Source organism: Schistocerca gregaria, chromosome 3 (assembly GCF_023897955.1).
Source record: "Schistocerca gregaria isolate iqSchGreg1 chromosome 3, iqSchGreg1.2, whole genome shotgun sequence".
Classification (NCBI taxonomy): domain Eukaryota; kingdom Metazoa; phylum Arthropoda; class Insecta; order Orthoptera; family Acrididae; genus Schistocerca; species Schistocerca gregaria.
This window is the reverse complement of record NC_064922.1, coordinates 907440924-907585102: the sequence shown is the minus strand read 5'-3', so window position 1 is coordinate 907585102 and position 144179 is coordinate 907440924. Positions and strand designations below refer to the sequence as shown.

Below are 144179 nucleotides of genomic sequence, written 5' to 3'. Positions count from 1 at the left end.
TGCAACCGTTTGTCCTTTATGAGCGATGCATTGTGTGGTTCGCAGGTGCGGCGCTCAGTCAGTGTGGGCATCTCAGTTGCAGGTGTGAGCTCGTTAGTGGGTGCTGTACAGCGGCGATTTTAGGATATCTTAAGTTCATCTGTAAAGACACTTGAAAGACTAGTTGTTGATTACTAGCGTAAGTATATGTGTTTGTAGTCACACTGAGCATTCACTGTTTATGTGCACATCCAATAGAATCGCATGGTTTCTTATTTTATATATTCACTTATTTCATTAGCATCACATACGGCTGTCCTCATTATGTCATCCATGGATTCAGTGAGTGAGGTTGACGTGTCAGTTCTGATTCCACCAAAGAAGCGAGCAAAGAAGAAATCATTAAGTTCTTCTGAGAAGCACATGGTGCTTAATGTGTATAAAATGAAACTGTTACATCCAGAGCAGTCAATGAGTGACATTGTTTCAAAAACAGCTGCAGCTACAGGTGTTGGACATTCTTCAGTGTATCGTGTGATTAGTGAGTACAAGGCCAAGCACTATTTGAAGTCTCCCAAGAAAGGTAAAGTACGACAAAAACTTTCTGAAAGTTTTGATGACTTCAATACAAATGCGACACGAAGGAAAGTACATGAATTTTTTTTTCATAACGATTTGCCAACAATTGACAAAGTGCTTACAGTTGTGAACGAAGATGCAGATCTGGGCAGTTTTCGGAGAACTACATTTTATAAGTTATTGAGAGAAATGAATTTCAAATGTGTCCAGCATGGGCGCTATAGCATGCTAATAGACAGGGATAACATCATTTTATGGAGGCGGCTTTATCTTCGAACAATTAAACAGTTGAGAGATGAAGGCAGACCCATTTACTATTTGGATGAGACGTGGTTGAACGCAGGATGTACCCGAAGTTATGTCTGGGTAGATGACACTATAAATTCCTCAAAACAAGCCTTTCTGTCCGGATTATCCACCGGAAGCAAGGGCCCATCAGGAAAAGGGAAACGTCTGATTATCACACACATTGGCAGCAAAGCAGGGTTCATTGAAGGATGTTTGTGGACTTTCGAATCCAAGAAAAGTCGAGATTATCATGAGGAGATGTGTGCCGAAACCTTTGAGAAGTGGTTTCAAGATGTTATTCCTTGGCTTCAGGAAAACACAGTTATTGTTCTTGATAATGCGCCGTACCATTCTCGAGGAAAATAAAAAGTTCCCAATGCGAATTCCAATAAGCATGAAATATCAGAGTGACTAAAATCTAAAAACATTGGTTTCGAAGACGGTATGTTGAAGAAAGAGCTTTTAGATATAGTTAAAAATCACAGAACAGCACACAATGAATACGCAATAGATGAAATGGCGAAGAATGCAGGGAAAACTGTTCTCAGAATTCCTCCGTACCACTGTGAATTAAGCGCCATCAAGTTAGTGTGGGCCAGAATCAAAGGCTATGTTGCAGCGAAAAACAAAACATATAAAATACCGGAAGTTAAAGTACTGCTAGAAGAAGCAGTAAGACCAGTGACTGCAGAGGATTGGAACAATATGTCCTCCATGTCATAGAAAAAGTGGAAACTCAAATGTGGAAATTAGACTGCATTATAGAGGCGAGAGAGGAGCGGTTTGTTATAAACCTCAATGAAAACAGATCAATTTCGACAGAGTGAACCTTGTTTTGTCCTTTATCATTATTATTACTGGTATTGTTATTAAAATTAACAATTAATTGTGTTTGAATGGAGCGTTTTGTTAGTAACCTGAATGAAAATAAATCTGCTTCGACAGAATGAACTCAATTCAACATTATTTTAACATTATTGTTAAATTTATTGCGTACATTGTTGCCCAGGTTTCTCATGGTCCACTGTGACAGTTCGGCAGCCAGCCAAACGCCGACAGCTGCAAAGCGTGCACCAAGAATTTTCCACACCCCCACGTATCAAGTGAACACTGAATGCTTTCTCTGGAAACGAGCGTAGTCACTCACGTGACACTGTTTATGTTTTGTCCCAGCTCTCAGTGAATAGACTTGGTAAAGTTCCCTAATGTTTTTTGTTTTACTGTTTGTTTTCATTTTTGTAATTTGAATGTTCGAATAATCCCTCTTCTTTGCCTGTAGCCTACGACCAACTTACCTTCTCAAGTTCAAGACCTCCTGTCATTTTCTGTCTCCAATTCATCCCAATCTAATCGCACTTCTCTCCTTTCCTCTATCAACTTCTTGCATTCCTCATCAAACCATCGTTTCCTCCTGTTCTTCTTAATTGTACCTATTGTGACCTCCACTGCCTCTTTGATATTATTCTTCACATTGATCCACTGTTTATTTACACCCTTGTCTTGATCTTCGTGTGTCCTGAGAGCATCAAACCTATTTGAAATTTCTATCATGTACCTTCTTCTAAAGTTTTCATCATTTAGCTTGTCAGTGTTGAACCTAACAAGTTCTGCATTGTGACACCTTGATGTTGCTGTAGATAGCCATTGGTGAACTTTGGCAACTACAAGAAAATGATCAGAATTGCAGTCTGCTCCCCTGAAAGTCCTAACATTTTCTATTCTAGTGTGACATCTCCGATCTACAAGAACATGATCAATTTGGTTTCAGGTGTGTCCATCCAGAGAGACCCAAGTTGCTTTATGAATGTCCTTCCTTTTGAAATATGTGCTCTCAACAATCATCCCTTTTGAAACAGCACAATTAACCACCCTTGTGCCATTATCATTCGAAATGTTATGCAAACTCCCTTTCCCAATTGTAGGCCAGAATGCTTCCTCCTTCCCTATCTTTGCATTAAAATCACCTATGATTAATTTTGTATCATATGAGGAGAACTCATCCCACAGTTGATCTAGTTCTTCATAAAAGCTGTCTCTAACAACCTCTTCAGTGTCCTCAGTTGGTGTGTGTACATTAATTACTACTAGTTTATTCCACCTGCTGGACAACACTATAACTGATAGTCGGTCGCTAATGAACCTTATATCTCTGATTGCGTGAAGCACTTTTCCCTGTACTGTGAAACCTGTTCCAAAACTGCTACCCTCCCCCTGCCACCGAGTTTCTTGAATAGCTGTAAAGTCTACATCATGTCTACCTAATTCATCTAATAACGTCTGAAATGTTCCTGGCCTGTTCAAACTTTTAACGTGCCATGTTCCCAACCCGAAAGTTCCTTTCGGCCTGAATCTCTTCGAAGTAGGTTCCACCCAGAGATCCGAATGGGAATCTAGTTTACCTCCAGAATATTTTACCTCAAAGGGACCCATGCCCATTAATGTTGCTGATTCTTGATGAATAGATTTGATAGTAGGAGAAGAAGAAACAGGGATGGTTCATCACGCCATTGCCTGCTCCCCACCGGCTGTCCGCGACTGCTTATTTTTTGTATTCGCACTATCCTTCATATCTGAATGCCGTATCCCCTATCCGGAACCTGGGGACGCGCTGTGGTGTGGTGGTAGGGGCCCACGAGACAGACTCATGAATCTTGCATAATCAAATTTGTGTACCAGCTCACGCATATTCTCAGGGTTGTCATTCTCTCTTATAAGAAACTTACTAAGATATCTAGAGTCCAAAACAATTCTCATTCCACCATTTCTCTTACTTACTACAACCAAAGGATTATTGTAAGCCCTCCTACTTCTCTCAATTACTCCCCACATTTCCATTTTCTGAATTTCTTTCTATACATCTTTCCTTTTAGAAAATGGTATATTATTTGGCTTGAGAAAGAAAGGTTGATGATTTCTAAGGTAAAGGATGCACTGATAGCTTTTCACTTTCCCTGGTCTTTCACTTAACACATTTTTAAATTTCAATAACAAATTTCTAAGTTATTCATTTTGTTAGTCATCAAGAGTTGTAGCTTCCCTCACTTTAGAATCTACTACACTTTCAAAAATCCTGCACCTCAGTCTCATCAAAATCTATATCATCAACAAACACCTGGTTCTCACCTTGGTTCACAATGTTTTGCAAGTAGTTACAACTTTTCCCACAGTTTAAGACACAGAAATTTGTTTTCGCATAAGTATTACTTTTAGGTTCCAAAATAAACAATTCTTTAGCACTTCATCCAAAACAAGCCTCGACTTTCACTATACAATCCATACCAAGAATTAGATTTTGTTCTATACTAGAGATCATTAAGCATCCATGTTCAAAGGTGTTGTCTTCTATACTAAAAGTTAAAAGTACCTGAGATTTTACCAGTTTCTTTGTTTACCTGTAGTTCCTCTTATCTTTACACATACAATGGGCATTTCCACAAAATTCTTACTATACTTGATCTTGTCCCTAAATTGTTCAGATATACCACAAACCAGGCTACCTGTATCAAACAGTTACCTTCCCACCGATTAGTCTTAATTTTGATGTAAGGATGCCCAAAATGTGAATCATCCCCTCTGTTGCCAGACACTTCATGCAAAATGTGACTTTCAATTTCATCAAATGCTACTTCCACACTGTCTTCACAATGTTTTATCAATGTTACAGGTATCATAACATTACTTTGTTTAAGCATGTTGTCAGTTAAGTATTCAACACAATGAATAGATTCCACTGCACAACAAACATCTCTTGTTACAGATGTAATATAAAACACATTACTGTCAAAATTGCACTTCCTACTTAGATACTCTTTCACTTCATTTCATCAATTTGGATACAAATTCTGACTAACCATAGCTAACTTATTCCAGAATGCACCTTTATCTATGTTATGATCAATCTGGTCCCAAACAAACTTCAAAAAATTTTCACTTTTATTTTCCAGGCGCACAGATACCTCACCTTTACTGTTTGGATCTTTACTCTGCATTACATTAATGAAAAACCATTTTGACTGGACTGGTGATCGATGACTCCTCACTTACACCACATACATCACTTACCTTACCTGTATTTTCAACATCTTTTACAAATAACTCTGAAACTTCATTATTCTTAAACTCCATAAATACCTGATGTTTATCCTCATGGTATTCCTTCAAAATTACTTCATCGACAACATCACTAACAATATAAGTCTCATCTCCATCAAAGTCATTTACCCCACCTACATTCATTTGCAATAAGCCACCAGTCTCAGACATACCAACCTCAGTTACTTCACAGCTCTCATTCACATCTACATCAAAAATAACACCTAGTTCAGATCCAATACAGTCATCACCTGATTTACATATATCTACAACACTGTTTTCCAACCAAGAGAAGAAATCATTAGTACCTACTGCATCAAAATTCCCACTACTCTCACATCCTGATTTGTGATCAGCACTTACATCACCATTATTAAACATAGTATCCCAAAACTTTTGATCAAAACATTAATGAAAAATCTGATATTCCTTCTGTTCAATTTCAGATACATGTGCCATCATTAGCACTGTTATTATTGTCTAATTGCAAGTGTAACTCAAGGGTTCTGTGCTTGTTATGTTTCTTCACCCCAAATCTGTGGACCTTCATTAAGATGAGTTGTCGTTTCCTGAGTAGCAACTTCTATGATTGTTTCTTCTAATAAAATGCCCTAGGTTTTCCCAATTATTCCTATCCAGCTGATGTTCAGAATTTCTCTCTCTATTGACACTTTGATTCTGATAGAAGTTATCATTATCTCTGTTTTTGTGATTACTCCCATTGTGATTTCTATCATTCCTATTATCATGGTACACACTTCTTTCTACTACCCTATCCAGCCTGTCAACATATTGTAAAAATTGTACAAGACAATTGTCAGGTCTGTGTACTAAATCCCAATGCAATCTTCCTGGTAATCTCCTTTTAAGTGCATCAATCAAGGTCATTTTGTAAATGGTTTGTCAAGATGTGCTAATTTTTTAAAGTTGGTTCTTACAAAACTCTTTCAAAGTACCATTTCTATAATTAGGACCATTCAAAAATTCATTTTTGATTTTTCCCTGTTCTGCTTCTGACCAAAATTCATTTAAAAAACTTTGTTTGAAACTCTGATAAGTTTCACGTTGACTTAAATTTAAATTAACCCATGACAGAGCTTCATATTCAAGAAACCTTTTAACAATTTTATTTTTGGTTTGTCATTCATGCCTCACTTAAAGCTGTCTCTGTAGTGGTGCAGAAAATCCACTGGATGTAAATTGTCTGATGGAAAAATTTTGAGAGTGTGTTGAACTACACAATACCATTGTTTACATACAGATTTTTGTGAATGCAAATTTCCTGAACTGCCAAATTTTTTTGATCTTAGACGGTTACAATAGTTTGCACATTGTTTTCTACATTTACATTTTTTTTTTGTTTAAGCTGGTGATATTTTGATAGGTTTTTTCTGCTACGGCCTTCTGTTCAACTCTGATGTCATCAACATTTGCTGTTTGTTTTGCTGACTCAGTGACAAACTCATTTTTCAAAACAATAATTTTTTCTAAAACAAAACATTTTCATTCACACTTTGAACCACTCTGACAACCCATTTTTTAACTCTGAAATTTGATTTTAAGTTGATCTATCTGATCATGTACTCTGTCCTTTTTGCTATGTTTTCAGCTCTTATTTCAGATAACTGATCATTAACTGCCCTCAATTTTCTATTGTTATCTGTCTTCATTTCCTCTAGTTTTCCTAAAATTAACTGCAAACTATCAGTTTTTACTGTTTCTTTACTGTCTATGATTTCACTTGGATCAAACAAGTCCTGACTAGATCCTGTAGCTTTCATTTCTACATCACTTTGCTTTCATCTTTATTCATTTTGTTAAGAAGCGCACGACTCCACAAACAAATTAACTTCATAAATAGTTTATACTTATCTTTCCTATTTGATGTCCCTCATTGTAGTTGTAAAGTCCTCTTCACTCTCATTCGATCCAGTCCATCATTATTGATAGTACATCATGAATGTTGGTATAAAGATCCCTTACTGGACAGCCTTCAGTTTTTGCTCCATGTGATCAAAAATTTATTCGTACTTCAAAAATCAACAAAATAAAGCAGTTTCTGCAACAGACAAAACTTCATTATTAGTCAATTAATCTTGGATGAGCCCCCACTTGTTATTTCCCCCCTCCATCCTAATTTCAGCTGTTGACCACAATAAGCAAAGTCTTTCATAAAAAATTTCAGACGAGCAAAGATTAGAATAAACTTTCTAATTTACTTAGCTTTTTGTATAGAGCTGGCTCCAATTCTTCTTGTCTAGGGTTCTGATTCTTGAAGCTCAAATTCTCACATTTCAAGTCCTCTTGGTTGAATTGATCTAAATAAATTTGAAGAACATTGTTGCAGAATTTTTATTGTTAAGTTAGTATATTTTGTCACATTTTGGTACATCACACAGTGTTTTGAATTTTCACATTAACAAAGCCAAAATTACATTGTTCACCCAAAACACAAAAAAAGTCTGATTACATCAGAGGCATGCTTGCTACACTCGGTGGTAATAACCATATTCCAAAGGGTTTATAATTTTTCATTCCCAATGAATTTCTATTAATTTCAATTATTATTTCATAAATAAACATTGTAAACAGTACTAGATTGTGTAATTAATAGGAGAAATGTTAAGTGTGCCAAATAATTTGTAACTTCAAATGTTTCTAAAAAATAATTTTAACTGTTCATTCAGAGCTAATTCTTATGAATTGTAACAACAAAAAATAAAGTAATTCCTTTTCATTTAATTTTAACTTGAAATAGAACATGGTGTGTATAAAATTATATGAAAATAAAACAGAAAGAAACTTCCACATGGGAAAAATATATTAAAAATAAAGATTCCAAGACTTACCAAGCGGGAAAGCGCCGGCAGACAGGCACATGAACAAAACACACACACAGAATTACGAGCTTTCGCAACTGGCAGTTGCTTCGTCAGGAAGGAAGGAAGGAAGGAGAGGGAAAAATGAAAGGGTGTGGGTTTTAAGGGAGAGGGTAAGGAGTCATTCCAATCCCGGGAGCGGAAAGACTTCCCTTAGGGGAAAAAAAGGACAGGTGTACACTCGCGCACACACACATATCCATCCGCACATACACAGACACAAGCAGACAAATATGTCTGCTTGTGTCTGTGTATGTGCGGATGGATATGTGTGTGTGTGTGCGAGTGTACACCTGTCCTTTTTTTCCCCTAAGGGAAGTCTTTCCGCTCCCGGGATTGGAATGACTCCTTACCCTCTCCCTTAAAACCCACACCCTTTCATTTTTCCCTCTCCTTCCTTCCTTCCTTCCTGACGAAGCAACTGCCAGTTGCGAAAGCTCGTAATTCTGTGTGTGTGTTTTGTTCATGTGCCTGTCTGCCGGCGCTTTCCCGCTTGGTAAGTCTTGGAATCTTTATTTTTAATATAAATTATATGAAAATTTTCAGAAAAGCAGCTGAGGTAATATTGACCTGTGCAACATTTGACAAATTATACTGGTATTGACAACTCCTATTAAGTAAAAGTAATACTAGAGAAGGATGTCCCATTACAGGCCCCATAATACATGATAGGCATTATAGCCTCCCAGTAGGGGAAATGGTCAAGGAATCTGTGCTATAAGATCAGTGGGAGCCTCAGAATCTGTCACATCTTGCGGAGTAAGTGAAGTGAGTAAGTAATGATGACATACATGAATTTCAGCTGCAACTGCTTGCAGGTCAGTTGCCTAGGGGAGAGCAGAGGACTGGTAAGCATTATTGATAAATTCAGTGACCCCTCCCTTGAACCATCTTTGTGATGGAGGATGTAGTACCATAGTACAGGGGCATTACGTGCTTTAAAATGCATTTCTTGCAGACACAAGCAGAGGGGGCATGCCCTGAACGCATTAATGTTACCCTTTAGCTTGGAAGCCATTTACTGTGATGTTAGCACTTTCTTTCTGCTGTGGAGCAGAGCCTGGAATGGGTGGAGGCTAAGAGCTGGGGCAGGGTGAGTGACTCAGACTGACATCAAGGTCCATTGGCTCTGAAGATGAAACAAAAGAGACATCAGAGGAAGTGATGCCAAGTTTGTCAGACTGTGTACTGCCTGTCTTCATCAATGGTGGGTGCTTTGCCTTTGATTTTTTGGCCTGGGGAGGCTTTGGAGTCATAACTACAGTAATGATAGTGTCATCACTGGACAGTGGACCAGACTAAATCTTTGGAGAGGCAGGGAGCTCCACAACTTTGGTAACCGAGGCCTTTTCTCAAGTTCTGTGGGAGATACAGGATTTGAAATACCTGCATTGATAATTGGATTGACAAGTGCATTGACAAATGTGGGTACTATTGCTGACACAGAGCAATCACTGTTTGTGTAACATCATTGGCTTTCTGAACTGACTGTTTAAGAACTGAAACAAAGGAAGTAGTGTACATGGGGAGTGGCATAGCCTTATCACCATAAGAGATACAATTCATAGTTTTAAGCTTTTGTATGTTCCTTTCTTCAAGGAAGACATTGCAGTACCTACTCCAGACATGGTGATTCCCAGAGCAATTCACACACTTTGGAGGAGATGAACAAATGATTCCTTCATGAACAACCTGGTCACATTTGCCACAAGTGGCTTCTTCCTTACAACCAACAGTAGTGTGCACAAAGTGCTGGCATTTAAATCAGTTCATAGGGTTGGGGACATAACACTGCACTATTAGATGAAGGAACCTAGCCATGACATGCTCTGGAAGTGTCATACTGTTAAATGTAAGTATAAATAAGTATGACTTGATCAGATAACCATGCAACCTTTTCATTATATTTTGCGCATCAAAAACATGTTCCGGGGGCCTACTCAACTTTCATTTCCTCTTTGGGAATATCTCTGCATGACACAATGCATGTGCTGCAGTTCAGTATGTTGTGTACCTCAGTTTTTATGGCATATCCCCCAAGGCATTGACCTTAAGTTGTTGGAACCAGAAGTTTCTACCAATAGTGTCCCATTAGACAGCTGTCTAACTTATTTTAAAATACCTTTAAGCTTTTTTGAATATAAAAAGGGAAACTTTCTCGAAGCTGCCCTCCTTCCTTTTCACTATTAAAAACACATTCTAATTATCAGCATGCATTCTGTTACTAGAGGCAAAATTTCTGGAATTAATTCCTGAGTCAGGAGGACTGGCTACATGGCCTCGTTTTTCTGCTGGGAGGAGAAGGAGAGCTTGTCAGGGTTTCCAGCTTGGTCCCACAAGCAGCTAAGGAAATATAGGCCCACCTAGAAAGAACACCATGTGCCTAGGTAAGCCTTATACAACTGAGGTGTGGCACATACCGAAGAGGCTGCCCACTAATGACTGTACCAGTAGAGCAGCTACCCATCTCATTGGTGCGCAGTGTACCTCAAGATTGAGTAATTTTATAGAGGTTTTTACCATCTTCATGGTATGGGCAGTGAAGTGAAGATCCCTTTTCCCTGTGGCACACAACATTTCACTGCCATCACTGCCATGCCTCACAGAGTTTGCTGAAGCATGCCCAGAGCTGGAAGGCTGATGACAATTACCAGTCACCAGCTCAGGAGCCTAGATGTCACCAAGCCCGTACCCAGCAAACAAATGTTGAGCCCCTGAGAACATTGTATCATGATTGCTGCCTAACACTCCTCCTCAGAAATAAAGCTAACTATCTATATTGAGGGCAAAGATTTGTTATCAAATGTGCTTCCCCTCGACTTGTAACTAATTCACGTTACCTACTTTGTTGCCCTCTGTAAGTGTTGGTTCTCTCAGTCATTATAACAGGCTGAATACTCTCAGTGACAGAAGGATGGTCCCAGTAATGTAGCCCACACAATATGTAATGTACATTACTCACTTTTAATACTAGTTTTGAAATACAAATGGGTGATAGCAAGTTCAAGCTTCACAGTTTCTTTTAAATGCAGATAAAGGAACATTACATACTGCACATCAACATCCAGTTGAAGTGCAGTAGATATACCGCTGACTAAATAATTAGTGACTGTTTAGTGTGGCAAAAAACCAATTAACTAAGTTACAAGATTCGTCACAACGTTGAGAGGCAGGTAATGTCACTAGGATAACACTGTTTTTTAGGTTGAGCATACAAAGCACAGCTACATGAGATGACATTCACACTAGTTAATGCTGTCTATTGCTGCATTGGACTGTTGCGATATTACACCATTGTCAGTGTTAACTATAGTCATCAAAGTTGAATGCAAATTCACAATTCAAAATATTTACATGACATTGTCATTGACCCAATAAGCTAAATACAACAGGACATCACATCTGACTCAAACACAGTACATTTTGCTGAACTGTTACCTCTACTGGAACGACTGTGGCGAACTTTCCTGTATCACATGATATAGTTGTTGGTTTAACAATTTCTGGTTGCAAACTACATGTCTCAAATGGCCATAAAGTATGATGTAAGACTTACAAACTTTTATTGTGTAAACTATAATACTTTGAAAATCAGCTAGGTTGAAATTGGCTGTTTTGTCTTAACTGCACGCTTCTACTAAATTTTGGCTTATAAAAAAATATTTCTGGTTAGAAATTTACAAAAATACATGGCTACTGTCATTATTCCAAGGTGTGATTCCCCTGGTTTATAGGTGTAAGCACCATATTCAAAAGCATGAAATTATTAATTAACAAGTTAATTAATTAGTGCTATACATCATATTGTACAGAAAATTTAAGGTAACAAAAGTAGATATTTGACGGCCAGAATCTAACAGTGGCTAGGGCAAACTCTGGAATGAAAATTGTTAGTGGCTCAGAACTTCAAGTTTAATTATTTTAGAAGATGATTAGTTTTAAGTCATTTAAAGTAGATTACTGGAAAGTCAGAATGCTTAGCTTTCAAGTAGTTTATGTCATTACTTTGGATTCTACAAGTTAGCTCATAGGCTTTTTCTGCTTATTGAACTGTAGCATTATTTTCATAAATTTAAGTCAAACTAACAGTATCAATAGCGTTATTGCAGTGAGAAGAATAAATTGAACAAAGAATTTAAACTGAACTTTGCCTGATAAGTGATTTCAGGCTGCCATGTACCTACCATATGTGACAGAAACAGCTGTTTCGAGATTTAATAAACTCAGGGGGAAAAAATCAATAGTTATTGAAGGCCAAAGATATAAAAGATGGGGAGCACCTAATTGCACCTACTTGCTGTCTCTCATGGCTGCACTCTATTTAATTTTTGTAAATCACTTGATTACTACACTCTTAAATCCTGAACTTGGCATAAATTGGGACTACAGGCTGTCAATGGTTTGTGTCTGATCCTTACCACTACTAATAAAGATAATAATAATAATTACAGTACTGCTTAGCCTTTAGGTTCTGTAGTAGTCATTACATAGTAACTGTTTTGTTGCACCATCTATTAGTTTATTTATTTATTTGTCCATATAAATCTCTTGTTTGGTACATAGATCGTACACAGGATATTGGGCAGAAAATCTTTTTATCTATTGATTTTTCAAACATCAAACTGAAATTATTAAAATTTTTATAACAAGTTGGATCTAAACAGTTAATAATTACAATTTTTAAATACTGTATATTTTTAACTTATTTCTACAATTAAAGATACAAATTACATTTTTTCTTGTATGAGATACTGTGAGATTGAATAGTAGCAGTTTTTCAGAAAGTAGAATGTCACAGACTTCCTGCATGATATTCACCTTTTTGATATAGTGTGGTGTTACAATGATTAACTCGTTTGTCACTGTCTGACCTGGTACTGTAATCATGTACACTTGTTGTGAGGAAAAAGCTTTTCTTTTCTCAGTATACTTTTTTTGATATGTGTGACTACTTCTAGTATATAATTGCAGGGAAGGTGTAAGATCTTTAGAGCTTTAAAGAAAGGTTGGCATGGTTTTCTGCTGATCACTTGTTTCATAACTCTTATAATTGCCTTTTGTTTCCTGAAAACTGTTATAGCCTTGTGTACATTTCCCCAGAAAATGATACTTCAGTATTGAATATATACAAGCAAGGTATATAGCCATAACCATTTCAGCACTAGTATTGTTGCAAAGAATTCTCATTACATAGGTCATTTTTGCTAGTTTTGAATTTAGGGATGTGATATGAGGGCTCCATTTATGATTTTCCTGGATATGAATAATAAGAAATTTAGTTTCATTGACAGCACTAATGATTTGGTTATCTATACATATTACTGGTTGTGCCGTATTTTTATTTTGAACTGTGTGGAAATTCAGGAGTACCGTTTTTTGGGGTTTAACTATTAGCCTGTTTCTGGGAAACCATTCAGACACTTCTTTTGTAATATCTTCTTCAGATGCAGTGAGATTTTCTTCTTTATTTCCTTCAATCAATAGACTGGTATCATCTGAAACCAGTACAGGTTTAGAATCCCTAACATGTGATGGGGATCATTAATGTGTACCAAAAACAGAAGGGGACCTAAAATAAGCCCTCTGGAACACCATGACTTAGTCCACATGATTCTAAAAGGAGTACATGGAGTTCATTTCCTTCCATGTACTTAATTTCAGTTACCTGAGAATGATATTTCAAATGTGATTTAATCCACTGATTTGGCACACCTCTTACACCATACCATACAAGCTTCCTCAGGAGCACAGCATGATCAATCACATCAAAAGCTTTTGTTAGGTCCAAGAATAAGCCTGAGATGTTTCTGTGGTTGGCCACTGCATTTAAGATATGGTTTATCAGGTTGAAAGTGGCTATTTCAATTGATCGCTGTTGTCTGAAGTTATGTTGAAATCAAGAAATAATATTATTCTTACCAAAGAATGTAGTTAGTTGTGAAAGGAACGTTTTTTCAATAATTTTGAAAACCTTGACAATGAATGAGACACAGGCCTACAGAAACCCATACATTGCTGATTATCTTTTTTACATAGGGGTATTGCTTTTGCCATTTTCAGTTGCTGTGGGAAGACACTAAATGATAACGAAGAATTGCACATGTCTAATAAAGGAGAGAGCATTTGCTTTTATAATATAATCTGGAATATAATCAATACTAGTTTAATAATTACTCTTCAGTGAATTAATGGTATTTAAGAGCTCTGTTGGGCCTATTGGACTGAGGAATATCGATATAGTATTAATTTCAATAGATGAAAGTTCTTTGCACATCATGTTAGGTGGATTAGCAAATGTTTCCTTCACTTATTTTACAGCAACAGTTGCATAATAAGGACTGAAGCTGTTTGTAACTTCCCTAGAATCAGTGACATTATGGCAACCAAGCATTATCTCAATATTTTTGTGAGTTGTCTTCTTCCTCATAAGATCTTGTACAGTTTTCCACATGGACTTAGTTTTATTGGGCGACTTCATAATATATTTGTCATTTTCCTTAATTTTTGCCTATTTTATAACACGTTTCAAAATTAGTTAGTATTTTTTGAAATAACTAAGAAATTCTGGACTGCTGTCAGTTTTTGACTGCAGAAAAAGTTCCCACTTCCTTTTACAAGATGCTCTAATGCCTGATGTAATCCAGTTTTTGAATCTATCTGTGCTTCTGGAAATCACTTTCCTTTGTGTAAAGTCTATGTCAAAGTGATGCTCGAAAATGTTCAAAACTTTTTCCATCTTTTAATTGGTAATAGAGGTATCATATACTTCTCTCCAAGATTGTTCACTGACTGTTTATCTGTGCCAAAGTGAATTACAAAGCAATTAAAACAATTTCTGGTTCACTGCAGGAACAACCTACAACTCATTGAAGACATTCTGAGATTTACTTCTGAATTTTTGAGTCATACCAGCTTCATACAAAGAGAAAAGTATATGTGCAGTTTTAGGACTATATGAGGAAAATGTTGCTCATACAGTCATTTCACAAGCTGAACCTAAAACATATTGTCTCATGCATTAATGCTAGTATTTGAAGGAAAAAATTATTGACTAAACAAACACTGTTTGTTGCTTGTTTCACATATTTTATTATGGTTACTGTACAATTTAGGTTTTGGTTTATAAGCCTATTTTCTAGTAATCAGTAATTTACTTGAAAATGGGCTTATAACCCAAAACCTAGGTTGTGCAGTAACCATAAGAAAACTTAAAAAAGCAAATAACAGTGTTTCTTTAGATAATTTATAATGTTTCACCAAGAACCTACAGATGATTCAATTAAAATGATAAAAATATGACTATTGGTGACCTTATGTAAACAGTATTACAGACTTATGAAATAGTGATAATAGTAAAGAGAGTTTAAAAATAATTTAGTTCCATGACCAAAATATAACCAAACTTTTTTACCCCAAAGGAAATTTCATTTTACTGCTTTAGAACATAATTGCCTCCAGGCTGGGAATAACTGTTCTAACCGATATTCATAATGATAAACTCCTCCCCTCCAGATTATCAGAACATCAACTATCTTGTATTACAAAATTTGTTATTGAATTTTAGTTGATCTGTGGGCACTTTCTATACTATAAGCAGACATTGCCATCACAACCATGGAAAGACATCAAAATGTTACAGTTGATCAACTGTCTGCTGTTGGGTATCTATTGAAGGTCACATTTCTGAAGTCCAACTTGTTCAGCACAGTTAGAATCCAAAACAAAACTGTAGAACACTTTCAATACACAAATGGTATGAATCTTACTTATGTATTTGTATATTCAGTTTGATGCAGGGCACTGGTTTGAAGCTAATGTGCTATTCCATTGTAATGCTCCTTAACTGATTCATTTGTCTTTAAATGGGTCAAGAAATTATTTTAATTTCAACTTGTGGACTATGCATATATGACTATGTCAGCAGCTGATGCAAGAGTTGAAGTGGCCTAAGCTCTACTTTCTGTGGTAAACATGCAGTTTGGGTTTTCAGTTTTGAATATACTAGAGTTATATTTGGACAGACTTTTGTAAGATATTGTGGTAAGCTATAGGCATGAATTTCAGCATTATGACCTTCACTAGATACACAAAAGCAGACAGCTTGCTGACTGTAATATTTTGGTGTATCTCCATGGTGGTGACAGCAGAGTCTCTGAGAAGACGCCAGGAGATGCAAAACATATATAAGTAACAATATATTACATAATTGCTAACAATGGAACTTCATGTAATCAAATCATAGAAAACATGAGTCAATTAAGCAACACATCTTAAACATTCTGTATCTGCTAGAATGCAGGTACTAAGTGAATACAAGGAGCAAAGCTTGTGCTGCTACAACATGGCCAATGTGCTTCCCCATCCATGTTTATTCTGAACTTATGCTTCAGCTCTAATTACTATTATCAGTGGGACATTGAAACCTAATCTTCCATCCTTGGCTTTATTGGGAGTCCCTACCTTGGTCTCTATTTCATTTGAAATTGTTTTCATATTATTGTGTAAGTTTGCACTGTCTTCCAAGACATCATTATAAATGAATAGTGGTGTTTTAATATGTAAATGAAGGAGGTGTTTTAATTTTTTTTAAAAGTCCTTATGAGAATATACTGCGTAGAGCTTGTACCTCCAGCTCCAGACAAGTGTAATGAGATATCTTGCTTACAGTGACAGTGTGTACATTTTCACATTTCCTGATTTCAGTTCTCTTTTACAGGTAGATATTTGTGCACTCGCTGTGGTCGATCATACACTGCAAAATACAATCTTTCCAGGCACCAGCGATATGAATGTGGTGTTATTCGTCAGTTTGTTTGCAACCTATGTGGAAGGGAGTTTAAGCGAAGCCACCATCTCTCTGTGCATGTCAAGTATTACCACAAGACTTACCAAGGGACTCCTTCCAGAAGTTAGAAAAGTTCTCAGTGACATTGTAGGTGATTTTGTATGTATGTTGCACCTGGATATAATTTATTAGTTGTTATAACCTTAAAATTGTTCTCTTATTGTCCTTGCTATGTGTTGACTTACTAATAAAAATTATATGTGTCATCCATTGCCTTATCTACATATTCATAAATGACATGTTTCACATGCTGGAGGACCTCCTCGCTACGGATCAATTGGAATGAAAGTAAATCTAATCTAATCTAAAAAATTTCACTTCCTGCAAATAATTACAGTTATAAGATAGCTTTGCTTTTGCACATTTAGACTCTACGTTATGGTATAAGAAACTGGTGATCCATGTAACTGATAAACTGATTGCCATGTAATGGTTTTTGTAACTAGCTACTGACATGTTGATCCCAGGTTCAACATGCTGTAATGCCTGTGGTTTTTCTGGGGTGGGGAGGTATTATACAGCGTACATTCAGTTTACTGAGGCCAAATGGTACATAATTCATTAAATAAGCAATGATATTTATGTACAAGCAACTTAAGAGTTTGATCTTCAGTGGGGCACACTGTTTATCCAATACATGTCTTGCCACATTGCCATGAATTCTGGCATACCCCAACATTCCATGAACTGAGGTCATGTCTGACATGTTCCACACCCATGAGAATTGTCCCATTTTTTGGATCTATGGAACAAAACGTGATTCTAACCTAATCTAGTCCTATCATCTTTGATGCTTCCTTGGTTGGGCAAAACACTTATTAATTGGTGATTTTTCAGTACACACCAAATTTGTCCTGATAGCATCCAGTATGGTAGAAAGGCAATGGCTGTCTCTTTGTGTGTGTTTTCATCCATTTTCATGGGTTGTACTAAAGTGGGTGGGTACAGAGTGCACATTATCTGTCATTGTGAGTAACCTTTTCTTCAGAACACTGTTCTTAGTTGTTCCATTTCCTTGGGAAGACTTCTCTGTGCCTGGGGTGGTGCGCATTCTGTGTATTAGTGATTTTAGTACCCCATTCCTCTGCACAGGACAGTAACAGCTTTCTGCATGCAAGTACAGGTCAGTGTGCATTTTCTTCTCATGTGCATGATTGCCCATGGTGTCATCAGTTCTTTTCTGGACCATGTCATCAAGGAATGGTAATCTGCCCCAATCTCCATAGAAAATATGTTGTTGGGATGAATGGAATTCATCTGTCTAAGGAGGTCTTGGAGTTTGCCCCTTCTGTGGGGCCAGATGATGAATTTGTCATCCACTTAATAAAACATCAAATAGGTTTCCATTTGGATGACTTCAGTTGTTCTATATTCAAATTCACAAACACAGGTGAAACTAGCTGCCCATTTTGACTCTCTCCATCGATCACACTCTCCTACATTAAAAAGGAAATACTTGGAGGTTATGTCATGCCTGAAAGGGTAAATGGTCTTTCTGTCAAATTTCTGTCCAGTGAGTTTAAGTGACTCTTGCAGAGGTGAAAGATTACATGAGCCCTTCAACCTGAGGTTGTTGATGCATTTCACAAAATCTACAGAATTGTGAGTGTGTTGTGGTCATTTACCTACTTAACAGCTTAGTATGTCTTTCAGGAGCTGTGCTAGCAAATATTTAGATACCTTTTTGTTGCTGATTGTGCAGCTTAACGGGAACCCATCTTTGTGGACCTTAAGGAGTCCATAAAGTTGTGGTAGGACAGGTCCTTGGGGTAACAATTTCTTGATCCCCTCTTGTAAATTGGAGTTCTTGAGAAGTGCCCAGATCCTCATACTCTGGCTTCTTGGTGGAGTTACCATTGATCTTCCTGCAAGAGTTGTCATCTAGCAGTCTCTGTATCTCCTCAGTATACTCCTTGTGGGAGAGAACAAAAGTAGTGTTGCCTACACCGGCAGGTAATACAACAATCTTGTGGTAGTCTTAGTTCCTGAATGTTTGACTAGGTAGGCTTAATTCTCGATGGATCGTAGCAAGTTTCATGACATACTTCTTCAGCTGATTCATTTGGTAGTTGCTCTGCGACCTTTTCAACAGGTTTGATGATGTTTGTGACTGGTAATAACTTGGGGTGGGAGCAAAGCTCAGTCCCCTCTCCAGAGCTCATCTCACATCGCCACTCAGGTGCATGTCACTCAGATTGATGACTGGCTTACAGGGGGCCTCCAGTGATAGTTTGTCAGGGAGAAAAAAATTATTTGATGTTTGACATTCTACAGCCTTCTTATGCGCAGAATTGGCTACCGCTCAGGTAACACCATCAGCCCAGCCCCAGGTCCAGGAATTAAAATGACTGACCTATTGTAAATGTACCTTAAATAGTTTCTGGAAATCGTCCTCAAGACTATGGCAGCTAAAGTGTATCCTCTCACATAACAAAGCCAAGACTGTCCTGATACTTGATTCTCCTAACTGCTGTTGAATCTCTTCAGAAATTGAACAGTACTCAGAAAATGGCAGCTTTGGGGGCACAGATTGTTGAATTTCATTGTGCTGTGATTTACCTCCAATCTGTAAAGGTAATAATGTGATTCTTCAGTTTCTCCTAGTGTGTTGAAGACTGATACTGAGAACACCAGCAGCACCCTTGACTAATGTATCCCAAAACGTTGACAGTCACAGAGTATAGTTTATCTGTGATTCATGCAATGGAATACTAACATACCAAAAGTTTAGCCCACACTTTGAAATACTATGACAGCATCTTTAGAGAGGCCATCGACATATGTGCTGGGGTCAGTCCCATCAACAGCGACTGTGGCTACAATCTCAGCAAGGTTTGGGAACCAACACTAGGTCTAATTAAGAAGACATTCCAAAAGTGCAATGTTTTGGCAACTGGTGTGAGCATAGTAACTACATCCTTGCTATAGCAACTGGAGCGGCCTGATGAGCATCACTGAGTACAGATGCTGATGCAGTCACTTCTGTGCCTTTGCCAACATGTACTCTCAGGGATGAATCATAAAGGGAAATGCTTGTGGGGGGGGGGGGGGGGGGGGGGGGTAGAAAATGTAAGTTGGTCATGCACCCCAGGAGATCAGTATGTCAGTACACCTGATGATGATGACATGTCTGATCACTGAAATATTATGCTCTTTGTTCACTGTGAACTGGCAGTGTACTCAAGGACTGTTCGATCAACAAATCCTCTGGGGGAAACTGAATAATTAGACTATGCAGTTTATTTCTACTTGTTTTATCTTTGAACAAAGAAACAGTTTCTTTCAGCTGCACATATATACTAATTATAACAAGAAAGTGCCTCATAGTATTATTTCCTTAATTCATTTGCTTCGTTTAAAATTTGATCCACGTCAAATAAAATATTTATTGTGACATTATGATTACAATCCTTATATTTACTACTGATTTTCTCAGATGTAACAATTCCTTATGTGAAGAGCTGTATGGGAAGCTAATTTATTTGGTAGCTCACTGCAGAACTTCTGGCTTCAGAAGTGGGGGTGGGGTGCTACCTTGTCATCGCAGAAAAAGAAGACATTCTGAAGGTGGAGGAGACTACTGTTTAACGTCCTGTTGACAACGAGGTCATTAGAGATGGAGCACAAGCTCGGATTAGGGAAGGATGGAGATGGAAATTGGCTGTGCCCTTTCAAAGGAACCATCCTGCATTTGCCTGAAATGATCTAGGGAAATCACGGAAAACCTAAATCAGGATGGCCGGATGAGGGATTGAACCATCATCCTCCCGAATGCTAAGACATTCTGGAGTCTCTCCCCCCCTCCCTCATTAACAAATGAACTGTGGAACCCACAGTGAATAAAATGGGAAATCAAAAGTCCTTGTTTTATCTGCCAGTGCAAGTTGGTAGTGCCTATCTCTCCTGTCTCTCCTGGCTTCAAGCCACTATCAGTTTGTCTTGCCAGATTTGTTATTTTGCCACTGATGCTGTCTTTTTGTCTCCAGTGCTAGCTCCCAGATTTTGCTGGGCTGATGTTCTATATCCATTGTTAAGTTAATTCTGTATATATACATGTCAATGACTTCTTTATTGCTGAAGTTTCCATACATAAAGGCAACTGAGAAGATCTCAATCTCTCCATATGAAGTTCTGTGTCTCGTATACAGTCAGAAACAGTGGATTTTTGTAGGTGATGTGGTGTGATGCAAACTTGCTTTTCAAACAGTTTAATTTAGTTTTTATCATTATGTAAGGAAAAAAAAAAAAAAAACATTTCACTCAACTAAAGACTTCTCCTTCATTAGGGACAATAGTCACTTTCTGAAATCGTTGCTGCTGTATGACTAAATTTTTTACTATTTATTTGTTTCTGTATTACAATTTTGGTTGTAGAGCTAGTTTATGAAAGACTTTGCAAAATATGTAAATAAAATAATTGTAGCATCCCATCTGGCATTGCTGTGGGATGTCACTAGCTGCTTTCTTTATTACTTTGCATCTTGCGAACCAAAGGAGCAATGTAATGTAATTCAACTATACCAAATACAGACTGACCAATCAATATTTTATTCTCTCTCTCTTTCATGTACAAATGATTCCCTGTGGTCTCCCTCCCCCCTCCCCCCCCCCCCCCCACCCCCCACCCCCAATCGCCTTCTCACCCCCTTGCTTAACCCTCTCCTTATAATGCTACCCTACTTCCTGCTCATGTTCTGCCCCTGTTTCCCATCTCACTCAACATTTTTTTGTTATTTCTGTATTGGCCTACATTTCCTATACATCTTTATACTCATATAGTAACAGGCTGTTTAGTTTCTCCTCTTCATCCAGACATTCAGTTTCTATTGAAAATACTGATTTAATATTTGAACAACTTTTCATTGTGTTCATCCCTCTTTTTATTCTCATTTTTAGGTGAAATTTGGTGTTTTTTACATACACGAGTATGTAAATGAAGCAGCAGCTACAGTTAAAAAAAACTTCATTTTGGTAATATATAGCATAGAATATGCACTTTCAAATAGAAAAATACTTAAAGAAGTATCTAGATTACAGTCAATATCTTTATAGTGACAATGTGTACACAATCATATTTTCTGATTAAGTTCTCATCTCCATAGGTAGATTTTTGTGGTCAATCATAACTGGAAAGTGTACAGGCACCAATGATATGAATGTGGTGTTGTTCATCAGTCTGTTTCCACCTTATGGGGGGTAGAGTTCAAGTGAAGTCCCCATCTCTCTGAACATGTCAATCATTACCACAGAACTTACCAGGGGACTACTTCTAGAAGCTAGAAAAATACTCAGTAAAATCATAATGGAGTTTTACATGTGTTCATGTATATACAGATTCAGATTCTTTATTAGCCATTACCCACATTTAGCTTTACAATGATGACATGATACAATAGTATTGACTATATTCATTAATGTTCACATTACATGTACAAATTATTTATATTATGTTCCTGAATAACTCAAAAAATTTAAATGTAATGTTATCAAGCATGTTGTTGTTGTTGTTGTGGTCTACAGTCCTGAGACTGGTTTGATGCAGCTCTCCATGCTAATCTAGCCTGTGCAAGCTTCTTCATTTCCCAGTACCTACTGCAACCTACATCCTTCTGAATCTGCTTAGTTTATTCATCTCTTGGTCTCCCTCTACGATTTTTACCCTCCACGCTGCCCTCCAATGCTAAATTTGTGATACTTTGATGCCTCAGGACATGTCCTACCAACCGATCCCTGCTTCTAGTCAAGTTGTGCCACAAACTTATCTTCTCCCCAACCCTATTCAATACCTCCTCATTAGTTATGTGATCTATCCACCTAATCTTCAACATTCTTATGTAGCACCACATTTCGAAAGCTTCTATTCTCTTCTTGTCCAAACTATTTATTGTCCATTTTTCACTTCCATACATAGCTACACTCCATACAAATACTTTCAGAAATGGCTTCCTGACTCTTAAATCTATACTCGATGTTAACAAATTTTTCTTCTTCAGAAATGCTTTCCTTGCCATTACCAGTCTACATTTTATATCCTCTCTACTTCGACCATCATCAGTTATTTTGCTCCCCAAATAGCAAAACTCCTTCACTACTTTAAGTGTCTCATTTCCTAATCTAATTCCCTCAGCATCACCCAACTTAATTCGACTACATTCCATTATCCTCGTTTTGCTTTTGTTGATGTTCATCTTGACACTGTCCATTCCGTTCAACAGCTCTTCCAAGTCCTTTGCTGTCTCTGACAGAATTGCAATGTCATCGGCGAACCTCAACGTTTTTATTTCTTCTCCATGGACTTTAATACCTACTCCAAATTTTTCTTTTGATTCCTTTACTGCTTGCTCAATATGCAGATTGAATAACATCGGGGACAGGCTACAACCCTGTCTCACTCCGTTCCCAACCACTTCATCCCTTTCATGTCCCTCGACTCTTACAACTTCCATCTGATTTCTGTACAAATTGAAAATAGCCTTTCGCTCCCTGTATTTTACCCCTGCCACCTTTAGAATTTAAAAGAGAGTATTCCAATCTACATTGTCAAAAGCTTTCTCTAAGTCTACAATTGCTCGAAATGTAAGTTTGCCTTTCCTTAATCTATTTTCTAAGATAAGTCATAGGGTCAGTATTGCCTCACGTGTTTTCTGTGGAATCCAACTGCCTCTCAATATATTTACTCCTCAATGAAATTTCTCCTAAATAATATATCTCTTTTTCCAATAAACACCTCCGTTCATACGTACAATACCAGTAACAAAAATGATCTGCACAAGGACTTAAAAGCAGTTACTTTAGTTCAAAAAGGGGGTCCACTACTCAGGAACACTCATTTTCAATAATTTGCCAGCAAACATAAAAATTTTTGTTACAAATAGAGATCAGTTTAAAAGGAGCCTGAAAGACTTACTAGTGGCCAACTCCTTCTGCTCCAGTGACGAATTTTTTAATAGAAACAAATGATGTGTTGTATATATTTATACTATTACTATTGTTATTTCAGCTTAAAAAAATAAAAAATAAAATGAAAAAGGTGACATGTTCCACATCCACGAGGATCTCCTCAACACGGATCTATGGAATGAAAAACTAATCTAATCTAATCTAATCTAATCTTCGCCGAGGTCAGCTTCTATCAGTTTTTCCATTTGTCTGTAAAGAATTCGGATTAGTATTTTGCAACTGTGACTTATTAAACTGATAGTTCGGTAATTTTCACATCTGTCAACACCTGCTTTCTTTGGGATTGGATTTATTATATTCTTCTTGAAGTCCGAGGGTGTTTCGCCTGTCTCATACATCTTACTCACCAGATGGTACAGTTTTGTCAGGACTGGCTCTCCCAAGGCCGTCAGTAGTTCTAATGGAATGTTGTCTACTCCTGGGGCCTTGTTTCAACTCAGGTCTTTCAGTGCTCTGTCAAACACTTCACGCAGTATCATATCTCCCAATTCATCTTCATCTACATCCTCTTCCATTTCCATAATATTGCCCTCAAGTACATCGCCCTTGTATAGAACCTCTATATTCTCCTTCCACCTTTCTGCTTTCCCCTCATTGCTTAGAACTGGGTTTCCATATGAGCTCTTGATATTCATACAAGGGGCTCTCTTTTCTCCAAACATCTCTTTAATTTTCCTGTAGACTGTATCTATCTTACCCATAGTGAGATAAACATCTACATCCTTACATTTGTCCTCTAGCCATCACTGCTTAGCATATTGCGCTTCCTGTTGATCTCATTTTTGAGACATTTGTATTCCTTTCTGCCTGCTTCATTTACTGAATTTTTATATTTTCTCCTTTCATCAATTAAATTCAATATTTCTTCTGTTACCCAAGGATTTCTACTAGCCCTTGTCTTTTTACCTACTTGATCTTCTGCTGCCTTCACTACTTCATCCCTCAGAGCTACCCATTCATCTTCTACTGTATTTCTTTCCCCCATTCCTGCTAATTGTTCCCTTACGCTGCCCCTGAAACTCTGCACTACCTCTGGTTTAGTCAGGTTATCCAGGTCCCATCCCATCTCACCTTTTTGCAGTTTCTTCAGTTTTAATCTACAGTTCATAACCAATAGATTGTAGTCAGAGTCCACATCTGCCCCTGGAAATGTCTTACAATTTAAAATCTGGTTCCTAAATCTCTGTCTTACCATTATATAGTGTATCTGATACCTTTTAGTACCTCCAGGGTTCTTCCATGTATACAACCTTCTTTCATGATTCTTGAACCAAGTGTTAGCTATGATTAAGTTATGCTCTGCGCAAAATTCTACCAGGCGGCTTCCTCTTTCATTTCTTAGCCCCAATCCATATTCACCTACTATGTTTCCATCCCTCCCTTTTTCTACTCTCGAATTCCAGTCACCTATGACTATTAAATCTATTAAATTTTCGTCTCCCTTCACAACCTGAATAATTTCTTTTTTCTCATCCTACATTTCATCAATTTTTTCGTCATCTGCAGAGCTAGTTGCCATATGAACTTGTACTACTGTAGTAGGTGTGGTCTTTGTGTCTATCTTGGCCACAATAATGCGTTCACTATGCTGTTTGTAGTAGCTTACCCATACTCCTATTTTCCTATTCATTATTAAACCTACTCCTGCATTACCCCTATTTGATTTGTATTTATAACCCTGTATTCACCTGACCAAAAGTCTTGTTCCTCCTGCCACTGAATTTCACCGATTCACACTATATCTAGCTATCCATTTCCTTTTTCAAATTTTCTAACCTACCTGCCCGATTAAGGGATCTGACATTCCGTGCTCCGATCTGTAGAACACCAGTTTGCTTTCTCCTGATGACGTCCTCTTGAGTAGTCGCCGACCGGAGATCTGAATGGGGGACTATTTTACCTCCGGAATATTTTACCCAAGAGGACACCATCATCATTTAACCATACAGTAAAGCTGCATGCCCTTGGGAAAAATTATGGCTGTAGTGTCCCCTTGCTTTCAGCGTTCGCAATACCACAACAGCAAGGCCGTTTTGGTTAGTGTTACAAGGCCAGATCAGTCAGTCATCCAGACTGTTGCCCTTGCAACTACTGAAAAGGCTGCTGCCCCTCTTCAGGAACCACACATTTGTCTGGCCTCTCAACAGATACCCCTCAATTGTAGTTGTACCTACGGTACGGCTATCTGTATCATTGATGTACACAAGCCTCCCCACCAATGACAAGGTCCATGGTTCATGGGGGGGGGGGGGGGGGGGGTGATACATAATCGTAATTGTGGTCTTAAAACTCAATTTCTACACTATTAGCATCATAGAATTCTCTTAAAGCATAGCATAGATTGTTGATTGTTTCTTGTTATACAACTTACCTTTAAAATTGTTGAGAGGTGTGACACTTATCAAAAAATTTCAATACTGTTTTTTGTTTCCAGTGTTATGACAGTGTATGTTCTCTCTGGTGTCAAATTTTGCTATGTTGTTCACTATCGTGATCTTCATGAATAAAGGTTTGCATGTTCTCTTGGACCAAAATTACACATTATCTATGTAGAACCTTTTCCAGAATCAGTAGTACATCACTAACATGATATGAGTGGTCCCATAACAACAGCTCATAAGACATGTAAGATTGAAAAAGTCCATAGCAAGATGTCCTAAAATATTTGTTAGTCACCTGATTAGCTAATTTCCATATGATACAGGACATCCTGAACATTTTTCTGTTTTTCTGCTAACATAGTTAATGTGGGGTTGCCAGTTTGGTTTGGAATCAGTATGTATTCTGAGCAGTTTTACCCATTTTGCTTCTACTTCTTTAGCCAGTCGAGCTGCAGGTGTTGAGTTTTCTGTGGATTGCAAACATCTTGTTAGATGAGAACCAATTTAGTGTTAAGGATGGAGCGTGCTGTGATTTTTGGTGTAACGTTGCCATAGCTCAATCTGCAGTGATTAAAATTGTGTTGTCCACATAGCAGATAACTGAATGAAAACCAACATAATGCAGTAAATCATTAATTGTAACAATGAAGAAGAATGTTTGAAGGCATGGTTTTGCAAGAATATGTGCTGATAAAATTGTCTCTAACTTCCAGCTGTGAAAAGTGTTTTAAATTCCATAGACTTTCAGATGACTACTCCTCACCCACTGCACTGCTCCATATAATGTCACCAGTGCTCATTCCAGCCCCATATAATGTAATGTTTTCATTGTGCACGTGCTTCAGCGTTCCATTGGCAGGGACACAGGCCATGCTTAACTGCAGGCCACCATCTTTATTGAGAGTGTTGTCACAAATTTTTATCTCAACAGCTTCCTTTATGATGTTATCCCAGTAGCTATTACTCCATGTAATAGCAGATTTCTCACTGAATGCAATGTGAGGTTCATTATCTAGAGCATGTTCTGATGCCACTGATTTCTCCTGTCTAGACAGCACTGTTCAATAATATGGACAGTCTGTTCTACTGTAGAACTGTCCATGCCAACACGGTATTTTTATATAATCCTTGTGTTCTGAGGCTATATCACCTTTACATGCCTCATGAGTTGTCAAAGTTTTGCTGGAGGCCTGAAGACTAAATTGATTTTATGCCTCTTTAGGATCCAGCTAATCTTTTCTGTTACTGAGCCACTGAATGACATGAACACACACTTCATCATGTCCTATTCAGGGTAATTCTGCTGATGTGTTTCTGAAAAGATGGCTTGTGAAACCTGGTGGTTGTTGTAGCTGTTTTCCATAAGTGGCTCAATTCCTTCAGCTGGTTTTCAACATCTGAGATGGCATCTGCTCAGTGCACCAAGAGCCTCAGAACAGATCATTTCGCATTCGGGAGGACGATGGTTCAATCCTGCGTCCGGCCATCCTGATTTAGGTTTTCTGTGATTTCCCTAAATTGCTCCAGGCAAATGCCGGGATGGTTCCTTTGAAAGGGCATGGCCAAATTCCTTCACTATCCTTCCCTAATCCAATGAGACTGATGACCTCGCTGTCTGGTCTCCTACCCAAACAATCCAACCCCAACCCAACAGATCATTTCTGTGACAGATGATAGTAGCTAGTAACACTTACATCGATTAGAAGCAGGTTTATATTAAATAACTGTGTATCTACAATTATGAGGTGTTTATTCTTTGTTAGTTAAGGTCATTTACATGTGACAGGTAATTTAAAGTATTGTAATGTATGTATGGAAAAAGATAAATGATTGTTATAATAATGAAATTTTGTAATATATGTATGTTCATTAAGAAAACTGTTATTGGAAACTGGTTCATGCTTAGGGCAATTGTACTGCAAAATGTAAAAGATGTAGAGAAGTTCCTCCACAATGGAAGTGGCTTGGCACGCTGTAAAAGATGGTTTTGCTGGTTGAACTGTGTGGCTCCTTGGTTTAATCAGTACGCGGTCAGTGGCTAGCCGTTGCATAGTCCACATGAACAGTGCCAAGGAAGGCAAATGGATGCCACTTTGCAAGGAAGTTTGCCTGGGATATGGATTTGGCTGTTGCTTGGTACTCTTGGCAGTAAGGAATAGCTCTAACAAATTGAAAATCCACTGCCAAGAAGAAATTTTATAGAGCATTCAAACATCAAGAGCCATGAGTACAGTTAGCTGCCATGTGACTTGCCACCACAACTGTGCCATTGCTCCATGAACTTCATGCGTACAGATATGTATCAGAGCAAGGACCAGAAAATCTGTGTGAGCGATTTCAATAATAATCCAAGTGCTGTAAATCAGTGTTTGGAACCATATCTTCTATCCTGACCATGAACCTATACAGAGTCCTCTCCTAAGTGTTCAGAAAACTGAGTATCCTGTTTCAAATGAACTAGTGATTTATTTATGTTTGTCAACTGTACAAGGATTAGCAAAAGTTGACGTTAGAATGTAGCTAAAGTGCTCTCAGTTTATTGCAAAGTATTGTTTTACAAAAATGCAGCGCAAGACTGTGTAAATGTCATTGCCTAAAATACCTAATTCACAGGTGATGAAAAAGGCACATAAGTTAAACTTATTTCAAACATAATTTAGCCTTTATTGCTATCATGAATGATTTTTTTAAAGTTAATTGAACTCAGTGCTGAACAATTTGCCTTGAAAAGTAAAACATAAACTATTCCAAGTTAAGCTAAGAATTAACTTTTGTTGAATTAAATTTTGCTATTGAAATAATCATAGAGTTTGGTTAGTGATACTATGCCAGTTTATGGGTATATTATTGCTGCTAAGGAAAACAAATTTAAGCAGGGGGAGTATAAACAGTGTAACTGTGATTTTTTTTACTAGTGGTTGTTACATGTTACTTAAGTCAGAAGTCCCTCCCGGCCAATTTTAGTTCTGCATTTCTTGCAGTAACTTTTCAGTACTGAGCTAAGTAGTGATCTTGAGTGTAACTATTGTTACTTTGAGTTTGGTACATTTTTGCCTACTATGATTAGTAGTTTGTGCATTATTGGTAACTGCTGCTGTACACAGTTCAGAGTGTCCTGTGTCAGTTTGTATTCTATGTGCTATTCAAAGAGAAATCTTAATGAAAGTCACATCAATAACTAATATTCAATTTTCTTAAACATATATTTCTAAATTAATGTACCTAATTGGGCTGATGACCATTCATTTTTTTTATTCATATATGAACTTTTCTACTTTCATTAAACCCCAACGTTAAAGCCTGTTTAGTTTTTTCTGTTAATTGCAATATATTCAAAATTATAGTCTGATAACTTCGTCTATTAGATACCCTCTCAGAGGGTAACATTAGCTCATGTAACAGCAGGCTAGTGTTATAAGCTGTCATCATGCAGATATCAGTCTGCGTGGCTGGATTTCAAGTTAATACTGTGGCTGAGATACCCATTTGCTTTATGATGGATGAGGATATCAAGGAATGGCAATGCATCATCTGTCTCTACCTTCATCATGGACCAGATGTTTTCATGGACTTTGTTGTGTGGTCGTAGAATTCTCCCAGCTTTTCATGTCCATAAAACCAGACAATGAATGTGTCATCGATGTAACAATAAAAGCAACTAGGCTTTGCAGGAGCCATGTCCAGGGCAATGTCTTCAAAGTACTCCATAGACGGGATGGCTATTAATGGAGCTAATGGCCTTGCTATCATGACGCTTTCCATTTGGTAACAATATTCTCTATCATATAAAAGATATGATGATGTCAAAGTGTGCTTAAATAGACTGACAACACTGTTGTCACTGGGAGAGCAGATCTATAAATATTCACTCACATTCTCACCAAAGATTCTATAGATCTGCTTTCCCAATTATTTGATGATGCTGTTGTGGGTTTAATAAGGCACACTGTGATATCATTGTGAGAGAGAGTTCAGGTTGGTTACACCAAACAACACACATTTAGCAGTAGTTCATTTATTCGCCTAAACCTAAACACATGCAAGGTTCACAAATAACTGGACATGGCGGAACAGCCCAAAGACGATGCCTAGAGTCCAAAGACGATGCTCAGAGTCCAAAGACGATCACATATCAATGCTGGTGTCGACCTCATCGGTGCCACATATCCCCCCTCCCCCCCCCCCCCCCCTCAGTATGGAGTACTCTTGAGTGGCTGGGGGGAGAGGGGGTGACTGAGGTGTCAGCAGGGGTGGTCTGCGGGAGCCAGGCCACGGTCAGCTCAACAGTGTCGTCAGGGAGCTGTGTGGGTCAATTTCGTAAAGGAAGGTTCGGCCACCAAACCTGTTAGTCATTGAAGTGAGCTGGACGTCGTACGGGCGTGCTGGTTGTGCGGCAAAATGTAGGCTGGCAGTTTGTGGGTGGAATGGAGCGATGACGACGATGACGACGATGTCTCCGGGGGCCATGGCAAATACACGAAGCATGTCAAGTTCGATGTCAGGCAGGAGGGGAACACATTTCACCAGGTGGCAAGGAATGGTGGAGATTGTGTCATGAGCACTGGATGAAGAGAAACACACAACAAACAGTGTATAATCATGTAGTATTATTGTGATCTCATGGTTTATGTCAGGAGGGACTGGCACAAACACCTCAAGCAAGAGCACGTTCAAGATGGGAGGGGGGGGGGGGGGGGGTGAGAAACCTCGACAGGGCAAGGCAGGCAATGGTGGAGAGGTCAAAGGGACTGGCAAAGGGCCCGGCAACGAGGGTGTGATCGTAGATAAGCTCGATGTGGGGAGCACGTGGTCACTTGACAGAGTGTGTGAGACTGGAGTAGAGGGTGAAATCATAGAAGAGATCGGCAATTGAAGCTGGAAGTCACGCAATCGAGTGTGTAAGTCCAACGTGGAGGGAATGGTCAGAGCGTCATGAGCCACGACGGTGAGTGGCATGGTTGTGGCCTGAATGGGGGTAGAAGAAGGCTCAACATGAGCAGGCTTAAGGCTGTTGAGAGAGACTGTAGCAGCAGAATCTATCATCTGGATGTCATAGGTGTTGGCTGAGCACCGGAGAACTCAGTACGGGCCAGTATATGGAAGGTGGAGGGGAGCACGGACAGTGTCATCTCAGAGCATGACATACTTACAATTGTCCAGAGATTTTGGGACGTGAACTTTAGGGTGGGAATGGCTGGCAGGTCGAGGGATATGGAGGTTGATGAAGTGGCATCTGACATGGTCCACGAAGGAAGGTAAGTCAGACTGAGGGAGAGAAGTGGAAGGGCTCACAAGTTCGCTAGGGAGAACAATGTCTGCCCATATACGATCTCGGCTATTATGCCTTTGAGGTCTTCCTTATAGATCACATGAATGCTGAGTAGCATAAGGGGAAGGGCCACAGTCCAAAGAGAGTCGTGGCATTGAAGAGCCGCCTTGTAAGTGTGGTGCCAGAGCTCTACTAACATGTAACTTTGCGAGTGAAATGCTATGGTATGGATGTGCCGGATGCCGCAAATGTTACAAATCTTGTTGGACAGGGCCACCTCAAATTTTCTGCCCTGGTCAGTTGTGATGATAGCTGGACTTCCGAAACGTAATACCTGTGACTCGATGAAAGCTTGAGCAACAGTTTCTGTCTAATACTGGGGAGGGGGACAGAATCGACCCAGCGAGTTGTTTGGTCGTTAGACTAGAGAACATAACGAGAGCTGTTAGAATGGGTTGGGGGGAGGGGGGGGGTAAAGGGCCAACAATGTCAATATGAATGTGCTGGAAACTCCCAGGAGGTATTGAAAATGTGCCGAGGGGGGGTGAAATGTACTTGTGTACTTTGCATCGTTGGCACGCGATGCAGGAGTGTGCCCATTGCTGGCAATCCTTGTTGACATTTCTCCACACAAAGTGCGCCGCTATGAGGTGGGCAGATGCTCGAACACCAGGGTGCAATGCGTTGAAGACAGCTCGATAGAGTGTGGTTGGGATGAGGGGGGAAAACGTGCCCGTACTGTCGTCGTAGATCTCACCAGAAATGCCAGGGAAGGTCGTGCAGATGAAGTGTAGTGAAGAGGTAGAGTCTGAAATCAGTTTTTGTGTGTCCTTGTTGGTGGGTTGGAGGTTAGGCAGTTCAGAGATGTCTAACAGCAAATAGACGGCATCAACTCGTGAAAGGAAGGCAGCAACTATATTGTCAGAACCCTTTAAGTGTCTGACTACTGTGGTGAACTGAAATATGAAGTCCATGTATCTGAAGTGGTGAGGAGGCAGGTCAGCTGGCAGGTTTGTAATGGCCACAACCAGGGATTTGTGGTCCGTTAAAACATAGAAAGGGTGTCCCTCAACATCAGTCTTAAAATGCTTGATCATTTCGCAGACTGTGAGCAACTCCCTGTCAAACACAGAATATTTCCATTGGGCAGACTTTTGAGGGCAGTGAAAGAGTCAGACACAGCAGGAGTCCATGGAATGGACCGCGATCCAGAAGTGTGGGGTGCCTGCCAAGGCGTCCATCAGTGGAGCCTGAATCTCCGCAGCCTGAGGTAGATGTTGGCGATAATCATTAACCATCCTCAGAAAGCGCCGGAGCTCTTTGAATATCACAGGTAGGTTTAGGTTTAGTATTGTTCGTACTTTCTCAGGGGGTGGTGAAATGCCATTGGCAGAGACCTGGAAACCAAGAAAAGTGACAGCAGGTTAATGTAACTGCAATTTGTCCTGGTTTGTCTCGATGTTGCTGTGAGAGTGTTCATAGCAGTTTGCACATGTCGAATGTTGTCCTCGATGAAGGAGCTGAACACAAGTATGTCATAAACATATGCAAAGCAGAATTTTATGTCGAATAGCACTTCGTTGATGAAGCATTGCCAGGTCTGGGTTGCATTTTTCAGACTCAAGGGCATGAATGTCTTCAGGTGCCATGGGGATCTGGTGGCAGGCCCATTTGCAATCAATGACAGAGAACGTGGTCACACCTGCGAGGGAACTGGTAATGTCTACAAGCTTGGGTATGGGGTAGGTGTCCATAATTAATCGTCCGTTTAGTCGACGGTACTCTCCACACATGCGCCAGGACCCATCTTTCTTGGGTGTCATATGAATGGGTGTAGACCAAATACTGGCAGAGGGTTCAATTACGCTGGAGTTTAGAAATTCAGAAATCTGCTATTTACGGTCAGAGAGGCGCTCGGGGCAGAAACAACGTGGTTTACTGGAGATTGGGGGACATGTCGTGAGGTGAAGTTTGTGAATTGTGCTGTTGGTGATGACAGAAATGTTGTTGGTGGCGCAAGAGGCAGTTTGTTTACAATGTGTGACGGACAGGGCGGGCGAGGCATGGTCGTGGTGTTCGGAGCCACTCAGCGGATCTGACAAGAGCTGATGCAGCAACGTGTCCCAGGAGTCAACGCGACAAGATGGCCGGTGACACGAAGCAGTGGCACCATGGCCAGATGAGCTCATTAGAGCTCATCAGCTTTAGTCAGTCCATTGTCCAAGGGCGCGGCCTGTGGCAGCATGGTCACAGATGAAGCGCTAGGCATGAGTGCACTGTTTGTGTTGTCAGTGGCGACCACACGGCGGTGCACTGCAACTGAAGTTGCATAGTTTGAGGTGCCGTCTGTGAGGGGAGGGGTAGAAGCCATCATTTCAGGTACACGTGACGCCCGGTGCACTGCGCACTTGTGTCCATCCAAGTGTCAAACGCTACTGTGTTAGGAGGGTGTGGCCCAGTGGAACTGTCAGACATGTTACGGCAGTCTTGATAGCAGTTGCGAGGGGTAGCAGGAGATAAACACAAGGAGTCTCGATTGCTTGGATTGCAAGCAGTTTTGGTGCACTTACTGGCCTTACTTTGTCCTTGCTGTAGTGTCTGTAATTCCTTTGCTGCATCAGAGAGCTGGAGCTGAGTTTCGTGAAGCTGGAGGGAGAGCTCAAAGTTTTCCTTGCACGTGTTCGAGCTCAACAAGGCATTTGTGCATTGTATCTTGTAACATCGTCAACAGAGCCGAGCGTGAATGGATGAGATGAGCCCAGACCGATGTGTCACGGGGTAGTTTGTTCGACGGAGCACAGGGGAAGTGAGTTTTGGACAGGTGATGAAACACGATGTTTCGCACTAGGTCTGATGAAACTTTGTAGTGTCGCAAGAAGTCAATGCCTAGTAAAGGTTTGTCAATATTGCACATTAAAAAAGTCCGCTCGAGTTTGCAGTTTGCGGAGATTTAGACGACGTGGGAGGCTGAACCCGAGCATTGTAGTTTAGTAGAATTCACAGTTTGCAGTGAAGTATGATGAGGGCAGATGTTTGACAACACTAAGGACTTCGGCAGCAGCGAAGCGTTGGCGCCTGTGTCCACTAGGAAAAAATATCCCTACAAAATGTCTTTAATATAAAGTCGTCCGTAATTATCACATTGTTCCCGGATGGAATGGAGCACTGGGGGGCTGCTTGTCATTTTGTGCACAGGAGGCGGCACCTGGACATACGTGCAATTGGCGTTTGGGAAGCAGCAGGGTGGTCTGAAGTTCCGTGCCACCTCACCAAACCGTGTGTGGAAGTAACAGTATGGGTAGTGCGGCTGTATTTCCTGCGGATAGTTAATTGCCAGAGTCAATGGCAGAGGTTCCGAGGCCGCAGCAGGTTCGGTTGCAGGAGGGGGCGTGATGAAGGGCAGAGCCAGTGATGTCCCAGTTGTTTGTATACTGCATCACGGAGTGAGTGGATCGGTCGGTACAGTCCGGCCCCGGCCGCGTCCGGCCGAGGGACGTGGAGCCTGAACCTGAGACTTGCCAGGTAGGCAGTAGCTGGCGAAATAGAGCAGTGATGGCTCGTGTAATTTGTCAGCAGTTGTCATTAGTTGCTCGATAGGTTTGGGAGACCTCTGAGCCACAGCAAAGCAGATGTGGGGAAGTAGTTTACCTGTCCAGATGGTGAGGAGAGCTGTGTCAGAGAGTAGATCGTCGCTGACCAGGGCCTGTACCCGCCCAAAGTTGTGAAGGGTTGTCGTTGCCTAGTTGCTCGACGTGGAGCACTTGCCATATTGCTGTCTCATTGAGGGCGCAAGCCGACGTAGAACTGTCTTTTTGGCTAAAGTGTACTGAGTAGCTGAGTCCGGGGCGTCGACCAGGTCAGCAATCAAGTCCTCCTGGTCGTGCAGGTGGGTGAAAGGCACACAAATCAGGTTGATTCGTCGAGTTTGAAATGATCAAACACTTTGTCCACAATTTTTGAACCAGGTTGTTGTCCTGTCGGAATTGAACGGCGGCAGCGTCAGTAAGCGTTGTAGAATGTTCGGAAGAACAGGGTGAGTTGAATTCGTTGGGGCACTGCCTGAAATGAGCAATTGTTGCTGCAGTATTTGAGGAGAGTGTGCCTCCAGGGAATGTGGCGATGACTGCTGGTCAGGTGGAAGTGTGAAGGTGACGCATTGTGGTTGATCGCGATCCATCGCGACGCGGATGGTCGACACGATTGACAAACCGTAATGTGTCGATAGCCGTTGCGGAAGCTCAACATGTTGCGGGTGTGTTTGGATTGACGCAACGCAGAAGACTGATGCGGATGAGGCACCGAGATGTGCCGAGAACAGTAGCGGAAGCTCGACTGTAGCTGGTGCAGGGCGACAGGTGAAAAAAAGTTCAAAGTTTGAAAACGCCTACTTGTCCATGGAAAACAAGATGTATGATCAGAGCCGGAGTCACCTTTGTTGCATGGTGGCTGTGGAGGTGTGGGCTGTCCAGAAGCACAGTGTGGAAAATGATGTTGAACGTCGGACGGAATGTGAGAATGTTCACTGTTCATAGTCACTCCACTCAAAATGGTGTGTGGATAAGATGAATGTCGTGGCACAAAACACTGAGGCATAGCAGTGGGACAGAGATGGAGGTCAGACACAGATAACAAGCTATTGCAGGCTGAGGTATCGAAGCAGGAAGGCATGTGCTGATGCTGGCGTGGGCGTGGTCAGATGCTGTGGAGGTTGACCTGTGAACAAAGCAGTTCCGGCCACATGGCAGGAATCCGCATGGTACTGCACGTATTACGGCATGGCAAATCATTGTCCTGGTGCTGGTAGGTTGTCCAACGAAGTATTTGCAGAAATCGGCATTGGTCCCGCACTGCACGGAGATCTGTTTGAGGTAACTGCACTGTCGATGATAGAGGGCACAAGTGATGGGAACAAAGGCATCTGATAGCTGGAGTCATGCTCCATCCTAACCTCACTTATTCTTGCAGGCTCGAAAATGTAAAGCGAAATCGGCATAATCGTTGAGTGAGAGGCATTGTGTTGCTGTCCTGGTGGGTGTACAATGCCCGCAACATAATGCATGTCGACCATAAAATCCGGTGTTAGGCGTTGAGCCAAAGTCATTGTTCGAATGCAGTGTTGATGTAATACATGTGAAAATAACTAGCGCGGAGGCCGCGGACATAGTAAAATGGCAAAAACGGAAGACGTTACAACTCGGGGTCACCAGTGAGGAGCAAGTTCGGGTCGGTTACACCAAAGAACACTCCCATTTTGCAGTAGTTCATTTATTCACCTCTTTATACAAGCAAGGCTTACAAAGAACTAGCTATGGTGGAAGAAAGCAAAGATAATCTTACCTTAGAGTCCAAAGATGATGCTCAAAGTCTAAATAAAAATGTATATCTATGCTGGTGTTGACCTCATCGATACCACAAGCTTAATGCCCATGTGTCTTACGTGCTTCTGAGTTTGTGTTCTTCTTACTTGTTATATATGGAGATCATTCTTATTCCTTGTGTTATAGTTGTGACAGTCTGCATTTGTATGGAGATTGCTTAGATTAGCTTTGGTTAAGAGTACACGTTTAAGTATATAGACTGATGGCTGAGTAAGTATTCCTAACTTTTTGAAAAGAGGTCTGCAGTGAGCTTGTTTCAGACTGTGGGTAATTATTTGAACAACCCATTTTTGTAAAATAAAAATGTCTTTCAAATTAGATTTTGAGCTGGCCCAGAACACTATTCCAAATGAGTCAACAGAATGAAAGTATCCGAAGTATGCCATTCTGATGCTTTCTAGAGTGCAAACATTTGCAATAACTCTCAGTGTAAATCAGGCAGAGTTAAGACTACATCCTCTCTATTAGTCTGTCGTCCAGTTCTAGATTAATATCTTCATCCTGCATCATTTTACCAAACTGTATGTAATTTGTTTTCTTTGAATTGAGTGTAAGTTAATTTACACTGAACCAAGTTTCAATAATTTTTAGGATTTTGTCAGTAGTTGACTGTAATGAGTTCTTAAAGTCGCTCACTATCGGACTTGTGTCATCTGCCTATAGTACAATTTTGGTTGTATCATATTGTAACTGTAAATCATTGACATATATGAGAAAGAGAAGTAGCCCCAAGAAGCTGCTTCTGAAACTAACCTTATTTTTTTATTTGAATTTTCAGTGGTGAGCTCTACAATATGAGATCTGGTTTTGAGAAATGACTCAACCCACATTTTAACTCTTCCTCTAACACCTACTGCTTCCAGCTTATCAAGGAGCATTTCATGGCAGACCGCATTGAAAGCTTTAGATAGATCTAAATTGATCCCTCTTAGACTTTTGTTTTTCTCCAAAATTTTAATTATTTCTTGGATGTAGTCTACGACATCAGTTTCTGTGCTTCGTTTTGCACAAAAACCATGTTGATTACTATTCCAAAGTTTATTATTGTCTAGGGTCTGTCAATTTCATCAGTTTCTCTAATATTTTGGAGGAAGCAGGATTGATTGATTGATTTTTATTGCCCAAAAGCAAAACATTTTGGATACTGAAGTCTCAGATAAACAATCAGTGAGAATTGTTACTGACACAACTCTAGCACAAATAACAGCAGAATCCTTAAAATTGAACTCTTTTTGTGTGGGGAGGACAGTTACTAAAGCAATAAACTTACCCAAGAGGACAGTGCAAAAGTTTGAAGAAGCAGCAAAAGAGGTGGCAGGAAAGAAGGCACCTTATAAGAAGAGAGACCTACTTGCAAAAACAAGAACAGCAAATCAAGCTCAAGGGATGAGAATACCAACACGTGGAGTACGGCAGTCAACCCAAAAAAAGAAACCACAACTGAGGGACCAGGATTTATGGTGGGATCAGCAGTGGTTTCACAAACGAAAGCAGTTAACAAAGTGAGTCATCAAGTGGATGAACAGGTATGTGACTATCATAACACATATGATCTCAGTGCACCAAGATTAAAGACATTAACGGAACCTACAACTTCGAATATAAAGTCAAATTTCTCTCAGAGGAATACAGACAGAGACAAACTACTTACTTTCTACAAGTTCACATACGTTGTACTAGAAATAAAATTTTAGAATTAGAACATTTATGTAAAACTGAGCATGTAGATGTTATGTGTGTATCTGAGCACTGGTTAACACAAGAACAAGTAAATATGTTTATTCCCCAAGGGTATGTTGTGGGAGACATGATATGTAGAAAACAGAGAAAGAATAATGGGGTGGGAATTTTTGTCAAAGAAGGAATAATGTTGTCCAGAATTGATGTATCTACATACTCCTCAGAACTAGATGGGGAGTTTAGTTGTGTAAAACTAATGAATGAAAATATAGCTGTAGTTAGTCTATACAGGTCGCCAGATGGTGATGTAGATTTGTTTATTGAAAAATGTGAATTAATAATTTTAAAAAAATATTGAAGAGTAAAACGAGAATTGCTATATGTGGTGATTTCAACATAGAAATGGTAAACACACAGAGACCAGTTACTAGGACATTTGTGAATATGATAAGATCATCAGACCTCTATTGTACAAATAACTGTGCCACACGTAAGAATGCCTGTATAGACAATATTATTGTGAATTTCCATAGGGAGGATTTTACAGTTAGACTTGCAGGAAGTGAACTTGCAGATCATGAGCCACTACTCCTTACACTCTGTAAGAGGCAGCCAGTTAAAACTGAAGTATCTAAAGTAGTAGTGGTACGAAGGCAGAAGGAAGAGTACATAAATACGTTTGTTGATAGATTAGGAAGTGCAGATTGGGACTTTATATAAATGGTCAATCTGGAAAAAGGAAAGCTGAAATTAGCTTTAGTAACTTCTCTAAAAAGTACACAAATTTATGGTATTCTTGCTCACCAGTAAAAAAAAAATTAGACATCCAAATGAAATGAAAAAGAAAAGTCTGAACTGGTTCACACAAGAGCTAGTAGAAATTAGAGGAAACTTGCATGTGCTGTACCAGATGCATAAACAAGCCTCTGACCAAGGGGCAGAACAGATTGTGAACATTCATAGGTCATATCTGAAATGCAAAAAATACTATAAAGCTAAACTTCTTCTGGCAAAAAAGCAAGCAGTGGAGAACTATATAGAAAGAGCTCCCAATAAATGCAAGGCAGCCTGACAAATAATAAAACAAGAGAATACACTGAAATGCACAGAAACAGCTCTGCTTGATCCCGAAGAATTAAATGAGTACTTTTTAAACTCAGTTAAAGAAATAAGTAACAGTATCAAAGCAACAAATTCATCTGCAATGAACCTTGTTGGAACACCACTGCCTGTCAACCTGGGATTTCAATGGAGGGCTGTCACACCTGCTGATGTTACAAAAGCTGTATCCAAATTTTCAGGTTCTAAAAGTATGGACTGTTATTGGTTATCAAATAACATAATTAAAAAGACAATACACTCAATCACCAAATCATTAGCTTATATTTTTAATAAATGTGTAGAATTTGGAGTTTTTCTGGATGCACTCAGGGTATCAAAAGTTGTCCCAGTTTTTAAAAAAGGAGACAAACATCTCCCCTAAAGCTACAGACCAGACTCCATTGTTCCAATATTCTCAAAGGTATTCGAGTCACTGATACACACACAAATAAGCAACTTCTTTGAAAAACACAATCAGTTTGGCTTTTGAAAGATGAAGAACACAACAGGGGCCATCTTGGAAATCATTGACCAAACCTTAACAGCTTTTGAAAATAATAACATGGTATCACTGGTATTATGTGACCTAAGCAAAGCTTTCGATTGCATTCCTGTTGACATACTACTGGGGAAACTAGAGTTTTATGGGGTGAGAGGGAGCATTTTATCTGTGATAAATTCTTATTTAAGTAATTGAAAACAATTCGTTTCAGTCAGAAATTTAAATTCTTCCATCATGGAAATCAGCACAGGAGTATCATAAGGGTCTATCCTTGGACCCTTCTTCTTCATTGTCGCTACTAATAATTTACCTGAAAATATAGCTCACCCTGTTGTGTATTATGCTGATGATACAACACTACTTACCACACATCAGAACATTTCAGATCTAAATAACCTAACAAAAGAAACACTAGATAAGGCCCTGGACTGGTTTGCAGCCAATAAGCTCCTATGCAACCCTCACAAAACACAACAACTTTTAATGGGAACATCAAATGAAGTAGGCAATAAGTCGGTAAAACTCTTAGGTATTCACACTGACTCAAAACTATATTGGGAGGAACATGTCAATCATGTATGTGAAAAAATATCTCGGGTGGCATACCTTCTCTTGAAACTAAGGCAGGTAGTGAGCTTGGAGTACCTCAGGGTGACATACTTTGGGCTGTTCCACTCACATATTTCATATGGTCTGATTATATGAGGGCACTCCCCTCCCATCAAAAAATATTGTAACTACAAAAAAAAAAAAAAAAAAAAAAAAAAAAGAGTCATATGTATAATATGTACAAGGGGTCATAGGAAGCACTGTCATCCTTTTTTTTCCAGACTCAGAATACTTACAATTATAAATTTATACATCTATGTGTCTGTACTCTATATTAAAAATAATATTTCAGAATTTATTGGCAGAAGGGAAATACATGAACACAACACCAGAGCTAACGGTAATTTAGACACACCGCGCCACAGATTAGTGAGAACAGGAAATTCCCACAAAGTTAACCCACTCAAAATGTTCAATAAACTGCCAGTTCATGTTCAGTCTATGGATACAAATTCTTTTAAAATTAAGTGGTACAGCTGGCTTTCAGATCATCTATTCTATGACATTAAAGAATTCTTTGAGATGCCTGAGGAGAATATAAGCATTTAAAAGTTGTCTGTAGTTAAATATATTATTTTGTGCTGTGGTTAATCGTGTGTAATTACAAAGTTTATACTATAAACAATAAAATACCATATTACATTAGATTATAAGATAGCTTGTTGCATTAACTTTTAAAAGTTATCCTTTTTAATTTGGTACACTGCAATGCTTCAAATGTATTCTATAATGTATTGACAGAAGTTTATTTTATTATGCTGTATGTACTAGTACATCTTGTATGACGAAGTCAATATCACTGTAAAATGATCTACGGTGAATAAAATTCTTGATTCTTGATTTACAGGGATGTAAAGCTTGTGTAAGCAACGTCAATAAACGTACAAACAACAATGACAATAAATACACAAATAATTAATCTATGTTAGAAATTATGCTCACAGAAATCTTCCATTGTATAAAAACAATTTTGAATTCATTAAGTTCTTACAAATATCTTAAATTTTTTCAGCTCCAGACTCTTAACTGACTCTGGTAGTTTATTAAATAGCTTTATAGATGTGTATTTGAAGCTGTTTAGAGTTTTGGTATATGGGCAGTTGTCTTTTCTTACATCATTACAGTGTCATATGATATAACTATGTACATCAGAATTCAGATCAAAACTAGACAAGTTCTTTTTAATGTACAAGAGACATTTAAATATGTATATACATGGTAAGGTCATAATACTAAGTTTAATAAAGAATTCTCTACAGTGAGTTCTAGGTGGTACTTTACATATCAGTCTGACAGCTTTTTTCTGGGCTGTAAACAAGCATTTTGAGTAGGAATTATTTGCCCACAAGATTGTCCCATACATCAAATGAGAGTAAGTATAACTGTAATGTACAGAAAGCAAAATTTTCTCATCTACTGTTGCTTGTAATTTTCTGAGCATAAATATTCCTTTAGAAATATTTGGTATTAAGTAATTCACATGTGCCTGCCAGCCTAAATTATTTTGCAAAACAGTGCTAAGAAACTTTACAGGAACTGTCTCTAAGGTGATTCAATTATTATAAGAAATGTTTAATTCTTGTGTTTCATTTATGTTCATAGGCAGGCTACTGGCGTTGCACCAGTCAGAAAGTATATCTACCTTCAGTGAGGTAGAGTTACTTGAGTTATTGTTCATAGGCACTGTAACACTTAAACTGATATCATCTGTATACAAGTAACAGTTTGTTGTATCATCTATTACATTGCTAGGTAGGTCATTCATATGTAATATGAACAAAAGAGGGCCCAAGATTGGCCTTTGAGGAACACCATGGTTAACGAGTAAGAAACTAGAATATTGGTTTTGAAGTAAACAGTTTGAGATCTATTAGATAAGTATGACTGAATAATTTTAACAGCAGAGACTGAGAAATCTACAGTTTTTATTTCATCAGCAGAGTGTTGGGGCACACAGTGTCAAACACTTTTGATAAATCAAAAAACTTTGTACTTACAATATATTTTTCTTCTTTTGCTTCAAGACAGATACATATGTAGCTCATAACAGCATTATATGTTGATAGATTTTTCCTAAACCCAAACTGGGTATTTGAAAGTAATTGATGAGAATCTAGAAAATTGATTATTTGAATACTCATTATTTTTTCAGTGACCTTGGATAAAAGTGGTACAAAGAAACTGGCCTATAATTGCTAGGCAAATTATTGTCACCTTTTTTGTGCATTGGGATTACTTTAGCTACTTTTAATTTTTCAGGGAAACAACTTTCATCAAAGCAGTAGTTTATGATGTGACAGGGAACCTGTGCTATATTATGACTACTAAGTTTCAATATTTTAGAGCTGATATTGTAACATCCAGTGAATCACTTTTGCTAAGAGAAAGAATGACAGAGTGTACATCTTCTACACAAATGTGTTCAAAATAAAACACATTTTCCATAGCATTTTGGTTTTTACAGGCAACATACAAATAGTAGCTGGATCCATGTTTACTATCAGGTATCTTAGTAACTACACTGTCTGCACTGTTTACAAAATAATTATTAAAACTATCAGCACTAATTTTGGATCTAGATACAAATTCTTTGCTACCCGATGCTAGATTAAGGAAGAAGTGATATGGGATAGTTGTTTTCTTTTTTATGTCTGTCTCCATTTGTAAATAGTGGCATCACTTCTGAGATCTTCGATCACTGAAGAAACACACCTTCACTAAAAGATAAATCTGCAATATGTGCTAAAGGTTTTAAAATCTGCAGTGCAGTCCTTGTTATGATTGAAACTGGTACTTCGTCAACACCTGCTGCCATTTTTGGTTGGTTATTTATTTATTTATTTATTTATCTATCCATCTTTAAGCATTTACACACAATTGATGTTGTCATAAGTAATGTACAATTTACATATTAAGAAATATAACTATTGTGAGGTATCACACAAAGCTTAAGTATACATTATAAAAGAACATACATAACAGAGGAATTCATTTGATACATAAAGATATCCCACATAACTAAATTGTGCATTTTAAGGAATGTGCATAATAAAAGAATACATTTCATACATAAGGATTTCTCCACATGTTTAACAGTTAAATGTGGAACTACAGAGACAAAAAAAGCTTAGGAAGAGGTACAAACAGAGTTGCAAGTTGTTTCGTAAGTCAGGTCTATTTTTGAAGGGCTTTCAAATTTTTTAATACTGTAAAAAGCTTTGTCTTTCAGCCATTTTTTGGCTTTACTTTTAAATATATTAAGAGAGACACAATGTGCCTGCACAGGTAATGTGTTGAAAAGCCTTATTCCCATGTATTCATAACTGTCTTGTGTTTTCTTGAGTCGAGTTGTTGGTACGTCTATCTTAAATGTTTGATGAGTGTTATGATTATGAATGGATTGCCTAAGGTTGTAACTGTTAAAGTTTTCTTTTATGTACAAAAGGCAGCTGTATATGAAAAGATCAGGGACTGTCATCACCTGTAATTCTTTGAAGTATGACCTACATGATGTGTTATTTTTGGTAATCCCAGAGATGCTCCTGATGGCTTTCTTCTGAGCAGGCTTTCAGAAACACAGGTGCGTAATTTTTTCAGTAGATAGATAACTCGTGAAAGCTATCAAGATATGTTGTCTATGTGACTCTGCCAGGTTAATTTCGTATCTAAGTATATGGCAAGAAGTTTGGTAGAAGTGTACTCAATAGCAGCATTGGATAAGCTTAAGGATATATTTACAGTCTTTTCATAGTTAAAAGCTAACTCATTGGCTTCAAACAACATATTGGATAATCTGATGAAAGTTGTATCATTTGTGGAAGGCACAGATTTGCATGGAATATTGCTGGGCAGGTCAATTATAAATATTATAAACAGTAATGGCCCAAGCACTGAACCTTGAGGTACACCTCTAGTGACATTCAGTAACTGTGACTTTTGACCATTGTAGCTTACAGTTTGCTTTTTGTTACTGAGATATGATTTAATGAGGGAGAGGTCCAGATCCCTAATGCCACAACACCATAGTTTTTCCAGCAGTATTGTGTGGTTTACAGAATCAAATACTTTGCTTAAGTCCACTAGTGTGGCTTCAGCAGATAATTTGGATTCAAAAGAAGATTGCACAATAGAAACAACATTTTCAACAACATTAATTGTTGATAACTGGGCCCTAAAACCATATTGAGACTTAGTCAGTACATTGGTTTTTGACGAATGCCTGTTAATTTGCTTTGTATACACTATTCGATTATTTTTGAAAAAAATAGGTATCAGAGAAATTGGGCGATAATTATTAGAGCATTTTTTATCACCCTTTTTGTGTAATGGAATTACTACTGTCTTCTTTATACATTCTGGGAAAGTACCATTGTCAAATATATGAGTGTGCAGAGAGGGAATGATATCAAGTCGATTATTTTTTTAATCACAAAATTTGAGAGGCCATAAATATCTTCTGATCTGGAGTCACTTAACTTTGGCACTGATTTAATTACATCACTTATTTCCACATGTCCCCGATTACAGTTTGGCACAGTATCAGGAAAGTTTTGTAAAAACCTGTTTATATAAGTAGATTGTGAATTTGATTTTGAACTCTTTTTATGAGGAGATGAGGGATTAGGGTTTTCTGCATTGATAAAAAAAGAGGTTAAATTCATCTAGGGTTACATTAACATCAGTTGTAACTTTTACACCATGACTACCTGTACCTAATTCTGCTTTAATGACCCTCCACGCAGCCTTACACTTATTATTGGAGTTTTTAATGAAGTTATCATTTGCTCTACATTTTTCTAATCTGATTTGTGATCTACAGTGTCTCTTGAGGCTAACATACATTGCATTGTCAACACTACCATTTTTTACCTTATCATAGCATATCAAAACCATTAATCCTAGCTTCTGTAAATATGGTGTGACCCACCTATGTGGAGTAGTTCTATCATGCTTTCTTGCCATATTTTTGTTTCATTTAGTAACCAATGGACAGGAGGTATTGAAAATTTCAGATAGAGTACTAACAACCCTGCTACAAGCCTCCTCAACATTGTTGGAAGCATATATTATATTATTCCAGTTTAGTACCTTCAGCTTATCCCTGAAGTTATTTATGATTTTATCATTTAATAAGCTGACATACCGGGTCTGTTCACAATCCCCCATTGTTTCATTGATTGTTAGTTTTATCCATATACCTTTGTGATCTGTCAGATGGCCTACATTAAGGAGTCCCAATTCAAAATCATCTTTATGTATATTTGTGATAAAATTGTCAAGACAAGAAAGTTGTCTTGTGGGACTATAATTTGCACAGAAGAGATTATGGGATCTTAGCATGTTAAGCAAATTAGTATTTTTGTGTTTTTTTCCTTACATCAAAATTTAAATCTCCTAAAATTACTGTCTTGTGTTTGGTATATTTTTCTGTACGGTGAATATGTTTATCTAAACACTCTGCAAATTGATCAGCATCACTATCAGGAGAATGGTATATTGAAATAGCTGTGAGTTTTAATGTTGGTAGTAGCGTGACAGCCGCTTCAAGAATGCCTTTAACACGTATGTCCCTAACATCAAGTACAGTATATCTTAACACTAGGTTGTCACTTATATATATTGGGGATCCCCATAACCTCCATTGGGTCTGCAGTAACTTGTAATTAAATTTAAACATGGTGGTAAATATAGTTTTATCTCTTCTTCTCTTAACCAGTGTTCATTAATACATAATACTATTCTGTTGTTTCCATTCAATACAACACCTAGCTCATCAGCTTTATATTTCAGAGATCTAATATTTATGTGCATCAATAACATTGATTTTTCACAGCAAGAGGGAAGATGCGTGGTGTCTTGGGCCCAACTGGATGCGCACATCGTGGTTTGCCTTAGACTGGTCCTCATGTTTGGTGTGGTGATGGTGTTATGTTTCAGTAGCGGCTGCACTTCCTTGTGGCAGGCCATAAAAAATCATTACTTCTCTGTGGTATTTTTTTGGTTCTGCTTGAGGCTCAGGTGGCAGACTTTTTTATTTCACTTCCTGCATAATTTATCTCACATGGGGGATTTGATATAGGCCTACTTGATAACACATTAGTGAGGGATTTCTGATTTGATGCACTAGATAACACTTCACTATGGGATGGAGACAATACAGTACTTACTGAGGTTTCTGTATTCTTATCTGCTAATTGAGGAGACATTTTTGTTGTCTTTTTCACAAGGTTCTTGTTTGTTTCACATGTTACATAGTTTATGTGGGCAGGCTAATCACTCTAATTACTTTTTGTTGATTTGTTGAAGGAATATTCATGCTGCAGGCAACCCTTGGAGCATGTATTATTTTTTGTTTTGTGAAGTTTAAGCTCAGTGAATATGGTACATTTAAAAAATAGTTATTAATATAGTTTACCATTTCCTTCTTTTCTATATTGCAATTTTCACTGCTTTTGAGTATTATTTCTTCCTCTTCTCCCAAGGTAATAGTTTCATTCCTCACAATGTCCCATATAGTTTGTGGTTTGTTGTCTTACTTACTGATTAAATTGTCGTTATATAGCAACTTTGCCTTTTGGTATATGTTTCTGTATGTTTTTACATATTCTACAAACTGTGGATCTGAGCAAGTTCTTTGTTCAATCTTTTCATGGTTACACTGGAAATACTAATGCCTGTAGTTATCCAAGGTTTGTGTGCTTTTTGTTCTTAATACTTGGACCTCACTAACTTCTTAGGGAAACACATTTCAAATTGTGACATGAATATAGAAGAAAAGGTATTATATGCATTATTTGCACTTGATTCTGATCTTACATGTGTCCAGCTTTCATTGGTTAGACAGTTAACAAAATGTGTGTAGTTTTCTTTAAAAAAAATTCTTTTATAAGTGTGGCAAGATGTTTTTTTTCACATGCATTGGGGGAACAGTAAGCACAAGAGCATTGTGATCAGATAAACCAAGGTCAGTGTTATTTACCTCCAGTTCATTGGAATCTATGTTTGAGAATATACACTCCTGGAAATTGAAATAAGAACACCGTGAATTCATTGTCCCAAGAAGGAGAAACTTTATTGACACATTCCTGGGGTCAGATACATCACATGATCACACTGACAAAACCACAGGCACATAGACACAGGCAACAGAGTATGCACAATGTCGGCACTAGTACAGTGTATATCCACCTTTTGCAGCAATGCAGGCTTCTATTCTCCCATGGAGACGATTGTAGAGATGCTGGATGTAGTCCTGTGGAACGGCTTGCCATGCCATTTCCACCTGGCACCTCAGTTGGACCAGCGTTCGTGCTGGACGTGCAGACCGCGTGAGACGACGCTTCATCCAGTCCCAAACATGCTCAATGGGGGACAGATCCAGAGATCTTGCTGGCCAGGGTAGTTGACTTACACCTTCTAGAGCACGTTGGGTGGCACGGGATACATGCGGACGTGCATTGTCCTGTTGGAACAGCAAGTTCCCTTGCCGGTCTAGGAATGGTAGAACGATGGGTTCGATGACGGTTTGGATGTATCGTGCACTATTCAGTGTCCCCTCGACGATCACCAGAGGTGTACGGCCAGTGTAGGAGATCGCTCCCCACACCATGATGCCGGATGTTGTCCCTGTGTGCCTTGGTCATATGCAGTCCTGATTGTGGCGCTCACCTGCATGGCGCCAAACACGCATACGACCATCATTGGCACCAAGGCAGAAGCGACTCTCATCGCTGAAGACGACACGTCTCCATTCGTCCCTCCATTCACGCCTGTTGCGACACCACTGGAGGCGGGCTGCAAGATGTTGGGGCGTGAGCGGAAGACGGCCTAACGGTGTGCGAGACAGTTACGAATGGTCTTCGCCGATACCCCAGGAGCAACAATGTCCCTAATTTGCTGGGAAGTGGCGGTGCGGTTCCCTACGGCACTGCGTAGGATCCTACGGTCTTGGCGTGCATCCGTGCGTCGCTGCAGTCCTGTCCCAGGTCGACGGGCACGTGCACCTTCCGCCGACCACTGGCGACAACATCAATGTACTGTGGAGACCTCACGCCCCACGTGTTGAGCAATTCGGCGGTACGTCCACCCGGCCTCCCGCATGCCCACTATACGCCCTCGCTCAAAGTCTGTCAACTGCACATACGGTTCACGTCCACGCTGTCGCGGCATGCTACCAGTGTTAAAGACTGCGCTGGAGCTCCGTATACCACGGCACACTGGCTGACACTGACGGCGGTGGTGCACAAATGCTGCGCAGCTACCGCCATTCGACGGCCAACACTGCGGTTCCTGGTGTGTCCGCTGTGCCGTGCGTGTGATCATTGCTTGTACAGCCCTCTTGCAGTGTCCGGAGCAAGTATGGTGGGTCTGACACACCGGTGTCAATGTGTTCTTTTTTCCATTTCCAGGAGTGTATTATCTATGAGGGTCTGTGATGTGTGTGTTATTCGGGTAGGACCTATTACATGGGGCAACATGATAAATGACTTGAGCAATAAAAAATTAAAAGAAGATTTCAAAAAGTATCAGAAATACTATGTAGACCTCCTAATTACGGAAAAACAGAAACATTTTGAAAGTGTCATTCAGAACTCAAATAATATCGCGAAAACATCATGGTCACTAGTAAATAGAGAAATAGGTAAATCTGGGAAACATACAACTGAAAATCACTTGCTGATAAATGGCACAATAGAAACTGATCAGAATAAGATAGCAGATCTTTGAGAAAGTAATATACATAAGAATCTGGAACTTTCTGGTATGCATAAAAGTGATTTCTAAGGGGCAGTATGGGTTTGTCAAGGGGTCATCCACCATTACAGCAGAATCCAACTTAATTGAAGGTGTCACTCAAGCAATAGATAACAAAGAACATGTATGTGGCATCTTTCTAGACTTACAAAAAGCATTTGACTGTGTTGATATGACCATATTGCTGGAAAAACTGTGGAACTATGGCATTTGAGGTACAGCCCATAGTTTGATCAGGTCCTACTTGACAACTAGGAAGCTGTTTGTGTCTATTAGCACTACAGAGGGAGCATACAAATCAATCACCACTGACATAAATTTTGGTATTCCACAGGGGTCAATATTAGGACCACTTCTTTTTATTATCTATGTAAATGATATTCAGTCCATAACAAACAATGCAACAGCTATCTTATATGCAGATGATACCACGATAATATGCAGGAATCCAAGCTATTCACAGCTTGAAGTGGAACCCAATACTGCAGCAGGCTTAATTCTGCAGTATTTTAATGAAAACAAACTAAAATTAAACACAAATATATCTGTCTGTATTGAATTTTAATGTTGGGAGGCAAAAAACTCATGAAAACCAAATATTAATGGGTGACGAATACACTAAAAAACAATAATCGAGCAAATTTCTTGGCAAGACACTAGATGCAGAGTTAAACTGGTCTGATCATGTGAATGATATTTCCAAAAAGCTATGTACTACCATTTATGTCCTAAGAAATCTGACACCTTTTTGTAACATCACCACTCTAAGGCAAATATATTTTGCACTGTTTGAATCCCATCTAAGTTATAGGATAGAGGTATGGGGATCCAGCAGTGAAGCTAATATGAAAAGTGTACTTTTCTTACAAAAGAAGGCACTTAGAATTATGGGAAAGAAATGTGCCAGGGAGCCTGCAGAAATTTGTTTAAAGAATTTAAAATACTAACTGTTCATAACCTGTATGTGCTGAAGATAATAATTATGGCAGTAAACAGTAACAAAACACTAAATAAAGAAATACACGATCACAACACTAGAGGCAGAGAGAGACCCCACATAAAACAACACTTCATGAAAAAAGCCCTCACTATGAAGGCATAACACTACTGAATTGCTTACATCCTAATATCTCCAAATTGTCCATTACAAAACTAAAATTTCTTATGTATAGTCCATATATGTAACTCTGTTCTCTCAACTAAATTAAGAAAAAGTTGTGTAGATAAAAGTGCTAGCCAATAATATGTAACCCCAGTAAGTAGGGCTCTGACGTATTCAGAAGACTGGAACAAATAAACCTTTTTTTTTTGTAATCAGTTGATGTTGGATCAAAATAAATAAATAAGTAAATAAATAAAACTCTGTAAAATATTCAGAAATTTATCTTTAACCGTATTATTGCGCATTTGATTTATGTTAAAATCCCCAAAAAGAAGCACAGTAGCTGTCTCACTGCACCCAATGTTTAACATAATTTCTAGTTTTGAAATAAATTTATCTACATCTCCACATGGTGACCTGGACACAATCATTACTATCATTTTCCTTTGCTTACCATACAACTCAATAGCAGCTGCTTCAAAATGCTTTACTACACTTTACTCTTCAATGTCACATCTCCTTTTGAATTTTATCCCTGTTTTTGTATAAATACAGTCACCACCACTTCTGGCATTTTCCCTACAGTAAGAGCTAGCTAGTCTAAAAGGGTGTAGAATGATGTTGTTTAATTCATATTCCCTACACCGATGCTTCGAAAGACACAAAAACTCAATGTTAAACTCATCTAAAGCAGCTTCTAGTTCAAGGTATTTATTTCTTAGAGTCTGAATATTTAGATTCATAACTTGAAAAGAATTTGATGGGAGCCTAGATTTAGTTACACTTACAGTGTGTTTTATTGAACTTGTCATAGAGAAGTTGATTGTCTGCACATTTGCTAAAAGTTCTATACTGCAACTTTTCCTGTTCTGGGGTAGAAAAAATCCTGGTTCATTCTTGAAGGTCGTTATGGTCTTAAGCTCATTTTTCCATTCTTTGGTGTTTGGGTTGTCACCGTAGGCTACACTGACCTTGTTTTTCCATTATTCTTACAACTACTTCCCTGAATTATTGAGCTTGCTTTCAGACTCCTGTGTGTTTGTTCCAGCAGGAGTAAGCTGCACTGAATTTGTTATTACATTGGTTCTTGAAGCTGTTGGAGTACATAATTCCTTTGGGCTAGTCCTTTAGGCACAGCTTTCATAGTTAGAGTAGGTGCTGTGGTTGTTACCTTCATATCTATACACATATTAGAGTCCTGTGTTGGGTCTTCTGCTTTCATTTGTAATATAATAGGATCATCATCTTTCTTATCAATAAATTTCCACACAAGCTTTTTTATTTGTTTACAGACATATTGCTTTCCCATATTATTCAAATGCATACCATGTCTGATATAAAGCACTCTTTCGAAGCCATCAAGTTTTAAAAACAAAGTATTTGGGAAGGCTTTGGCAATCTTTTCCAGTATTCTGTTCGTGACTTCAATTTCCTTGTTTACACACAAACTTAGAACTAGATCTTTTCTGAGTGGTATGCATGATAACCCTCCCCCCCCCCCCCCCGCCCCCATGAACTAAGGACCTTGCCATTGGTGGGGAGGCTTGCATGCCTCAACGATAGAGATAGAAGTGCCGTAGGTGCAACCATAATGGAGGGGTATCTATTGAGAGGCCAGACAAACGTGTGGTTCCTGAAGAGGGGCAGCAGCCTCTTCAGTAGTTGCAGGGGCAACAGTCTGGATGATTGACTGATATGGCCTTGTAACACTAACCAAAACAGCCTTGCTGTGCTGATACTGCGAACGGCTGAAAGTAAGTGGAAACTGCAGCCGTAATTTTTCCCGAGGGCATGCAGCTTTACTGTGTGATTAAACGATGATGGCATCCTCATGGGGAAAATATTCCGAAGATAAAATAGTCCCCCATTCGGAACTCTGGACGGGGACTACTCAAGAGGATGTCGTTATCAGGACAAAGAAAACTGGTGTTCTACGGATCGGAGCGTGGAATGTCAGATCCCTTAATCGGGCAGGTAGGTTAAAAAATTTAAAAAGGGAAATGGATATGTTAAAGTTAGATATAGTGGGACATAGTGAAGTTTGATGGCAGGAGAAACAAGACTTCTGGTCAGGTGAATACAGGCTTATAAATACAAAATCAAATAGGAATGCAGGAATAGGTTTAATAATGAAAAAAAAAAAATAGGAGTACGGGTAAGCTACTACAAACAGCAGAGGGAACGCATTATTGTGGCCAAGATAGACATGAAAAGCCCACACCTACTACAGTAGTACAAGTTTATATGCCAACTACCCCTGCAGATAATGAAGAAATTGATGAAATGTATGATGAGATACAAGAAATTATTCAGGAGGTGAAGGGAGACAAAAATTTAATAGTCATGGTTGACTGGAATCGAGAGTATGAAAAGGGAGAGGAGGAAACATAGTAGGTGAATATGGATTGGGGCTAAGAAATGAAAGTGGATGCCACCTGGTAGAATTTAGTGCAGATCATAACTTAATCATAGCTAACACTTGGTTCAAGAATCATAAAAGAAGGCTGTATACGTGGAAGAAGCCTGGAGATACTGACAGGTTTCAGATAGATTATATAATGGTAAGACAGAGATTTAGGAACCAGATTTTAAATTGTAAGATATTTCCAGGGGCAGATGTGGCCTCTGACCACAATCTATTGGTTATGAACTGTAGATTAAAACTGAAGAAACTGCAAAAAGGTGGAATGGGATGGGACCTGGATAAGCTGACTAAACCAGAGATTGTACAGAGTTTCAGGGACAGCATAAGGGAACAATTGACAGGAATGGGGAAAGAAGTACAGTCGAAGAAGAATGGGTAGCTTTGAGGGCTGAAATAGTGAAGGCAGCAAATAGGTAAAAAAAATGAGGACTAGTAGAAACGCTTGGGTAACAGAAGAAATATTGAATTTAATTGATGAAAGGAGAAAATATAAAAATGTAGAAAATGAAGCAGGCAAAAAGGAATACAAAGGTCTCAAAAATGATATCAAAAGGAAGTGCAAAATGGCTAAGCAGGGGTGGCTGGGGGAGAAATGTAAGGATTTAAAGGCTTATCTCACTGGCGGTAAGATAGATACTGCCTACAGGAAAATTAAAGAGACCTTTGCAGAAAAGAGCGCCCCTTGTATGAATATCAAGAGCTCAGATGGAAACCCAGTTCTAAGCTAAGAAGGGAAAGCAGAAAGGTGGAAGGAGAATATAGAGGGTCTACACAAGGGCGATGTACTTGAGGACAATATTATGGAAATGGAAGAGGATGTAGCTGTAGATGAAATGGGAGATATCATACTGCGTGAAGAGTTTGACAGAGCACTGAAAGACCTGAGTCGAAACAAGGCCCCTGGAGTAGACAACATTCCATTAGAACTACTGACAGCCTTGGGAGAGTCAGTCCTCACAAAACTCTACCGTCTGGTTAGCAAGATAAATGAGACAGGCAAAATACCCTCAGACTTCAAGAAAAATATAATAATTCCAATCCCAAAGAAAGCAGGTATGGACAGATGTGAAAATTACCGAACTATCAGTTTAATAAGTCACTGCTGCAAAATATTAACATGAATTCTTTACAGACGAATGGAAAAACTGGTAGAAGCCGACCTCGGGCAAGATCAGTTTGGATTCCGTAGAAATGTTGGAACACGTGAAGCAATACTGACCCTATGACTTATCTTAGAAGAAAGATTAAGGAAAGGCAAACCTACGTTTCTAGCATTTGTAGACTTAGAGAAAGCTTTTGACAATGTTGATTGGAATAAGGCTATTTAGAATTTTTACTGAAAGCAGATGGCTGTTATAAGAGTCAAGGGGTATGAAAGGGAAGCAGTGGTTGGGAAGGGAATGAGATAAGGTTGTAGCCTATCCCTGATGTTATTCCATCTGTATACTTAGCAAGCAATAAAGGAAACAAATGAAAAGTTCAGAGTAGGTATTAAAATCCATGGAGAAGAAATAAAAACTTTGAGGTTCGCCGATGACATTGTAATTCTGTCAGAAACAGCAAGGGACTTGGAAGAGCAGTTGAACGGAATGAACAGTGTCTTGAAGGAGGGTATAAGATGAACATCAACAAAAGCAAAATGAGGATAACGGAATGTAGTCGAATTAAGTCAGGCGATGCTGAGGGAATTAGATTAGGAAATGAGACACTTAAAGTAGTAAAGGAGTTTTGCTATTTGGGGAGTAAAACAACTGATGATGGTCGAAGTAGAGAGGATATCAAATGTATACTGGCAATGGCAAGGAAAGCATTTCTGAAGAAGAGAAATTTGTTAACATCGAGTTTTAATTTAAGTGTCAGGAAATCGTTTCTGAAAGTATTTGTATGGAGTGTAGTCAAGTATGGAAGTGAAACATGGACGACAAATAGTTTGGACAGGAAGGGAATAGAAGCTTTCAAAATGTGGTGCTACAGAAGAATGCTGAAGATTAGATGGGTAGATCACATAACTAATGGGGAGGTATTGAATAGAATTGGGGAGAAGAGGAGCTTGTGGCACAACTTGACTAGAAGAAGGGATCGGTTGGTAGGACATGTTCTGAGACATCGAGGGATCACCAATTTAGTATTGGAGGGCAGCATGGAGGGTAAAAATCGTAGAGGGAGACCAAGATATGAATACACTAAGCAGATTCAGAAGGATGTAGGCTGCAGTAGGTACTGGGAAGGGAAGAAGCTTGCACAGGATAGAGTAGCATGGAGAGCTGCATCAAACCAGTCTCAGGACTGAAGACCACAACAAAAACAACAACAACAACATGCTTGATAACACTACATTTAAATTTTTTGAGTTATTCAGGAACCTTCTAGCATATCTGATGGCTTCTCTGGTCTTGTTTTGCTAGACATCATTTGCACCACCAAGTATTAAAACAACGTCCTTTTTAGTTAGTGGGCTTGCTAGTGTTTTGCAGTCATGTGTGACTTCATTCATTGGAGCACCCAGCTTAACTATGCCTGTTGCATTAGCTTGTAGTTCTTTCAGCATTTCTGCTGTTTTTTGTCCATGACTATCAGCAAGAATAAGTATTTCTCCTTGAAATCCAATGTGTCCATTTGTATTGCATTTCTGTTCTGGTCTGTCATTTTTTTGTAATGTTCACCTTCATAAATTTGATGTTCAAGATGGTGTTGAAACCGGTGATTGAGAAGTTCAGTGAATTTGTGCCTCCAGTTATTTCGAATTTTCAAGTGTTATCCGGCATCAATAGCAAGAAGATGATCAATAAAAGTGCTTCGAAAAGTTCAAGTCTAGTTCCACGCAAAAAACCTGCAGTGAAAAATCATCCAGATCAAAATGTAAGTGTGTAACACGGAAAGTCCATCCTGACAAAGCAAAACTAGTTGAAACAATTAATTCTTTGCAAGAAATTGTGCGCAGATCCTTGGCAGAAAACAAAGTGTTAGCTGATAGACTCAAATGTCTTGAAAATAATCATAGAAAACTGAAAACTGCCGAGCAGGGCATAAGTGAATTCGACAGAAATAATTTATACACAGTAACCGAAGATTACGTCACCATTGCAAGTTTTCCAACACATTCTGGGTGTACCGGTAATGCTAACCATAGCACAATCATTTTGTCGTCTTTAGTAATAAATTCTCCTGCCGTGCTCCAAAAAACGGTAGGCCTATCAACAATAGATCAAATCGTGCACCATCTGAAAGAAAAGCCTGTTATTAAGCAAAATGTGGAACCTCACCAGCCAAAACCATCACTCGTAAACAGAAGCAAGGTAAATTCAACATTCAAGACGACAGTTAATTTAACTAACACCACAAATGCAGCAAGAAGAATAAATGCATGTTTAATGGGCGATAGTCATCTTAGAGGCCTTGCACACAAAATAAATGATTCAGGTTTTATTAAACCTGGTGATCGTCTTGACCAAGTGCTTTCAACTGTAAACAATATCTCTCAAAAGAGAATGAAGGAAGACTTCATTGTAATATGTGGTGGTGCAAATGAGGTCGCACACAATGATGGTTTGCATGCTGTTAATGCCTAAAATCTGCTCTAAACCATCTAAATGACTCAAACGTCATTGTTCTCGATATTCCACACAGGTATGACTTGCCTCAATTCCACATTTTGCCTCAATTCTCGTGTGTAAACAGGGCAGTAGCATATACAAACAGTCAATATGCAGAAATTTGCAACCATTACGCAAATGTACAAATGGGTAATGTGCAACATTTTAGTAGAGATCTTTACACCACTCACGGCCTTCACGTCAATCGGCATGGAAAAAGTCACTTAGCATACATTATTTGTGAAATCGTCGTAAATGCTAGGAACAATGTATACTCAAAACACACATTCGAAGAATGAGTGCTCCACAACACAAGAAGACTGCAGAAATGGGTATATACAGAAGACATTGGACAAATGGCTGCTGAAAACACCAGGTAAAGCTGATTCTTCCCAGGCTCCCAGTACACGGAAACAGACCAACTTGAATAAATGGATAGTGAAAAATACCAAACCCACTCTGTCAACTGATATTTCTATTTTAGGGATAAATGTATAAGTGGTTATGGTAGGGTAACATGTCCATCAAGCGTTCAACAATCCAAACTCACTTTCAGATTAATTCAGCAGAACTTTCAAAATCTTGGCAATAAGCACAATGAGTTGGATACCATTGCAGCAGTTGATAACCCTGATGTTTTAGTTATAATTGAACACTGGTACACAGATGAGCTAATTAGTGTATGTAAGCCACTTTTCATGATCTTTTGCTCTGCCTTCAGTAGAAAAGAGAAACGTGGTGGTGGGGTAGCTATCTTTGCAGCCAGTGGTAGTAATTAAAGTGTAATAGATGTCAGTTCTTTCAGCATTGACGGTGTAATAGAACTTACAGCAATTAATTATAAGTGGGGGAAGGAGAACTTAATTATTATAGGCCTATACAGACCTCCATCTGGTAGCCTAGATAGTTTCTTTGATGTTGTTAATGACCTGCTTGTTGAAATTGACATTAAACACTGAAATAAAAATTGCTGAGTTAAGATAATACTAACTGGAGATATAAACATTGACTTGCTGTCCAATGACTCTGTATCTAAAAAACTAATGCTAATACTAGCTCAATTTAACTTAACATTTCTGATAAATGAGCCCACTAGAGAGGTCAATAGTGTAAAATCATGCATTGACAACATTATAACTATTACGTCCCACTTTACATGCAGTGCATCAGTTCTGAAGCTTGCCATTTCTGACAAACATGCAGTACAGGTATTGATAGAAGCTGAAAATCTTCATGTCAATAGAAAAGAGAAAAAATATGTGACAAAAAGAATCACCAATGATGACAAAGATTTCAACAGTTTGCTGAAAAGATTACAATGGGGTGAAAAAAAGTGCATTACTTTCAGTGGTTTTTCGTCAGATTTTTATTATTGCTTCAATGTCTCATGTCCAAAAATAACCTTTACAGTAAATGACTGCAAAAAGATACAAAAAAATAAATGGATAAATTATGAAGTAAAAACAGCAAGAGAGAAACTTAGACTTTTCCAATATGCAATAATAAATAGTAAAAATAATAATAGACAAAAGGTAGAATTTAAGAACTATCAGGATTAGTACAAAGATCTTCTGCAAGAAACTAAAAGTATATATGTAGCCACATGTTCAGAAACTTTACTAACACAGGTTTAGCTGTTTGGAAAGTAATAAATAGCTTTTCTACATTTCTACATTTATACTCCGCAAGCCACCCACAGGTGTGTGGCGGAGGGCACTTTACATGCCACTGTCATTTCTAAGGACTCTCCCAATGAATCTCAACCTGGTACCCGCTTTACCAACAATTAATTTTATATGATCATTCCACTTCAAATCATTCCACACGCATACTCTCAGATATTTTACAGAAGTAACTGCTACCAGTGTTTGTTCCGCTATCATATAATCATACAATAAAGGATCCTAACCCCCCATGAACCATGGACCTTGTCGTTGGTGGGGAGGCTTGCGTGTCTCTGTGATACAGATAGCCGTACCGTAGGTGCAACCACAACGGAGGGGTATCTGTTGAGAGGCCAGACAAACGTGTAGTTCCTGAAGAGGGGCAGCAGCCTTTTCAGTAGTTGCAAGGGCAACAGTCTGGATGATTGACTGATCTGGCCTTGTAACAATAACCAAAACGGCTTTGCTATGCTGGTATTGCGAACGGCTGAAAGCAAGGGGAAACTACGGCTGTAAATTTTCCCGAGGGCATGCAGCTTTACTGTATGATTAAATGATGATGGTGTCCTCTTGGGTAAAATATTCCGGAGGTAAAATAGTCCCCCATTCGGATCTCCGGGCAGGGACTACTCAAGAGGATGTCGTTATCAGGAGAAAGAAAACTGGCGTTCTACGGATCAGAGTGTGGAATGTCAGATCCCTTAATCGGGCAGGTAGGTTAGAAAATTTAAAAAGGGAAATGGATAGGTTAAAGTTAGATATAGTGGGAATTAGTGAAGTTCGGTGGCAGGAGGAACAAGACTTTTGGTCAGGTGCCTACAGGGTTACAAACACAAAATCAAATAGGGGTAATGTAGGAGTTGGTTTAATAACGAGTAGGAAAATAGGAATGCGGGTAAGCTACTACAAACAGCACAGTGAACACATTATTGTGGCCAAGATAGATACGAAACCCACACCTACTACAGTAGTACAAGTTTACATGCCAACTAGCTCTGCAGATGACGAAGAAATTGAAGAAATGTACGATGAAATAAAAGAAATTATTCAGATAGTGAAGGGAGGTGAAAATTTAATAGTCATGGGTGACTGGAATTCGAGTGTAGGAAAAGGGAGAGAAGGAAACGTAGCAGGTGGATATGTATTGGGGCTAAAAAATGAAAAAGGAAGCTGCCTGGTAGAATTTTGCACAGAGCACAACTTAATCATAGCTAACACTTGGTTCAAGAACAATAAAAGAAGGCTGTATACATGGAAGAAGCCTGGAGATACTGACAGGTTTCAGATAGATTATATAATGGTAAGACAGAGAATTAGGAACCAGGTTTTAAATTGTAAGACATTTCCAGGGGCAGATGTGGACTCAGACCACAATCTATTGGTTATGACCTTTAGATTAAAACTGAAGAAACTGCAAAAAGGTGGAAATTTAAGGAGATGGGACCTGGATAAACCAAAAGAACCAGAAGTTGTACAGAGTTTCAGGGACAGCATAAGGGAACAATTGACAGGAATGGGGGAAAGATATACAGTAGAACATGAATGGGTAGCTCTGAGGGATGAAGTAGTGAAGGCAGCAGAAAAACAAGTAGGTAAAAAGACGAGGGCTAGTAGAAATCCTTGGGTAACAGAAGAAATATTGAATTTATTAGATGAAAGGAGAAAATATAAAAATGCAGTAAATGAAGCAGGCAAAAAGGAATACCAACATCTCAAAAACGATATCGAAAGGAAATGCAAAATGGCTAAGCAGGGGTGGCTGGGGGACAAATGTAGGGATGTAAAGGCTTATCTCACTGGCGGTAAGATAGACACTGCCTACAGGAAAATTAAAGAGACCTTTGCAGAAAAGAGAGCCCCTTGTATGAATATCAAGAGCTCAGATGGAAACCCAGTTCTAAGCAAAGAAGGGAAAGCAGAAAGGTGGAAGGAGTATATAGAGGGTCTATACAAGGGCGATGTACTTGAGTACAATATTATGGAAATGGGAAAGGATGTAGATGAAATGGGAGATACGATACTGCGTGAAGAGTTTGACAGGGCACTGAAAGACCTGAGTCGAAACAAGGCCCTTGGAGTAGACAACATTCCATTGGAACTACTGACGGCCTTGGGAGAGTCAGTCCTGACAAAACTCTACCATCTGGTGAGCAAAATCTATGAAACAGGCGAAATACCCTCAGACTTCAAGAAGAATATAATAATTCCAATCCCAAAGAAAGCAGGTGTTGAGAGATGTGAAAATTACCGAACAATCAGTTTAATAAGCCACAGCTGCAAAATATTAACACGAATTCTTTACAGACGAATGGACAAACTAGTAGAAGCTGACCTCGGGGAAGATCAGTTTGGATTCCGTAGAAATACTGGAACACGTGAGGCAATACTGACCCTACGACTTATCTTAGAAGAAAGATTAAGGAAAGGCAAACCTACATTTCTAGCATTTGTAGACTTAGAGATAGCTTTTGACAATGTTGATTGGAATACTCTCTTTCAAATTCTAAAGGTGGCAGGGGTAAAATACAGGGAGCGAAAGGCTATTTACAATTTGTACAGAAACCAGATAGCAGTTATAAGATTCAAGAGACATGAAAGGGAAGCAGTGGTTGGGAAGGGTGTGAGACAGGGTTGTAGCCTCTCACTGATGTTATTCAATCTGTATATTGAGCAAGCAGTAAAGGAAACAAAAGAAAAATTCGGAGCAGGTATTAAAATCCATGAAGAATAAATAAAAACTTTGTGGTTCGCCGATGACATTGTAATTCTGTCAGAGACAGCAAAGGACTTGGAAGAGCAGTTGAATGGAATGGACAGTGTCTTGTGAGGAGTATATAAGATGAACAAAATTAAATGCAAAATGAGGATAATGGAATGTAGTCAAATTAAGTTCAGTGATGCTGAGGGAATTAGTTTAGGAAATGAGACACTTAAAGAAGTCAAGGAGTTTTCCTATTTGGGGAGCAAAATAACTGATGATGGCCGAAGTAGAGAGGATATAAAATGTAGACTGGCAATGGCAAGGAAGGCGTTTCTGAAGAAGAGAAATTTGTTAACATCGAATATAGATTTATGTATCAGGAAGTCTTTTCTGAAAGTATTTGTATGGAGTGTAGCCATGTATGGAAGTGAAATATGGACGATAAATAGTTTGGACAAGAAGAGAATAGAAGCTTTCGAAATGTGGTGCTACAGAAGAATGCTGAAGATTAGATGGGTAGATCGCATAACTAATGAGGAAGTATTGAATAGGATTGGGGAGAAGAGAAGTTTGTGGCACAACTTGACCAGAAGAAGGGATCGGTTGGTAGGACATGTTCTGAGGCGTCATGGGATCATTAATTTAGTGATGGAGGTCAGCGTGGAGGGTAAAAATCGTAGAGGGAGACCAAGAGATGAATACACCAAGCAGATTCAGAAGGATGTAGGTTGCAGTAGGTACTGGGAGATGAAGAAGCTTGCACAGTATAGAGTAGCATGGAGAGCTGCATCAAACCAGTCTCAGGACTGAAGACCACCACACACACAAAGGATCCTTCTTTCTATGTATTCGCAATACATTACATTTGTCTATGTTAAGGGTCAGTTGCCACTCCCTGCACCAAGTGCCTATCCACTGCAGATCTTCCTGCATTTCGCTACAATTTTCTAATGCTGCAACTTCTCTGTATACTACAGCATCGTCCGTGAAAAGCCGCATGGAACTTCCGCTATGTCATTTATATATATAGTGAAAGGCAATGGTCCCATAACACTCCCCTGTGGCACACCAGAGGTTAAGGGATTGTAAGTACAGATCAACAAGTGATTTTACTATAGACCATAAAGGGCATATCATGAAATGTCAATGTCAGATTGCAAATGTTTTTAATGAGTACTTTTCTTCTGTTGGAAAATCTGTAAATGACCATTTTAAGAATCTTCAGCATAGATATAGGTTCATTCCAATCAAACAAAGCATATACTTGGCCCCAACCAATAACAAGGAAGTCAAAAACATAGTAATGTCATTAAAAAATAAAAAATCTTCAGGCTATGATGGATTGTCTATCAGTACACTGAAAAGATGCATAGACAACTTATCTGATGCCATGGCCACAGCAGTAAATGATGTAATTGCATCAGGTTGTTTCCCAGATAGTCTAAAGATAGCACAAGTAACCCTGATTTACAAGAAAGGTGATAAATCTAAAATTGAAAACTACCACCCCATCTCAAACTCACATGCATTTTCTAATGACATTCCTGAGTCAACTCAATTTAATATTTGAAAATCAGAATGGCTTTATGAAAAACAAGTCAACATCAGTAGCAGCAGCACAATTAATAGACAAAATAATAATGGCCATAGAGAACAAGGAGTATGTAACTGGAGTGTTCGTCGATCTAAAAAAAGCTTTTGATTGTGTCAACATCACCATATTACTTGACAAGCTTGTGGAACTTGGCGATCAGAGGAACTGGGTATGAGCCAATAAAATCGTATATGAGCAATAGAAAACAATTTGTGTTGCTTAAAACAAACAGTGGGTCTTACAAATCTAAAATTACTGATATGAAATATGGAGTGCCTCAAGGTACTGTCTTGGGACCCCTTCTTTTCTTGATTTATGTTAATGATATACAGTATTGTTCTCCTAAGTGTACAAAAATTTTGTATTCAGATGACACATCAATAGTGTGTAAACATAAAGACTATGAGAGTCTGGAGGTACTGTGCAACAGTGTAACTAATGAAATAGTCAAGTATTTTAATGAAAGCCATCTAAATGTAAGTGCTTCAAAGACTGCAATGATGGAATTTAACACAAGGAAACAAACAGAACTTGACATGAAATTATCCATAGGAAATGACATTATAAAAAAGGAAAAATGGACAAAGTTCTTGGGAATTACAATCCAGGACAGCCTCAAATCGGACATGCATATTGATTCCTTAGCATGTAAGCTGTCGAAGGATGTTTTTGCTATAAATATGATTAGCAAATATTGTAAGGACATGTGTGTACTAAAAACTGCTTATCATGCTCTATTCTCATCAAACTTAAACTATGCTGTAGACATATGGGGTGCAACAACTCAAGCCAACCTAAGTACATTATTAAGTCTACAGAAAAAAAGTTATCAGAAATACTTGTGGTGCCAAACCTCGAGAATCATGTCATAAACTGTTCCCAAAATTAGGTGTGCTTACCATTATAGGTGTATACATATTGAAAGTTATATTGCTTGTGAAAACAATAAATCCAAATTTCAACTGTGACCTGCACCAGTATGATACAATGCAAAACTTCAGATACCATGTAAATAGCCACAGAACAGCTTTCTATGAAAAAAATGCACTTCATTCTTGGCTGGAGCTAGCCAAAGGCCTACCAAAAAGTATCACAACCCTTCCTACTAACAAATTAAAAGATCAGCTAAAAAGAAACCTAATTGAAAACTCTTTTTATTCCCTAGACGAGTATTATATCTGAATGAAAAGTGCTTCATTAGTATGTCAAGCTCATAGTTTTAAGTAACCTACAACTAATACAATGTTGATATAAACAATATTTGTAAATTGTGATTGTATACTACCAAATGTAAAATCCATCAAAATGTAAAATTTATTAATACAAACAAATCTTTAGTTTGTAATTTATAAACTGACGTATTCAGAAGAATATTCTGTATGATGTCCTGAAACTGTATTATTTCTAGGGATTGTATTTGATTATTCAATGTTGAATAAATAGTATTATTATTACAATTTGCACTGTTGCTTATATCAACACACTCCATAACACACACACCTGATGCATTTTTACAATACATTCTTTTAGATGTTCAATGTCATTGCCTACATTATTTGACTACATTAATGTTGAAATTTCTTACATAGGGTGCCGCAAAGATTATATGAAGGACACCATTCCTAAGGTGGTTTTCCATTGCATTAAATGCTAGTTCCATGGAAACAAATTTGGAAGGAGCTGAAGGCATCAAAAATGTTAAAGTCTTCCCAGAAACTATTTAAATTAGCTGAAAACTTATGTTCATGTACAGCTGAGTTACATTGTTGTGATTGCTATTGTAATGTGTGCTTCACTTGGTCACAAGCTGAATAGCTGACATATTGTGGTGCAACTGGGGAACTAGGGAAAGCAGCACACTTTCTCTTCTACTTGCTATGTGCACTGTAAAGATTTCTAGAAAGCAGATAAGTCTGTGATGGAATGGAAGAAAAAGCTAAATACAGAAAATTAGTAACCAAATATTAGTAACCAATTTAGTAACCAATATAAGTTGTTGACAAATATAGAGTGAAGGTAGCCAAACATAGAAGTGCCTTGTCAAACAATTAAAAAGAGATAATTAAAGAATAAAAATAGCCAACCAAAGCAATACTAATAGCCAAATAAAGAAAAAAGATCACCAAAAACAGAAAGAAGTTCCTGAAATAAAGACAAAACATCACAAAATAAAATGTAAAGGCATCTTAATGAAGAAGAGAGTTAGCCAAACAAAGAAAAAATTCAGCAGGAAAAAGAAGAGGATTGCTAAATGAGTAAAAGAAGTATGGAAAAATGTCACAGAACATGAAGAAAATATGAATATGTGAAAATATTGCCAAATGATGAAAGAAGGCAAAGAGTTCATTGGCTGCTGTAAGATTGTGCAAAAAATAGACAGTAAAACTGAAAAAAGAGATAGTCATTAAATGTATTGTTAATATCACTGAAAAGCAAAAAAAGTCTGCAAAGAAAAAAGGATGTCTAACCTACACTCCTGGAAATTGAAATAAGAACACCGTGAATTCATTGTCCCAGGAAGGGGAAACTTTATTGACACATTCCTGGGGTCATATACATCACATGTGACTGACAGAGCCACAGGCACATAGACACAGGCAACAGAGCATGCACAATATCGGCACTAGTACAGTGTATATCCACCTTTCGCAGCAATGCAGGCTGCTATTCTCCCATGGAGAACTATTTGTTTTGCATCCTGAAGGTAAGAAATGGAAAGAATTTTTTTGTATTTTTATTAGTTTTCTTCATTAAGTTTCCCTTGGATAGAATATTATTTTTGTTTGTCTGTTAGCTGCCAGGCAGAATATTGTCTCAATGCTTAGCTACCAAGTTTGTTCTTGTTTATTTGCTTTGTATCACTCTAAGGTATTATGCAGTCACTGTTTGTGTTCCACCCAGTGGTTTCCAATGCATTGTAGATCTTTTAGTAGAGGTGTATCCTAAAAATGTTAGTAAGGCATGTAACATGAAACTTACCAGTTGTATGTACATGCAACTTTGCTTACTCCCATAGTTTTTATTTATAATGGCTCTGTGGTTCTTCTTGCTGAACCCATCAGTAATGTTGTCAAAAAATGAGTTTTGATCTTTCATCTGCAGCAACAGATACTTTTCTATGGACATGATGGACAGAGCAGATAGATGATTTTGTCCTTGCATATTCCTGATAAAGGTCTTTATTTTTTCAGTGTGGAAAACAATCATTCTGCTGATGACAATGTAGCAGGTATGGTTAAAATCAGTTCACAGAGTTTGCAGAGTTCTGGAAGTGTGAAGTTCATTTTCACAATTTTCATACAAGAAATCTTGTAGTTCCTTCACAGACTTGTCTTCAAGATGTTGTTTCATAAACATAGTTCTCACATTGGACTTTAAACTATCAATATCAAAAAACTTCCCATATATTGTCCATAATTTTCAAATGCCTCCTCAGGAAACACATCTGCAAAGCTTGAGAATTTTTTTATTTCAAATATTTCAATAAATTTTAAGCCAGGCAGCAAAGCAAGTCTGATATTTAACTGTATGATTAGAATATCAAACATCTCAAATGTACATCCTCCTGTAGTCATCCTTTACAGGTGTTTCTTTTATTTATTTATTTATTCTTTGCCCATGGACGCCAGCTAAAAATCCAGCTGAGAGTATTGGGTGTGTCATAGAACAGGCTATTAACATCAAACTTGATTTCATTATGTATAAATGAGACAAATAATTAAACAGAAATAGTCTATAATCATACAAAGGTATTAAATGTTTCACATTATATACACACACAAATCGAAACAACATGCAGAAATGACAATTTTTAAAGGTACATTTCAGTAATGATATAACATATTTAAACATCATCTTAGTATTCACTCAAACTGTATATACATTTCTCTGTGAGATATAGTTTCAAATGATTTTTAAAACATTTTAGGTCTGTTTCTTTTTTAATGATTTTGGGGACTTTATTAAAAAACCTTTTGCCTGCTTCCTCAGGGGCAGTCATAGACAGTTTTAGATTTCTGTTTGTCATGTAGTAATTTTAATTTTCCTCTTTTACCATGTTTGTGTACATCTTTATTTAGGAGGTGTTTATTGGTTGACCTTACCACAATTATGCTTTGGTACATGTACAGTGAATATACTGTCATAATATTATAGTGTACAAAAGCTTGCCTACAGGTCTCTCTTGGTGTATTTTTGCAATGCATCTCACTGCCCTTTCTGAATTGTGAATATTCTTTTTAAGTAGCCAACTTGTACACTTCCCCATATATGAACTGAATAAGACAAATGTGGGAATACAAGTCCATAATACATTGATCTGTGGACTTTATCATCCACAGTCTTAGCTGTTTTATGCATGATGAAGATCTGTTTGTTTATCTTTTTACACATTGCATCTATGTGCTCCCCCCATGCCAAATGTTTGTCTATTATAGTTCCTAGAAAGTTTGTGCTGGTTACTTCTTTAATAGTCTTTCCATTTATATTAACATTTATATTATAATTTTCACTATGCTTGGTCTGAACCACTACATTCATTGTTTTAGACTAATTCATAAACAGGTTGTTTTGTGTTAAATATTTAATTGCTTTTTTGGTATTCATGAGTGCTTCCTTCCAAAACTCCTCCTTTGTGTCAGCTGTGCAAATGACTGTTGTGTCATCAGCAAACATTATAAGTTTCTGATTTATATAGCTAGGGAAGTCATTTACGTAGAGTATAAATAGTATTAGCCCAAGCACCGACCCTTGCGGCACATCGTGTTTAACTGTTTGCATTTCTGATCTGTAGTTTATTATATTTCCCCCACTACTATGTCTGATTTCTGTGCATTGTTTCCTATTTGTAATGTATGATTTAAGTATGTCATAGCATTTTCCTCAAATTCCATACTGATATAATTTCATCATTAATTTTGAGTGGTTCACACAATCAAATGCCTTAGATAGGTCCATAAAAATCCCACAAGTCTTTTGTTGCCTATCAAGTATATTCAGAGTGTGCTCAATTATATCTGTTGATGCTGTTTTTGTTGACTTCCCTTCTCTGAAACCATGTTGTGATGAATGCAGTATACTGTACTTTGTTATAAAACTTACAATTATATTCTTTATTATCATTTCATACATTTTAGCAATTGTTGAGATCAATGATATTGGCCTGTAATGTCCAAATTCATCCCTGTTCCCTTTCTTAAATATTGGCTTCATTTTTCTTACTTTCAGTGAATCTGGAAATATACCTTCTTCTATCGCAGCATTCAGCATGTGTGTCAATGGTTTTAATATACATTCTCTGCATTCCTTTATGAGATGTGATGTGACACCATACAAGCCAAATGAATGTTTAATTTTAGGTTGTTTACTAGGTTTGACACTTCTGTATCTCTTGTAGGTGTGAAAACCAGAGTATGATTTGTATGTGGGGGGTTTAACAATTTAGTTACTGCATTTGTTTTATTTTGTCTTATTAATTCATCTGCTACAGTAAAATAATATCTGTTAAAAGTATTGGCAATTTCTAGAGGGTTTGCGTTGGTTTTTCCACTCATCAGTGGGTAGATGTCCTCTGCCCAATTTGTTACTTTTCCTCTCTCTTCATTAATGAAAGACCATAAACCTTTTGAGTAGTTCTTTCTCTTATCTATAGAGATCCTGATGAATGATGCTTTAGTTTCTCTGATAAAACTACAGTACTCTTTCTTTTTTATTTTATACAGTGTGTTGTAGACCTCAGTATTTTTTGTTTGGAGAGGCCATAATACACTCTGAGATTATTTCTGGCATGGAATACTTCTCCAGTCACCCAGCCCACCTTTTTTTTTTTTTTTTTTTTTTTTTTTTTTTGACGAGACTATTACTAACAGGACATGTAACATTATAATAATAATTGAATAAAGAAAAAAACTGATTCCATTTGGTGTTTGCATCTTTAGCTGCATATATTGTTTCCCAGTTTTCTGCCTCTAATATCTTTTTCAGCAGATTTATGTTATGTGGGTAGTTCTGTCTTCTCATCTCCCATATCTCCTGCACTGAATCACTAGTCTTTACATTTATGTCTATCATGATTGCAAAATGGTCTGCTAATGTGGAGTTTATTACCTGTGTGTCACAATAGCATGTAGGAATATTTGTTATTACATGATCAATATTGTTTCACTATGCTTTGTTACTCTGGTTGGTTTATCTATTTTTATTTTTAGGTTGTATAAGCACAATAAGTCCAGTAGGGTCTTAGTATTGTCTGTATTTTTACTTGTGTCTATGTTCAGATCTCCTATAATGATCAAATAAGCAAATGTTTTTGACAGGTGTTGGATTACATCTTCCAGAAGAAGGTTTTAAGTACACCATTTGGTGATTGATACAAACCTAATACACAACATAAATTCCCAGCAATTTTAGATTCCAGTGCTGTAGCTTCAAAGCTTAATTCTATAGTATTTTTTGTTATATTTATGGCTTTAGTTGATTTATAGTTAGAAAAAATGGCAACCCCACCACCTTTATAGGAAGTTCTGCAATAACTGGCTAGTTTCACATAATTCCTCAAGCTGTACATTACTATGTGATTTTCTTTTAGCCCATGTTCTGTAACTTCTAGAATGTTTGGCCTATATTCCTGTAATATTACCTCTAGTTCCCCTGTTTTATTGTTTATGTATTGAACATTTTGGTGAAGTAGTCTAACAGTTGGCTTTAAATTTAATAGTTCCTCTTCCTGTAATATACTAAGCACTTCACTTTTTCCCTTTGCTTTTGGTACTATGCAGTGATTTTTTTCAGTTTGTGTCATTAAACCTGGATCATATCTTTGTCCTGCAGTTATATTCCTCTCACTATTGTCACACTGGTATTTAAGATGGGCAGTTTTACTTACATCTTTTCCATGTTCTCTTTCTGCTTACTCGATACCATAAAAAATCCTCACTTAGTGTAACAGCTCTCCTAGTTCTCAGGCATCCATCTTGATTGGAAGCTGCTTCTGCTGTTGACCTCCCAGGCCTCAGGTACCTCTTCTGTGTGGTTGCTGTTGGCTCCTGTGCTCTCCAACTTGGTGACTGCCCTTCTTTGTTAGCTGCTGCAGCTAATGGCCCTTGTATGTTTTCCTCACAAGCATTCTCATTGCCTTGAAATAGAATGATTCCTTTCTCCTCTTCCTCAGAGTATTGTATATGTCCTCAGCCTTGCAACTTATTTTCTGAAAAGCATTTCTTTCAAGTCTTTCACTTCCTTGCTGCAAAATGTAATGTCTCATGACTTTGACTGCACAATGTTAAACAGCTCTTCAAAACAGATGCAAAACGTAGTTAAATTTAAAATCTCATAACATTATAAGAAATCCAAATGCTTTGTTAACATCAGTTCTGTCCCAGTTTTGTGGAGTTTCCAACATGTACTCATACAAATCTTCAAATACGGCCCTATGATCTACCACAGTTTGTATCAAGTGGCTTGAGTAATCCTATCTTGTTGGTACAAGTTCTTAAAGGCTTTTCTTCATTATTGTATATAATACTTTTTTTTCTCTGTAAGAAATGGTAAAAAAGTTACAAAATCACTAATATTAGCAAAAAAACACTCTAATGTAATCATATGCTATAGTGCATGTGATAAAACCAAATTCAACTTGTCGGTGCAACAGTGCACAAATGTTACAAGTGGAATTACTTCTCTAACTTTTGCTTGTACAGCATTTGAATGTCCTGCTGTGATGGCTACCTCATCATAAGCCTGCATGACCAACTTATTTTTGCATTCAGATTCTTCAAGACAGTCTACTGTAGCCTTTGCTGTGACCTATGCCAAGCTATCTCCAATAAAATCACTAAACACTAAGAATCTTTCATAAATCTCTCCCTTGTATGTAGTACGTCTGAATAAAGTTGATAAATGTGAAAGATTTGTGGCATTTGATGTTTCAGCTAGTAACAAATGTCACTTCTTTCATCTGAGTTTTTATTTTGTAGAGTATAACACCATATGTACTTTGAATTAACTCATTGTGAATGAGATGAGATAATCTGGTGAACATAGAGACTGTAGACAAATGGGTTCTCAATTTGTCACCAAACTCAGCCAACAGATGAATTAACTCCACATAATTGCCACAACTGTTGGGAGTCACAGCTTTTCCTGTGGTCTCAAAATGATAAATCTTGTCCTAAAAAGCAGGTGGCTGCTGTCTATCTCTTAAGTATTTCCTGGTTCTTTTTCAGTGTTTCATTGTGTTGTAAAAGGCTTGCACATTTCTGTTCATCTAATTGCATGTAAATCCTACTTTTACTAAATGTGCCCAGGGTTTTACATGTATGGATATGAGATTCTGATTTTTCATGCCTTGAAATCGCACTGTGCAGATTATCAATTCCAAAAAACCATTGTCTTTACTGTTGCAAGGCAATTTGTGCTTCCCATGTATAAGATTAAATGATCGTATGAAATTTCTGTATTTGTTCTCTATCTTCAAATTGCTAATACAGGGTAGGTCAACCTCTTTCAACATGTTCTAACTTTTAACTGGATGACTGTGAGAGAAAAGATTTATTAAAACCATTTAGTATAACATCTCTAACACACTTATTCATTTTGCAAAACAGCTGGCTACAATGTTACTCAAACACAAAAAAAGACAATGCATTCATCCATCAACACTTCATTTGCTACACATGATTTAAAGCATCATATAAAAGTACTTATGTAACAGTAATTGTTTTATTTCTTAGAAAAATAAATTCACAGAATATTTGACTATTTTTTCAAGTTTTGTGCATCAAATATAATGCATTTAAATGTTGAATGGTATTCTGTTATTTTTGGAGTATATAGACCAAGAGAAAGCAGTGAAGTTTCAATCTGTGCTGTGATTTGATATTTTCAATACTTCATTCACATAGTTAGCAACAGCAGTTTGAGAAATATTTCAATCTGCTGTCAATTCACTAATCAAGTTTTTCTTAAATACACTGATTATTTCAAACAATTAAATCTTTTTGTAAAAAAAATAGACCTCACACTAGTCAAGTTGATACAAGAGACTGGAGAATATTTAAGACTTGATTGTTACAATAATGGTAGGGATTCACATCCAAATATAAATATGAGGTTGACACGGTTGGGTTAGTCAGAATGAAAACTTGGGTGTTGCACCAAATACCCACAAAATAATCTAAGAAAAATAAGTGGTCAAAGAGAGAAAAGTGGGAGAGAAACATTAAGAAAACATCACTTAACAACATAAGATATTTTACACCATGAGGTGCATAGCCAACGTACACTGTGAACACCATGTTGTGGGCAGGGGACAGCCACAGGTGAAGCCGAGATATGGGACAGTGAAGCCACCTAATCGTGAATAAAATAAGAGGTGACTGACTAGACCAAGCATTAGCGAATGGTAAATAAATAATATATGAGGGCTATTTGAAAAGTATCCAACCTTTTTTTTTTTTGTTGAAACCAACAATGGTATCAGGGTGCATGCACTCTCTATGTTTTTAGGCATACGTAGTGTGTGTGCCTTAATTTTTTCAAGACAGTGGGGACAGCCCGTTGCTGGCTAGCTGTTTACAAGTGATCTTGTGTAAGTGGTAGTTGTTGCATTTTGTGTTGTGGGCAAAATCACAGAAAAAAATTGAAGAGCATTACTGCATCAAATTTTGTTTTAAGCTTGGCAGTTCTCAAGCTGAAGCAATCCACAACATCTGATAAATGTTTGGTGATGGGGCATTGAGTACCACATACATAAAGGAATGGCAAACCGCTTCAAAGATGGCTGATCATCAGTGAAGAGTGAAACATGTTCAGGTAGGCCCTCAGCATCCATCAATGAGGTTCTTATGGGTCATATAACAACCCTGACAATACAGGATAGATGATTCATGATCAGAGAACTTGCAGAAAAGACTAAAATTAATGCTGGATCTATTCATTTCATTTCAACAGAACATTTAGAAATAAGGGACAAAGGAGGATCTTAGCAAAATTTGTGCCAAAGTTGCCAACAACTGCACCGAAGCAACTTCCCCAACTTTCTTAACATAGTGATCAGTGGTGATGCATGAGTTTATGGGTACAGCCCAGAAACAAAGTTCCAGTCATTGCAGTGGAAGAATGCTTCATCTCCATGGTCTAAGAAAGCAAGGGTGGTCTGCAGCAATGTGAAAGTCTTGCTGACAATTTTCTTTTACTCTATTGGTATGGTACATCATGAATACATTTCAGAAAATACTAATATCAATAAGGAGTACTACCAAGAGGTCCTGCCATACCTTCATGAAGCAGTGAGATACAAATGACTGGACTGGTGAACAGTGGGCTATTGACACCTTCACCACTGTTCTTGGCCAAACACAACATGGCTGTGGCTTGTCAGTCTCCATATTTCCTTGAACTAGCTCTGAGAAGCTGAAGAGATATACTTTGAATGTAACTAGTATCAAACAATCGTATCTGAATAAAAATTGATTTTATAAATAAAGGTTGGATTCTTTTTGAACAGCCCTTATATAAGTGAATAGAAGATGGTGAACTGTACATTGTTGAACTATAAAGTGAAAATTATCTATCTCGACATAAATAGTGAGAGTGCCCAACCATCTGTTAAAAGTGATACAAAAGATGAAATATAAAAAAGCCATAGATGACCCAGTAGTGGCAAGGTGGAATAAAAATAAAATAAATGTAATAACATTAAGTGTCCACAAAGGAAAAATAGTATAAATTACATGAATAATCATGAAGAGATAAAAAGAAAAATACAATTTCTCTGAGAGGCAAACAATGGAAAATCCAGTATGGAATGTAACAATATTAGAGAAAGAAAGTTGCTGCTCACCATGTAGCGGAGATGCTGAGTCGCAATAGGCACAACAAAAAGATTCACACAATTGTAGCTTTAGGCCATTAAGGCCTTTGTCAACAATAGACACACATACAGACATGCACACAAACACATACGCAAAAGCAACTTGCACACACATCCGCAGTCTCAGATAACTGAAACCACAGTGCGAGCAGCAGTAGCAGTACATGATGGGAGTGATGACTGGGTGGGAGTAAGGAGGAGGATGGGGCAGGGAGGGGGAGGGATAGTAAGGTCGGGGTGGCAGACAGTGAAGTGCTGCAGTTTAGACAGAGGGCAGAAGAGACGGGGGGTGAGTGTGGTCAGTAGCGGAAGAGAGACAAATAAAAAGAAATTAAAAGACTGGGTGTAGCGGTGAAATGATGGTTGTGTAGTGCTGGAATGGGAACAGTGAGGGTGCTGGGTGGGTGACGACACTCACTAGCGGAGGTTGAGGCCAGGAGGGTTGTAGAAACACAGGATGTATTGCAGGGAAAGTTCCCACCTGCACAATTCAGAAAAGCTGGTGTTAGTAGGAAGGATCCATACGGCACAGGCTGTGAAGCAGTCATTAAGATGAGGGATATCATGTTTGGCAGCGTGTTCAGCAACAGAGTGGTCCACTTGTTTTTTGGCCACAGTTTGTCAGTAGCCCTTCATGCAGACGGACATCTTGTTGGTTGTCATGTCTACATAGAATACTGCACAGTGGTTGCAGCTTAACTTGTAAATCACATGACTGGTTTCACAGGTAGCCCTGCCTTTGATGGGATAGGTGATGTTAGTGACCGGACTGGAGTAGGTGGTGGTAGGAGGATGCCTGGGACAGGGGTATAAGCCATGAGGTAATGGATTGGGATCAGGGGTTGAAAACTTGGCGGAGAATGTAAGTCAGTTACTCCAGTCCCAGATAATACTGAGTTATGAGGGGCATGCCCCTCTGTGTCCAGACTGTGGGAATTTGGGACGTGGCGGGACATTGGAAAGATAAGGCATAGGAGATTTGTTTTTGTACAAGGTCAGGAGGATCATTATGGTCAGTGAGGGCTTCAGTGAGACTCTCGGTATATTTTGAGAGGGACTACTCGTCACTGCAGATATGATGACCATGGGTTGCTTGGCTGTACGGAAGGGCTGTATGGAATGGGTGGCAGCTGTTGAAGTGGAGGTACTGCTGGTGGTTAGTAGGTTTGATATGGACAGAGGTACTGATGTAGCCATCTCTAAGGTGGAGGTCAACATCTAGGAAGGTGGCTTGTTGAGTTGGGTAGGACCAAGTGAAGCAAATGGGGGAGAAGTTGTTGAGGTGCTGGAGGAATGTGGATAGGGTGTCCTCACCTTCAATCCAGATAGCAAAGATGTCATCAATGAATCTGAACCAGGTGAGGGGTTTAGGATTCTGGGTTTTTAGGAAGGATTCCTCTAAGTGGCCCATGAATAGGCTGCCGATCAGAGCTGTTTGCTGAGAAACAAACGTACAAAAATGTTAAAGATACTAAGGAATATACAATTGATGCTAGTATCATTTAAGCCCAGAAGCCAGAAAACCTCCTATAGAAATCATGCACAGCCAATATTATCTACTCTCTTTCATGTTAATAGCTCCCGTTTTTCTTTCTGTTTTCCACAAGCTCTTTGGCAGTACATCTTATTTATAACACCACTAAACAAATGCAAGAGACATGCATTCTTTTCAGTTTACTTTTTTATTTAATATGAAAAATGATTCTGTAGCAGATCTGCCTGCTTTATTTTCTTCATTTGTTGTCCTCAGTGTCGACATTCTGCATTACCACACTGGATGAAATTAAAGGTTTGTAATTTAGACACTGACTATGGTAAATAATGTAGACAACAGATGCACACTTGCGTTAACTTTCACTTTTCACAACACCCCATGTACACATTTAATATGGCCAGTGCACTATTGTTTAACTTTTCATAAGCTTCATTTATAGTTTGCAGGCAAACATCTACATATTGCTACAATAGTTTACTGTTGTACATCTATGAGCAGTAAGCCTCAGCCGGACACAAGTGGGTATGTGCGACAAGCATCATGTGTTCCTGAACTGACTGCTCCTACCACGTCCCTCATGGGCAGCACCTCAAACCACGCAATTTCAGCTCCTGCGCGCTGCGGTGCTACCACCACTGACAACACAAGCAGTGCACTTGAGCCAAGCATTTCGCCCGTGACCTTGCTGCCACAGGCCGTGCCCTCAGACAATGGACTCAGTAACGGCTCACGAGCTCTCCAAGCTCACACGACCACGGCGCCACTGCTTCGGGCCGGCGGCCATCTTGTCGTGTTGACTCCTGGGACACTTTGTTGCCTCAGCTCCTGTCAGATCCTCTGAGTGGCTCCGAACACCACGACCATGCCTTGCCTGCCCCGCCCGCCAAACATTGTAAACAAACTGCTGGCAACATTTCCGTCATCACCAATGGCACGGTTCACAAGCTTCACCTCACGCCAGGTCCCCTGATCTCCAGTAAACCATTTCGACTTTGTCCTGAGCACCTCTCCGACCTTAAAAATCAGATTTATGAACTACTAAGCTTCGGTGTCATTGAACCCTCTGCCAGTAGCTGGTCTACGCCCATACATATGACACTGTAGAAAGACAGGTCCTGGTGCATGTGCAAAGACTACAGTTGACTAAACGCATGAACAATTATGGACACCTACCCAATACCCAACATTGCTGACTTTACCTGTTCCCTCAAGGTGCGACCATGTTCTCTGTCATGGATTGCAGACGGGCCTACAACCAGATCCCCACGCCACCTGAAGTACACAAGCACACTTCACACCCCCTCGGCGCCTTTTCGATCCCTCCTGGGCGTTTCCAGCATATTCATATTGAAAATGTCGGCCCTCTCTATCTCTCTAACAGCTTTCGTTACGTTCTCTCGTCGATTGACCGAACAACTCGCTGGGTCGAGGCTGTCTCTGTCCCCAATATTACGGCAGAAACTGTCGCTCGAGCTTTTGTCGAGTCATGGGTATCGTGTTTCGGATGTCCAACTATCATCATGACTGACCAGGGCAGACAATTTGACTCAGCCCTGTTCAATAAGATTTGTAAAATTTGCAGCATCCGATGCATCCATACCACAGAATATCACCTGCAAAGTAACAGGCTAGTCGAGTGCTGGCACCGCACTTTCAAGGCGGCTCTTCGATGCCACAACTCTCTATGGATGGAGGCCGTTCCCCTTGTGCTACTCGGCATTCATGCAATTTATAAGGAAGACCTCAAAAGCACAATAGCCCAGTTAGTATACGGCCAGAACATTGTTCTCCCTGGCGAACTTGTGAGCCCTTCCACTTCTCTCCCTCACTCTGACATACCTTCCTTCGTAGACCACATCAGACGTCACTTCATCAACCTCCATACCCTCCCATCAACCAGACATTCCTGCCCGAAATCTCCGGACAATTGCGAGGAAGTCACGCTCTGAAATGACACTGTCCGTGCTCCCCTCCAACCTCCATATACTGGCCCATACCGAGTTCTCCAGCACTCAGCCAAGAACTATGACATCCAGACGAAAGATTCAGCAGTTACAGTGTCTCTCGACAAACTTAAGCCTGCTCATGTTGAGCCTGCTTCTACCCCCCTTGAGGCCACGACCACGCCACTCACTGTCGTGGCTCACGACGCTCCGACCACTCCCCCCACGTCGGACTTGCACACTCGATCGAGTGACGTCCAGCTCCAATTGTCGAGCTCTCCATCGACCTCGCCCTCTACTCCGATCTAACGCACTCCATCGAGTGACCACATGCTCACCACGTCGAGCTTACCTACGATCACACCCTTGCCGCTGGGCCATTTGCTGGTCCCTTTGACCTCTCCACCATCGCCTGCCTCACCCTGTCGAGGTTTCTCACACACCCCCATCTTGAACGTGCTCTCACTTGAGGTGTTTGTGCCTGTCCCCCTTGGACATAATCCATGACATCTCAATAATACTACATGATTATACTCTGTTTGCCACGTGTTTCTCTTCATCCAGTGCTCATGACACAATCTCCGCCATTCCCTGCTACCTGGTGAAATGTGTTCCCCTCCTGCCCAACGTCAACCTGGACATGCTTCATGTGTTCACCAGGCCCACCGGAGACATCGTCATTGTCACTCCGTTCCACCTGCACACCGCTGGCCTACCTGTCACCACACAAACAGCACACCCAGTACAACGCCCGGCTCACTTCAACGACTTCCAGGTTCAGTGGCCGAACCTTCCTTCACGTCATCTACCCACACAGCTCCCTGACGATGCTGTCGAACTGACCATGGGCCGGCTTCTGCCGGACCACTCCAGCCGATGCCTTAGTCATTCCCCCCCCCCCCCCTCTCCTCGGCCTCTCAAGAGTACTCTGTACTGCGCGGTGGCTGGAGGGGTGGGGGGGGGGGGGGGGAGCATTGTCTTTGGGCAGTTCCGCCATGTTCAGTTCTTTGTGAGCCTTGCAAGTGTTTAGGTGAATAAATGAACTACTGCTAAATGGGTGTTGTTTGGTGTAACCAACCTGAACTTCTCCCTCATACATATGGTTTCAAGACAGTATTTTGCTTTGCACACTTATATTGCACTCTAAGACTTTCTAATGACTCTTTGATGTCACTTGTGATCCATGAATTTGATTTTTTGTTCATTTTCGTTTTCTTCAGAGGCAATGAAGAAATATCGTAGCAGTACCGTCAGCAGGGGTAACATTGGCCCACTTTTACACTTGGGACTTGTACGTTACTATACATCCAGTGTATATTAATAAATAATAAGATGCCCATTTTAAGTTAAATGATATTTATTGGTTTAGATAGTAAGCAATTTGCCACTCTTCTTCTTTTGTTAAAATGTGTTTGAAATACATTGCAACCTATATTGCTACATAATTATAAAAAAATTATTGAATCCGTTGAAGTAATATATTTTCTGATTTCTGAAGTCATTTTATCCAACATAATATGATACTCCATTGGAGGGTGGGGGAGGATATAGTCCCCATAGCCCCCCCCCTCCCCCCTCCTTAGCCACTGCCACTGCTTTCTGTGTCCCAGTTTACATTTTTTAACATTAGATTAAAGACCCTAATGCTGTCATTATTAATTAATGTTCTCTAAATATAATTTCTGTTGTCATTTTTCTCATGAGTTTATTCTAGAGTCAATTTAACAGCTTGATGATTAGAGGAACCAGTACCAAGTACCTCAGATTTAAAGCCACATTTTGATTTGTCAATGAATATTTCGTCTATAGTACTGTCACTTTTGCTGCTGTATCTGATGATATCTTCTTCACACATGTCCATATTGTAAGTTTTTAGTAGATTAACAAGTTTCTGCCCTTTTTTACAGCTGTCCATTGAAATTCCCAAGCACAATTATGTATTTTGACTGACTACTTAGATAGTTCAGAAGATTTTCCAAAATTTCAGAGAACAACTCAAAATTGCCAGATGGGGATCTATATATACATGCAATTATAATTTTACTATCTGTTAGTTCACATAAACAATATTCAAAATATTTTTCAATATACCAGAAATTTTTAAACCTAATTTCCTTTGATTTAACATCTGTTTTTACATATACAGAGTATTACAAAAAGGTACGACCAAACTTTCAGGAAACATTCCTCACACACAAATAAAGAAAAGATTTTATGTGGACAGGTGTCCAGAAATGCTTAATTTTCATGTTAGAGCTCAAGTTAGTTTCTTCCACCTACGCTCAATGGAACACGTTATCATGATTTTATACAGGATACTCTACCTGTGCTGCTAGAACATGTGCCTTTACAAGTACGACTCAACATGTGGTTCATGCACGATGGAGCTCCTGCACATTTCAGTCGAAGTGTTTGTACGCTTCTTAACAACAGATTTGGTGACCGATGGATTGGTAGAGGTGGACCAATTCCATGGCCTCCAGGCTCTCCTGACCTTAGCCCTCTTGACTTTCATTTATGGGGGCGTTTGAAAGCTCTTGTCTACGCAACCCCGGTACCAAATGTAGATACTCTTCATGCTCGTATTGTGGACGGCTGTGATACAATACGCCATTCTCCAGGGCTGCATCAGCGCATCAGGGATTCTATGCAATGGAGGGTGGATGCATGTATCCTCGCTAACGAAGGACATTTTGAACATTTCCTGTAACAAAGTGTTTGAAGTCACGCTGGTACGTTCTGTTGCTGTGAGTTTCCATTCCATGATTAATGTGACTTGAAGAGAGGTAATGAAATGAGCTCTAACATGGAAAGTAAGTGTTTTTGGACACATGTCGACAAACATATTTTCTTTCTTTGTGTGTGAGGATTGTTTCCAGAAAGTTTGGCCATAACTTTTTGTAACACCCTGTATACATGTTCCACCCCCTCTGCATGTTTCCCTGCAAAAGCTTCTGATCAACTGGAAGTCTGAAATCCCAACAGCACATTTTTGTATTTCTTGCAGCCAGTGTTCAGTTACACACAAGATAGAAATCTCCTTCAGTGAAGCATTCAAAAGGACCTCTAGCTCATATAGCTTATGGTTAAGCCCTAACCATTGTGATACAGGAGAGTTAAAGAATTATTCAGTATTATGAGAGGTATATTTCTTGCCTGGGTAGTTCTTTGAAGAGCAGGCTCTTGTCTTCTTTTCATTTCCAACATGATTTTCACCTCCTGGGAGCCCTGGACTTCTTTTTGGTTGTTTTCTTCTACAGTGGATTTGGCATAAAAAATCATTCATATGTTGTTTGGATGCTAACTTCTGCCTGGTGCTTCATCATGATCTGTTGTTTTTAACTTCTGTCCAATCTGGTACGGCTTCCTCCTCAGTCTTTTCACATGGTGATATTGTCTTCTGTGCTGGTTCCCTGCCATTTGTTCATTCCACTGAAGGCATATTTACTGTTAACTTTTTTGTTTCTTCTTCTGTTATTTCCGTATACTGTCATGATATTGACTTCTGTGTTGCTTCCTTGTCACTTGTTTGTTCCCTAGTACGCATATTTACTGTTAATTTTTTTGTTTCATCTTCTGTTATTTTCCCATATTGTAAGCATTCAGTTCTGGTGAGTGACTGATCTGCCTGTTGCAAGCAGTTAACAGAGATCAGTGATGGTGTGGTGGGCTGAATCATGGTTGAATAATGAAGGTTCCTGACAATCAGTTTAAAATTCACAGTTGCAAAATCTAATGCAAATTCTTCACAGAAGAATGGACAAAATGGTAGAAGATGATCACAGGGAAGATCACTCTGGATTCTGAAAAAAAGTAGATCACACAAGGCAATACTGGCCATATGACTTATCTTAAAAGTTAGGTTAAACAAAAGCAAATCTACATTTACAACATTTGTAGACTTAGACAAAGCTGTAGACAATATTAACTGGGATGCTTTCTTTGAAATTCTAAAGGCAGAAAGGGTAAAATGCAGGGAGCAAAAAGCTATTTACAGCTAATAGAGAAACCATTCAAATGGCAGTTATAAGAGTTGAGGTACACAAAAGGGAAACAATGGCTGAGAAGGGAGCAGAGACATGGTTGTAACCTATTCCTGATGTTATTCAGTGTATACATTGAACAAGTGTAAAGGAACTTGAAGAAAAATTTGGAGTAGGAATTAAAATCCAAGAAGAAGAAACAAAAACTTTTGAGGTTTGGCGATGACACCGCAATTCTGTCAGAGACAGCAAAGGACTTGGAAAAGCACATGAATGGATAACAGATAATGTATTTGTAGATAAGTATATTTGCAATAATTTAACTGTGAAAAATATTATAAATGGCCTCTCAGATCATGAAGGGCAATTTCTCACCCTAAACTAAATTAATGTACAAACGAAAGAACTACTGAAGGCTTTAATCAGCAATTACAGTTAGTAGACTGGTCTCCTGTGTATGCTGCAATTGATGTTAACTCAAAATTTAATATATTTATCAATAAAGTTACAACGCTCTTTAAAGAACCATTTCCAAAAATGCCAGTGAAAGAAAACCTGTTAAAATCTGGAAACAAGCCTTGGATTACTAAAGGCACCAAAATTTCTTGTAAAACAAGAAGAGAACTATATGCAGCAGCCAAAAGATGAAATGATCCCAGTAGGAATATGCACTATAAAGTTCTGAATATGATCATACAAGCAGCAAAGGACATTTGTGTGAAGACAGAAATTGATTACCCAAGCAATAAAGTAAAAACTATTTGGAATTTTGTAAAGAAGGAAACAAGAAAAATTCCGTTTGTAGTGAAAATATCCAAATAAAAAGTGAGGGTCATCTTGTTAGCAATCCAAAAATAGTTCCAGATCCATTAAAGAAATATTTTTAACTGTAACAGAAAAAATAGGTTTACAAGGTTCCATGATCCAAGCCACCAATCTTTTAAAAGCCAGAATACCTAGCTCAGTACAACACATGAAGGTAACAACAGTCACTCTTTAAGAAATTAAAAGAGTTATTAAATGACTGAGAATTAAAACTCTACTGGGATGATAATATTTCCAACAAATTATTAAAATACTGCTACAGTGATGTAAGTAAAGTCCTTTGCCATATTTTTGATCCATCACTTAAGCAAGGAATAGTTAATAAGAGGCTTAAGTACGCAGTTGTAAAACCACGGTATAAAAAGAGAGAAAAGACGTATGCTGCTAACTATCGGCCAATATCACTACTGACAAGTTTTTCAAAAGTTTTAGAGAAACTAATGCATGCCAGGATAGTTAAGCATCTCAGGAATCAAAATATCCTCAGCGAAAGTCAGTTTGGATTTCAGAAAGGTTTGTCAACAGAAGATGCAATATTTGCATAGGCTGGCAGTCTTGGAATCTATCAACAAAAAACTAAATGTGGTTGGGATTTTCTGTGACCTAACAAAAGCATTTGACTGTATTAGTCACCAGATTCTTTTACAAAATGCTGCACATCTCAGTATAAGTGATTCATCAGGGTAATGGCTTGACTCGTACCTGTCAAGCAGGAAACAGAAAGTTGTAGTGGATAGTCAAAATGGAGTCCTATTATCCTCAGAATTGGGTACCATCACATCTGGAGTGCCCCAAGGCTCAGTTCCGGGCCCCCTGCTTTTTATTAGCTTTATAAATGATCTGCCTCTCTGTATGGAATGTTGTAGATTAACGATTTTTGCTGGTGACACTACACTACTTATTGATAAATCAGTAATCTTGAGGAAACAGCAAATAAGGTTTTAAGTGAAACAGTGAACTGCTTGAACATTAATGACCTTTCTTTAAATTACATTAAAACAAACTACAAACAGTTCCCTACAACATTCAAAGATGAATAAATAGTGGTAAAAATAGGTGAGCAGACGATAACCAGGGTGAAAACCTCAAAATACCTAGGCTTGCATATTGACAGCAAACTGAACTGGATCTTTGTGAAAGACTGAGTTCAAGAACTTTTGCATTATGCATTGTTTCGTCTTATAGAAGTATGGAAACCATTAAGTCAGCCTATTATCGTTATTTTCATGCCATTCTGGTATACAGAATTATATTTTGGGGTAATCAGCACTGGCTAGATAAGTACTGTGTGTACAAAAAAGAGCCAAAAGCATCATGTGTGGAGTCCATCCTAGACTCACACTCAGGAATCTTTTTAAGAAACTTGGGATCCTTACATCCACTGTGCAATATATATTCTCTTTGATGTGCTTCATAAGGAAAGAACAATCCATTTTTAAACTGAATAATGAGTATTATGAGACGAGAAGAAAACATGATATACACTATGAACAGGCAGATCTAAGTATGGTACATAAAGGAGTCCATTCATGGGCTGTAAGATTTTTAACGCCCTCCCTTCAACAATTAAGTATTTGGTAAAAGATGAGTTTTTGTTTAAAACATTTTAAGGCAGTTCCTATTACAGGGATCATTTTATACCATAGAAGAGTTACTGAACTACAGAGTTCAGCATTTGTTGTATTGTTAAATGCAAATATGTGCCCAAATTTACATTTGAAATCCTTACAATCTTTTATTGTAAAAACATATTTTGCAATATTTATTTTCTGTGTCACTTATTATTTTGTAATATTTATTTATCTCTCAAAATTGATTTTCTGTAGCAGAACCTAAGTTACTGTTTACTTTACCGGTAATATGAAATAATTTTGTTTGTTTATATGTGCTTTGATAGGTTTCTGACAAGTTCCATATCCTGTAATACTGTCACAACATGGATCACCGGAAGAAGAAATAAATAAATAAATGGACACTGTCTTGAAACTTTAAGGCAGTAGATGAGTTTCATTAATTGGCCAGCAAAAAAACAGTTGATGACCGAAGCAGAGAGGATATAAAATGTAGAATGGCAATGGCAAGAAAACCGTGTCTGAAGAAGAGAAATTGGTTAACATAGATTAAGGGTTATTAAGTCTTTGGTGAAAGTATTTGTATGGAATGTAGGCTTGCAGCTACTGCAATGAAACATGTACAATAAACAATTTAGCCAAGAAGAGAACCGGAGCTTTCGAAGTGTAGTGCTGTAAATAATATATGAGATCACATAACTAATGAGGAGATATTCAACAGAACTGAGGAAAAAAGGAATTTGTGGTGCAACCTGACAAGAGGGAGGAACCGGGTAATAGAACACGTCCTCAGAAATGAAGGGATCACCAATTTAGTGTTGGAGGGAAGTGTGGGGCATAACAAATGTAATGGAATACCAAGAGAAGGATATAGTACGCAGATTCAGAAGGATGTTGGCTGCAGTAGTTATTTGGAAATGAAAAGGCTTGTACAGGATTTTGTAGCAACAGTGACAGCAATAAGTTAACCTGTTCTACAGCTTTTCTGGAGATAATTCTACCTTTTTCCAAAACAAAAACTGTCAAGCATTTCGTTCTGCTTAGGTGAAGATTCTGTATCACATTAAGATGAAATGAGACATTTTCTGTTTTCTATTATATAACGTACTTTAAACTCTATTTGAACGTTACGGTTTAACATACACTAAAAACACACAGTTTTTTTTTTTTTTTTTTTTTACTTTCAAATAATATTTCAATTTGAGCAGGCATAGGTTGGCAACCACACAGAAGGCTGTGAATTGCCTTGTTTTGATGCCATCGTTGTTGCGGCTCAGAATCAGTTCTTTGTTTAGAAGTATGGAAAGTGGTGTGCCGTGTGGTATGAAAGCGCAAAGAAAGTTGATATTTGGCGCGGTAACAAGCGGTAGCGACGGTAAAGGTTGCAATAAATACAGTCGTGCCCAACAGACACAGCGCCGAGTGTCTACATTATTTGCGCGTTTAGATATTTATGTTGTGTATATCAGTTATTGCCGCTTTATATTTGTATAAGATGGATAAGTGGAAAAGTAAGTTAAAGAAACGCAAATTTTAGGGTAACATACCTCAGACCTGAATTTGCGTTCGAAGCAGTAGAAAAAACATGTGCCAACAGTCAAGGGAGCGTAAATAACATATATTATTCCCGCTAGTAGTTGGTGCAGTTGTAGGGAATCACAATTTTGTAGTAACCTTTCGCTACAATGGTGGTAGTCAAACCTATATTCAAAGATTGCTGAATCCAGAGCTACTAATGAAATGTTTGTATGGGAAGACCTAGAATGTGAATGAAACACTCAATAATGTTGTGTGATGTATGCCTAAACATGTTTTTGCTGGCCCTATGACTGATGTTAGCAGTTTCTGGTGCTGTAATAACTTTTGATGGCAGGAACTATAAAAGACTGAAAATTCTGGAAAAGGTAGGGATGAAATTAGGGCAGAACTCACCTTGAGGTCTGCAAGAAATGGATTGCATCGTGTAGTCCATGCAGAGTTTGCTGCTCAGTAAATGACGAAAGGAGCAAGAAAGATAAGGTAAGGAAATAAATATCTGAAACCAATAGAACCGTTTATCCTCTCCTTTCCATAGCAAAATGTTTTGTGTGCAACAACTTGATATACTGGTAAAACTGATTAATTCATAAATTTCATACGTCAGTAGCCTACTGTGAGATCAGACACTAGGTTAACTTTCAAGTGGTACACATAACGAGTTGTATGTCACACGGCTTCCCATTCATCACCCCAAGGCAAGAAAATCATAGATATGAAGCAAATACAGGATTAATAATAACAATAGAAGTATCATTCCTCAAGCTTGATGCAGTTGTTTACATTAATGTATGTCTTTGAAAATGTTCTTTGGTGAATACCATTTTTGAAAGTTCAAGAATGTTGTTTTCCCTTACATCATGAAGCAGTGCCCTGGTCTGTGCTGAGTTGGATAATGCCTGATGCACAAAAGTCACTCTACAATGTTTTGGAACTAAGCTCCTTAACTGAAGTTTCACATTTGAGCAGTCTGAGTACCCATGCAAACACTGCAAAAGGAAACATTCTTGTGCATATGTAGTTGTCTGTTGTGTAAATATTTACTTCTGCTGCTTACATATTTAGGAAGACAAAATTATGATAGTGAATTGTAACACATGTATTTATAAATCCTGTTTGTGATATAGACACTGGTGGAGGTGTGAAATCATGACGTGAGGTGTTGCAGATGCTTGCAAATATATTCCCTTAGTGCTTGACCCAGTATACATTCATTTGATGAAACACAGGTGTGGCAGTAATTGTAGAAGGTAAGATCAAATTAAACACTCAAGGGGGACGAAAGAATTCTGGAGTACTGCTTCTGTCAAATCCTGCATACTACACTTGCGGCTATTCAGAGAAATTGAGGGAAGATGACTTATAAACATGATGTGGATTATAGTAGTATTGTTTCTTCTGGACCTGTCAGTGCAAATGAATTGGTTTGCCCCCTACAACAGTTTCTGGGACACTGCCTGGCTAATAATGGAGCTCAATGAATGTAGTCAGATCTGTGAAATACCTAAGAACTGAAACAAAAACAGTAAATTAAGCACTGCAGACATGGTCTATATCAGCAGTACTGTGCTGATAATATGAAGACACCAAGTTTGTTTCTTGTTTATCCCTTCCTCTTTTTTTGTATGGTGGGAAGAAGTAGAGGAGAGTCATCTCAGCCTATGAACACCTATGAAACACTTTCAAATATGCAGTGATGCTGACACAAACGCCGCCATGGTTGTCAGTTAAAAGTTATTCAATGAATTGGAAGATGTACATTTATGGATTTTATTGTTATACGAAAGTGCAATTATATTTTTTTAATTTTTTTGTATAAAATAAGTAGGTAATAGATTAAAGTATTTCATATTTTGTTTAATTTGTATATTGCCACATTAAAAAAAATATTATTATTAAAATTACAACCCTTGTCTTTCTTGTGAGAGAGTATTCTATTATGTCTATAGTTTACACCATATAGATTGACTTCATTTCTCATTTGCAGGCAATTTTTTGTGCATACGGTGTGGTCGATCATATACTGCAAAACGTAATCTCTCCAGTCACCAACGATTTGAATGTGGTGTTGTTCGCCAGTTTGTTTGCTCCTTGTGTGGAAAGAAGTTTAAGCGCAAACACCATCTCAAGGATCACATCAAGTGTTATCACAGAGCTTATCAAGGGACAGCTGCCATAAGCTAGCCATTTAGTGGTATGCACATCTTTCACAGCACAAATCTAATTTTGTAATTGCGAAACAACATAAAATCTTATACTCATCTTATGTATTACAAGGTGTTGGCGTAAGATTTAATGATTAACTTTAAACAGTAAGCTATATAATTAATTTTTGTGTGTGTTTATAAGTGCCTGTTTGCAGTATTTCATTATTGACTGCGGCAGAAGTGTTGTAGCTGTGTTAGACCAAATCAGATTACTTCTTTAGCCATATGGATTGAATGGACACAGCTGCAACATTTCTGTTACTGCTGACAGCCAAATACCACACTATACCTCACTTTAGCCATAGGCTGCACTTTTTTTGTTATGCTGCTGTAGTGATGTGCCCTGTGCTGTGGCACAGATGTGTTCATGATGTGTACCAGGACTTCAGGTGTGAACCTGCAAGCAAATAAAAGTTAATTGCATTACATTATTTCTTTATTTAAGTGATCTTTAAAACTTTGTTACTACTACTTGTACAAATTTGTTACATTACTACTTCCAAGCTGTGTTGACATTTTATGAAGATTTGCCCTTTGTCCAGATAAATATGTGGTTGTAGAACTGATAAAGCAACAGGTGCCACTTGTTGTAAAGTCTACTTAGTAATAAATAAAACTTGCTTCATGAAAAAAAAATTAAGAATTAACTCTCCTTTCTTTTCCTTTAGACTGACAAAAATTAACTGATAAAAACTAAAGTGCTGTATCAGACTTTGCCTCTGTGCCATGGGCTGCACTTTTTTGTTTTTCTGCTGTAGTGATGTGCTACTGTGCTGTGTAACATTGGTGGCTTCTGATGCACAACAGCCAGGCTTGTTCATGGTGACCAGCAAAATTTTTTCCTGGGGAATTATGCTCTGTAACAGGATTCAGTCACCGCATTGAAACCGAAAGACAATCTTTATTATTTAATAAGCAATGAACAGTACATACAGGCTGCCAAAGTAGGATCATTTAAAAATCTTACACCAAGGTGGAAACTACATGTATATTTTTTCTTTGATTAGAAATGCAGTTTGTTCTAAAACTATTGATTGGACAGTATGTGACAATGAAGTGCTTCCATATGCAGATAATTAAAAATGTTTCATTCAGACTGATATGGCGTGATAGTGTGCACTAATGTATTTACTTATTTGAAAATGTCTCCTGATTACAGTTTTCATTTGCAGGCAAGTTTTTATGCATTTGCTGTGGCCGATCATATACTGCAAAGCGTAATCTCTCCAGTCACCAACAATTTGAGTGTGGTGTTGTTCGCCAATTCATTTGCGTGGTATGTGAAAGGGGGTTTAAACGCAAACACCATCTCATTTATCATGTCAAGAGATGCCACAAAGCTCAACAAGGTAAGAATCCAGAAGGTAAATAATTACTCATGGAAGGCATAATTATTGATTTATGTGCATTCATTTGTACTGTCCTCTTATTGCACCTCTTTATTTTTACTACTTGTACTGATTTGTTACATTAGTTTTATGCTGTGTTGACATTCTATGAAGATTTGCTCCTTGTCTAGATAAATATGTGGTTGTAGAACTGATAGAGCAACAGGTGCCATTTGTTGTACGGTCACCTTAGTAATAAATAAAACTTGCGTCCTGAAAAAAATTAAGAACTCAGGACTTCTTTGTTTTCCTTTAGAGAGACAAAAATTAACTGATACAAAGTAAAGTTCTGTATCAGACTGTGCCTCTGTGCTCCATCTTCTAACATTGGTGGCTGCTGATGCACAGGTCCCAGGCTTGTTCGTGGTAACAAGCAAAGTTTTTCGTGGGGAGTTATGCTCTGTAATAGGAGCCAGTCAACATACTGCAAAACCAAAAGACAAGCTGCTTTATCGAATGAGCAATGAAATGTACATACAGGCTGCCAAAGTATGATCACATAAAAATCTTACACGAAGATGAAAACTACATGTATATTTTTCCTTTGATTAGAAATTAAGTTTGTTGTAAAACTATTGAATGAACAGTATGTGACAATGAAGTGCTTCATTCCTTTTTTGTCTGTGGCTCTAAATGCAGATAATTAAAAAGGTTTCATTCTGACCAATATGTTATGATAGTGTGCGCTAATATATTTACGTATTTGAAAATGTGTCCTGATTACAGTTTTCATTTGCAGGCAAGTTCTTATGCACTCGCTGCGGCCGATCATATACTGCAAAGCGTAATCTCTCCAGTCACCAACGATTTGAGTGTGGAGTTGTTTGCCAATTCATTTGCGCAGTATGTGAAAGGGGGTTTAAACGCAAACACCATCTCACTTATCATGTCAAGAGATGCCGCAAAACTCAACGAGGTAAGAATCCAGAAGGTATATAATTACTCATGGAAGGCATAATTATTGATTTATGTGCTTTCAAGTGTATTGGCTTGTTAATTCACCTCAAATTAAATTGTTTGAATGAGCAACAAATTAGAAATGTCAGTTTAAGCAAATGCTTGAATAATGTAATAGAATAGCAAACGCTGTTTATTTCAAATTAGGAAGTGGTTTATGGTGATCTCTTTTCTTCTTTCATTATCTTATTATTCCTGTTTACTGTCCATACTGGGATCTGATACTCCTGGTGACGTTTCTCCTTTACGTATTTATTCTGTGTATTAACAAACTTATAGTATTCCTAGACTAGCTTCTTACAGACAGTTTACATACAAGCAAAGACTGAGAAGATCAAATACCTATACAAGATTGGCAACTAAAGTAATAAGTCTAATGGCGTAGTGTACATCTGACGTCATGGTCATGCTTTTGTGTGCGGTAGTGACCCATAATGGCTTCCTTGAAATAAGCTTCCAACTTGTTGATGAGCTTCAAATAAGTGTTCACAACTTTTTCAAGAATTTGCTCTTTACAATGCATTCAGAATATGAGGGTTAGTCATTTCAAACAATAGTTGCCTTCAGGGTTTCATAGTGTGATATACCAAGAGAAATTTTTGTTTGCTTTCCTAACATCTTAAATTGTACTCACTTAAACAGAATTCCAGCTACATAGCTGTGGAATTATTTACTGAATGAAATGTTGAGAATGCTAGCAATGATATGTAAATCTAAAACTTTACTTTCATGTTGTGATGTAAGTACAATGTTTTTGTTCGTTTCTAAAAGCAGTCATTGTACTCGGGTAATGAATCTATTATTTGTATAGATATACTGACACATGTAATGTTGTGCAAGCTGCCATTAAAGATAACAGATGTTTTACACTCTTACTGTTGCATAAAGAAAGTAACATTTTGTGCGAACTTTACAAAATCAGCATTCTAAAGTCATTCTACACGAATCATTGTCTTGTTTATGTATTTCTTTGGCAATGATAAACTCTTTGGAATTTTTAATTAGTGAGCATGTTGAGACATATATGTGCCTATCAGGAATTTCTGAAGCAGTAATAAGGTGTTTTTTTGGATAATACTACAAACTGAGAATCTTGTTCAAATTAAGGCAGTTGCAGTATGGCATATTTGTATTTCCGACAGTAAATTGAAGCTAAGAGCTGACGTAGAATAACTAATTTTTCAGTACTCAGTTGGCACTTTGTTGCTTTGAAAACATTTCTCTAAAGTAACAGAACTTAACATTACTGCAAAATTCAGGGTTTATATTATTTGATTAACATGTACAAGGTAATAGTTCATTTGTTGCAGGGTCTAATTAAGTAAAAATAGACGTGATTATTAACATGTTCAGTAAAATGAATTGATCTGACTGTTTCATTCAAAGACCTCATTTATATCTTTCTGATTGCTTGAGTATTTGATAGGTTCAGCTTGTTATGTTTTTACAGCAAGGTCAAGTGTATCAGGACTGCAGACATGTATCAGCAACAAATAATTAGTTATTTGCATAACTTTATTTATTTATTCGAATTAATCGTTTAAATCTTATGATCGCTCCTTGTACAAATTTCCAAGTATTTTTACCTTTAATGCTGTGTTGATAGCTTATGAACCATTTGCTCCTTTTTTTTTAGGTACATGCATTCATATGCAGTCAGATAACTCATAGAGAAATAGGCACCATTTGCTGTATTATCGGTTTATTCAGAAATAAAACTTACTTAATGAAAAAAAAAATTGTTTTTCTGTAGACAGATGCAACATAACTGATACTCAAGAAAGTGGTGTATCAGACTGTCTTTGTGCTTCAACATGTAGCTTTGCTGGTTTTTGATGTGCTGGCTCCAGGCTTTGTTCCCACTGACCACTTTCATTTTTTCTTGGGGCATTATGCTCTGTAACGGGATCCAATCAACCTACTGAAACCAAAAGAGAAGCTGCTTTATCAAATAATAAGTGAAATGTGCATTATGCTGCCAAAGTGGGAATACATGAAAGACTTACACCAAGATGGAAACTACATGTTCATGTGCATACCGCAGCTGTATGTATGGATAGCATTCAACACCTTGTGTAGGGATAGGAGGTTCGCGTTAAGGAATACTGAGATCATATGAATGTGAATGTTCCCATCAATGAACATCAGCATTGAAAACTTTCAAGAAAATTAGTATTCTCATGTGCTCTGAGTCTTGCTTAACAGTCTTAATGTATAGTAATTAAGAATTTTGCACAATTAAGCACATAAGATCTGTGGATGAGGAAAGTCTGCATGAAAATGATTCACTTTGTCTTTTGATGCACACCATTACTTGTGACAAAACATGTTTTTTGGAATGATTCAGAAATCAAACTCTGAAGTCGTGAATAGATCCCTTATACATCAACAATGAACCAGCTTAAAATCAAATGCAGGCTGATTTGGCTTTTTGGAGACATTGTCAATATGAAACTTGTACCTGAAGACATTGAATTAGCATAATTAATAAGAAATGTTAGGCAGCCTTTGAAAAAGGGTTGGTTATTTATGCTCTGGCATATGTTAAAACTTTATTGGATACACTGAAACACACAGTAAATTATACAAAGTTCATGAGTTTGTGATCTGTGAATTTTTGAAGACTTTAAATGAAAACAGTTACAGTTAACATAACTTGAATTGCAGTGGCACAAACGATTTGCAGGCGAGCCTTAAATCTATCACTTTGCTTGAATCTATCACTTTGCTCAAATCTATCACTTGGCTGAAATATTATCACAGCCTTTTAAAGTAGAACTTAGTCATATGTGACAAGCTGGCTGGAGATGCTGTGCTGCCTGCTGCACACAGTGATCCCACTGGATAAGGGTCTAATGAGGCATATCAATAGTATGATATCATCCCTCGAGACAACCTACAGGATTTTTGGCAAATAAAAACATCCCTGTTGCTTCTCAGTCCACTTATTTCCCAGATCGCAGTGAATCCAAATACTTTGTTTTTATGGTGGTAGAAGTGCAACGAAAGGACAGCATACTTGAACAACAGAAATCATTATAGCATCCTTAATTGACCAGAGGGAGTCTTTTTAGTCACCATGTACTAGCATTATTTTGAAGAGTAGAGTCAAAGGTATGGGCTCTGTGTGGTTTCTCAAGGCACATACTTCCAAGATTACTTAATTTGTTATGTAAGAAGCTTGTTAAACATCAAACTCAAAAACTATACTGTACATTACTGAAGAATAGATAATAACCACAGAAAAAATTATTTGAAATGTATAATTAAATATAAATAAACATATGCTTTAAGAATAAGGTGTGCAAGGCAGTGCAAAATCAAAAACATTGAATTTGAGGACTTTGTGTAAGCATAGCATTAATTTAAGAATGGAAAATCCAGGATAGAATGACAACAATAAGGAAACAATAGATTGCTACTCACCAGACAGAAGAGTCCCAGACAGGCACAATGAAATAGAATGCCAGAAACAAATCCAGATGAAAGACTGTTCCATACGTCTTCCCACTACCGCCTACTCCAGTCAGTCACAGGCATCTACTACCCAATTGAAGGCAGAGCTGTTTAGGAAGGCAGCCACATGATTTACAATCTACATGGGCATGACAAGTAATAAGCTGTTTGCCTGCACGAATGGCCATCACCAGGCTTTGGCCGAGACACAGCTGGGCATGCTGCCTAGCATGATGTGCATCACTTTTAAGACTGCTTAACAGCCGGTTTGTCATCTAGATTCTTCCCATCAACACCAGTTTTTCTGAACTATGCAGGTATAACACTCTTTGTAACGTATCCTTTGTTTCCATAACCCTCTGGCCTTTGGACTTTGCTAGGCTCTGCCTTCCACCCACCTGTGCCCTTCACAGTTCGCACTTTGGTACTGCACATACCTTCCAGTGCACCTGCATCGTCCTTTTCCCATCCGTACTTTACTCCTCCTCCCTCCTCTTCCCGTCCTCCCTCTCCCTCCTCAATACAGCCTTCCAGTGTTGGATTCAGGATATCCCTGCAAGCTTCCACAGGCACCATTGGCTTCTTCTCCTACTATCCTCCCCTCTCTCCACCAAATAAGTCAGATGCAGTTACAGTGGGACCTTAGTGTTCGGAGATGACAGTGGTAAAGTGTGTTTGAGTTGTGCTCATGTGAATCTCTCTTGAGTTTTCTTCATGTGGTAATAGATTTGCTGAGAAAATTGAATATTTCTTGGATTCTTTTTCATTGTGCTCGTCTTAGACTCAACACCTCCTCTATATTTATTTATTTATTTGTTTTGATCTGTCTCTGTGCATTTTTATGTGATCGATGTCATCATGGGGAATTAACTTACATTGCACAAATACATTTTGTTGACAGCTACAGTGCAAATACTAGTAATAATTCAAGGCACATAAAATATACACCCGAGAACAGTTTCTTAATTTTACAGTACATAGAAAATAATATGCAGAAGTATTAAATAAACTATTGACATAGTAAGGTAAGTACAGAGTAGTTTACATTAGAAATAATTTAGTACCTCAAATCATCCGTAGAACAGTTTTGAATTTCTGAAATATTGTAGAAAGTCTCATCTTTCAACCATTTTCAAGTTTTTGTTTTAAAGTCATTCACTGAGACAAGATGTGCTTGTAAATGTAAGTATGTATCTGTTTCATTTGCCTAGTTTTATGTTTCTGTACAACTTCCCTCAATATGTAGTTATCTAAGTTTTCTTTAATCAGTAAAGGTATATAAAAAGTGAGGTTTTAGAGTTTGTAACTCCAGCAATAGTCCTGAAAGCCTATTCTTGCCAGATGAAAATTCTTTGGCCCCTTCAGAATAACCCCATTAAAGGATACTATGTTGCAGGTGGCAGTGAAAGAAGTCATAGTTTCACTTTGAACCATGTATTAGACAGTTTAAGGTACTCATTGTTTTCCAGTTTGTCGGTTTATGTCCTTCCCTGAGCTAATGAAAGTTATCCTCCGCATAAAATACATATTTAGAGAGCATGTTGCTAGGAAGGTCATTCACACATGTTAAAACAATAAAGGGCCAACCACAGAACCCTGAGGAATGCTTCGAGTTACCTAAGTATTGATACTTTTGGCTCTTGTAAACTAAAATTTGTTTCCTGTCACTGAGAAAGGAGCTTATGAGGGAGAGTTCTAAGTTTCTGACTCCATAACACTGGAAGTTTCTCCAGTAGTATTGTATGGTTCACAGAATCAGATGCCTTGCTTTGTTGTAATAGAATGCCTTCGGTAGGTAACTTTGATTCAAATGAGATTTGTATAGGAGAAAGGATGTCTTGAACTGCTTTCACTGTTGATAATTTGGACCTAAAAGCATATTGAGATTCAGCCAGAATATTTTCAGATAAATACCTGCAAATATCCTGTTGTACACAGTATTCTATTTTTGATACTCCGTAGTGCTAATTTATAATTTTAGTTCACATGTCGTAACAACATTTGTAAAAACAAATTTCAGGGGAATTCATTTATTTATTACTCATGTTTTGCTGATTGTGTTGGGATGGATTGCCTCCAGGTATGTTGTCTGAGTAAAGTTATACATCAACAGAAGAGAAGCAAATGTTAGTTAATTGTTATTGCAGTGCACATATATAGTTTCTATCTGCCTTGTGCTTTCTGTTTGTGACAGTTAAATGTAACCTAATAAATTAGATGAGAAGCTGTCTTGCCTTTTTTTGGGGTGGGGGGGGGGGGGGGGTGTATTCGTTTTTATTAACAAGACACTGTTTATCTTCTATTTACTTAATAACAATAGTAACTTTTTTTTAAAAAAAGGTAATTAAGTACATCTGTAACAATATTGGTCTTTGTACAATAGATTACAACTTGTCATGCAAGTTTACACTGGTACTGGCAAAGTAACAAACAGTTTCCAACCTTGTATTCAGACAATAAATCCACTTACAATAACATCATGTAAATCAGAATAAGTCATCAGAAATCCATCACAATAAGAGGCACACCTAAATGCAAACCATTGTACTTTCTTGTTTGTCCAAGCAGAGTATCTGTAAACAGAAAAAAATAGTAATTGCTTCTCATTGAAAAGAGAAGTCTCTTGTTTAGCAGAGAATAGGTAAAAAACTGCTTAGCTGTTGAACAAAATCTTTCAGAGAACTACCATAATATCAATAAACACTAGTGCCGTAAAGACACAGGTAACAATCTCTACTGGGGTGAGTGGTGTGGAAACGGAAGGGGCATGGAGTTGGGAGAGAGAGGGTGGGACAGTCACATAAAATCATTATTATCAAAGGTGAATGGATGACTTTAATTTGTTATAAGGTTTCCGGGAAATTGAAATGCACCTGTAATGAAATGACATACAAAACCATAGTGTGATCAGTTCATTGTATTGTTCCAGTTTAGGAGTCCTTATGAAACAGACGTTTAAAAAATTCAGGAGGATCCCAACAGTTCAGTTTAGTCCAAATAAAAGCGGAGCAAAAAATGCTCAGGAAACTTAAGTGGGAATCCTTGGAAAAATGAAATATTTCTTGGGAAACACTATGTGTAAACTTTGAGGGCTTCTATTTGAAGAAGACTGTAGAATCATTATACTGCTACCGTAGTGTTTCACTTGTAGGGATCAAGAAAATTTTATAAGAGAGAATAGGGCTCTTGCGGAGGATAAGAGTCGACCATCCCCTTGTTTCATATGAGAATAGAACAGGAAATGAAATTAATAATGATGGTTTTGTGTACACTCTTTCGTGCAGTGTACAATGGCTTGTGGAGTGTGTATGTGGATGTGGATATAGATGTAGACAGCAGGAGGTTAAGGAAGATCATGCAGAGAGAGATTAAGGGATTGTTAAGGAGAAATGTAGAGAGACATAGGTACTATGCAATGGGATGATGGAAGATGCAGAGTAAGAGAAAGGGAGAAATTGGAAAAGGTTCTAATGAGGGATATATGATAGCATAAAAAAGTAACAAGATGAATGAGTGGCAGGTGTGAGAGATGCAAGGTGAAATTGAGTGGGGACAGAAGGGAACCCAGTGAGGACTCCGCATCCTTATTCCCCCCACATCTGTAACAACTCTTCCATTCATTCCATCTGATTCTTATCACAAAGAGCCAACCTATGGGATGTTGACCTTCGCCCCACTTATAGGTACTTAAAAACATCTGTTCACATCAAATGCAGTGGTCACCAGCGGTACCACCACTTTGACAACTGCCACCTATCCACAGCCATCGGTGACCGTGCAGCTCTCTAGAATGAAATGGTAATTAAATCTAGATCCTAAGCTGCCAACTGTCATTGATATACATTAACGGAGACAGTTGAAAATGTGTGCCCCGACTGGGGCTCGAACCCAGGATCTCCTGCTTATATGGCAGACACATTGCCCGAACTCTTACGGGACTCAGTAAGAGTGTCTGCCGCAAGTAATGAGTGTAGTGTGTCGACATTAAGTTGGGAATGTGGATCTCACAGGGAATGTGCAAGGGATAAATCCCTGCAATTGCACTATTCTCTGTGCCCTTGGTGGCTCGGGCGGAAAGAGTGTCTGCCATGTAAGCAGGGGATCACGGGTTCAAGTCCCGGTAGGGGCACACATTTTCAACTGTCCTAGTTGATGTATATCAAAACCTGTTGGCAGCTTAGGATCTTGATTTAATTATCATTTCACATCTATACTCGTCCTACATAATCTGGCCAACCATGTAGGCGTGTCTCCCTCATCAGTCAGTATAACCAAGGGCTGGAACAACTAATTCACATATGGCGCCAGAGATGATGAGAAATATCTGCCCCAGAAGCCTTCCTATCCCTCTCAGATAGGTGTTTCAGTAACTGCCTAACTTGCACGATATTATTATCCATTTGTATGTTCCTCCTCCTCTAACGTTTTTGATGACAGAGTGTGTGAAGTGTGTGTTCAAACTCCCCACTTCTCTTACACGAGTTGGCTTACTTGGTAATGCGCAGCCGATCTTCTGGATAGCCGGCTTCTGGAATCTCTAGAAGTTTCTTCTCCGAAGATCTCTCTCTCTCTCTCTCTCTCTCTCTCTCTCTCTCTCTCTCTCTCTCTCTCTCTCTCTCTCTCTCTTTATGAAATAATGAGGTACTCGAAGAATACTTTTCAACAACTATCAGTGTATTTGAATTTAAACAAAGAACAAAATTTACTCTCTCACATAAACAATTGACTTCTTGTAAGTCACCAGTGTTATCTCACATTAGAAACAATTAAGTTACATTTACAACAGAGTTGGCTTGATAACCACAACTCTATTATACAGGAATCATACGCATGTCTCGCCTCTAGCAAGTTCAAGTTAAGAGTTTATTCACAATTCCGAATCTCAGTTGTTCTTTTCTCACTATCAATAGTCACAATTACAAACATCACAGAATAACACAGAAGTTCCTTGGTTCTTCCATGTGCTTTCACTATTACTTCCATGGATTGCCCGAAAACTACTTGTCGGTGCCTTTCAACTGCTGCGTCAACCTTTTGCTCACACCTGCACACACAGACAAGTGACGTGCAGTAGATAGGGTTCCTTTTTCTCATTCACATCTAAAGGATCATGTGTTCGCGACAGTGGAAGGCCAAGTGGCTCTAGAATTTACACACAAATTCTCGAAACACTACACTTCATCATTCTACCTGAGGTAAACCCTAAAGGAACATTTGCCCATAGATATTCAACAGTAGTTTACTGTCGAATATCTATGGGCAGTAAAAACCTAACCACAAAGTTCACAGTTCTTGAAGAATAGAAAGGTACGTATGGAGAATACACTGTCATTTCTTTTACACTTAGCGTAATTGTGTAAAACTTATTTCGCAGTTATGTTTATGCATTATTGTTGTTCTAACCAACACAGGTTTCTCGTCTGAAACTCGGCCGTGGAGTGACTGTTTTGTGACCAAAAATCAGGACCTTATATATCATCACAATAATAGGTGCTGAAACTACACACAGTTCGAAGTTTAATTTAGAGAAATTACAATTAAAACTTAACTCATTAAATCAACTGACTACAGTAGAGTCCTGTTAATCCAAAATAATTGGGAGCAGACCTTGTTTCCGATTACTGATTTGTTCGGATTAGCCAGAATTACGAACATGACGAGTTTCTAGAATGAAGTATACCAAGCAGATAAGTAGGTACATCATGGAAACAAATGGGAACAAGTTTGGGAACAATGGCTCACTCTCATTCCCTTCCCTTGTTGTGCATTGTTGAAACCTTTGTAGTGTCTGAGGTCAGTGCACTGCCAGTTGGCTCGCAAAGCGCTTGGGTATATTAGTTATCGATAGCTGGCACACATAACAGTTGTATTGTACTCGTTCAGTTGTAGTGTACGTATTTTCGTCATGAGCAAACGGAAAACATACAACGTTAACTCTCAAAGAAAAACTGAATGCTTTGAAGTGGATAGGCAATGGTGAGAATGTATCTAAACTGGCAGCAGAATTGGGTCTTGGTAAAGCAACCATTTATGATTCGAAGAAGTACTGAATGAAACTCAAACAGTCCTGTGCCACGTATTCGGGAAAAACACTCGAAATTCGGTAGACTTTGAAACAGTCCCAGTATGATAAAGTGTATGAAGCTCTTTATCTTTGGTTTATGTACGAAAGAAAAAGGGGAACTCCTTTGAGTGGAGCACTGGTTCAGAAGAAGGCTGTTTACCTGAATGAGTTAATGTCTGGCGATGAGTCTTTTAGTGCAAGTATGTGTTGGTTGGACAGATTCAAAAAATGTCATAGAATCAGTCAGCTAACAATTACTTCTGACTTACTTTCTTCTGACTGTGACGCAGTGAAGGAATACTTGGATGAAATTGAAAAAATTATAAGAAAGGTAAAGTATTCTCCCCAACAAATTTGTAACACTGATGAGGCTGGCCTTAATTTTAGGGCACTGCAAATAAAAAGCCTGTCATCAAAAGCATAAGACCATGCTCCTGGTTTTAAAATGTGCAAAGATAATGTGATGCTGCTGGCAATCACAAGCTGCCTTTAATGATGATTGGCAAATCTGCTAGGCCCAGAGCTTTTGAAAACTGCAACATGAAGTCCCTGCCCATAGATTATCACAACCAGAAAAAAGCGTGGATGGATGGTAAGCTGTTCAAAGAATGTTTTCACGGTCAGTTTGTTCCCTCAGTTTGATGGTTTTCTGAGGAAAATCACTTGTCTCTTGTGCAGTCCTTTTGATTGATAACAAGCCATCTCACCCCAGCACTGAGAAATTATGTGATGGAGAAATTGGGTTGAAGTTTTTGGCGCTGAATGTTACACCACGTCTACAGTTGATGGACCAGAGCGTACTGCAAACATTAAAACTGATTCAGAAAACAATTTTTAAGAATGCTGATCCAACCTCATAGCATTCCTTTAGTGGACAAAATAAAAAAGACCAGTGTAAAGGAGTTGTTTATTGGGCTGCTGAGGCATGGCTGAACATTTCAGAACATACTCTGAGAAAATCGTAGAGAAAACTGGACATCTCTCGAATTTCAGGACAACCTAGTTGAAAATGAAGAGGAAAATCTACTACAAATGATACAGACAATCCCTGGATGTGAAGAAGCTAGTGAAGGAGACGTAGATGAGTGGATGGCAGTGAATAGGGCATGTGTGGAGAACCTTACTGAAGTTTATTTATTTGCTACTGTCACTCAAGACCAGGAAGAAGTCGACTGCTGTGACGGAAGTGACAATGAGCGTGAAAGGGACAAAGGAGAGCTGGTGCCACACAGTGACACAGCGGAAGCCCTTGATATCGCTCTACATTATTTGGAGCAACAGCCCACTGCTGCACCTGCTGATTTGATGTTTATGAGACGATGACACAACTATGCTTCATATAACAGACGGTCTTCCTTACGCCAAAAACAATGACTGAGTTTTTGTCATCTAAAAAGTAGGGATAAAATGCCTGCTGTTTGACAGCTTTTATTTCATTGTTATGCATTGTTTAACTCTAATGTTTTCTTGCCTCTTTTTCTAATACATGTTTACTGTACTGTGTTAATTAAAGTAGTGTGTATTTACAGCAGTTTACCACGCAGTTTTCCATACTTAGACTAACATTTTTCATGTTTGGGTTAACCGAACGTTAGGATTACCAGGGTTCGGATTAGCGGGACTCTGCTGTACATCGAAAAATTGGTTCTTTTTAACTACTTCTACTGGGGTTAAGCCGAATTATTTGTTTAACTCATTAAATTAAAAAATATATTTATGTGGGCAATACTTTTTTGAAAAAGTGTTAATTACTTTGGAATAAATTAAAGGTTGGCTTTGCTAACATGTTTTCGAATAGAGTCAAATAAATACTTTAAGAATACTATTAGTTGTTCCTCCAAATGCTTATAACTAGTACATAATTTATGTCAACAATAGAATTCAAGTTACAAAACAATTACTGACTGCATCATGTAACAAAAGATACTAACTAGGAATAGTCAAAATAAATGAGAAAATCAATTACGTACATAAAACTAAGCACAAAGTTAGATCTGCTGTTATATTCCTTAAAACTGAGGCCCAGCCCTTCTCTTTTATGAAAATACAGATTATACTCACGTATGATAATGGTAATTAGTTCAAAAACAAATTTTAAGGAGGCAGATGGCAAAACAAGAGGGGAAGTAAAAATCTCCAGCTTGCTTCATGACACTTTGGTTTATTGTGAGAATTTTAGGGAAGTGTGGTCCATCTGTAAATAAGACCATGAATTGAACGCTTGTGACCTGTCCTTGAGTATTACTTGAGTGTTTGGGATCCCCACCAGGTTGGATTGAAGGAAGACATCAAAGCAATTAGAGGCAGATTGCTGGATTTGTTATTAGTAGGATCAATCAACAGGCGAGTATTCTGGAGAAGGTTTGTAAACTCAAATGGGAATCCCTGAAGGGAAAACTATGTTCTTTTCATGAAACACTATTTAGAGAATGTAGAGAACTGGTATTTGAAGTTAACTTAAGAACAGTTCTACTGCTGACGTACATTCTTCATGAGGACTATGAATATAATGGAAATTAGGTCTTGTATGAAGGCATATAGACAGTCGTTTTTTCCTTGTTCTATTTGTGAATACAACAGGAAATGAAGTGACCCTCCGTCACACACCACACGGTGGCTTGCGGAATATGTATGTAGCTGGAGACTTAGATCAGAATCTTAGCAAACACTTTGGACTACCAGTACACTCTGAGAACCCTGATCTCTGATTCAGCAGATTTCATTCAAGACATCTTCCTCTTGCACTTGCAAATAGTCTGACAAGGATTAACATCAATTCCTTAAAGAGAGGATGGCTCCAAAATGTTGCAGCTACATTCCAGCATTTACCTTGTATTACAGAAAAGTCCTTGAATTTCATCAACCTTGAAAGATACTGTCTACCCTCCAATGAGTGAGAACATGACATGGAAGATGTGCAGATTCACTTTTTAAATGGGGCATGCCATCCACACCAGGATGTGACTGAGGTGCTTTGCGGCAGACTGTCCAAACCATGACAGAAGAATGCAGCACCATACCATATAGAGGAGGTTGTGAGGAATTCCTGATGACAGCCCCAAATTCCATCAAATAGAGGGTGTTCAGAAATTCCCATTACAAATACCAAGGCCTTGTAGAGGAAAGTGAGCACATAATATTCTGAATGGGAACCAATATCCATAAACATACTGTTTGTGTGCTACAGCCATTTGAAACCATGTTCGTTAGGTAGGCAACAGGGTAGTCATAGTGGGGGGGGGGGGGGGGGGGAGGCCTTGGCTGTATGAGATCAGCTGATATCATTTGACATGTATCCTCCCTCTCTGATCTGGTTCGAGCCTCATTCACATGTCTGTGAGTGTTAGAGCAGCATGAGCGCATACACATTTGCAGAGTACACTGACATTGTCCTTCTGAATGGCATTCTCCTTAACATGTGACTCCATTGCCTACCCTTTTCATCATAATTATGAAATGACTTTGAGAAAGGCTACCTTCACCATCAGCAAGTGTGACTGTAGTGCTCGAAGGACACACAGCACACCCAAATTGGAAGGGACCGTACTGCATCACATTGAGGAACATCGTCAACAAGTACATCAGCAATTTCCTTGGCTCTTAATGAGTGGAACTGAACTAGTTCACACCTGATCAATTACTTGTAAAAGTGGTCATGCTATGAACATGTTTCCAAATGGTACTGTTTCTGGACATGGGTTCCAATTCAGAATATCATCTATTCACTCCCTTTTACAAGTCCTATAAGTTTGTAACAGGACTTTACGGACACCTTGTATATGCAAGGACTAGATGTTCCTTTGTTGTTGAGTGTGTGGAAATAATGCGATATTATTCAACATTGAAATATACTTGGATCTCATAGAGAAATAAGTAAATATTTCCCACTCTTTGTCTATGAAAACTATGACAGAAATCCATTGTGTGATTTCTATTGAATCTTTATTTCGCTTCAGTCAGAGATTTGAGCAAAAATGTTTTTTCAGTTGTGGGGCTACCTTTGATCAGTTTATTACATACATACCCTTAAAGTAATTTCTTAACATTCCTGATTCACTTTCTGTTTTATTTTCACTGTTTTTCAGTTATTTCCTGTCTTGTTGATAGAAGAGTTGATTATTTTCTGGAAAAAACCTGCATTTTAATGCTCTGGTGACTTTTTATTTGAAATATACAGTACTGCGTATAATGTCATTTAACATCTAACTCCATTGCCCCTTTTCATCACAATTATGAATGACCTCGAGAAAGTGCAACTTGATGCTAAGTAATATTTTCTCTGGGTTTTGCATGATATTCCATTTCTGTGTATAAAACAGGGTTTAGGTAGATTTAATTTGCTTCCATAAGTAAATTTCTTAGAACATTATTTTTCAAAGTACTCTGTGACTAGTTACAGAATATATTATATTTTCTTATTAACATCAAGGGTGTTATGCATGTCTTTCCACGTGATGTTAAAGAAGAATACTAAAGTCAAGGTGGATTGATCAGGTAACTGAGAAGAAGTACTGAATCAAACTGGGAAGAAAAGAAATTTAAGGCAAAATTGTCTAGAACAACAAATTAATTGACAGGAACTATCCTGAGAGATCAACAAATTGTCAATTTGGTAATGTTGTTGTTGTTGTTGTCTTCAGTCCTGAGACTGGTTTGATGCAGCTCTTCATGCTACTCTATCCTGTGCAAGCTGCTTCATCTCCCAGTACCTACTGCAACCTACATCCTTCTGAATCTGCTTAGTGTACTCATCTCTCGGTCTCTCTCTACGATTTTTACCCTCCACGCTGCCCTCCAATGCTAAATTTGTGATCCCTTGATGCCTCAAAACATGTCCTACCAACCGATCCCTTCTTCTAGTCAAGTTGTGCCACAAACTTCTCTTCTCCCCAATCCTATTCAATACCTCCTCATTAGTTACGTGATCTATCCACCTTATCTTCAGTATTCTTCTGTAGCACCACATTTCGAAAGCTTCTATTCTCTTCTTGTCCAAACTAGTTATCGTCCATGTTTCACTTCCATACATGGCTACACTCCAAACAAATACTTTCAGAAACGACTTCCTAATACATGAATCTATATTCGATGTTAACAAATTTCTCTTCTTCAGAAACACTTTCCTTGCCATTGCCAGTCTACATTTTATATCCTCTCTACTTCGACCATCATCAGTTATTTTACTTCCTAAATAGCAAAACTCCTTTACTACTTGAAGTGTCTCATTTCCTAATCTAATTCCCTCAGCATCACCCGATTTAATTTGACTACATTCCATTATCCTCGTTTTGCTTTTGTTAATGTTCATCTTATATCCTCGTTTCAAGACACTGTCCATTCCGTTCAACTGCTCTTCCAAGTCCTTTGCCGTCTCTGACAGAATTACAATGTCATCGGCGAACCTCATAGTTTTTACTTCGTCTCCATGAATTTTAATACCTACTCCAAATTTTTCTTTTGTTTCCTTTACTGCTTGCTCAATATACAGATTGAATAACATCGGGGAGAGGCTACAACCCTGTCTCACTACTTTCCCAACCACTGCTTCCCTTTCATGCCCCTCGACTCTTATTACTGCCATCTGGTTTCTGTACAAATTATAAATAGCCTTTCGCTCCCTGTATTTTACCCCTGCCACCTTTAGAATTTGAAAAAGAGTATTCCAGTCAACATTGTCAAAAGCTTTCTCTAAGTCTACAAATGCTAGAAACGTAGGTTTGTCTTTTCTTAATCTTTCTTCTAAGATAAGTCGAAAGGTCAGTATTGCCTCACGTGTTCCAACATTTCGACGGAATCCAAACTGATCCTCCCCGAGGTCTGCATCTACCAGTTTTTCCATTCGTCTGTAAAGAATTCGCGTTAGTATTTTGCAGCCGTGGCTTATTAAACTGATAGTTCGGTAATTTTCACATCTGTCAGCACCTGCTTTCTTTGGGATTGGAATTATTATATTCTTCTTGAAGTCTGAGGGTATTTCGCCTGTCTCATACATCTTGCTCACCAGCTGGTAGAGTTTTGTCATGACTGGCTCTCCCAAGGCCGTCAGTAGTTCTAATGGAATGTTGTCTACTCCGGGGGCCTTGTTTCGACTCAGGTCTTTCAGTGCTCTGTCAAACTCTTCACGCAGTATCGTATCTCCCATTTCGTCTTCATCTACATCCTCTTCTATTTCCATAATATTGTCCTCAAGTACATCGCCCTTGTATAAACCTTCTATATACTCCTTCCACCTTTCTGCCTTCCCTTCTTTGCTTAGAACTGGGCTGCCATCTGAGCTCTTGATATTCATACACGTGGTTCTCTTCTCTCCAAAGGTCTCTCTAATTTTCCTGTAGGCTGTATCTATCTTACCCCTAGTGAGATAAGCCTTTACATCCTTACATTTGTCCCCCAGCCACCCCTGTTTAGCCATTTTGCACTTCCTGTCGATCTCATTTTTGAGACGTTTGTATTCCTTTTTGCCTGCTTCATTTACTGCATTTTTATATTTTCTCCTTTCATCAATTAAATTCAATATTTCTTCTGTTACCCAAGGATTTCTAGCAGCCCTCGTCTTTGTACCTACTTTACCCTCTGCTGCCTTCACTACTACATCCCTCAGAGCTACCCATTCTTCTTCTACTGTATTTCTTTCCCCTATTCCTGTCAATTGTTCCCTTATGATCTCTCTGAAACTCTGTACAACCTCTGGTTCTTTCAGTTTATCCAGGTCCCATCTCCTTAATTTCCCACATTTTTGCAGTCTCTTCAGTTTTAATCTACAGGTCATAACCAATAGATTGTGGTCAGAGTCCACATCTGCCCCTGGAAATGTCTTACAACTTAAAACCTGGTTCCTAAATCTCTGTCTTACCATTATATAATCTATCTGATACCTTTTAGTATCTCCAGGGTTCTTCCACGTATACAACCTTCTTTCATGATTCTTAAACCAAGTGTCAGCTATGATTAAGTTGTGCTCTGTGCAAAATTCTACTAGGCGGCTTCCTCTTTCATTTCTTAGCCCCAATCCATATTCACCTACTATGTTTCTTTCTCTCCCTTTTCCTACACTCGAATTCCAGTCACCCATGACTATTAAATTTTCGTCTCCCTTCACTATCTGAATAATTTCTTTTATTTCATCGTACATTTCTTCAATTTCTTCATCATCTGCAGAGCTAGTTGGCATATAAACTTGTACTACTGTAGTAGGTGTGGGCTTCGTATCTATCTTGGCCACAATAATGCGTTCACTATGCTGTTTGTAGTAGCTTACCCGCATTCCTATTTTCCTATTCATTATTAAACCTACTCCTGCATTACCCCTATTTGATTTTGTGTTTATAACCCTGTAGTCACCTGACCAGAAGTCTTGTTCCTCCTGCCACCGAACTTCACTAATTCCCACTATATCTAATTTTAACCTATCCGTTTCCCTTTTTAAATTTTCTAACCTACCTGCCCGATTAAGGGATCTGACATTTCACTCTCCGATTCGTAGAACACCAGTTTTCTTTCTCCTGATAACGACGTCCTCCTGAGTAGTCCCCGCCCGGAGATCCGAATGGGGGACTATTTTACCTCCGGAATATTTTACCCAAGAGGATGCCATCATCATTTAATCATACAGTAAAGTTGCATGTCCTCGGGAAAAATTACGGCTGTAGTTTCCCCTTGCTTTCAGCCGTTCGCAGTACCAGCACAGCAAGGCCGTTTTGGTTAACGTTGCAAGGCCAGATCAGTCAATCATCCAGACTGTTGCCCCTGCAACTACTGAAAAGGCTGCTGCCCCTCTTCGGGAACCACACGTTTGTCTGGCCTCTCAACAGATACCCCTCCGTTGTGGTTGCACCTACGGTACGGCCATCTGTATCGCTGAGGCACGCAAGCCTCCCCACCAACGGCAAGGTCCATGGTTCATGGGGGGAAGTTGGTAATGTAGGAGAGTATTATAAAACTCTACCCCTGATACATGTCAACACTGTTTCCTCCTGTACTTGCTATCACAGCATAGTTCTCTTATCCAACATCTTTCCACAAATAATCTCTCATTGGTATCCACTTGGCTTGAGGTACACATTTTTCTTAGAGAAGTGTGTGGTCTTGTACTTGTTTTCTAATTCTTAATGCAGCAGTTGGCCCACACCTATACTATCTAAAAGCAAGACTTTCCTCCTCTTTCCTACTTTCCTCCTCTTTCCTACTTTCCTCCTCTTTCCTACTTTCCTCCTCTTTCCTACTTTCCTCCTCTTTCCTACTTTCCTCCTCTTTCCTACTTTCCTCCTCTTTCCTACTTTCCTCCTCTTTCCTACTTTATCTGAACCATTGGCCTATTGAAAGGCCTTTTGTGCTTTGTCTTCTACACCTTCATCTATTGGAGACTCTTAGTTCTGTAACTGGAGTAGTAAGGCAAAGTTATTTTCTCTGCCAATAACTAAACTGCCAGAAACTGTCCTCTTCCATTGGCCTCTGTTTCCAGATACTGCTTTCTGGTTCTTGTTCTGCATCATCACCTCTTAACCTTTCTAGCTCCTCCTTAGGACTGTCAAGCTCAACCTTAAGTGGTCTAACCCCTACTTTTCCCATTAATCTATAGTGCATAGATATCTTAATACCATGTCATGTAGGTGTATCTCACATCACTGTTTCCCATGCCATTGCATCCCCCCCTCTTCCTGCCCCTCCCACAGTGAATACATCTATAACAACATCTGCACTGCCCTGCAGAACTAACTTTCCTATGGAATCTCAAATATTATTCTTTCACGCATAAATGTTTCACAGAGCTCTTGTCACGTCACTTTTGTATTCAGTTTCAAGCTATTGATAACTTCCACAACCACCATCATCATCGTCAGAAGATATCAGTGGCCAGTTAAGAACTGTATATTGTTGGCCATATTACATCATGGGAGACATGACATCGTATAACCTCCATATGCTACCAGAGATTATGCTAATATCTTCTGAAGAACATTGGTAATATACTAATTAGGTTATATCATAAATGACTCAGCCAATTTCTATATTGCCTTTTAGTGTGCAGCATCAGTTTCCATGCAACTCTGATGTTGTAACCACTGTCCCATTTAGTGCTGTCATTATTCATTTTGATTATATTGTCTTCATGGATGACAGAACCCAAGTATTAGATATACACATTGGATAATATTTCCGTTTCATCAAACATAATCATATGCTTGTTCATGAGTCTTTGTATGGCAGTAGCAGATTTGTCATTATTGTAATATTTAATATGGCATCAGTGTTAGGAATTCCGAGACCAAGGCTGTATGTTACTAGGTGGAGCATCTCTGTAACTTTATTGAGTACCGAGTACTGAGTCTGACCAGGACTCTACCTATTTTGTTTGTTGTAGCTCCGAAGAAAGGAAGTAATGCTGTAGGTTGATCAACTTCTAATGATTGAGATGTGTGTTTTTGTATCTTAGAGGTGGATAATTTAAAATCTCGATTTCCATAGCCATTCTGCCATATTACTGCAATGTGGCAGGATGGGATAACACTTAGTGAATTGAACAGTACCAAGTTATTTTGTGTATTCAATCCCACAGTCATGTTCTCTGCTTGCATATCGTGTGTATGTACTTTCCATTTATCCACATGTTTACTACAGTGAGAGCTTTATCTTCACCTTTGTTTGATGTTTATGTAACTTTCAGCTAATTATTCAGTTTTATAATGCATGCTAGTAGTTGAAAGAATATTCTTGCAATTATAAAGTAGTCAGTAGTTCTGGAATCAAGCCTAATGTTTTGTCATGCCAGAAGTTGTATGTGCAACAGCACACACTTTGTACACAACCACAAAAATTATGATGGTAATAAAATTTTCAGATTAATTAAGCTGTAATTGAAACATGTGTAGGAAACGTTGTTAAGAAATGTAAAACAAAATCATTTCACATATAAGCTGCAATGTACTCTGGATTTTAATTATGACAGAACATTTCTACAATATACACTATAATATATGCAACTTTTTGCAAAGATATAACTTCTAATTGTAAATAAATCAATGTTATACATTCAGTAATGTAAAATTAATACCAGGCAGTTGTAATAGAAGTGCAGCAAACTCACGGAAGTCCCAGTGTGGGCTGCAATTATCAAACAGCAGCAAAACTTGATAGATATGCTAATGCGATAATGCAGAATAGATTTACACTGGAAACAAACTAGTTCCAGTTGTGGCCACCAGGTGGAAATCTGGCACTGTACAGTTTTTGTATGATGGTGTGACATCCTCCCCGTCATTTGACAAGTCATAATATGAATGAACAGTGTAGTTATTGAGAAGAGAGACTGTGTGCTGTTAGTGAAACTGTTCTATGTGAATGGTAGCAATTACAGTGCCTTATTTAGAGAGTATAGCTGACTGAAAGGTCTGAGGAGAGACTCCATATAAATAAATGGTTTAAAGAAGCTGACAATGAAATTTGAAAACACAGTTGAACTTGGTCTTGCACCTGGATGAGGACGACATACTAAACAGGTGGAACTTGTTGACAAGGGTCTATTTTACACTGGTACCTGTACAATATCCAGATGGTGTATCAACTGAAACGTCATGTTCCACAGCAATATTATGAATTTGCTCTTTGGCTTCCATCACAGATCAAGTGGCTGCACAATATTCTATGGAATGACAAGGCTCATTTTACCCTACAAAGCACAGTGATAACACAGAATTCCTGAACGTGGGATACTGTTAAACCATGTGTTATGCATGAAGAGCCATTATACTGATCATACGGGACTGTGGAGTGTGGTTCACAAGCACCTTTATTCTCGGTCTGTTCATTGAAGAGAATACACCCATAGGACCTGTCGGATGCACCATGGCACCTGCACATTATCGAGGCCTCCTTGTACAGCAACATAATTCCTGTTTGGAGGAGTGCAACTGTTAGGAAACCATTGTGTCCATGCAAGATGGGGAAACACCTCATGTCGCTTGCACAGTGAAATATCTGCTTAACGTAACCTTCCACAAATATGTTATCTCCAGAGGTTTTCTTGATGCATGTTCTGCAAGATCACCTGGTCTGAATCCATGTGTGAATTGACTGAGTACTGGGGATATCTTAAAAGAATGCTTTTACCAGAGACACGTTTGGTCTCTACATGATCTGAGGGCCAGTATACAAGATCACATTGCTCAGATTTCAGTGGAACTGCTGGTTGATCACATCATTTTACAGATGCAGCATCTCATCAACGTTTCCAGTGCTCATACTGAACAAAGTGTGGAAGTGGCGGTTAATAATAAGATCAGTATTATGACTTTCTCATTCGTTTGACCTTCTCTGCCCACATCCAGTTCCTAATCCATTGCATATAGAAACATTTCTATACACCTTTCTTGCATTCGCAGTGCCAGATGGGACTTTTTGGCCAAAATTGAAACTAATTTGTTTTACACTGTAAATTGGTTCTGCATTAACGCATACAGTACGATAATTACACACCACGCTGAACTGCTGTGAGTAGCTGTACTTTAATTATAACCACTTGGTACATGATCATTAAAAAAATATTTAAGATAGCATGTAACTTGTTTGGTCTGTGCCAGTCAGTACAATGTTTATGAAGAATTTTATAATTTTTTGGTTTTGTTAATATACTGATAGCTGAAATCGAGTACTTTGCTGTGTTGTTTTGTTGTCAGAGTGCTACCTTCATGTTCTGACATGCAAGTATTATTCCCAGTTTAAAAGGTTTTATATGCTACAAAGTAAAAAATTGATCTACAATCTGAAGATAATGGAGTAACAGGATCGTTATATATGGTGGAGTTTGCTGGGATGAGTTGAAAATCTTGGAACTATCACTCATTTTCTACTTAAGTTTCATATTCTTATCAGTTGCAAAGACCTAAAACTTATCTTCATAAGAATTATTGAATTTATTTTTGAAGTCAAAAATTATACTGCCAGCAAAAGGGGTGGATGCACAGAAGATAAAAAGTGGAACAAAATGATGTTTGCACATCAAACTGAGTTCTAAGCACCAGACAAGCCAGAATATATGTACATCGCTGTAATTGTTTCAGTTCTGTAGTGACCATAATGCAGTGAGTAGGTCACGCGAACCTCTTTTTTTAAAAAAGTCTTCTACTGAATGGTAAATTACATCATAATGATCAAGCAAGAGTTGCTTTTAGACAGTGAACTAGGAAATGATTAAGGATAGTTGCAGAGCATTAGCTCATCATCTTTAAGTGGAAATGTGTGATGTAGTGGTTCATTTCCAGGATAAGACTGTAATACAGTTTGTGGGGATGTGATGGGTTACTATCTCGAAATCAAACACTTCCATTTTATATTTTGATACAGATGTATTTTTAAGTACAAGCATCTACACCTGTATATACAAGTCACATAAACAGACTGAATCATCACACTCTTTACGTCCAAAGAACTCAGAACTCACAAGCAGAGAGAGAGTCCTCATTTGTGGGTAGATGCTTATATCAACACCACACAGCTTGCCCCCCACCCCCCCTCACCCCCTCTAACGGTTTCAGTTTCGGCGACGAAAAGACTTCACACTTCTCTTACTACAGTTGACTTTTAGCCAATCCTCTTCTCTGGATATACGGTTGCGTCAGTCTCCATAACTTCTTCTCCAAAGAAATAATGCTGGTTAGAGGACCCAAAAAATTACTCTCTCTCTCACGTGACATAACTCGGTTTTCAGTTCAGCTCAGGTGTATTTCCCTTTCCACAAGTTTCATATAAGCATACAAACTCTTGCAAGTCAACTACACCAATACCCATTAGATACAATCAAATATAATCACAATCACAACCAAATAATTTATAGATGTCCCATGTTACTTGCTTCATTTAGAGCTAAGCCATGAAATAAGTTAAAAGTCTATAGTCAAATGTTTGCTTTTCTTTCCTATTTTTCCCAACAGTCACATTCACTGACATAGCAAATTATAGCATTTAATTACTCCATGTCCTCTCACACAGCGTCTGTGGCTCTTGCGGCAAACACTTGTTGGCATCGTTCAACTGCCCTGCATATCGTCTTCTCATTACAAACTTCCAACCTGCACACAGAAACCGACAGTGCAGTAGATATGTTTCCGCTCTCTTACTTACTTTTAAAATATTGGTTGTTTGAGACAGTGGAAGGCCGAGTGTTTCTAGAATTTACACTGAAATTCTCGAGTCAGTACATATCCCTCCCCTTAGCTCGAATATGTGATATTTTATACATATTCATTATGTTCTTTAATATCTCATATAATGCTAATTTACATTTTAATCAGTATACATTATATTTCTTTTAGTAATCGTGTACTTAATATCTAGTTCTTCTTTATTCGTTTTGATAATAACTATCTGAGCATTTCACCTAATATTGGAGTTAGTACTTTTATATCTAGGAATCATGCGGACAACATTCTCGATTTCCAATCACAAACTCCAGGTGTCATAGGCACTTAATTATTTCTTTCTTCATTCTAATTCTCTGTACTATTTTTTCTTTAGTATGTAATACTTTCATTACCTACAGTAGCTTGTAGTCTGGAGGAACTCTAGGCAAATGAATTGTTCTTCCCGACACTCATAAACATAATAATGTTAGTGGAATATAGAATTCATATTTACGAGAATAATTCCTACAAAATGTGTGACTTCTGCCATGATACTGTCATTTTCCCTTTAGGAAAAGCACCTATACCTTACATACGGGTTGTCCCTATGAGTGCAATTCCTCCTTCTGTTTCAGTAGGTATGCCCCTCTTAATTTCTATTTTCCTATGGTACAGCTCAGTCCCCTTCTTGGTGCCCCTGTCCACACAGTATAGGTCAGCCTTTTTCAGGTGTGTTTATCTGCCCTTTACATCCAATAATTGCTGGGTGCACCCCCCCCCCCCTTTCCTATCATTCCTGAGTAGGACTCATGGTTCATTTCCCAAGTATGCATCTTCATGTACACTATAATTAAATATCCTCAGGAAAATAAAATCTATTTTACACTTAAGAATCACTTACTAATGCTTCACTTAATCCCCTATATTCCTCCACTACTCTTCCACCTCTAAGCTCCTAGTAGACACCACATTTATATACACTGTTCAATATATCATACATTCACTTATGCTATACATGTCTCACTATCCTACAAATCATCAGAACAAATGTTCGACTGACATTCCTGAATAATTATCACAATTAGTTCCTCCTTGGCTTGTGCTCATTAATTCCTCCTTGGCTTATGCTAGTTTCTTTCACCAACCTAGAATGTGTCATAGTGAATGGCAATGTGCACATATTACCCTAAAGTGTCCGTATATAACCATGTGTGCGTTGTAGAACCGTCACAGTAAACGACAATGTGTGCTTCCTTTCGCGATTTACACATTCCTTTTCCCCTACAACCCTTGATGGTTCTCCCCTTTTGACATGTAAGATTATTGTTTGCGTAATTGTATTTTTTGTGTGTATGCATAAGTGTATTTGTGTCACCTGATTCTTCTGCCTACCTATATAAAATAAGTTGAAGGTTATTGGTAAGCACAGAAAATGAGAAGGACTTCTTCAATAGAAGTATATGAATATGTAAAGAAGGAAAGATAGATAAATACTCAAATGAGAAGTAAAAAAAGGAAAAAGTAGAAATGTTTGCTAAGATTGAAGAAGAGAAAGAAGATAGCCCCAAGACAGGAAACCCTTCCCAACCCCTTTCCCCAGGATCACTACATAACCGGTACTTGAGTGAGAAGCCGGAGGAGGTATGGTGGTAATTGTCTCCTGCAGAACGGACATTCTCTTATTCACACTTGTTTGCGAGTGTTGTTTGGGAGGTGTGGTGCATGTTCTGTGTTAGCCATGTTTGTATTTCTGCATTAGATAAAAAATTATGTCTCATATTACCACAATTATGTAATGATTCATACAGAATCATATTTTCTTTTAATCTAATATTCTTTACAGTTTATTAATCTGCACCCAGGTTTGCATAAACCAACTGGATAAGAGATTGCTTTGAAAGAAGAGCTTAGGCAAAAATAAGATCTAACTATACGTGGATGGCAGAAGAGACTGGCTAGCTAGGCAAAAATAAGACCTACATGGAGAGCGTCAGCTGCTGTTAGCATTACAATTTAGACCACCACTGACTAGAGCTGCGTGAAGGCGACTTAACAAGCACAATCCTCTAACAACCGAGGACAACTTCTCCTAATGGTGGATGATAGGATAGTATAAGAAGTAGAGTGATAGCGTAAGAAGTAGGAGGATAGTGTAAGAAGTTGGGGGAATTTGGTGCAGGAAAATTTTATTGCAGAAGAAACACTGAAAACAACTAGGGATTCAATGATCATTACTCCGCCCATTAACACAGAACATTAACGTCCCTGGGAGAGATAGATGTGTGACTGCTCGGATCCCTTGGATCCCACATTAACCTCACTCGATTACTTACGGACCAATACTTCTCATTAAATTTTGTATGAAAGCCTCCCCACAACAAAACAATTACCACTTCACTAGGAAACACAACAACAAAACAATTACCACTTTACTAGGAAACACAACATTAAGTAAAGTTATTCTATTTTCTACTCTGTCGTGGGCAAGTTTGAATTCTTCCCACAAGTCGTCTATAACATTGCTTTTATCATTAAGCTTGGAAAAAGCAACAGTCAAAACTTTTCCGGAGTTTATCCTTGTGGCAACTTTTCGATCAGTTATTTTGTCTACCTGTTCATCCAGATGTCGCTAGTTTCTCTTTAAAATTCCTTTCCACATTATCCACTTGAGTGTTAACGCCATCTGTTCGTCTAATCTATCATTTAACTAAGTATTTACTGAATCTAACTTAAGACTTACTTTTTGTATTAAAGTAGCTGAATTTGCACTCTGTGTATCTAATTTTTCACTTAAAGTTGCAATTTGAGCATTTGCAGCTGCACTTTGGTCATCTAATCTAGAATTTAGTTGTATATTAAAAACAAAGATTCCAAGACTTACCAAGCGGGAAAGCGCCGGCAGACAGGCACATGAACAAAACACACAAACACACACACAGAATTACGAGCTTTCGCAACTGGCAGTTGCTTCGTCAGGAAAGAGGGAGGGAGAGGGAAAAATGAAAGGATGTGGGTTTTAAGGGAGAGGGTAAGGAGTCATTCCAATCCCGGGAGCGGAAAGACTTCCCTTAGGGGAAAAAAAGGACAGGTGTACACTCGCACACACACACACACACACACACACACACACACACACACACATATCTATCCGCACATACACAGACACAAGCAGACATATTTAAAGGCAAAGAGTTAAGGGCAGAGATGTCAGTCGAGGCGGAAGTACAGAGGCAAAGAAGTTGTTGAAAGACAGATGAGGTATGAGCGGCGGCAACTTGAAATTAGCGGAGGTTGAGGCCTGGCGGATATCGAGAAGAGAGGATATACTGAAGGGCGAGTTCCCATCTCCGGAGTTCGGATAGGTTGGTGTTGGTGGGAAGTATCCAGATAACTCGGACGGTGTAACACTGTGCCAAGATGTGCTGGCCGTGCATCAAGGCATGTTTAGCCACAGGGTGATCCTCATTACCAACAAACACTGTCTGCCTGTGTCCATTCATGCGAATGGACAGTTTGTTGCTGGTCATTCCCACATAGAAAGCATCACAGTGCAGGCAGGTCAGTTGGTAAATCACGTGGGTGCTTTCACACGTGGCTCTCCCTTTGATCGTGTACACCTTCCGGGTTACAGGACTGGAGTAGGTGGTGGTGGGAGGGTGCATAGGACAGGTTTTACACCGGGGGCGGTTGCAAGGGTAGGAGCCAGAGGGTAGGGGAGGTGGTTTGGGGATTTCATAGGGATGAACCAAGAGGTTACGAAGGTTAGGTGGACGGCGGAAAGACACTCTTGGTGGAGTGGGGAGGATTTCATGAAGGATGGATCTCATTTCGGGGCAGGATTTTAGGAAGTCGTATCCCTGCTGGAGAGCCGCATTCAGAGTCTGATCCAGTCCCGGGAAGTATTCTGTTACAAGTGGGGCACTTTTGGGGTTCTTCTGTGAGAGGTTCTGGGTTTGAGGGGATGAGGAAGTGGCTCTGGTTATCTGCTTCTGTACCAGGTTGGGAGGGTAGTTGCGGGATGCGAAAGCTGTTTTCAGATTGTTGGTGTAATGGTCGAGGGATTCAGGACTGGAGCAGATTCGTTTGCCACGAAGGCCTAGGCTGTAGGGAAGGGACCGTTTGATATGGAATGGGTGGCAGCTGTCATAATGGAGGTACTGTTGCTTGTTGGTGGGTTTGATGTGGACGGATGTGTGCAGCTGGCCATTGGACAGGTGGAGGTCAACATCTAGGAAAGTGGCATGGGATTTGGAGTAGGACCAGTTGAATCTGATGGAACCAAAGGAGTTGAGGTTGGAGAGGAAATTCTGGAGTTGTTCTTCACTGTGAGTCCAGATCATGAAGATGTCATCAATAAATCTGTACCAAACTTTGGGTTGGCAGGCTTGGGTAACCAAGAAGGCTTCCTCTAAGCGACCCATAAATAGGTTGGCATACGAGGGGGCCATCCTGGTACCTTTAATTGTTCCCTTTAATTGTTGGTATGTCTGGCCTTCAAAAGTGAAGAAGTTGTGGGTCAGGATGAAGCTGGCTAAGGTGACGAGGAAAGAGGTTTTAGGTAGGGTGGCAGGTGATCGGCGTGAAAGGAAGTGCTCCATTCAGTGTCGGTTTCGGTGAATGGATTTATAGTCAGCATTGGTGAGCAGCAGCTGGCATCGTTGGCATTGGTTGTTGGTTACGGGGTCCACGCCCCCACGATGTGTGCGAGGGCTGCTTACTCTCCACATGGGATCTTCGTCGTCAAATAGATCTCGTCGTAACTCTTCTTAGTCTATACTGTTGAGATTTTCCTTGCGTCTTTTCTTGTATGGTATTTATTAATTTTCACCCCTTTTTACCGTTTATGCAGAATCCAACGCTGCAAAACAATTTCCCTGCCTTGTTACTATTGGTTGCTGTAGCTGCTCACAATATCTTTTTATCTTGATTTTGTTTGAAAATTCCTCTTTCTTTGAGTCCTGATCATATCGGTTGCCATGTTCTAATGGTTTTGGCGACAAGAGAAGCGGTGCAAAACTGGATTGTGAACTTCACACTTCTCGTACTACAGTTGACCTACTTGAAATGTTTAGCCAATCCTCTTCTCTGTATATGTGGCTGCGTCGACCTCCAGAACTTCTTCTCTGAAGAAATAATGCTGATTAGAGGAGCCAAAAAATTACTGGTAACACTGGGCATAAGAGCCCAGTTGGAGAATCACACCAGGACTTGTCGACAATGCTGGGGAATCGTGCCTTGGTGAACACGAGCGATGTGGTCGGGTCTGCAACGAGTGCTTGGATGCCCTCATCTGTTGCCTGAAGACTAGTTAGATTAGACAAATCGATAATGTTGGAACTGCATTAATGCGTGAGAAAAAATGGGCAGCGATATTATCAGCGCCTTTGATATAGCGGACATCTTTCCTAAACAGAGACACCAAATCGAAATGGCAAAAACGACGAGGGAGCAGTTCTTCCAGAGGGTTTCAAAAGGTATCTGTGAGTGGTTTTGTGGCCCGTAAGGATACAGAACGTGCATCCCTCAATGTTGGGGCATAAATGTTTAACAGCCTCGTAGATGGCCAGGAGCTCCCTGTTGAAGGTGGATATTTCTACTATGCGGCAGACAGTTTTTTAGAGAAGAAGTGCCAGGGTGAGATGTTGTCACTGGAGTGTTGTTGAAGAACAATGGCAGTAGTTGACGATGCCGAGGAATTGGCGCAGATCTTTGTAAGTCGAAGGGCGTGACATAAACGGTGTGGTCTGCACACAAGCTTTTGGAGGTTCTATGCCATCAACAGATACTGTGTAGCGAAGGAAGGTTACAGACGTCTGCCATAAGTGTAACTTATCTTTGTTGACGTCTACACCGTTTGATTCTTAAGGTCTTCAGTGCCGTGTATAAGTCGTGCTCATGCTCCTCGGCTGTCTTACTGAAAACGAGTGTGACATCCAGGTACGCAAAACAAAAGTTGAACTTTTGTAGGATGGAGTCAATAAATCGTTGCAACTTCTGAGTAGCATTTTTAAGGCTGAATGGCATGTAATGGTACTAAAACAAACCTAGTAGTGTGATAATTGCAGTCTTGGGTATATCCTCCTGCGTCACGGGTATCTGGTGGTAGGTGTACTTAACAATCAATTTCATTGAAGATGGAAGTGGCCGATAACATGTGTATGAAGTCTTTTATGTTCAGTACTAGGTAATTGTCTATTATGGTCCTCACATTTAAATGCCTGTAGTCCCGACGTGTGAAATGAGCTGTCATTGGTAGTGAGGTGAATAGGTGACAACGAATTACTGTCCAACAGCTGTAGTGTGCCTGCAGCTAACAGATCATTAATTTTTTGTCAAGCCACATGTAATTTAATAGAGTTGAGACGTCTGACTTTGTCAGGTAGGATGGCCTTCAATAGTTACTACCGTGTGCAGTGCTTCATCTGCAATGGAGAACACTGAATGCTGCACCTGAGGGGGGCCCTGGTTAACAAATGTGCCAAACACTTAATTGTCACTAGTACGCACGGAAGCCTGTGTGGGCGTGAGCAGTGCTGTGTGAGTGTGAGAAACTGAGGTGTCCTCTGAGTCACGTGGCTGGTTTGAGGGAGTGGGAGATTGTTTATCAACATAAGGCGTGTCAATCTGCATGGAGGTGGTGGGCATGTCGCATGTAAGAGTGCGGGGTTGGTGTTCAGGAACACTGACCATTACACGCGACACAACCAGGGACAGGCACGATGTGGGTGGTGTGCCTGCTGCAGAAACCGGCTCGTCACACACAAAATGTTTCATAGGACTGACCTGAGAAGCAGCCAAACTGGAGTTAGTGGAAGGAACTTGTCCTGTCGCTGGTGTAGTGACTTGCAGGTTCTGCAGCTGAATGTGGGCAGAGGGAAGCTTGCTGGAGGTGCGCAAAATGCAATGTTAGAGCTCATCGGTCTCCAGACAGACTCATTACAGACTCGCACTCACACAGTAAAATGTTCACACACCTCGGAATGTCACCTGCGAGGGCAGAACACTCACACGCCAAACTATTCGCCGCAACAACATTTGAGTGGGAAAGTGAAACGCAAGCATACTGTATGTGTGTGTTCGCAGGGTGATGCAGTATCGTGCCCTGAATGACATTCACAGAAAGTTTGCGGTGTGACAAGAAATCCATTCATAGGATCGGCTCGTTTGTGTCAGCTATGTAAAAAGACCAGGGAAAACACAAGGATTGTGATAGGTGAACTCCAGCTTTGACTGAGCCTGAAGTTTGTAGGGTCAAAGTGTGGATTGCTCGGAGTAGCAAAATCGACAGAGAAGACACTGGCAGAGCCATCGATGAAGGGATTATAGATACGTCCATGCCTGTATCAACCAAAAGATTGAGTTTCGAAAAAATGTCTGTTACTTACAATCGGTCGTTGGGAAAAATTGGGGAGTGTACGAAGTGCAACTTAGGTGGACACTTTGCTGATCCCCCACAGGTTTCAGCTTCTACTGTGACCTGCGAACATCTTTTGGGTGCTGGCACTGTGATCTACACTTCCGTGCTGTGTTGTCGAAGTCCAAGTGATACCAGCAGTATGGGTGAGCTGTATGTGGCAGAGGTGGAGACTTAGCAAGAGGGGTCAGCTTGTTGTCATCGATTGCTTCGGGTAGGCATACTGGCATGTACGTGGTGTGCGCAATCGAGGAATGTTTGGAGAGTGGGGAGTGCAAGCGCAGGCTGCCAGGCGTCATGGAGGACAGAGCAGTGTAGCGGGCCCTGCCCCTGCCAGCAAAAGGGTGAATCTTCGGTGCAGGCATACCAATATGTGTCAGAGAATGCAGAGTTTCGCGCTGTCACAAGAGAGAGTACAACTGATAGGCAATGCGTAAGTGTGATCCCATTGACTTGAAGGAACGTGGTAGCAGGTGTATCTGGAGATTGGTGGGTTGCTTAGCAGACCACACCACCCACAGTGTTATATCCAGCATAGTTTGCTCATTGGCCAACAACCATAGAAGGCACCAGAGCTGCAACAGTGTCCGGTACCCTCACTGTTCTTCATATAAAATTTTTAGGATGAGCTGCTGGGGGTAACAGGCAAGGCACTCAGTAATTGTCTTCTTGGCAAAGTCATACTTCGGAGCTGATAACAGAGAGAAGAGCAGGACACAGATCAGGTCCGAATTGTCGTGAAGGTGTCTCATGAGGCACAGAAACCTGGAATTGTCATCAGAAACATGACGTAGCTCAAAAATGTGCTCTTGCTCTACTAAAGTGAACCACGACTCAGGGTAGTCTTCTGACACGGGTGGTAACTTTGGTAGGTGTCCATGAGGAGTAGATGGAGGAGAATTAGGAACCTCCGAGATCACTAAATTGTCCTTGTGAGCTGTGAAATCCCATTCTGGCCAGGGAACATTAGCACTTGAGTCCCGCGCGGCAGGCATGGGCAGTTTCGCAAAGAAAATGGACGTACCAGCGGAGGGGGTTATAGGTCCAAAAACATGTTTGTCGCAATTGCCATGTGTGTGACCATGAACATACCTGTTGCCTCATGGAAGGTTTTTGCAGCAGGCATGGTTGGTTCCGTGAAATGTGTGGGCAGAAGGGCGGCAGGAGACAGGGTCCCCAAAACTGATATGCCAGCCAGTGGCTTCACATTGAAATGTTCAATTTAAGAGAAAATGCAGAAGGCTGTCACGGCAGGCAAAGCTGGTGATGTGGAAACAGCGAGTGAGTTTACAGTAGAAACTGGAACCCTCTGTGAGGGCTGGGGAAGTAGAGGGGAGGTGGGAGGGGGTGGAGGATTGTGAACATGTGCGGCATCAATTAAAGTCCAAAACTCACGGCAGCAGCAAAGTTTGTTGTGCAGTGATGTATGTCGCCAGATGGGGCTGGTGGCATGTGTCCATCAGTTGCAATACACTAGCAGCAGGTGCTGGCCCATAAACTGACCTCACACTATTATGGTCAACCGCCCGCGAGGACGTCCTGGGGAATGCCCATGGTGTACTACCAATGATGATATATCCTTGGCTAGTATTCGCAGTAGTCATAACAGGTGCGGAGGACAGCTGATTGAAACATGTTACATGTTGCGTTAATGATGGCAATGCAGAGGCACCATAGTAACAATCGCGGGAGCACACTGTGAATGAATGTTCAGCTGTGGAGGCAACCTAACCTGTGCATTAAGATTATGATTGCAAGAAACTGTTCTGAATATTGTCTGAGTTTAACTGCATATGGTGATGAACACAATCAGGCCATACGAACCCGGAGTGCATTGTTCTGGCCAGAGCTGCAGCAAACAGCTGTTGTGGCGAGATAGACATCTTATTTGATGTGGGTGTAGTATGTGGATTTTAGTAAGCAGGAGAAAATACGTTCGCAGGAGATGTGATGAATACGTCTGGAGAGTTGGTTTGAGCTTCCATGAGGAAAGTGTTGTGTGGAGAAGTCATGGTGTCAAACAGTCACTTGTAGCACTATGAACCAGCACAGAAGACACGGAATGTACTCGAAAGTCATAATGGGATTGCCATTGTGGGAATGTGATGGGTTACTATCCCGAAATCAAACACTTCGCTTTATATTTTGATACAAATGTGTGTTTAAGTACAAGCATGTACACTTGTATGTACAAGTCACAAAAACAGGCTGCATCATCTCGAACTTTACATCCAAATAATCAGGTCAATGTTTATATTGATGTCACAAGTTGAACTGATTATGAGGGAAATGGATGAAAAGGTAGATGCAATGGGTCAACAAGTCTGAACAAACAGAGTAGTTTATTGGGTAGCTCAGTTTGTATTTTGATCGGTGAGTTAATCTAAACTCAACAACAAAATTGATGTTTTGAACAGATAATTAAAAACTGGACTCTTAAATAACAATATTCTCATCGCAGAAATCAGAGATGAGTTTTTCAATTAATTTCCACTTGAGAATTAAAACAGGAACAGTTCAATGCTCAAGTGAAACATAATTCAAATGCTGTAGACATTGATGCAATTGATGATGGAAACATCATTTTTCCTGCTATAGCTAAAAAGTTGACGATCATAGAATTAATTTATATAATGATGGTGACATTTTGAGTGGAGTAAACTACACAAATGCTGAAAACCATTTAGAGCTTTTTACTCATAAACAAGTTGTATGGAAGGAACTCTAGGAATCTCATGAAATGTATCTGTTTGTGAAACATTTTCAACATTTTGTTTTCAGATGCCTCTTAACTGGTGGGAAATGGATTTAAATGGATTCTGTTGTCAGTTTAAAAATAACTGAAACAAGTTTGATGTGCAGTTATGCAACATGTTTGGTTCTAATACAAAAACATGAATTTCTGTCGAGATAATTTCATTCACTATCCAAACGCCATATAGTTTTATTTCAAACCATTTTTGTAAGAATGTTGTAAATGTTGCTAAATTATGTGGAATGATTAATTTAAAAAATAAAAAGTTTCACAGATCTGGCATGTCAGTTACATTAAGGAGAAAAGAAACTGCTGTTTGCAGAGTAGATTTGTTTACTACTGTCTGAAAATCATGTAATCTCAGTTTCAAAGTAAAGTTAAAGAAAGAAGCAGCAATAAAATGCAAAAGTAGAATAGTGCTTAACTTTGAACGTGTTATGCTAAAAGTACCACAAATTGTGTTAGGAAAGAAAGATAAAAAGCCACCTGATGATCACTATGCTGAGCAGAAAAACAAGAGTAATATTTGCAAACTTATAATGAACTAAAAATAATTGTCTTTAGTCACTTTACTTACTCTTAGGTTTTTTATGTGGATAATTAATTATTATCCTGTGTTTATTACTTAATGCCTTGTACTTTTTCATGGTAAGAAGAGATGATGAGACAAAGGTTGCTAAATGTTTATAGCTTTGTCTAGCATCCAATACTGAAAAGATGATTTGTACTAAATACACATTCATTAGGGATTGAACTTAATATGTTGTGAATTGCTTTTATTCTGAGGAAAGTGCCTATGTTAACCTCGGGGAGCTGTACATTCTATGTATATCATATGTGGCAGGAACAATGTCCTCTAGCTATGTAGTATTTTTTTTTCTTATTCCATTTTCAAATGTTGCATCATCTTATTTTTGTCTATTGAAGTCATCTCCAACTATCATTCTAGACATTCTTCCTCAGCAGTTAATGTTTTCTAAATATTCTGCAGTTACAGGGAAATACATTGCCATTATAAACAATTTTGTCTGACCTACGTAGTATACTAATTGCATAATTTTGGATGAAAAGGTATATTCAGTTTATGCTGCATGATGATTGATGTTAGGAAACATGGATTGTCAGGATGAACTTTTGACTGGGGAATTGTACAAAGGTCATATTTAGCTAGGATTTAAAATTTAACTATGTTATGAATCACTTTATGCTCTGGACACACTTTTGAGTGATTCCCTCAGGGTCATATGCATTCTCTGCATGCCACCTGTGTAGCAAGCACAAGGACCTCTAACTATGTAGCATTTCCTTCTGATTTCATTTTCTAATGTTGTGTCTACTATTTTTCTATCAACCTATCCATGTTTTCTTCTTTTGTCAGTCCATGCATTCTTCCTTTGTTAATGGATTTTGATAATGTTTGTGCTAATCAAAAACTATTGTTGAAGTGTCCTCACATATGATGAAGAAATTTTTCAAAACACTGTTTCATCTTCCTGAAAGTGTCTATTATGATGTCATTTCTGTTATTCTACAGAAGTTATGAAGCTGCTTGCTATAATTGTAAGTAATTATTCCTGATTTGTGACGAATCTGCAGTTTACAGACCGACAGGTTATTTAGTAAGCCATACCATTTTCTAATGAGAAAGCCTTTACACTGTAATTCAGGATGACCTGTACATTACCAGTCTATAAACATTAATGTTTCTTTATTATTTTCTGTCATATTGTATGTGATTATTTTGTGATTTCATCAATGTTGGCAGGTGATTACTTTATGCTTTTGCCGTATTGTGCATATTGAGGTGGTGCTTCTGGGATGTGGTGGTGCTCTAGCCCTGGACCGATCTGCCCAGTTGATTAACAATGAGGGTCAATGTGCCGGCCAGAACCTCAGCACAGCCCCCCCCCCCCCCCCTCTGCTGCTAGAAGGGGAGGGAGCCCACTAGGATTGGGGTGGGCCAAAAGGGCCTCATTGGTAAGGTCCTGTTTTGGTTTTTTTTAAGCTCGCGATTGTGGTCTGGGTCCAAGAGACCAGTTTGTTGCCTTTGTTTTTATTGCCCAAAATGTTTTAGTAAGAGAGTCTAGGGTGTCAGCAGCTTTCGTAAGAAGTTGATGGAAAAAGTTAACGATGCTGATGAAATGTCAGACGCCTTTGAAGATAGTAGGGCATGAAAAGTTGGTTACTGCTTGTACTGTTTTGGAGAGGGGGCCATGAGATAGCAGCAGAGACTAAGTGTTAGAGGAATTCAACCTCGTTCAATCCAAAAATGCATTTTGTCATGTTGAGGATCACTCCAGCTTTCTGTAAGTGTAACAAAATTTTGTGTAGGTGTTGGTGGTGTTCAGTAGGGTCCCTGGACTAGCTGAGTACATCATCTAGGTAGGTGAAATTCCCGAATGTGCCCCAGAGGATGTATTCGAAAAGTCACTGCCATGTTTCTGCAGCACTGTGGAAGCCGAATGTCATGAATGCACTCTTGAACAGGCCAAAAGGTGTAATTATGGCTGTTTTCTCAGTGTCCTCTGGGACAATGGGAATTTGCGTGTAGTCTTTAGTACAATCTATCTTATTGAAGAAAATAGCTCCCGAGACGGCACTGTTGTAAGTGTGAAGGGCTGGAGCAGGTTAGGTTCAGGGATGGTGGGAGCATTGAGTTTATGGTAATTACCACATGGGTCCCAGGAACTGTCCTTCTTGGGGCTTGGGGATTAGGTTAAGAGCTGAAGCCCAGGAATTTTGGAAGGGTGAAGTTTGCCGGCGGCGAGAAGCTCTTCAAACACCTTTAGTGTGGTTTTGCACTTGTAAGGTGGGGGAGGGGGGGGGGATGTGGTTGCAGCAGAAAATGGGGGGGGGGGGGGGGCAGGGCTAGTGGTAATATAGTGCTTAGCGCCATACTGAACGTTCTTGGGGGCACCGGCTGTCTGGATTAGGAGGGGGAAATTCTGCAAGGAGCTGAGCATAAGGGACTGAAATCGCCAACTGTTTCATGGTGGGATGGAAAATGCAACTTATGGACCTCCCAGAGTTTCCATCAACTAAATGACACTTTGTTATGTTGGCCAGTAGACTGTAATGACTAAGGAAGTCATTTGCCACTATGGGATTGGTAATATCCATGACCACGAACGTCCATGAGAGTTCACACCAAAGGCCTAAATTGAGTGAACAGCTAAGCACCCTATAAGTGTGAATGGCTTAGTTGTTGGCTTGGGATGAGGAGAGGAGAGGGGAGGGGGGGATGGTATTTAGTAGTAGTTTATGGGAAATATGGATAAATTAGAGTAGGTGTCAATGAGGTACTGGAAAGGGGAACTAGCATCATTCAAATCCCATATGAATAGGTGCTGTGAAGCGATACAGCAACAGGGGACTCCACTGCCAGTGGCTACCAGCGTTTCGGGACTAGGAGCATGGAGGTTTGCAGTTGGTGGCATTCTTGCCAGTCTTTGGTGGTACCAGCAAGCTGTGCCTAGTTGGCAGTGGCGGTCAGGGGGGTGGTTAGAACTGTGCCAGTCAGGACGGCTGTTTTTGCCTGGGCCAGCATTGCATGGGTGGGGGGGGGGGCAGTCAGTACCTGGCGGCAGGTGTGTGAGGTGTAGGCAGACAATGCTGATGATAAGTGCTGCTGTCTCGGATCTCAGGCATATCAGAATCTGTTAGAGGTCAGGGGCCTGCATGCTGGGTGGAGGGTCATTAGTGGCAAGTGGTGCGAGTGATGTCACGCTCGTAGGGGCTTGTGGTAGGGTGGATGAATACCAGCCAGAACAGTGTTCTGTGCTGCAGCTGTGGAGGGATAGGAGTCTAGCTTTTGAACAGTTAATCTGCCGAGACGATTGTGTCTCCTAATGATAGATGAGCATGTGAGGCCAGGGTAGCCTCTGTGGGAGTGGGAAGGTGCAAGAGGCAGCAATTTAGAAACAGGTTTTTGGGAAGGAAGTTCGATGAGTGCTCAGATGTGACCCAGCATCAGGGATGGGCAGATGTTATCATACTGCTTGTGTGATGTTAAACTTACCTGCCTGTTGTAGCTCCGAAGGCACAAAGCTGGATACAATGTGGTCTTTTAGTTTAGTGTAGCTGCCAAGAGGAGGTAGGTGTGAAATAAGATCCTGTACTTGGGTAGCAGTGGTTGGACTTATGTGGCTGAGAATCATCCCAAATTTCATTGCATTGTTCATGATAGAGCACCCTGCAAAAACTGCATCGATGGAAATAAACCACAGGCATGTGTCTCGTGGGTTGAAAGGGGGCAGGTGAACAGCCGCTTTACCGGGCGTGGGTCTGCAGAGTCGGCTTATGCTGGGTGCACTGCCCCGTTTGTCAGCTGAGTCAATTAGTTTTGTAGTGCTGACAGTTGTGTACAAAGATCTGACACCTCCAAATTGCTCATAGATGCTGGGGTGGGAGGGGTAATGGGAGACTCCTGGCTAGAGAGCCTGTCAGGTGTGACCACTCCAGGAGTGGGAACATATGGCAGTACATTCTGACTCAATAGTGTGGACAGCCTGTCAGATATGCAAGATTGTGGAGAAGAAGGCAAGTGGGACACACACGGCGAGGACTACGCAATACGGTTTCCATTGTGTGTTGCTGTAGAAAGGAGGATTCAGTATGCCACATGATAAAACTGTGAGTTGTTGAGGTGCGTGGCTGTCAGCTGCAAGTGGGGCGTGATGGTGCATGCAGAGGCAGGGCGTGTGTGATGGGCATGGGGAGGGCATGTGTGGAGGTGAGCGATGGTGGGAGGGATGCAAGGAGGATGCGGGAGGGGAGTTTAGAAGGCAAACTGTGAGTGGGGGTGTGAGAGGGATGTGTCTGGTCAACATAATAGGAACTGATTTTGTGATCAAGTGGGGGACCGATGACTGTAGCAGTCTGGTCCCTTCAATCCCACAACCACCAAGTGGGGTGTGCTAACAGGAGTAATGAAAAGAAAAACTAGCATGTTTCGGTAATGGGACTTGGCATTTTGGTTAGGAGGGGGTCACCTGTGAAGAAACAGTTTAAAGGTTCCCTCCTATGCTGCTCACAGGCATACATATCTATAGAGGCTTTCTTATTAACAAAGGCAACAATAAATAATAGGCCATGCTGAAAGAGACACATCAGCTGGTTTGGAGATACTATTCATAAAAGCTAAAAACTACAAAAAAATTTAAAAAGTTATTACCTCTTAATGAAGGGGTCTCCCCACTCATGGTGGAGTCTTTGTGTAGGATGGATTAGTTTACAGTACTTTGTTCAGTGTCGTCTAGCAGCATGAGAAAATTGGCTTCAGTGGCATGCTTGGTGGTAGAGGAGTGCCAAAACGACTGGAATGGAACAGTAATAAACCCGCACGGTACTCCCGGCGCACACTGCACTTCACCACACTAAGTACACAACAGTGCACACAGTCTTTCAGGTTCTGATACTGGGGGGATGAAACAGGTATCTGGCATCAGGCTTGGAAGCTGCAGCCAAGGGAATCTCCTTGAGGGAATGCGCTTGGGAAAGTAGTACAGAAGACATGTCACTATTCTTCTCATTAATTGGGCTGCGAGATAACTCTGACACTGGACATGGGTGCAATATCCTGCTGTGCATTCATATGCATGTACTCTAACGAAGAGTGGCAGATAACAGTGCGAACCACGTGGTGTTGCCTGGGATGAACTGGCCAGAGTGCGGGAGATGTTGCCTTGTGGAAGTGGAAAAAGAGACTGCTGAAGCAGCAGTTTGACAGGCATGGCAGTCTAAACTCTACTTTCTGCAGAAGTGACCAGTGAGGGTGCTGTGTAGGTACAGTGGTACCTTACCTGTCAGGCGCTTTGCTCATTGCTGGTTTTTGATCAGTGCAGCCCATTGTCTGCTGCTACGAGTGGAGGTGAATGGAGGGAGTCATCACAGTGCACCTATTCTTAGGATTCTGTGTTGGGTCATTTTGTCATAAGCAACAAAAACTGTTGTGAAAATTGGAAAATGAAGCAGGGGTAGGACCCGAACATTTTCATTACAGTGTATCTAACTACAATGAGAGAACATTAATTTCATTTGCAATTGAATAAAGATGTGATAGAAAATGATCCATTCTATTCAATCTAAAGGAACATCTTTTCCATGATGTATTTTCACTCTGCAGTGGAGCATTAGTTGATAGAGATTAGAGCTGTGTGCCATACAGTGACTCAAAATTTTTAGTATAGTATGTTCATACTGGGCCATTTTGAAGCCCAAGCAACACAAGCTGCTGCTTGGGGCCAAGATGAGGTGGGCACCACAAATGCCACAACTGCATGAGTTTTATGAAGGACATATCACAATTAGTGACAGCTGCTTAGGCAATCAAGCTGAGAGAGTAGCCCATGTGTAAGATTTGTGTACAATGCATGTCACAGCTTGTTGTGAAAAGTGACACATTGGGCGCCAAGTGATAATTCACTTGGGTGAAAAAATGATCTCGAACCATCCCTGCGATCATAGGAGTATAATGGATTGTCAAAGTATGAAGTCATAGAGAAGTAGAATTTGCTTGTCTCGAGGAAGATGTATTTGCTTCTGAAGTGTCATGGTAACTGAAATTCAAGCAAAGGATTTTGAAGTGTGATATAATTTTCTGTTGGGTCATCTTGGGTACCTGTTGTGCATAATATGATTGGAACTAACATGTCTAACAGACAATGTACTAGAATAGATCGAGTCATATTGTTTTAATGACAATTCAATTTTGAAAATGAGGAGGAGTAATGAGACTTAGATGAAAAGAAAGAGAATCCAAAATTAAAGTATCCTACCAGATCTTGTCACCACTGTGTCCATACCTGTAAATTTAAAAGTGACTTATTGCTCTCCCACACTGCTTTAAAAATTGATAGATAAGTTGTACAGCTGTAAGATCAATTTTCTTTTGTATGCATCAATATCTATGTTGAATTTTTCAGCTTGGGATCTTGTGAAAGGAGTTGTCACCCAAAATGTATGTAACTGTGAAGTGTATAATTTCATGTATATTTTGTCACTATTACCTTCAGAGTGATATATTTTGTATTTTGTGTTAAACTTTATGTCACACTTGCTCTGTGCAAGCTAAGTAAAATAGTCCTAATCAAACATTTCAAAAAACTTCCTTTCAAAGTGGATTTGTTAAGACAGTTTTCGCCAATATTATACGTTGAAAATGATTATATTAAATCCAGAATATGGCCTATTACATCTGACTGGGATAACCAAATCCAGTATTCTATCTCCTGGCTATAATGCACCAATAATAAAAGTCCAGTGTACCAGCACAAATAGTACACCAGACTCCAATGAGGTCACAATTTGAGCCCTCCTAACTAAAATTATCTCAGTAAGATATCCTGAACGCACTTCTTAATAAAACTGGAGACTCAAAGTAGCTGTAAATTGAATGTTATACTTGGATATTTTTGTGATGTATGTCACATAATGTTAATATTTAATCTTGTTCTTGTTAAGCAAAAGAGTATTGATATTTTCCTCTACCACACATAAATAAATTAAGAAGATAATTACTTCTGTAATGAGATGATTAATCATTTCAGTAAAATGTTACATTACATACCATCTCTAATGCTTGTGCAGTTAAAATTACATGGTGTAATTACAAATTACAATTGCAAGATAGTTTTATGCTGATTTATGAAATGATATGCAATAAAATTCTGTTTGTTTCTTTTCTTATGGAATGCAAAATACTGTTATTATGTTGTAGTAAACATGCTCATAATATTGTAGAAAATGCTGGAAAATTCATCATCTCACCTGGCATTATACTGCCTGAGTTGGCTGTTCTTTGATGCTACCATGCTGCATCTATTTTTGAAATTCAGTAGGAAAATTATATACTAAAAAGCAAATAATTTTTCTCCAGCTGCTTCAGGATGTCATCTTGTGACTGGACAAACACTTCAAAATTTTGGAATGATTTCAGAATATCATGTAGGACTGGATTTTGCTGGCTAGAAACATGTAGACACAGTTTTATTGTTTAATAATGTATGGCTATGTGATGTAGACACAATTTTATAGTTTAACAATGGATTACTATGTGACATAGACAGTTTCATAGTTTAACAGTGGACAACTAGGTGGCCATATGTTTTAAATGGCAAGCTCCCTCTGTTATTGGTATTCATTCATTAACTGTTTCAAGCTATTTAAACTCATTTTTAAAACATTCCACTGTTCAATACACACACAATGGCTTATAACTTCCACTCATAAGACAGTCCATAGAGTGCGCAAAACCACAGTCTCTCTTCTGTTCAAAATAACATGATAAACAGCTCTGCGTACTGCTAAGATAGATCAGAATGCATTGCTTTATTTTGATGATAGTGCTTTCGGTTTTATGCTGTTTGATGTACTCTTCAGCTGAGTCTCTCGGCGTCTTCTGCTGTAGATCTAAAAAAAAAAAAAATCTTCTCCCTTGTAATTCTTGTTCTTACTTTTTTTATTCTTTTCTTCAAAGTTGTCACCTTTACAATACCCTTTCTATGTTGAATTTCAGAATTAGTTTGCATCTCAAAATTCCAGTAAGCTGTTGCAACAATAGCAAAACAATCTGGGTCTAGAAAGTTCTGAGTTATTGTATTCTCTATCTCCATGCTGTGTCTTTGTAATCTTAAATTTTCTCACTTTCAGCCATGATTAAAACTGTTCTTTCTCCCACAAAACAATTAAATTTTCAATAATTAACTCTGCACTCACACCCATCCATCCATGCACATCCAAACCCCCACCAAGATTGACCCTGTTGCTTTTTGCTTCCATACTTACAGTTTTTTCCATACTGAAAAACAAAATCTTTGGAATACAAAGAAGTTGCATATAATTACATGGAGAGGACAATATTATGAATTCATACTACATTTTCCTAACATTTTCATTTACATAAAAGAAACTAAAATGATTGACTAAACACAAGATCACTGTACATTCCTGCTCAATATTGGACAGGTGAGAGGCTCATATGGGATCAAAGAAGAGGCTGAATATGTCCATTATAATATTTACTAATTATTACACTTCTTATGAATGAATCTTTACATTGCTCCAGGTTTTCTTTCATGCACATTGTTACCACAGCAATTGCCATGTATATAATGTTCCTTCTTCTTTTTACCAACTTTTTTGATATTTTTTGTTGTGGTGCATTTTGTGTGATCCTATGCAAGTCATGTATACAATATGTGCAAAAAAAAGTTTAGAACTTGTGAACAGCATATAAATCTCAAATGTCTATGTTTGACATAGTAAAAAGCATGATTAATGTTAAGAAAACTAGGTTAACATGACAGTACCTGAGCACTGACTGTTAAATAACTTTATGTTTTCTGTTTATGTGCTCTAGTTTAGCTATTTCAGATATGCATCAATGACAAAGCCGGTCAGGTAACTAAAGAGATGATAAAAAGTGGGACACTCCAATATGTGATTCTCCTAGTAAATACAAGATTAAGGGTTAATAATGATGATGAATAGAAGATAAGAACTTCAGAGAAGCCAATCATTAAAAGTCTGTAATTAATGGATGTATTTAACAAAAAGTTACAAATACTACCTCATTAATGTAACTCCAACAATTTCTAAATTAATTCTTTATCATGTTTTCTTATTATTGTGGTTTTAAATTCAAGTCAAGTTTATTAAAATATCAGTATCGTATATAATTTTACTTTATCATTTATTTTACTGTTCTTGTAAAAAGAAATAATATATTTTTATCACAGTACTCTGGGGGGGGGGGGGGTGTAATGTAGCAATGTGGGGTACCATGAAATTGACTGATACAAACAGCTGGTGTATTCGATACCACAGTCACATATTCAACTCAAATGTATGTTTGTATTTACTGTTTTGTCTATTCATATGTTTACTTCTGTTGTAAGAAATGTTATTTTCCTTTATATTTACAGTTTATGCACCCTGTGTTAAGTAATCAGTTTTATCATACAAATTAGTAGAGCAAAGAACACTCTTGTAGTTGTCCCCTCACAAGTAGTTCTTGAATTGAGGCTTACCATTTAGTTGCCCCACAAACCATATGTGTTCGTACACAAACACCAAAATTATGGCAGCAATAAAGTTTTCAAAGTAATGAAGCTGTAATTAAAACATTATTTGGAAACACTGTTGTGAAATGTAATATAATTAAATATAAAAATCACAGAGTATTCTGGATTGTAAGCATGACAAAAGATTTTCCGTAACACACAATAATTCATGATATGTGTAACTATTTGAAAAGCTGTAACTTTTAATTGTAAATCAGTTAGTGTTAGATGTTCAATAATGTGAAATTAATAGTGATTATTGAAAAATTAGTTAACAAGACATGATAGTAACCATGTGAGTTCAGCTTGGAGTTGATTTGTAAGGTGCTTGATCTGTGCCAGTCAGTACAATGTTCATGAAGATTGATGTAAGTTTTTGGTTTTGTTCATATATTGAAAGCTAACGTTGAATGAATTCCATACATTATTTAGTAGTTATAGTGTGACCTTCACGTTCAAAGACGCAAGATATTGTTCCCAGTTACAAAAGTTTCTTCTGCTGCAAAGTAAAAAATTGAGTTAAAACCCAAAGATAATGGAGTACAGTCAAAGTTAAGTTGATTTCAGTATAAAAGAATTGTTATAATAGGTTTCTTTGATATATGATCTCAGAAACCAGATGAAGACAGATTTAGCTTTGTACATCAGGCCCTTTCAAATTGCTTTCTTGTGGGCTGGATGATGAAAGATTTGTGCGCTGAAATGTAGGTTAGTATATGTTGCTGCCTGGTGAACAGAATGCCCTATCTGTCCATCTGATTTTCTAAAACTGGGAATTTTCCTTTTTTCTCTTGGATTCCATGTGGCCACATTTTAAAAGTGTCATCAGCATAGCGAAAGAAGCTAGATGGATGAAGAGGACTTGTATTTAACATGTGGTTCTTTGCGGGGAGACAAAGATCTAATTGCATTTCCTGGTGACAAAGGAAGGCTCTTAATGTCACAACATATTATGATGAAGTGTCATTGCTTGTCGATACTGTAGTTTTTCCAACCTACAGGTTAGTGAAATAGTTCAACAAGTTACTTAAACCAATTATTGGTCATTGCTAACAATATATGAAAACTCTTAAATGATTGCCAGCCTAATTCAACAAATCAGAATCAGTTCATTCAAAACTTACATTTGGACTCTTTGTTCACAAAAGTCCCAGTGGAAGATTCATTAAAATAAATAGCACACCACTTCCCTCCTGAGACTATCGAATTGTTTTGCCACACTTTAACAACTACCAACATTTTGTATAATGGTAGATATTATGAAATGACCGAGGGAAATACTATGGATTCTCCATTGTCTCCAGCACTGACTGGTTTCTGTATGGAGAATTTCAAAGAACACATATTAAACATAGCTCCTCTTTGACCATCTTGTGTCTTTTGCTATGTTGATAGTCTGTGCACAGGAAATGAAGCCTCATCACCTGTTAATTGATCACATGAATACTGTGCACCTTAATCTCAAATACATCTCTGAGATAGAAAGAGAGGAGGACAATTTTTAGATGTTCTATGTGAGTGAAAATCAGATGCGTGTCTGGGGAACTCTGTTTTCTGGAAGCCAACACAGACTGATCTTTATCGCAGTGCACAAATCATTTCTCATCCAGCCCAAAAGAAAGCAGTTTTAAATACACTGATACATAGAGCTGAAACTTCCAGTGTCAAGGAACACCTGGATTCAAGTACCAGATATCTGAGTATTGCATTCTGGTAGAATGGCTATTGTGATCAATATGTTATTTTACTCATCTCTAAGAAATAAAAACAAAGACATACCCAGTCACCAGCAAAAAAAACAGACAGAAACCTGGGCCGAGACACTATTCAGTCAATTTTTTGACCACCCAAGAAAATTGAAGACATACTACACCCTGTAAAAGACAGCCTAGGTCTTGATATTTCTGGAATTTACAAAATATAATATGAACATGGTAGTAGTTACAATCTTCAGTCACTGAAAACCATTTCAGAATGCTGTGCAGAACACCAACGCCTTGTTAAATAATAAGATTTCAAGAACCCTGCTGATGGTGAACACATCCTCTTTAACAAATATAAGTTTATATTTGTTAAAATGGAACTATTATCCCATGCATCTACATACTGTCATCAAAGAAGACATTGAGATCAGAATGTGTAACAAAAACACCTTAGTGGTACACAGAAATGGCAACAGACAAATTGGATGAGTCATACACCATCTAACAAAATCAGCATCTTACCAGTGTTCATCTCTGGTAGCATACGGAAGTTCCAAGACTTTGTGACAGGTCACGAAATAATTTGACGAAATAAATAAGCTACCACCCCTACTGAAAGCTTATGATGATGACAACTGAGGAAGTCGCTAGAAGCTTGAGACTGAACAGAAATCTGACACATCAAGAATTCCTAGAAGCATTAATTTGATAATGTCACAGCGAAAAACTACATTGTCATCCTTCGCTCTCATGTTTATTTACAAGCAAAATGTAAACATGATTCAATTGAAAGTAAATACTCACACACCACAAATAACACTTAAGTTATATGTCAAAATGTATTATTGTTAAGAAATAAAACAGATTCAATGTAGCTATATGAAAATTTACTAGTGTTTGGGGAAGAAATGATTAAGCTTGTAGACATGTATACATGACACAAAATTTAAATGTAGTGAAAAAAATATAAATGAGAAAATGAAGCACTGTTTCACTCAACTATGCAGGATGCTAATATATGTACAGTGAACAACGTCTCCTTAAATAGTACACTACATATGTATGAAAAAGGATTTGATTTGCACATAAAACAATCATGTCACAGTAATTCAATCAGAGATATTCCTTTTTTTGGTGCATACGACATAGTCTGTCAATGTGGCCTGCTGGCTTCTTATGAAGTGAAGACTACATCCATCCTTGAGGGATGTCATTAGTACCATAACGCTTTAGCCGATCAAATAGAATTTTGTGGTCTTCATAACCAAAGGACCCTCTTATTGTGGGTTGCCCCTTCCTCCTTTCTCTTCATCCAACCTACATCATCCAGTCCCCCCTTCCACATTGAACTAAGAACTTAAGGTTCTGGAATTTAGAATTTCTGTTCCTTGTCTCTATGTATTTCTACTAGCTGTACTCGGAGCTGTGCCTCCTTGAGGCAACTACTGGGCAGTACTCTTAGTGAGTTGTGAAATAAAAATATATTTCACGATGGTAATAAAACAATAAATTACATTGTTTTTATCTTAATTGTTACCTTTGTCATTAATAAAAGCTTTAGGCAGACATTTTGCTTATAATCTGTGTATCTTGTGCAAGGATGTGTTCATTAACACATATGCTGATCTATTTCTCTTTTGCAGGCAATTTTTTGTGCACTCGCTGTGGCCGCTCATATACTGCAAAGCGTAATCTATCCAGGCATCAGCGGTTTGAGTGTGGTGTTGTTCGTCAGTTCATTTGTGTTCTATGTGGAAACACATTTAAGCACAGCCACCATCTCTCTCAACACATAAAGTGTTATCATAAACTGATCAAGAGCTAACTGTCAGAAGCTATAAAATACTCAGTTAAAGTGTAATGTGGTTTTATACAAAGGGACTTGTTTCATCTGTCATAGCTCATCAAAGCTAGTTATCTAATTGCTAAACAAATTAAAATTTACTAATTTTATTTATTTAGTGAATGCTGTTATAACAATAGTAAGTGTCCTATTATTTTTCTTTGTTTTTCTGTTAGGTGTATTACCGTGCTTGTATGTTCTGATAGGGGATTAATGCCTCAGTCAGCAGTTCTCCAGCTGTACAGTCATTATCTATTTTAATAGCTTTATTTTTACACTATCTGTATTGATAATCTATGAACTCTTGTTTATATATACAAAGTTTTTAAATAAAGTAATTGGACAAAAAGCATATTGTGTCACTGGATTACAGTTTAGGTGCATGCTGGGATGTGTTTTCAAGTCAACACGATCCCAGAGGCCTTCAGAGTGAATGACAATTAACTCATGTAAAATGTTGCTATGTGATATTTATTTATTGTAAATTTCTTTTTTGAGTACCATATTTATAAGATTGTTGAAATACTGCAATGAAAGTTTCATTGTAGTTGGAAATACTCTATTTGATAACCACAAAAGATGATGGTCTACTTGGATATCTTGATTTGACAGCAAAAGATATCAAATTGATTACATAATGATACAACAAAGATAATGAAATTGCCTAAATGCTGTCAAAAGCTATCCAGGGGCACATATTTATTCAGATCATATATTAGTTATAGCTGAGGTTCTGGTTAAATTGAAAAAAACCTGGAAAGGACAGAAGAGAGGGCACATTAACTTTGAGAAACTGAAAGACAAAGGCAATTGCCAAAAATTAGAGAATGCATATTAAAGAAACTTCCACATGGGAAAAATATATTAAAAACAAAGATTCCAAGACTTAGCAAGCGGGAAAGCGCCGGTAGACAGGCACAATAAAATAACACACAAACACACACACACAAAATTACGAGCTTTCGCAACCGGCAGTTGCTTCGTCAGGAAAGATGAAAGGATGTGGGTTTTAAGGGAGAGGGTAAGGAGTAATTCCAATCCCGGGAGCGGAAAGACTTACCTTAGGGGGAAAAAAGGATAGGTATATACTCGCGCGCACACACACATATCCATACATACATACACAGACACAAGCAGACATTATATATATAAAAATAGAAAGAAACTTCCACATGGGAAAATATATTAAAAACAAAGATTCCAAGACTTACCAAGCGGGAAAGCGCCGGTAGATAGGCACAATAAATAAAAGACACACACAGAATTTCGAGCTTTCGCAACGAAGCAGCCGCCGGTTGCGAAAGCTCAAAATTCTGTATGTGTGTTTTATTTATTGTGCCTATCTACCGGCGCTTTCCCGCTTGGTAAGTCTTGGAATCTTTGTTTTGGAATCTATATATATTAAGCAGACATATTTAAAGGCAAAGAGGACTCTTTGCCTTTAAATATGTCTGCTTGTGTCTGTGTATGTGCGGATGGATATGTGTGTGTGTGTGTGTGTGTGTGTGTGTGTGTGTGTGCGCGCGCGCGCGAGTGTACACCTGTCCTTTTTTCCCCCTAAGGGAAGTCTTTCCGCTCCCGGTATTGGAATGACTCCTTACCCTCTCCCTTAAAACCCACATCCTTTTGTCTTTCCCTCTCCTTCCCTCTTTCCTGAAGAAGCAACCATCGGTTGCGAAAGCTAGTAATTCTGTGTGTGTGTTTTGTTCATTGTGCCTGTCTGCCGGCGCTTTCCCGCTTGGTAAGTCTTGGAATCTTTGTTTTTAATATAATATTACAGTGTGGGTATATGGGTGTATCTGTGGAAAGGTAAGAGAAACATGTGAGTCCTGAAGAGGGGCAACAGCCTTTTCAGTAGTAACAGGGGCAACAGTCTAGATGACTGACTGATCTGGCCTTGTAGCATTAGCCAACATGGCCCTGCTGTGCTGAGACTGCAAACAGTTAAAAAGCAAGGTGACACTACAGCCAAGGGAATAAGACACTTCTTTATGGTTAGGTGATGATGGCATCCTGTTGGATAAAATATCCTGAAGGTAGAATAGGTCCTCAATTGGACTTAAAAATGTGGGTTGGGAGAATGAAATAGGAACTCATATGGTAGAATTTTGACTAGAGCATAATTTAACCATTGCTAACACTTTCTTTGAGTATCATGTACGAAGTTTGTATTAGTGGAAGAGTCCTGGAGACACTGGAAGATTTCACATTCATTACATAATGGTAAAGAAGAGATTTTGAAACCAGATTTTAATCTATAAGACACTTCCATTAGCAGGTGTGGACTGTAACCATAATTTATTGGTTATTAACTGTAAATAAAAATGAAGAAATTACTAACAGGTTGTGAATTAAGGAGGTGGGACTGGATAAGTTGAAAGAACTGGAAATGATTGAGAGTATCAGAGAGAGCTTTAGGCAACATTTGACTGAAATAAGGAAATAAAATACAGTAGAAGGTGAATGGATAGCACTGAGGAATGAAATAGTGAAGCCGGCAGACAATCAACTAGGTAAGAGGACAAGGGCCACTAGAAATCATTGGATTACAAAGGAGATATGAAATGTGATTGGTGAAAGCAGAAAAGTATAAAACTGCACCAAATAAAGCAGGTTAAACATGGAATTGACAGGAAGTTCAAAGTGACTAAGCAGGAATGGCTAGCAGACAATGTAAGGCTGTAGAAACATGTATAACTAGGAGAAAGACAGATACTGCTTATAGGTGGGTTACAGAAAGCTTTGGAGTAAAGGAAATAACTACATTAATATCAAGAGCTCAGATGTTGAGCCACTACTAAGCAAAGTAGGGAAAGCTGAAACGTAAGAGAATTTTATAGAGCAGCTCTACAAAGAAGGAAAAAAAAAAAAAAAAAAAAAAGGAAATGAAGAAAGATTGGGTTTAATGCCCAGTTGACATTGAGGTCATTAGAGATGAAGCAAAAGCTTAGATTGTGTCAAGAATGGGGAATGAAACTGGCCATGCCATTTTGTAGGAACAATCCTTTGGATGACTGCATATGATTTTGAACCGTCCTTGTCATGGATGTGAGTCCAATGTGCTGACCACAGTGCTACATCAATCAGTAGTATGAAAAGTAAATTAAGATGAGATGGGAGATATGATACTGCAAGAAGAATTTGACAGAGCACTGAATGATCTAAATAGAAAAAAGGCCCCTGGAGTAGACAACATTCCTTCAAAATTACTGAGGTTCTTGAGTGAACTAGCCATGACAAAATTCTTTCAGCAGATGTGCAGGATATATATATGAGAAGGTGAGATATACACAGACTACAAGGAGAATGTAATAATTTCAATTTCAAACAAAGCAGGTTGTGACTAGTGTGAATGTTTTGAAACTATCAATTTAACGTAAGTGGTAGGCAATCATGAAGCTATTGTGATCTACTATTCTATACAAACGTATAAAATTGATCTGATTTCTTTAAAAATACAATAAATGTGACAATTAATTTTTTGGATACTGTAAAACAGCTGTTTAACAATTAATGTTTCATTCTTTATTTGGAACATAAGAATTTAATAATTTTATTTCATAATATCTTACAAATATATTTTTATATTCATAGCTCAAGAATTATCCTATGTTTTATGTGAAACGTGGGTAGATGTTCTTCTAACATTGTCCTTGACCTTTGGTGTATAACTTGTTATGCTTAGTCAAATACAGGTGTCCATCTGCCAACCTTCGTCTGTGGTTTTTTTGAAAGTAATGATAAGGTGAAGCAACTCAGGCATTTATTCTAAGTGCAGTATTAACTAAAATAGAGTATATCTCCCAAGGGATTAGAGGCCAATGTTGGATTATGCAACACTTTTAAGACACAAATCATTTTTTAAAGATAAATTTTGTAGGAAAGTTCTTGTAGTATGTAAATACTTTTAGATTAAAGAACACAACTCACTGAAAAGCAGAAGCACTGAGTTATCAATAAGCCCGCACAAAACACACATGCTTATGCTCCTACATGGTGGCAGCTGGACTAACAGTGCTAATGGTGTTTTTCGGCAGATGGACTTGTGGTGCGGTTAGTGAGGGGTCACGTGGGTAAAGAGAGAGGGGGCAAGGAGAGTGACTGTAGGTAGTGGCTAGTGGCTGGGAGGGAGGTAGCCCATTTGTTGACTAGGAATGTGGTTGGGAGAAGAGTGGAAGGTATATGAGCAGGCACAACTGTAGTGGCTAGTGGGAAGTGGCACACACTGAAGGTGGTGTTGGGACGTGAATTTGGAGAGGGTGACAGGATGCATGAAGAGGAAACTGATGGGTGGAGAATATGGGGACAGTAGATTACCTGAAATGAGGCCAGGATGATTACAAGACCAGAGGATATGTTGTAAATATAAAACCCATGTGTGTAGTGGGGTTAGTGGTGGAGGGAAGTAGCTTGATAGCTTGGGTTGTGAAGTGACCATTGAAATTCTGCATGTTGTGTAACAGCCACATGGTGTGCCACTGGTTGGTCAACTTTGTTCTTGACAACAGTTAGGTGGTAGCCATTCATCTTGGTGGACAGCTGGTTGGCAGTCATACCGATATAAAAAGCTGTGCAATATTTGGAGCAGAGTTTGTATATGACATGGCTGCTTTCACAGGTGGCCTAGTTTCTGGTGGGGTAGGACAAGCGGACATCTTTCTGAAGAGTTTGATATACAAAACATATATTTTCGTGGAAATGTAAGACATGTTATTTGGTCTTAAGTGTGCCAAAGTGCAGTCTCTTCTCACAGCATTCTCATATTGCATTTCACTGTACTTCACTCAGTGGAATTCAAACATGTATATTTTGTAATGGAAGGCATCAAGCCTATATTGAGAGCACTGAAAATTAAAATGTCCTGTGGTGTCTCTCTTGCTCCCATTCAGCAGGTTTGACATCCTATCCCCCTTTTTTTTTTTTTTAAAAAAAAAAAAAAAAAAAACTGCTATTAATACTGGGTGGGATTATTTCCTCCCAGGAGAGTAAAAATTCTCCAGAAAATTTGCACTCTTTATTGCCTATTAGCTAGTAACTTCCTCTTTTGTGTGATCTAAAATTAAATATCGGAAATGTAAAACCAGTGAAGATAAAAGACAAGCAAAACATTATATTTTTTTCAGTCCTTCGGTCCTAGAATTCTCTCTCTCCAGTTTTGCTACAATTTTACATGACTTACTTTCCTTTCTATGAAAGAATCTATTATCTCATTAAATTACATCAAACATTTTGCTACATGAAAAATCAAAATGCTGATGTCTAATGATGAACATGTTGCTAACACGAATAGTACCCAAGACTGATATGGTTTCTCAAGTTGATAATGTGTATTTTGTCACTCTCTGCTAGATAAAATGAAATAGCTCTTTCTAATATTGCAGTAATTGTAACACAAGCGAAATAAAGCAGACAGTTTTGGCACAAATGGTCGTTTTTATCTAACTCATGTACGTAAATAAAATGACAGAATATAATTCACAAGGTACCAGCATCAAATGCCTATTAGGCCTACTACAAGCAAAAAATTTTATATTACTAAATAGTTTCACATTTCATTCACACACTCCATTTTATCAAGCATGAGATCGAAAAGTAGTAGTACTAAGAAATTTTTATATGCATTTGGCAATGTAAAATCCCTATATACTGAGTAGCAACTTTCCTTCTCATCATATGAATTTGGAATTGTCATATTCTTCCATATAACTTGTGTGATGTCCCCATTTCTTCACCTTCCTCATTCTAACAAACAATCTTGTCATCACTGATTCTGTAACTATTCCTACCATTGTCAAAAATTATTCTCCGATTAACTTCCCTAACTCTGCCAGAATCACTGGTTCAGCTATTTCGCATTTATGCTCAATTAGGCATTATTACGTCTTCATACAATGCATTTTCCATGCTATTTCAAGAATAAAACCTAAGCACCTGCTAACTGGTGACTGTACAACTGGCCATTAGTAGTGTAGAACTCTGTCAAAAATGTTCTTCCAAAACTTCATTTTCTAGGATACATCGAGAAGATAATCTGTAATATTTCTTACCTGTTACTCCTGTTAGTTGTTTATTTCCACTCTGGTACTCTGTAACTATGGATTTTGCTAATAATTATAACAATGCTGATCATTCAAACACCCAGTCAACCACATACATAAACAGTGATTGGCATTCATCCATTTGGATATATTCAGCTCAGCTCATGTAGCCCCATCCCGTTTTGTCTGCAGGATGGTTTTCTTATTTCGAGATGTGACAGAGATTCCTCTGGCAGAGGCATCATGTACACAACGCATGCATTGAAAAATCAACTTATGATTCATTCAGAAATCAACTTTCAATGTGTTCAAAAGGTAGCTCAGGTGCATTTCAAAATCATATAATAATAATTGGACCAATGTGCGCTGGACAGTGTATGATTTGCAGAGGGGGGGATCAGACCATCTCCTCCTCTGGTTTTAGTTTATGCATCCCAACCTGGGATGTTTATTTCCCACGCACGGGAGTAAAACTTTACATATAATTTAAATTTGTGGAGCCGAACACTGAAAGATTTTAATAAGTCTTACTATTAATATGTTTCAGTTTTCTATCATCAGAATAAGTACAGCTTTTTACAAATGTGCCTCTACTTTTTGAATTCCCCTCGTATGCCTGTGTATATAGCAATATAGCTCTCGAATAATACTAGTCAAACTTGAAACGAAACCAAAGGACACTGTGATAATACAAATATACATGCCAACATCCAAAGAAGAAGATGCAGTCATTGACGAAATATACGAAGAAATAAGTGATGCGATGAGAAATGTTAAGGGAGATGAAAACCTGATTGCCATGGGGGACTGGAACGCGATTGTGGGTGAAGACCCGGAGGAAGGAATTGTTGGCAAATATGGACTTGGAAGAAGAAATGAAAGAGGTGATCGACTGATCGAGTTTTGCTCAAAGCACCAATTAGTTGTTGCAAACACACTTTTCCAACACCACAAACGAAGAAGATATACATGGAAGGCCCCTGGAGACCTGAGGAGACAACAGATTGACTACATTCTAGTGAAAGCACGTTTTAGGAACCAGATAAAAGATTGCAGGAGCTATCCATCTGCAGACATAGGCAGTGATCATAACCTGGTCATGATGAAAAGTTCACTGAGATTCAAACGTTTGAAGAAGAAGCCAGTAAAACTTAAATGGGAACTAGAAAAACTGAAAACTGAGGGACTGGCAAAGCACTATGCTCATGAAACAGACAACGTAATTGAAAATTTTCAACATGGTGGAGTAAATGAAGACTGGAATCAGATTAAATCTGGTATATCCAAAGCAGCAGAAAAGATAGTTGGAAGAACTGAACCCAAAAACAAGAGGAAATGGATTACAGCAGATATTATTGAGCTTATAGAAAACAGAAGATTATACAAAAATGCAACTGAGGAACAAGGAAAAGCTGAATACAGAAGACTAAGGAATTTAGTTAATAGAGAAGCTAGGAAAGCAAAAGAAAATTTTCTTGGAGAAATGTGCGGGAAAGTAGAAGAAAATATGCAAAATGGAAGAACTGATTTAGCCTACAGAACAGCAAATCAATTTTTTTTTAACAAACGTAAAACAGTACTCTCAGGCACAATAGAAAATAAAGAGGGGAAAATGCTGTTTGGTGAAGACATGCTGAAGAGATGGAAAGAATACATAGAGGAGTTGTATGCTGGAACACCTCTTTCGGAGGAAGTAATAGGAAGAGAAGAGGAAGTAGACGAAGATGACAAGGGAGATGACATTCTGCAAGAAGAATTTGACAGAGCTCTAAAAGAACGACAGGACAACAAAGCAACGGGTATTGATGACATCCCTGCAGAACTAATAAAGAATGCTGGTGATGGCATGAAAATGATGCTGCTTAAACTTATTAGGTCCATCTATAACACAGGAGAGATACCGACAGACTTCCAGAAATGTATCATTGTTCCTATACCAAAGAAGGCAGCAGCTACAAAATGTGAACAGCACCAAACTCTTAGCCTAATATCACATGCATCAAAAATTCTCATAAAAATAGTTCTGAAGAGAATTGAAGAGAAGGTGGAGGATATGCTGAGTGAAGATCAGTTTGGTTTCAGAAGGGGATTGGGAACAAGAGAGGCGATTCTGGCACTAAGACTCATTATCGAAAAGCAATTACAGAAAAATAAACCAACTTATATTGCCTTTATAGACATGGAAAAGGCATTTGATAACGTTATCTGGCAAGAGATGTTCAGAGTGCTGAGGAAAATTGGAATAAAGTACAAAGACATCCTCGTGATACTCAGTTTCTATAAGAATGAGGTGGCAGTGATTAGGAACTGTCACCAGGAACAACAAGCAAATATTAGAAAAGGGGTAAGACAAGGATGTGCTCTCTCTCCTCTTATATTCAATGCTTACATCCAGGAAGCTATAGACCAAGTTCGAGAAACTGCTGAGGTGGGGATCAAAATTAATGGGCAGAAGATAGACATGGTACGTTATGCAGATGACATTGCTATAGTCACGGAGACAGAAGAAGATCTAGAGGAAGTCCTCAGAACAACGGAAAAAATTCTATACAATCAGTATGGAATGAGAATAAACAAGAA

At 38.7% G+C, this 144179-nt stretch overlaps 2 protein-coding genes across 4 annotated transcripts; both read left to right on the top strand.

Annotated features, from left to right (window-relative positions):
• The first annotated feature begins 312 nt into the window (after positions 1–312).
• On the top strand, positions 313–1953 carry LOC126355670 (uncharacterized). The gene is made up of 2 exons (XM_050006035.1): positions 313–1057; positions 1856–1953. Exons 1-2 carry the CDS (start codon positions 313–315, stop codon positions 1951–1953), a joined length of 843 nt encoding a protein of 280 aa, XP_049861992.1.
• An 82335-nt stretch (positions 1954–84288) lies between these two features.
• LOC126355242 (uncharacterized) lies at positions 84289–135915 on the top strand. 3 transcript variants are annotated; one of them, XM_050005523.1, is made up of 6 exons: positions 84289–85081; positions 86586–86792; positions 87978–88154; positions 88933–89109; positions 123720–123931; positions 135362–135901. In XM_050005523.1, the coding sequence occupies exons 3-5, from the start codon at positions 88125–88127 to the stop codon at positions 123900–123902; spliced, it is 390 nt and encodes a 129-aa protein (XP_049861480.1). In that variant the 5' UTR covers positions 84289–85081; positions 86586–86792; positions 87978–88124; the 3' UTR covers positions 123903–123931; positions 135362–135901. The 3 variants fall into 3 exon arrangements, with proteins under 3 accessions (XP_049861480.1, XP_049861481.1, XP_049861482.1); XM_050005524.1 differs by lacking the exon at positions 123720–123931 and having other exon boundaries at positions 135362–135915; XM_050005525.1 differs by lacking the exons at positions 123720–123931; positions 135362–135901 and adding an exon at positions 90787–91044 and having other exon boundaries at positions 84295–85081.
• The last annotated feature ends 8264 nt before the right edge of the window (positions 135916–144179 follow it).

Coding starts and splice junctions, on each gene's coding strand:
- LOC126355670 (XM_050006035.1), top strand. CDS start 313: ATGGATTCAGTGAGTGAGGTTGACGTGTCAGTTCTGATTCCACCAAAG. Junction 1,058..1,855: donor AGCAGGGTTCATTGAAGGAT/GTTTGTGGACTT, acceptor ATTGTTGCCCAG/GTTTCTCATGGTCCACTGTG.
- LOC126355242 (XM_050005523.1), top strand. CDS start 88,125: ATGTCAAGAGATGCCACAAAGCTCAACAAG. Junction 88,155..88,932: donor ATGCCACAAAGCTCAACAAG/GTAAGAATCCAG, acceptor TTTCATTTGCAG/GCAAGTTCTTATGCACTCGC. Junction 89,110..123,719: donor ATGCCGCAAAACTCAACGAG/GTAAGAATCCAG, acceptor CAATGTTGGCAG/GTGATTACTTTATGCTTTTG.